Raw genomic sequence first — 116,644 nt, forward strand, 5'->3', positions numbered from 1 at the left:
CAACCAGCAGAAGTTGACATAGTACATTACATACAACAAAACTCCCCAGAACATTAACAAATCAACATAAGTGAAGGCAGACACTCCTAATATCTCAGTCAAGGGAGTGCAACTCTCTTAGTTTTGTACCTTAGTTCTGAATGGCAGGCAGTTCTTAGGGCTTGGATGAAAGGGAATTGCAGCAGGATGAAGGGAGGAGCAGGAAAAGGCCCACTTCCACCTGGAGTTGCTTTTTATAAGCCTCCCTGCTACTAAACAGGCAATCCCAGTGCTTACAATGATTGTCCCATGGGAACATTGCTGACAAAGGCCCAAATGCACAGTTTATTCTTGATCCAGAAAAAAACCAAAAGGAGAGCCTTCAGAGAAATAAGGACAGGGATCATCAGTTCAATATGCTGGAAAGACCTTTCTTTGTCACTACCCTCCACAGAGATTTAAGGCTAGCAAGACACAGATTTCCAAATAGAAGGAGCAACAGCAGTTATTGTAATAAAAGGATCAGTGTACCCAGGCGTTGGATTTTTTCAAGCAGAAAATATTATTAGAAGTTCTTCAGCGCCAAAGACAGGAGCACATCGTACACTCTGCTGTCTTGGGTCTTCCACGCATGTTTATACAAAAGCACAACGGTATTGTAAGGGTTATCATCAAAGCCAGTAAGTCCTTCAACCCTCCTACCAATCCCTAGAAACAATCTTCTGAAAAACAGAGATACCACCACACATACACACACACAACTGAAAAAAAATTACAGGCAATACATGTTTTTAAACCCTCCCTGTTCTTTCCCCTGGTCTAAATGCCATAAAACCCCAGCAGCTTAAACTGCTCTGAGAATTTTAAACCTATAATTCACCACAAATCGTTTCACTACACATTTTTCACCCCCTTTAAAAATGAAAACGCAGATCCAGCTTTCAGCAGAAGTGAGACTATTGCTTCGCCATGATTAGATATAAGCAAGGGAAAACAAACCAGTCAGCACTGGGGCCTAATGCTGTCAGCATTCGTTCTGTACACAGAGCTTTGCTGGGCACCTCTCAGCTCCAGCACACATGGTAGTTTTTGCAAGATCATGGCCTTGTTTTAGTATAACACAATCAAGATAATTTTTACAAGGTCAGAAAGTTGGAATAAGAGGAAACAAAATCCAGGCCAGTTGTGTCTGGAATCAATTAGGCTTATGTGCTTTTCAGATGCTGCTTGTCTTTCTATTAAATAGTAGTTCAATGTATACTTTCTATTAGTATGTACATAGAAGCATGCATTGCATAAAATATGTTTTTCCATTTATTTAAACCCACCTAAATTAGGGATGTCAAAAAGGAAGAGGTGTTCATCTGTGAGTGTTGAAATTGTTCTCTTGGCATTTACAGTTTTGTTATCTGCCTCCTCCATGACAAACTGCTCAGAAGGGCCAAATGTCCAGGCATGTCTGTGGTGTACTCTTACCTGTCCAACAAGCAAATTGAAACTGAAGCATTCAATCAGGTAAATACCAGATATGTCTGCTGTCGACTTTTAAGCATTTTGTTGAGTTGTAAGATTTAGAGGAAAAAACCCATATTGTTTTGCCTTTGCACAATAAAATTTGTTGTTTTATCATCACATTCAGTACTGAATCACCCACAGAAGATTTCAGTTAAGGAAAAGTTAACTTTATACGGAATTTCCATTTTCTCTACATGAAGCCAGTCTAACTCATACTAAAATGAAAGCCAGTGCCCATACAGAAGGAATGCACAGGAGCACACAATCCAGAGAGATTTGTGCTGCATTTGCAACTAAAACAGGTGACAGTAAAAATATTTATTTGTTGCTCATGTTGTGAAAGAAAATTTACAGGCATAAAAATTACATTGTCTAACCACTTAAAGATCAAAATATATACTTTCGTTGCTTCTTTTCTCACCTTCATTTTGCCAGGTACGAAAATAAAGTGAAAGAATTTGTTCTTCCTCCACTTCGGTAACTTCTTAACGTAAAAATTGGAATTATTTTGGATAGCACTATAAATAATAATATGCAGTGAAAGAAGTTAAACCCGTCAGTTTTCCTATTATTTTTCTAAGCAGAACAGTTATGTGCTGTGTTTACAGCTTTTAACTGGGCTCAGAGCCGGCTCGGTACCACAACACACGGGTCATCACCGCTCCAGCTGGAGCTAGGTCAGAGGAGGAACTCGGGGAAGGGCTCCAGGCAGATTCTGCAGGGTCAGGGAGGAGCGACAGGCCGGGCTGCCCTTGGAGTGACACAGAAACCCATTGCTTGGTCGCAGGGAATGATTTTCCTCATGCAGTCACCCCTCCCACGCTTCCGTGCAGCCTCACAATGGTGCGGCTCCACACGCGGGCAGCGAGGGGAGGACGCGGCCGCCTGCAAGGGCGTAGGTCGAGCAGGCAAACGCATCCCGGAGGGAAGCCCCGGCTGGGCTGGAGAAGCGGCCTGGCTTCCGCACGGCCATTGTTCTTTCCGGGAACGGGACGCCGCGTATCCCGCATCCCTGTCCGCCGGGCGGGGCGGGCTCCCCGCGCCTTTGCGCGCTCTCGCTCCGGGAGGGCTTCGCTGCTTTGAAAGGTCCCGCTGCTCTGCGGCTCTGAGCCCCGGGCCGCAGCGGGGCATGAGCACCGTGCCCCCTCCCTCCCCAGGGGCTCCGTTCACACAAGCTCGCACCCCGCCCCTCCCGCCGCTGTTCTGTGTCCCCAGGGACTCGCAGGGAGCCCCGGGACACAGCCTCAGGATCGCGGCCGGGATGGAGAGGGGCCCAGAGGCGCGGCCCCCTCGTAGGGAAGATCGAGCCGGACGCCTCCCGGGGCGATGGGGGCAGCCCCGCAGAGATAGCGGGACCGACCCCGCCCTCCACCTGCGCCCCCTCCCCCAGCGGGTCGGAGGTTGCCGTGGCGACGAATCAACACCATCCCCCGGGACAGGGCTCCGCGGGAGCCACCGGCACGGTGCGCTTCTCACCCGCCTCCCATGGGGAACCCCGTCCCGCCCCCTCCGCGGCGACAGCGCGGCCACCCCCGCGCAGCGACGTCAGCTCGGACGGGCTTTCCTGCCCCGGCGGCGCCCGCCCGCCGCCATCGGTCACCGCCGTCGGTCACCGCCATCGGGCACCCGCACCGGCGCCGTGTGCCGAGACCCGTCGGGGCCGCGCTCCGTGGGGACCGCCGTGTGCGGTGCCCGCCGCCACCTCCGCGCCCCCCGTGCAGGCAAAGCCGCACCCGTTTAAGCTAAGCCCCCTGTAGACGTATTTATTTCGGTTTAATAGGTGTTTATGGTATGTTAGCCCGGACCTGTTCCTAATCAATCCGAGCTTAATCAAAATAACACAGATTTATACCGGCCCCGATGCCAACTGAGCAGGTGTTATTTCGCACTTGTGGCTAAGCCGGCGGTGGGGCTTAGCCCCCGGTGCCCGGGGCAGCTGGGCGGGCCATGGCTCTGCCCGGCCAGCGCTGCTTTGCCCTCCCTCTCCTCCCGGCCGGACCGACCGCTGCCGCGATGGTCCGAGCCAAAGCACGCGAAGCTCAACAGCCGTCCCCGGCAGGATGGGAAAGAGGAAGTTACGGCACAGGGAGGTCGGGGTAGGCTTTTTTCATTTTCTGTCCCGGCTCACGCTAGGAGCGCATGGTTGTGGTAACAAGCCGCAGCGCTGGGAGGAGGAATTACCTCATGGAATTGCAAGCACTTTCCAAGTAAAGGTGGAGTCTGGAGCAAACAGGAGATCCAGCTGATAGAGGCTGATAAGCCTAGGGAGTATCGCATTGCCGCTTTGCTTACCTCAGAGACGCCTCAGTCCTTGTGGAGCAGGAAGAGGAGACTCCAACACATTGGCTCCCAGCACCCAGATAATGAATGAGCCGTCTGTCTCATTCCTGCAGCAAGCAAGCCGATGTCTTGGCTCACAAAGCAGCAGTTTCAGTAGAGGCTTCTCCTTTAATGGATCCTCTTTTCGACTGGTTGAGCAACAACCCCACAACTTCAGAGCTCATTGAAGGAAGGCTGCTTTTCATCTTGCATAGCAATTGAATTAAACTGGAAAGCCAGGATGAAATGAACTTACACACTACCTTCAAAACAAAGCCCGAACCAAACCAAACCCCACCATTCAGATGGTACTTGGCCAAAAATATGACTAATAGGCAACGGCATTTTTTCTTCTATGATCCTACTGAAGCCTTCTACTACTGGTGAATGATCCAGGAACCAGGATTTAGCAGTTAAATAGGTGGGTCTGTGATCAACTATGTCTCTAAATCTACATAGTGACATGGTTAAAACCAATCATCACTTCATCCAAAGTAGATGAAAATGTTTTGTTTTACCAGTGATAGTTAATACAGGTCTTCCAGAAGAATAGGGAACTGTAAATATGCTATTCTTTCTTGAATAACTTCCTTTAAACAGTCACCCCACTCCAAGAAGGAAGGAAAAGGTAGCTGAAGTAACAAAAAGGAAGAGAAGTAAACTGGAAAGAAAATAGAATTGAACTTGGATAGGAACCCAGAGAAAAGCCAAAGTACTTAATTTATGATGCACAGTGGTCAATCCTGCACATGAGGATGCCTCTTTCTCTGGAGTTACATGGCTTTTTAGAAAAACTTCACAGACAGAATTACAATATTGCACAAGTTCACAAAATTAATTTATGCTTATAGCAGTAACTATGGGAGATGCCACAAGCGCTTTTGTTTCTGTGCAGAAACATTTTACTTCTGAGATGAAAGTTGAACAACACTGGGCAAGGAGGAGCAGCAGAGCCCATCCACTGATTTTTGCGCAACACTGATGGCTCACAGACCTTCATCGGTGACCAGTTTGCTTAGGTCAGTCAGTCACCTTTTGCTTAGAAGTGGCTGAATTGACTCTCAAGGGTACCAGACACATGGATTCTTTTGTGTTCTGATACTCTCCATCTTAAGTACTTTAGACATGACACTAACCAGCAACCCAGAGTCTAGTCATCCTCATAAATTAAAATGGGATTAAAAAACCCCATAAGGACAATCTGTTTCTAACTACATTCAAGACAAAGCTTTGCTGCATTTGTATACAACAATCACAGAAAAGTGTTGTATACTGATTTGGGGTTTTTTTTTGCACCAACAGCTGACAAGTAAATGTGCCCATCTCCTCTGCCACTGTCTCTGTACCCATCCCTCCTCCTAAAAACCATTCATTCCACACGTGTCCTACAAATTCTGGACACTGCCTCAGCTCCAGTCTTAGTGCTGTCAAATGTACACCTGTCAACAATGTCCATATTTAAAAGTTCCTTCCTCACAGCTGGTCCAGTCCTCGAGCAGCAACACCGGCCCAGGTGTGGGTGCCAGCGCTCAGGTGCTGGGCAATGCCTCAAACTGACAGCCTCCCCTGCCTCATCTGGACAGACAGCAAGCAACCCCACAGACTGCTGTCTTCCCAAGTATCCTTGCTGTTTAGCTGGTTTTTAAGTCACATTCTTTCAGACATTTCCTGCGTCTGAAAATGTTTTCTCATGCCATAATCAGAACACGCAGTGTTTACTTGACTGCTTTAACCGAGACAATGTTAAATTGACAACTGTTAGCATAGTACATTGATCTCTTTTGAACTGTCCTCACACTGTAAGATTTTCCTCCCTCCTAGTATTTTATGTCTAAATCTAGGATAAGTAATGGAACTGGGCTTCACTTAAGAATGGCTAATTAGATGCTGCTGTAATTTACAGCAAATATACCACAGACCCAACCATCAACAAGAGTCTGCCCAATATAAACATTTATATCTTTGACTCTCTAATGAAGGAATTCTAAAAATCATAACTATGCTGGGGGGGTGGGGGGGAGGGAGCTCCAACAAACATACTGATGCATCGATTTGTCTACATTCATGCTGCCATGGACAACTTTACAAGCACTGTAATTTGGGAGAGGAATACAAATGGATGTGCAGACTTCTAAATAAACTTTGAAGTAGGTTTTTCCTATACCTTATTGCACCTCTATGTCACAAAGCCATGGGATGTTGCAGTTAAATCCCATGTCTAAGTATCAGATATGTGTTCTAGTTTATATGAGTCAAATGCCTATCACCGCAGCACAGAGATTTGCAACCAAACACAAGTTTTTAAAAATTATTTTTAACTGAACAGTATACCTGATGGTACAGAATAGTAATTTCTTTACTCAGCACTCTCATAACAGTGTGCTTTTTCAGGCTGGGGTGTAACTGACTGTGGAGCACACTGGATTTGCCTTCTCCACCTTGCATTGCCTGCGGTAAGACTGCTACAGCAACAATCTCTTTCCTCAAGCCAATGCTAAAGCAGCAACACTTTCCCCCCCTGCTCCAGATGCTAAGCAAAGAATAAACTTTTAGCTTTGCCCCTCCTTTATTGGAAGGGGAATAGGGTAATATGCTGTAATTGGTTTTCCATGTTTGCCAAGAGTCTGTTTCCTCTTATCATCCACAATATTTAACATAAGTCTTGTAATAGTTCCAAAAATAATAAAATCTGTCCCAAGAATAAAAATGATAGATCCACAACATGCTGCTTTTTTTGTCATGGTCTTGGTTTCGCAACATTCTGTTAGTAGTTTTTATTGCCTAATGTTGTGGTTTCTTTCATACCCAGCAGACCCAGTAAAGACATTTCATCAGCTACTTACACAGCAGCAGCCTGGATTATTTACAAATGGAGATTTCAGTAGTGTATTACAATAAATCACCACTGCATACTGTTAAAGCTACATTGCAGCAATGTGGCAGAAGAGAACCCAGAGATTCTAGGGGGAGGAACATTAAGTATACACAAATCATACATATGATCTCAGCAAACAAATTTATTAAGATACCCAAATAAAACCTGTTAGTCTTCCTCTGTCTCCCCTATCTCTTCCCATGCAATAGTGGAAGAGGACTAGGCAAATTATATCCCCCCACACATGCAAACCAGTACACACAGTAGGTGTAACAAGTAACAGAGACTGTGCAATACTTCCTTCATGATTTTATATCATGCAGCCAGATAGCACACGTATCCCTCTCTCCGTCTGCCCCACCCTTCCACCCCTACAACAAATGCCCCATACTGGGCAAATTCCTGTAAGTGTGGGAGTTACGGATGTGGAGCATGTAAAGACAGAGAGCAGCATTTTGCTCACAGGATTTGGTTTGAACGAAACAATACGAAAACAGAAAAGACAAAAAGGAGGTAATATACAGGAGAAACTTTAGGAAAAAAACCCCAAAAACAAACAAACAAACAAACAAAAAAACCCCACAAAACAAACAAATCGACCAAAAAACCTAAAAAGAAAATTGTAGGACACTCAGTAGTATCAAAAGAGCAGTCTGTTAAGAGGAATCACTACCTCAGGCCTCAGCATTTACAAAAGCAATACTCTGCTGGTAACAACTACGGGAAAAATACAGGCACACTGGGGTACTCTCTTTAAGAAAGACCACTTAAAAAATAATTCATTGCTCAAAATTGTCTTCTGATATGTCTAAGTTAGTTTGGTTTTTTTAGTTCTGATTCAGTTTATTTGTATTTTTGAGCCTGAAAAGAGGTTTCAATTTCTTCCCAAGAACAGATTTAGTGCTCTAACATAGTCACAGGTAAACTCTTCAGGCAGAAAAAAAACATACCCAGTTTAAATGTGCATCATTTAGTGCGTGCCCCTCTAACATATAAATGTTGCAGCTAAAGGCTCTTCAAAGACCACCACAAGAAAAAAAGTGTCACTAAAGGTGTAACACAGCAGGAAGGATACAACTCTGGAGCAGGGGGATGGAGCTTTCACTGCTTGCTAGGGGCTTCAGACACTTGCTACTTTAGCTTATCAGCAAGTGTTTTGGCAGTTGTTTTACCTTAAGTCACTGCTGAGTCTGATCTGCACAAGAGTAAATCAGAATGACTGAAGCCGAAAGAGACACACAGAGTAGTTAATCTTTCTTCAGTGACTGCCAAAATTCCTGGAGCGTTTCATTTTTAGAAATGGGAGAGAAGTTTTTAGTCATGCTTAGAGGTCTTATCACCCCAACCTCTCTCTTTTTTTTTTTTTTTTTTTAAGTTAACTATGCTTTCTACCATATTCTAAACTGGGATTAAGGAAAAAATTGCACCTTGGTATGACTTTTTTGGTATTGTTTCACATTACATCTAACAGCTGTACACGTTGCTGGGAAAAAATTACAAGTTTTGGTACTTTGGTTGTGAAAATGTAACCAACAAAAGCAACTGGAATTCAATATGAAATCTCAGCAAGTTATCAGTCACTCATGTACAAGTAAAACTGAAACCTGTGAAAGAATCATCTTGTTAAAGCAAATGTTTTAGAAGTAAACACTCCTGTTAAGTTCTGTGCCATAAAATTTTCAAATTCTAATTGGATAAAATAGCATCAGGGCTTCTCAAAAAGAATCCCTACAAAAATACAGAGATTTCTGTAGCAACAAAAGGTTTACATTTGCATAAGTTTGTGACAAAAAGCCAGCCAGAATGCATGGAAATTTCAGTTTTGTTCTAGCTACTCTTTGAAGGTACCACAGTCTTAACATAATGTACAGTCTAAGACTGGCATGTGAGCCAGAACCAAACCAGCAGGATCAGCAACTGATTGCAGACGTAACTTTAGTAAATCACAGCATATTCCCCCTGCCCCTCTCATCCCCAAAAAGCAGCACTGGTGTTTCTTTACTATAGTAGCCCTGGATTCCTGGGCAATTCTATACCTCTTCCATGTTTTCAGAAAATGAGACTGTCAGAAGCTTTCAGTTTTTCAAATCATCACCACTTAAAACAGCATGAACTTTTGTTCTTCTCAGGGCAGGGTACAAATCTCTCCCCTGCTCCCTTAATGGACATTTTTTACGGCCAACTTTATTCCCCTTTGCAATGAAGTTCAGGCTGCTATATATGAGCACACTTTTCTCTCATCTCAAGCAACTGAATTCTACAACATTGCCAAGTGAAAAAAACTTCAAATAGTTAATCCAAGCTAATAGTCTTGTTCCTTCACTCCTTCTTGTAAAAAGCTAGTTAGGACATGGCAGTTTTCCCTTGTCATCCATGCAGTTCAGTCCTATGGTTTTACTGTCATGCAACACAATTTTCAGACTTCAACTGAAACAGTAAGTGTGCGCTATAAATGCAAACTTTGTATAATACAGGTAGCAGTTGAAAGAACATAAATGGAGTAACCTCTTAATTTAAATGTTGAAATTAATTATATTACATTGCTGAAAATGTTAGTAAGTGCGTAAAAAAGAAGTGAAGTCAGCAACTAACATAAATCCATACTGGTTCCCCCTTCCCCGAGATACCAACAAAAGGTTCCACACCATTTTTTCAAATTTTATTTAATCTCAGAACCACTGCTATGTTACACCCGTCAGACTGAAGTTTATTCACTCTGGATGATCAAGTTCTGACAATTAGAATGGGTGACATAAGGATCCCTTTCCTCCAGTGTTGTGTTGCAGGCAATATTGGTCCAGTAAGACAAAAGTTTTGCAGTCATTGCCTGCCCCCACCCCTTTATTTCCCCCAATACATGAAGCATGGCCTAGCATTAGCATCTCCCTTTTCTCTGCAATTATTTAAATAGGATGAGAAGTAAACTCAGTTGTTTGCACATTTGTATGAAAGGTGACATGAACATTCTGTATTTCAACAAATAAACACTTAAACACAGGATTTTGTTTTGCTGTGTTGCAACCCTTTCATTTAAGGAAAAATATGCCCCCTCCCCCCAGCCATCACCATAATAAGTAACAAAACATTTGTAGTTTTGATTTTCATCAAGATTTCCAAACTGGCAGATTTTATTTTCACACCCTCTTCACAATAGACAAGATGCTTACCATATATTTAGGATTACAAGTTGTCACTAAAAGAAAACTTTACACGACCACTATACATTTAGGTTGAAAAACTGTCCTTGCATGAAAAATATACCTAGAAATCAAGTGGTAAACAAGAAAAAAAAAACCATTGAGAAGATTAACGTTTTTTAAATGTGCCATTTTAAATTTATCAACTCCTCCTCTACTTTTCATCCATACTCTGTTTTCACCTACAGTATTTGTTAAGGCAAACAGCTAATCCATTTCTGAAGAGGTGTTGTGGAAATTGTGGATAAACAGCAAACATTTGGCATTAAAATAGATAGCACGTATGTAGCCTCTAGTAATATACATTAAGCATCTCTCTTGGACTTCAGGATAATGACAGGGGAGCATGAACATGCTAACAATGTCAAAAAGGCTTAAAATTTAGCATCCAAGCAATTCCTATTAATGCTTTTGTAGTTTTCAAGCTCTAAGTAGTATAGATTTTATGCAAATGCATTAAAGAATTCTAGCTTGGCAAGTACACCCAAGCAGGTTATTAAACTATATATACAGAAAGTGATAAATACAGAATTAAAAGAGTCCTTCTGCTTCTCTTCATAGCCTTGAAAATTGACAAAAAACTTGAGGACAGCTCTACAATATTAAACATTAGGTAACCTCAGGAGCTGGGAAACCTAACTACACAAACTGATTAAAATACTCAGATGACTTTGTAGTGTTAAATACAATTCAGTTTGTAGTCAAGGGCACAAGACAACATTTAACAAAAATAATCACATCAATTGACCTAGAAATCAAATGTAAATAGATATGAATACAATCTCCAAAATCTGTCTTTAAGTGAACATTAACCATTTATTCAAAGTTATACAAGAATTTGAAGGATAAAGTCTTCTGCAACAGGAAACCAACTTACAAGTTTCATGTCTCAGTTGAACTGAAGTGGAGGCGAGCGGGGCAGGAGGAGGGAAGGGTGAACAAACAAGTAAGTAGGCCTCATCCAGGCAGCTAGAAAGTAAAAACAGGCTCAACAGCAGCCTCCTCCAGCTTGTTGTCCTCCCTGATTGCCTGCAAGTGTTGCGTTGGTGGCAGCATGTTGAGGGCCAATTTTTATGCCATTTGCCTGAAATGAAGTTAATACACAGCGTAAATATTTTAGAATATACTAGAAAAGCTACTTTTTCTATTTAGAACATCATATAACAAGTTCTCCTAATGTCTGCAATAAATACATCAAAGCTTGCAATTTTTCTTAGCAATTAAATATTATTTAAAGTAAGATGTCTTCCTTCTCATTTAAAGTTTATCTTCATGTTACACTCTGTAGCTTAAATTCCTATTAAAAAAAACCACAGAGCAGGAATTGTATTTGACTACTACTTGGCATATAGCTTAAAAATATACAACATTTGCTAAGAATGTAAAACCTCTTCCCTCTTGCCAAAATCTCCACTAGTTTAAGTTTTATATTAAACTTTTCCCCTCTAGACAGCATTTCTTTCTGTGTTGAATCAGCTGTAGAGGCTAAGGGCATACGAGTGTTCTGTGTCATCAATAATTTCTGTGATCCCAAAAGACATGGCTACTTGCCAAGAACCCACACACAGCGTAGCTCTTTCATTCATCAAAATCACACTTATATCTTAACCCTCACTCCCTCAAGTGGATTTTACCTAAAAATACAGCACTTTGAGAAAAGTAATACAGTAGCTTCAGAAATTAAGCTCTTAAGGAAACTTTGCGTCACAGCAAATCTCAGATTTATAGTGCTTGGCAGTTGTTCTGCAGCAGTGGTAGCCTTCGGGTTTCTGGCACTCGCTTAGTATTGACAGCAGCTGATGTGGTTTCTTTTCGCTCTTTGACTCCCCTTTAATAAAAAGCATGCCCTATGGCTCATTGGTTTTGCCCCCTCTGGGCTGATAGCAACTTCTTGAGGAATCAAGAAGCCAGACTTGGCATAAAGCCAAGTAAGTAGCACAGACTGTTGGCTCTTGACAGCATATTGCAATCAAAGCTCGGTAAGGCACAGTAAAGCAGTCAGCTACTATATGAAACTCGACAGATACAACAAGCATGCTTTTTCAGACACACTGCTCTCCAATTTATATTGCACTACCAACTGCATTTTCTTCAGGAAAGATGTGAAAGAAGATCTTAAATTTTTCATCAGTGAACTGAATTTAAGAAGTGTTTCACCAACATGCACACACACTTTCCAGAATTTGTTTAGAGCATTACTATTCACATCTTATTTAGCTACAAGTTTCCTGATGCATTACTTTGCATACTACTAAGTTTCTGATTTTTTCCTCTCTGAAGTCATGAGTTATATTTTCAGTAGTCTCAATTTTCTCATGTTGAAATATATTGAGTGGAAAGAGATAAAGTTACTTAATTTGAGTCCTGCCAATTCTCTCTCTACTCTGAACAATCCTGCAAGGACGGTAATGTTTAAGAGAAGCATCACACTGACAGTCTGGACACACCTCTCCACAGAGCACAAACAGAACAGAGTGGTGGTGCAGATTTTCACATGTGGTTTCACTAAGCACCTCAGCAACAATATTCAGGGACTTGCAGGATAAAAAACCCAATTTGATCTTCAGAAAAGACTGATCACCTCACATTGTCAATTTTTTTATGAGACTTAACAGGGAGCTTATACAATACTAGCATTACAAAGCAGGATTTTCAACAACACAGTCATTTCAAAATTCAAGAGACATAACACATCTTTCTAGCTCTTGTTCCCCTTTCTCCAGCTCTCCACCCCCATCCCAAACAAGCAAAGGCACAGGCCCTAATAATCTGTAATTTCAGTAATGTGCATAAGCAAAATGGCTAATCTTTTATTCCCTACAGTATCCAGCTACCTAAACCAGGAACATTTCAAAAGTCTTTTATGTAACTCTCAAAGCAATCCCTCCCCTACACTGGACAGCTCATGGAGTGCATCTGGCATATCAACATGGTCCTCCATTTACATAGTGGAAAATTATCTTTGAAAACAGATGACACCATATGGAGAAGTGGATGAAAGTGGATTTTCTTCTCTTTTGGGGATTTATATTATTTTTGTGATGCTTCATGGATGGATAGGGTCACTTATTTTAATCCATTTTTATCACAATGGCAGACAACTCTACAGCCAAATGGAACAGACAAATCTTTTACTGTCCAGCCTTCTAGGGAAGGTGAATTCTGTAGTTTAAAAAAGCAGAGAGTGTACAGAGTACTAAAAGTTACCTCATTATTAATGTCAAAAACTCCTTCCTGGATTTTCTCGTAGATCTCCTTTGCAGTGTTAATAAACGCCTAAAACAGAGGAAAAGAGACCACAGACACAATGAATGAGATATCCTTCAGTGTACGATGTACTAATTGGAATTCAATCTCATGTGCAATTGCTTCAGTGAGACTTTCCTTCCTGACCTCTGCAGAAACAGGTATGACAACAGTATCCTATAACCCACCCTGAAGCAGCAATGGATCACACGCTGTTTACAAAAACAGTGGCATTTTCATAACATCTGTATTCTACAATCTGTTGTCCAGTAATTACAGGGAAAAAGTGGTTTTTAAGATATATAAATTACTTTTAAATTATTTATTTCTGACCCTTATGGATAGATTGTGTGGCAGATGGTTTCCCCTACCCTTAATATCTTTGTAATAGGCCACTCTAGATTAGAGTGCTTAGCAACATAAAACCACAGGGTACTTACAATGATGATGTAAGGATGCTGTCTGCTGGCTGAAACCTTACGCTATCATTTAATATTCACCTAATTTTAAGAATGTATTCTCTTTAATTAATCTCACACACAATGGGCAACAGACATCTTAATAGCAGAAAGGAGAGGCCCCAGGTTTTATAACTACTTCTAAAAATCTATTGTTTTAATTCAGGGAAAATACTTTGACACTCAGGTCTGAAAAAGTGACTGATATAGATCTTTTTGGTTAAAGTTTACAATCAGTGATTCCATTTTCATCTCTCATTTAGCTTTATAGGTCAAGTAATGCCTAAAATAATGTATAATTTAGGAGGTGATTAACAGCAGCTAGTAATTACAATAAACATACAGTTATTTTTGTTTTAAAATACCAACACCATGCAATCGTACAACACATGTTACCTTCTGCACAATCCTATTACAGCAAATACAGATCTAATTCAAATATAAAAAAGTAAACAGGGTTCATGGAGAGGAACAAATCATACCTTTCCTCATTTCTACACTGGAAGCATTTGACTGCTGAACTTGCCACCAGAGCTTTGTTTCCTAATTAACAGGACTGATATGTTTTCACCTTTAAAGGCCTTACAGCTCCCCAGAGTAATCAATCTACTGCAGCTCAATTACTGCACCAAGCACACACCACAGCCAGTGAAGGAGACTTGAACAACTGCAGCAGGAGCAGAGAGATATGAATATGCATAAACTCTAAGTGGGTGATCGAATCATCACAGAGGGTCATGAGAATTTGCAGCAAAATAATGAGAAGAATTAATCATTGCAGATTCACAAGGCACTTAGGAAGCGAGTTCGTTTTTCAAACACGTGTTACAGTTGAGAAGAAAAATTGGCTTTCTGCCAACTATGAATTGATTCAAATTCCTCAGAAACTGAAGTTTTCTATGTAAGGAAAAAAATTCAAACTTATCTTTGATCCTGATAACATACTAATTATTGCAATGGTCTCATACATGTGCCCACTGAAAGGTGTAAGTCAACTTTGAAAATTCACACAGCTGGATTCTGTGAGGATCCTTACTTCTACTTCAGTGGGACATTAAACAGAACTTGAAGTCTTAAAAAAGTGTTATGATAACTTCATGTAAACAAGCACTTAACAATTGGCAATTCTAACTCTTCGAGAAGATGCTGGCTAAGTACACCAAGACTCTTAGAATTAATTTCATGAGAATTACATTAAATCTATAAAAATTACTTTAGAGCAATAAACCATAATTTTAACAGACTCCAAACTGATACAACTGAGAATAAATTAATTTTTGGATGCTACACTCAAGAGCAATCATTGTAGCAATGCATCTATCCTCAAAAAAAACAGTAAAATGCACTGGAAAAAAGCACTGCACAAACACAAAATTTCCTCTGTTACTACACATATACTGTACAAAGCAAAAGAGCATACTGAGTTCAGTACAGTAAATTTTAATATTAAACATATTGGCCATGAAATTGTTTATCTGAAAAATCCAAATATTCCATTAATCTCAGTTCTATCATTACTGTTCTCTTGAAGTCATAATCTAACTACCCCATTCCCATCAGTGATTCTGGTGCACAACACACTTAGTGTTAAAACAGCACAGTCTTCCTTTGCACATCAAAATGCCAGGTTGCACTGAGCCACAAAAATAATCCCTATTTGAAAACAAATTATAAGAACATAGCACATAATAAGTCTACCTCACATTCTCTTCTTTGCATGTATTCTAAAAAATTGCTACTAATCAGCCTTGAAAAGAGACTGGAATCCCTTGATACTTCCATTTGTTTCTCATGTCCATGTATCTTAAGTTAACTTATGATTAAAGTGTAAGCAGACTCAATCACCTGAGAACATCACTAAAACAGCAGTCTACCTGCTTTAAGATTATCTCATCAGATTTTGGCATTGCATGCTAGTGGCCCCAATTATCAAGGACAAAAAGGTGCACTTGGTAGAATTGACTTCTTCCAAAAATCTCTTTTAATACTGCATGTTCTCACTCTTATCTGGAACATGCAGTATACTATAAACTCTTAATTATTTATGGGCAGTTTATCCTATTTTCAGATTAACTGAGCCATAAATGCAGAAAGACAGGATGATTTCCCCTCAAATCCAGTTCAGATTTATTAGACCACATGCAGGGGACTGCAAGAACACAGCTGTAGCACCTCATACGCCAACTTGGATCCAGGTGCAGTTTAGCCACTTCCACACAAGACCTCACCAGCAAGCCCACAAGGACTCAGCTGGCTGCCTACCAAGCCTAATGCACTTGCACTGTACGTTCCTATAATGCTGCTGCTATTAAAACACTAGACAAAGATACTTATGCCTTTCCATCCCAAATCAGGTCCAGGTTCATTTTCACCACTCCAGGAGAGGCAGTGCTAGACTCACCCTGCATTTATACAAACTCACCTGAAAGATGGCAATGCCCTAGTACACAATACCTCTATTACTCATAAAAGGAAGTGAGAGACTTCTGCAAAATCAGTACGTTAGACTTCCAAATATAAAAATCCTTGACTACATTCTGGGAAAATTCAAGAAAACAATGTACCTTCAGGAAAATGTCTACATTTAATGTTTAACTCTGTTCATTTTCTGAACCCAACTTAGTGATGCTTTTTTGCATGAGACCACTGAGTATAACTGTACCACAGCATTAAAAAAAGGTCGTATACAAGTTATTCAATGATTTGTTTTTAATGCAATGTGTTTTTCAATTGTGTGCTCATTATAACTAGGTTCCCAAATTATAGCAATATCCCTTCAAGGAAAAGTGCATTACTGTACAAGTGGGAAAGTGAGTCTTGCAAGATGTGATCTGCCTGTTGTGTCATGCCTGCACCTACTGCAAAGCCAACAAAAGAGGCTTTTAATTCACAATATATCAGTATATTATCACTTTAGATTATTTGTACAAGGAGTTTCCCAGATCATACTGCAACATGAGAATCAAGAAATCATGTCTCACAATGCCTGCCCCAAAAAACTCCCCAAACAACCCAAAACTGCAACTACCAAACACTACAAATAGTGCATTTAAGGTAAATTAATCGTACAAACACTGAATATAGAATCAAATCAACTTCAACATACATATCATCACACAAATGAACAAGTAATACAGTTTTACTACCCTTGAGACAAATCCAGGAAGAATGAATACTCTAACTGGTAAAAACAATACAAAAAACAGATAAGGAAATAAGTTCCTGATACTTCTGTCTCATGGAAGCTGTGTGCAGGAGTAGTAATAAGCTAGGGGCACCAGAATGTGAGTAGTAGAGCAGCTACCTTTAGTTTTTACTTGTAGATGTCAATAATGTCACTTGTCTTTCTCAGAAAGCTATTGGCAGGACAACAATCTTAGGACTTTGCTATAAGCTGAACATAACAGGAAAAAACTTGTAAATGAATCACTAATACTTTTCAAACCTCAAGCCTTTACAAGTTCATCTTTGCCTATAATCAGGTACGAGAGCACATTCAGCACAGCCAGCTCGTGGAACATGCTGCCCTCTGGTGGCAATGTTAAAATTAAATTTAATGTGTGGAAATAAAAATTGGGCAATCATTATTTCCTGGATTCTTTCTTACAATTACATGAGGAATATTAAAGGCTAAATATATCACAAATTTTAAAGCATGACCCAGCTAACTCCTAGAATTTCCTCCGCCTCTCCAATTTCCTATCTTATCTTTTAGCAGTAAGATATGATATATTTAGATTACTATTTAAGAATGCATTTGGAAACAGTAACAACATAGAAAACAAATGGATCTATGCCTAAAGCATTCACCATCCAAGTGTGTAAGTGGCGCCGGACAGCCACTTAATAAAAGTGGGATTCCAAAGCTCTGAGCAGCTTTTTATGCACACAGAGTAAGGCAATGCTTTTTACAGCTAAACGATTTTTCATTAAGAAGCCTAGCACACAAAAAGGGATGCAGAGGGGTTAATTATAAGCATAGTAAGGTGTTAAATAATGCAACCACACCCCAAAAAGCACTCCAACACATCTGTAACCTTATATTTGAAGTATACGTGCAAAGACACAAACCAGAACTTGACAGCAATTTCTTTTTTTTCCCATTGAGGCACAATATTTCTGACAAACTTCTTGAGCTGATGCACATTATTAGAGTTCAAACTGATTTAGTAAGTCCTGTAACTGTTGTTGAACAGTTACACAGGACAGAATACTTGAGGGGAAAAAAAGAAGATAAACCCCCCAGAACTAAGAATCCACTTCTCCAGGAATCTATAGGTCAGGCAGGCAGTATCATATACTTCATGCTCTTCTGCAAAGACTGAAACACTCAGTTAACTGACACCTTGTATTCTCATCATACCATGAGATGCCCAGAAGCCCCAAGAACCACAGCAGAGGCTTCTTATTTTGAAGTTGGGGCACAATCCAAGTATTTGCCACAGGCAGCAAAAAGCTGTGTATCTTCATTACAGACAGGTAATGGCTGTAATAAAGAAATGAAACCCTTCTCCCTTCCTCAGCTGAACTGACACAAGCTTCAACCCCATTTTCTCATGGGAGAAACTAGCTAAAATGACAGCTTCGCACAGCTGAAAGGTCACAGAACTTTGATTTCCAGGAACTTGAAGGAATACTGGTTCTGATACAAATTAAGATAAACCTTAGTTTTTGGTGGGTATTTTTTTGGTTTTTTTAAAGACTCATGACCTAGAGATCCTGGTCTTTTGTAAGTGCTAGTCAGATTACCTCTTGTGTGTTACTTTACTTTGCTATGAAAATTATTAACATCCTATGATTTTTAAGTTTTATTAACTAAATCTTTGCTCACTATATTACCATGTCAAACAAATGTCTGTTTCCCAGATGTTAGTTGTGTTCAGGGAGGGTTGGAAGGGAAATAATACACTCTAAAACTCAGTTCAACCTTAGATGCCTCTAAGAATCTAATCGTTCCATGATACCTTCACTTTTACCGTTCAGAATATTACAAAAGGGCTTCTCCTTTCTCTTATCTGTGCCACTACTGAAGCTACAGGAGCTTTAAATATTTGTAATTCATTTAAGCAAAAGTATGAAAGAAACTGAAGACAAAATTAAGTTAAAACTGAAACAGAACCACTGAATGACCATCAAGCTCCATGTAGCAGAAGTGCTTCATTGCTCAGTTAAAACCATTAGTCTATTCAGATTTAATCCTAAACAATGAATTATTGCATTCTATTTATGTGCAGACAACTTGCAATAACACAAACAATGCTCTTAAGTTTGGCATAGGCACCCCTCCATATGGGAAACAACTTACTAAAACCAACTCCCACACCAGGAGTCAGTGATACACTGGCACAACTTGAGTGAGACCAGCTTCTGAAAAGTGATGTTGTTTAGCACTGCTTTGACCAGGATCCAGAAAACCTTCTGGCTTAGGATTGGTCACATCATGAATCATTATTAAAAGTAGCAGTCTGAAATGAAATAATAATGCACTGAGTTACTGTAGCTTCCCAAAAACAGCTAGGTATCCTTACTTCCTGAGAATCACTGCACATAAATGGATTCAAACCATTGATATGGCAGGGACAAAGAGTTAAGCATCATGTGCTATAGGGGACTACATGGTCACCCTGAGGTCATGCTGGTGATTCTACTCTGCCCCTGCCCAAGCAGTAAGCTCTCAGCAAATTCTGAACTTTAGGTTGCAGGTAAGAGCACAATTAATAGTCACAAGCTACTGCTGAACAACCAGTGAAAAAACTAATGTGATGAAATTGCTAATGTCTCATTTGCAAATGAGACAAAAAAAATCTTATGTATTATGTGTTGCTTTAATGAGAGGTCAGAAAGTAATGGATGTTATGATTAAAACACATGCAAACCTGCCCTGGGTTCAGACCCCAGACTTACGTGGGTATAAGTAAAAAGCCTCCCAAGGGACATCACAGTGTTTTCTTAGAAAAAGTAAATAAGCAACACTGAAGTCTGCAAACAGCATTTCAGAGTGCACATCACCCATCCACAATTCAACACAGTAGAGCAAATATGTTAACCAAGAGCAAAAGTTAACAAGATTCTACTGTGAGAAAGAGCAGTGTACACTTTGTCATGAATGGCTGTGGGCTAACTACAATCACCTTAGAAATCACTAAGGAGAAAAAAAAAAAAGAAGCACAAAAAGTCTGTAATATTTTGATAGTTGATTACCTCTACAGCTTTAGACAGAAAATCTAAAAGGAAATCGACAACAACCTCCTGTTTAAATAAATGTGATACTGCTGAAGAGACTAGCATTAACTGTCCTTGCACTGCAGTCATATTATATGCCCGTGCCTAACCTCCCTCCAGTAATCATTCTATCTTCTCAGTGACGCAGAAGCTCTTTTTACACAATCCCATTCCACATGAAATATGATGATTTAACCCTGTGGTCACAGTGAATTCTTAGAACTCTCCAAAGTAACTATGAAGGATCTACTTCCCACTCCCTGCCATCTATTACCTATTATGCAAACTGGGTGTAAACTTCTCCAACAGCCTTGCACAAAAGAAACAGCCAACAGGATGTTTTCCACTCCTTACCATCCATTTCTATTCAAAACATAGGTAATGAGACAATCCTGAAGAACATAATGAACAATTTTAAACTGTTTTAAGATCCAAGCACCAAAAACAGTGTACTGCTCCAGCTATGGATTTACTAATGTATTCCACAGTGGTGGAAATCAGGATTAAACAAGTGAAACAGCTTACAAAACCAATACCAACAGAAGCTGATTTGTTCATATAAAGAAACTGCTAGGAGTTAGGCTTTTGCTTCTGTAGTTGTTAACTATTCTACATCATGCCACCTTTTTGTGTTTACTGAGAACACCATTTAAGGAATGCACTTGACTGTCACTGGAAAGGATTATATCCTAAAGCTTTCCCAGTAGAATTAGGAAGTTAGTACACACGAACATCACTCCCACGTATAACCACAAAGAGAGGATTCTATGTGAACTTTTTGATAAAGAAGGTCATGCTCATTTGCCTCCTGATAATCAGGGATGCATTAGATACTGGACAATTCATTCACTAGGATGTATTTTTTGATGCAAAAAGAAGTGATAATGTTAGAATCAAGTAGTAATGAATTCTGTGAAAGTCATCTGTAGCTTACTGTAACTTTTCAAAAACCTTAAATATATTATAACTAAAAGGCTTTACCAATAAAAGAATACCTCACTGGTCACACACCATTTTGAATTTAGAATAGTTTTGGAAATGAATAGTTTCGGATAGTTGGAAATGATGGACTATGTAGTATAAGAAGCTATGTCATTACAGGAAAGGTCAGTGTGGATGAACCTAGTATGGGCTTGAAAGACATGTGAAGCCATCTTTCTGCTGTATATAGCACTAGCATCTCAGCTGGAGCTCTTGGTCCACCACTGTACTTGTCTGGCTACAACACAGTTTTCTCTACAACAGCCTACATGGTGCTGTGTTTTGGATTTATGACTAAAACATGTTGATAACACACCCATGTTTTAGCTACTACTGAGTGTCAAAGTTTTCTGTTTCTTACCTGCCCTCTCCTGACAGTGATTAGGCTTAGGGTAGGCAAAATCATGAGGCACATAAACCAGCCAGGACAGCTGGTCCAAATTGGCCTGAGGGGTATCTCATATTATATGATAGAATGCTCAAGAATAAAAACCAAAGAGTAGTCAAAGTTGCTGGTTCTCAGAGAAATTAAATTCAATTTGAAATTCAATTTATTTGTATGAAGTTGTGAATTACTGCCTTTCTGTCACTCTTCATCCGTCTCTTTGCTTAATTTTTAAAACTCTGTCTCAGACCCTGAGTTTTATCTCACCTGGCTCTTCTGGTTCTTCCCCCATCCTGCTGGACAAAAGCACTGAGTGAGCTACTTGGTGGGTATTCAGTTGCAGCTGAGCTCAGCTCACCCTGACTACCCTTCAAGAAAGGAACGCAGTAAATCAAGGTGAGTGATGCAAGAACCCACATGTGTTCAGAAATGTGAACTATAAGCCAAACTTGGAAAATCCAAGTTCTCTGAAGTAGCAAGAACTAAAAAAATTTTTCAAATACATAGCAGACTACAGTAACCAAGGCAATGATCCCTCAGCAGCTCTGTAGAGGACAGAAAATAGAAACTGTGTGCAAATTGAAGAAGATTCCTACTAGGTAGTAGACAGGAAGGATGATGACATTACAAATAGCAAAGCACTGCAAGAGATTGCGGTGAAGAGCTCGTGATACACCAGGAGCCTTTAGAACAGGTTACAGTGACATCTGCCAAGAATACCAAATAGCTTGGCTTGCTTTGGACTAGCAAATCTTTTCTAGCCTTACTTCTTAGATTTCACAGCAGACAGAAGTTATCCATTTCTCTGATCAAACACTTCAAAAAACCCACAAGTACATTAGCTAGGAAGTCTCAACAATATAATTAGTGCTGTGTAATCAATTACAACACCGACACTGTCTTTCTCATAATCTAAAGAGTAGCTAATTCAAGTTAAGGAACCCAAAATCTAGAGTAATAGTATCTATACAAACAAGTGCAATTTAAATCAACTGTTTTGGTAAAAAGCCAGTGTTGAGCAAAGTTACCTCCTCTACATTGGAAGCAGTTTTGGCAGATGTCTCCATAAAGATAAGTCCATGTTCTCGTGCAAATGCTTCACCCTCCTCTTTCTTAACTTCTCGTCTAGATTCTAAATCACTAAGATAGAAGAAAAAAGAAAAGTTAAATTATGTGGTCTAACATGTCCATATAAAGATTATTCTTCACAGACATGCTTATAAGCCTGAGAAGCCAAGAGCCCACATTAGAACTTGGGTGTATAACTTGTCAAGCCCTTAAATAAAGTAGAATTATTGTAAGCCCTCCACTTACAGTATATTGAATAGCCACTGGCATCACACTTCCTTGAGCTATACACTCTAGCTGACATAAATCTTATCAAAGACTTCATGAAATAACTTTCTACAGGATGAGTGTGTATTCATCTAGGTATTTCTTGAATACTAACTTTAGACATTTTACTTTCAGTATATATCACTTGTGTAGAGACACAAGTATTTTACCCTTACTTTTTAAAGATTCTTTAGAAACAAGAAATTTGCAGATTGTCCTTCTTTATATGTATATTACATATTCAGCAATAAAAATTATATACTTATTAATGTTGTATAAATGTAAGATATATATTTCAATTAATTTTCATCTAAGTCGTACATGTAAAAATATCTTAGATACAAATTTTTAACTAAAGTGCATAGAAATAGCTATATTTATTGTGCAGTCAGTATCTAAATAATATTTATCATGCTAGACTTCAGTGTTGTAGTGTTTCCAACTTTGTAATTATACATATATTAAAATATATTTTAATAGATACATATATTAAAAATATGTAATACTCACTGTGGAATCTATTTTGCAACAAAGCAGGTTTTTGTAATTTTTAACTAAATTCTAGCTTAGATGAGTTACAGAGTCCATACAATTCAGCACATTATTTAAATATTAAAAAAAATTAAAGATAAGGATACAAGAAATAGCTTCTCAAAACAATTTAAAAGTTGATGTTCATTATATTTAAGCACTCCCAGTATTAGCTGACATTATCTTTTTCAACCTGAGCAATGTCTTTATTTGCTACTACCATGCTACTCTCAAATGTACCTTTATTTACAACCTTGATTCACTACAGTGGTATCTCTATGACAGAACATAAACAAATAACTTCTTACTTGAAATAATGCAGTTGTATCAAAAACTGCAGTGACAGCCCAAGCAAAACTCAATACTGATACCTAAACATATTCTTAAAGATCTTTAACTGCTTCTACTAACCACAGTTGTCTTCCTCTCTCCATTCCAATAATTCGAAGCATTTGGTCTTACTAGATCAATATAGCTATGCTTTGTTCTGGAAAGAAGATTAAGTACAGTATTTGTAATGTTTTAACACTAGTATTTGTAATGTTTTCAACAAACAGCCATTATATTTCAAACTAAATTCTCAACACTCTTCAACTCTAGTAATAAGTCAGTACTACAAACTTATGTCAAGTGCACTTTTGGGAGCCATAAGAGCAGTATTTATTCCTTCAAAACTACTATGCTAGCATACACATTCTTCCTTCCACCCATCTCTAGTCTTATGCCCTACCACAGGAACTCTTTCAGGATACTGCAATAAAATTGAAGGAGTTTTCTTCCTGCCCTCCTTGAAAATAATATCCTTTAAAAAGCTTAAAATTTTAACTCTTAATACCTTTAGTTCATATGGCACCTTATTCTGTAACAATTTAGCATGCACATTTTAAGTATATTTATTGTTTGAAAAAAAACTAGCTGTAACTGGGAATTACTGGGCTAGCTGGAAGTATGAAATCAGTCTGCATCTGCAGAATACAAGACACAAAAATTTAGTTTAACAGCTAAGAATAATCAGAAAGAGTTACAGATGTCAATTAAGTATGCAAACTTATCTCAAGTAAACAGTACACTTTACTGTTTCTCTCAGTGCCATATTTTTACTCACACAAGTATAAAAACAGTTGGTCAGGGTCATCACGGGTTTACCGAAGCTTCATTTAATAAAACAAGATTACATTTTTTATATTAATTTGTCAAGATTATGCGTGACACATTCCTCAATTAAAAATAAAGCTGTTAGTCATTTACCAGATAATGTGGAAAAAAACCGACAAACTTCACAATTACTTAATATATACCATGGTTTTCAAGAGGAGGTAGAGGGTCTTGGGGCATTGGGGGAAAATAGAAGGGAGAACAGGAGGAAGAAGAAGAAAATAAAAGTTCAACAGGCCCGAACAGCAAACCCAGACTCACTATCACAAAGCTGCTTCTCAGTAGTATCTAAGAAATGATGTGGTTGCTCATGAAATTTTCAGGGGCGTGCATACACACCATTATTTCAACTGGCACCTTTACCTTCAAGAATTACTGAGGCATGGACACAAGTTCTAGTCAATTACAGAAAGGCCCATATTTAACAGGTTATTAAATTCTGAGCTGATGCTTTTTATATTTTGAAAAAATTCTGTATCCAGAAAAAAAAAATCTAGCTATGATGCTAGATTTCATTGTATCAAGAATTCACTGGATCAAGAACTACAAGAATTAGATAATACATTCACTGATGAATTTTTATTAAGACTTTCATTACCAAGTCTCAGCATCAACAGGGAATAATATTATCATTTTAGACAGTGCAGCTGATGAGAAGACCAAGTAAGTGAATTTACCAGGAAACAGTGAAAAAGCATTCTCTGACCCCAGTCCCAACTACAAGGTACAGAACATGGAAGAGGCTTGTAAATCAGAAATGTCTCAATGCACTTCTTACATTTGAGAGAAGTTTTTGATGTGAGTCCTATACTACGGGCTTTTTTTTTAAATGACATCTTCTCTGATGTGATACTTAACCAAAAACTAAAGCACTTTAGAACACCCAAATTAGGAATCATATTCTCTTTATAAGGGGGAGATCTAGGTGTTTCTAATTGGTGATTCCAGAAACAAAAAAGCACAATTGAAAGTAACTCATTTAATCCATTGCTTCACGCATTTGCAATCAATCCCCTGGAGTAAAATTACTTCTAAAACAGATATTCAGAATATAATGTAGCTGATCCAGGTTCTGCACATTGTATTAGTCTAAGTAAACTAAGAAAGGTTTTAGGCTCACCACAGAACTATGCACAGTGACAGAAGGGAATTTGAAGTTAACATATTGCCTACAAATAAGAAAATCAAAAAGCTGCAATGCAGAGAAGTTAAATCTTTCCCTCTTACAAAATAACAGCTAATAAAATTTTACCTTTTGTTTCCAATAAGCATTATAACCATGTTGGAATTGGAATGCTGGCGAGCATCTTCTAACCAAGTGGTCAAGTGGTTGAAAGTGTCCCTCCTAAGTATAGAAGAGAATGAACATTAAAAGCAGTATTTTAAGAAATCTTTCCCCTGTTAGTCCACTTTTCTACTTGAATAACCACTCATTTATTAGTGCACATGCTCTAGGGATAAAAGCTAGTAATCCCTTCGTGAGAGGGAGAATGGGCAAACAAAAGTTTAGCAAACAAGCAGTATTAATGAACTCTGCCTAAAAAGTAATTGAAAACATGTTTGCTACAAAGAATAAAAAAGATTCTTAGAACATTAAGAATCTGTAATTTTATACACATATAAAAACTGAACAGAATTTTAGAAGTACCCATCAGCTTCACCCAAGCCAAACAAGAGTACAAATAAACACATACTCATATAGTAATATTTGTTTTACTGAAAGCAGAAAATAGCTGATAATTTTTATGTGAGTTTCTAAACTGAATAATAAATTTAGCAGTAAAATCTTTTAAAGAGAGGTGCATGAATGCAACACATTACCGTTTCTACAGAAGGTGTAAACTAAGTAATAAATCCCATATTTGTAGAGTGGTTTTAAGATTTGTATTTTATTTATTAATCAAAGATTAATTTACTGGAAATGCAAAGGAAATTATACACTGCTTCTTGATACTTAAATGTAAAAAGGGAACAACAGGAGAAATATCAAGAAATCTCCAGTACAAGTGGTTGCTCAATGCAACAAGAAGACCCAAGACCCAAAAAAGGAGGCAGACAACTTAACAGGACTTTGGAGCCTGAACATTTTCATAAACCAGCCAGAGTACCCACAGTTTTACAGATAATTACATATAGATACTTTATTTAATATAGCAGGGAAACTTTAGTAACTTCTGATCAGCTACTAAAAAAGTTATCAGATTAAGACCTGTATTTTCCAAACCTCATAAACACAGCAATGTTACAAGTATCCTGGTATTCTTTATGTAACCAAACTTCTATGTTTTACTATTTCACTCGTTTGCAGAATAGCACTTCAGTAAAAATAGTCTGATATAATTAAACAAAAAATATCCCTCATGATAATAAAACACTAGAAAGGAATTAATGAAGTATTTTCTGGTATTTCTCAGTAAAGGCAATCCAGAGGTTTATGGTCAATAGTTTATAAAAATATTTTATTTCATTATGAGATATTATGCATGCTTTCTCAACTACCATACAGAGAAAACTGGAAGTATATATGTTACATATGCTATACCTTATTAGAGTACTTAAAGAAAGTTGACACAATGTTAGATTACCAGTATCTATAAAAAAAACTAAATTAGATGAGGCACTTAGCACTACTATACACCATAGCACAATTCTACAAAGACGTATCATTGTAATCCAGTTGGTATTCTCACCTTGTAATGTCATACACTAGCAAAGCCCCTGCAGCCCCTCTGTAGTATGATCTTGTGATGGAACGGAAGGACTCCTGCCCTGCCTGTAGAACACAAAGTTTCATTACTTCATATCTAATACTTATTTTTTGTTCCTGAAAACCATGAACTTAGAATCACAGGGTCATAGAAGTCTACTTTTAAGAGATGGGGATAAAAAAAGAGTATGGATGAGAAATCAGAAAGGGGACAACTGGGAACAAAGTCTCCAACAGCAGCAAGAGAAGGCACATAGGGAGAAGACACAAACTACAGCACAGTGCTGTTAAAAACAAAAAAAATCGGAACAAGACCTCGAAACCTTTTTTGGCAATCCCTGACAACCCAATTTACTGAATGGCTTCACAATACATGAATCATTATTAGAGCACAGAATGGACTCCTAGCAACTAAGCTCTGAAGACAAATTTGAAAGGAAGCAAATAACCCAGAGCTTCACATTTGAATTCAATAACCCGCTCCCTGGGGCAGCTGTTGACACTAGAATAAATAAAGTCCATTGTAAATAAATGATGAATGACATCTTTACGCCCACCATCTGCTGGTGTAAAGGTTGTTGGAAGGCCAAGGATGCAGATTTTATCCGTTATATCATAAACTGCAGCCAGCTTTCAACAGTCTTCAGATGGAATTCTTTCAGTAATCATTTTATTAAGAAAAACCAGAAAATGGTTGTGAATTCAATTTTACACAATTGTGTTCCACAGTTAATCAATTTCCTCTGTACTTGATAAATAATGCTTGTCAAAGCAGCTACAAGATGCAAGAGTCATCTTCATATACACTGTGAAAAACTTCAGAGAGTCTACATAAATTAGACAGTTCTCACAGAAACATTCTGTAAAAATCACAGCACCTAAAAGAACATGCTCAAAAGAATACAGTCCTGAAAAATAAATATTCATGGTTGCAGATCTTGAGCTCTTCATGCTCATGTTTTTCAGAAGAGCTATCTAGCACTTGACACTTGCTAGAAGATGTATTTACTTCTAATATTTAGCAATAACAGATGTTTTAGCATAATTCAAAGATAACACAGAACATGGTTAAGAAATTCTACTGCTGAAAAAACCCCTATGTGCAGTAAATCTGCAGAACTATAGGAAATTGCCCTGATTTAAAAACATTAAACAGCAGAATGAAATATTTATCAAATACAAGGAACCCTTCAGGCATGCCTAAAAATTAGTATATGAACATTTTTTTCTTCTCACAGTTACTGTACTTTTTTTAATACTACATCTTCTTGAATTCAAAGAGAACTTAATCTAGATACTGTCACTCAACAAGAACAGTGGCACAACAAATTTAGATGTGTTCAGTCTTCAGAAAGCATCCTTATCTTCCAGAATAAACAGAAACTTCTATTTGGGAAAACATTTTATCTTAGCCATTCCAGTGGAAACAGTTATAAAATGCAGTACAACTCAACAGTTTCAACACCATTAGAATACACTCATATTTGCTCTTGGCCAAGAGTCCAAGTACATCTTCATGTAAACTTTGGTAATAGAACACAGACAACCAATAGAATATACCAAGAAATAGTAAAAAAAACAAATAACCAACAGTTTTTTAGTGTAATACCTAGTTTCCTACATAGAAATTCAAATAAGTTTCACCACCTTTTCTTGGTGTGGTGATTAGCTCAAGTGGATGGTAGATAAATGAAACATTTCCCTGCTAAACAGACAACTAACTTACTGTTATCAGGGTATTCCATACATTGCCTAAAATTACACATGACCTAGACTTCACCTAACACATTAAGATTTCCTGTTACACCTTCATAAATTCCATCCTGACATGTGAAATTGTTCATCTCCCTGAGTAATTAATCATGGTCAAGCAACATTGTCAGAGGTTCTAGCAGAGCTCACAAAAATGTATGAATGGTGAATTCTTAAAAGCATCACTTATAGAAGTTCAGTATATAAATACTGAAACTACTGTAATAATTTTAATTGTGCCTCACTTGACAATGGTGAAATTTAAGTATCACTGTTTCCTTAAGGAAAGGGTAGAAAATGGTACCTCCTTTGGTGAAGGGATCGCATTCTCCATGTAGCAATAATTAATTTATGCTTACATATACCAATGGACAACACAAACTCAATTCCCTTTCATTCTAAGCAAAAGAAAACTAAGTTTCTGTAAAGAAGCTCCACTATACTAATGTTTATCTATAACATAAAAATGTATTATATCATAGAAACCCCTTAGATATAAAATTTACTGGCTACTTTAACAGTATCATTCTGAATGAGACCTAGAAGGTCAATATAGAGTCAATACAGAAGGTCAAACATAGGGTTAGGCATGTAGCATACATTCCAAAGCTTTTTTTTTTAAGCATCATTGTTACTTTACTTCTTCATCTGACAGTTTTCTCTGTCCACTTCCCTTTTTTCCAAGGGGGGACAAGCTATTTCAAAAGTCAAAAGAAGTCAAAACTGAAAGAAAGTATAGGCTATTAGCCAAAACTAACTTAAACCACAAGTGTACTATAACTATACTTTATCTTACAAAGAAGGACCTACAAAAGTTTAGCTTTTTGTTACAAGGAGTAACAGATAGAAGCAGCAGTATAGAAGTTCAGTATAAATTAAAATCAGCTTCAATGCCAGCAGAAAATCCTTTATCTTTAGTATAATTTTGTTGTTACCATCCCCTTCGTGTTCCTGCAAAATTCAGCACTTACTTGTTTTTAACTCTCTTCCATATTAAAAAGTTTTTCCTCACAGTTGAGGTGGGAAAGGGACCTCTGGAGGTCCCCTATTCCAACCTCCCTGGCTCAAGTAGGGCCATTCAAAGCAGATTGCTGAGTTCCACATCAAGATGGTGGGGGAGGCAGGGGGCTGTGGTGTTAGGCAATAGTCAGGAAACAAATGTTAAACAGGGTATTTGCCAAGGCCGTATTATATCCAGTACAGGTGACACAAGCTTTTGCTCCATGACAACTCCAGGATATACCCACTGTCAGAGTTACACTGCAGTGGAAATGGGAAGATGGAGGATGCTTCTGGTAACAGCCAGACCAGACAGCCACTTCACACACAGAAACTCCAGCTCAGACATGGCTGCCTGCAGGATCCTACAACATACGTCCTCTCTCTTCAGAGAAACAGGTGCTAGGTCTGACATGAGTAATTCACTAATCATGAAAAAATGTGAGCCTCTGATAAACAAGAAATGTTTTAAATGCTAAGTAACATTCTTTTTTGGCTCTTTTCTACTCTGTAAGCTTTTACAATGCATACCATAATGGTTCACAGAAACAAGCTAACTTTCTGATAAGCAGAGACTTGTCTATATTGACATAGTTCTAGAAGTCATAGGTCTTCAAGCAAGTACAAAAATCTTTATCCCTGCTTCAACTGCGCAGACATATAGCCCATGTGTTTTTCAAAGTATACTTCAGTATAGAGACCAAAACACAATTTGAAAACAACAATCTGAGCAGAAAACGAAGCATTATCAATCACCTCAGGTCACTAAGATACATGGAAATTTAGGACCTCTACTGGAGTTATCAGGAACATTTAAGCTATGCAACTGTTATCATGGACACAGTATCTCTGGCATATTTTAAAAAATACTTCAAGTGTTACTATTCCCACAGGAAATCTTGGTGTCATTTCCAAGTATTCAGTGTAGTTGCATCAGTTGCAAAATACTCAGGCAAGCCTTTGTTTTCAAAAAGAGTTACTTGCAAGTCCCTTAACTGCATATTTTTCAATCTATAAAGTAAGGGGAAAAATGAAAAGAGCCATAATGCAGGACAAGAAAGTAGCTAAAAAACTAGCATCCACAACAGATTATCTCCCTAGAAAACAGTTCATCAATTTTGATGAATTCTCTATTCTCAATGCTGAAGAATTTGTAAAGTTTCTTCAAGGACCAAGTTATCTGAGAATGTCCCAGCAGGCCTTCAGCATCCAAGCTGACCAATAGTTTTTTATCAGGAGGGAATGAATGTTATAGTACACATCCACATGCAGTATGAGAACTACAACACACCTAGCTAGTGGCTCTAGATTCCCTCACTCTGAAAACAGATACACGTGTGGTATGTTCAAAACCGGTGACAGAACATTTCATTCACATTGGGAATTATTATTTACATGTTTACACTTTCCTACCTTACAAAGAAGACTAAAAAGACATCTAAGAAATAAGCAATTTGCAAGTGTCACACCACCTGTGCCAGCTGCCAGCTGGGAACTACTCTACGAAGTTGATCCCTGGAATAAAATGTTCCAGAAAGAAAGAGGAGCAATACATGCCTTTAAATATAGTTTTGGAAGTTATAAATACATTAACAGCCTCTTAGTCACATGTCAACTTGTTTATACAAATGCATTAATCTTTCTTGCAATCATGTCTCCAATCCAGAAAATAAAAGAATTTTAAGGTGATTTACAAGCATGTAGGACAAATGGACACAGAAGTAGTGTAAAAATAAAAAATAACCCCTGCTGTTTCCAGCAAAGACATTCCCAAACAAAAACAGAAGAAGAATCTATCATAATATATAAAAGTCTCAGAATTTATGTGATGGATTTAGCCAAGTTACAGGTTGCTTGAGAATAACTCTGTCAGCATGCAGTAAGAACTGAAATTTCAAGAGGACTAAAGATCTCCAATGATTAAACTGTACACATGTCTAAATACAGGTAATTTGTACATCTGCTTTTTCTTCTGCTGGTGTTGAATAAATGGTACTTAGCCAAAGCAATTCCCAACACATCACAGAAACAAAGCTTTAGCCTTCCATTATCAGAAATACACTTATAACCTGAAAGAAACTGTATTTGAAACTTTAGGTTTTAAGTAGCAACCCTCACTAAAATAGGAGTTCTACTGTGCAAAAACAGTGATTCACACTCTTCCCATTAAAGGCCTTATCCTAAGCAAGAGCTTGCTCTTGTAAAAATCTTGTAATTATTGTAGAAAGCATGGATAAACTGCCAAGAAATCAAAAAACAACTCAGAAAATAACATGCCAATACTATAGTATTTCAATAACCAAATACATTTAAGCATGACAAATGTTCATGAACACTAAGCTAGAAAGCATATCAAGTTGCCTCAGCTTCCTAAAGTGACATCATGAGTGTGAACAGTAACTTAAACTACTAGCACTGAAGTTCAGATGATGGTCATATTAAACAAACAGCATCAGGAATAACTATTAAACAGACAGATTTCCTTGTCTCACCCTTCAATCCATGGATCCAGAAATAAGTTAATCCTCCCACGTGGCAGCAAAGTCTGTGACTGATGATCAGACTAGTTTCAGAAACTAAAGTAGATTCTCTGTAAGTTCTTCCTGTAACTTCACAGCAGTAGTGTAACAGAGGGCCGTGAGATGCAGCAGTACAGCAATATGCATACAGGTACCATGGGTAAAGAGTCAAATCAGTAAAAATGTAATAAAAGAATACACCAACTGCCCACAAACATATGAGTATGCTCTGACTACTAAAGCAAGTAAAAAACATCATGAAGTAAACAGTTAGTAAAGAGCTCTTGGGGGTGAATCCTACATCCTAGCAATTGTCAGAGACACTAGGATGAATATTCATTTAATGAATGAAGAGAACTTTATTTGGTTCTAATAGATCCAAACCAACTGCAAACAAGAAAAATACCTTAATTTCCAAGAAGAATTAGTATATTCAGAATATTTGGAAGGGAAATATGCCTTTAACAATTATGCCTCTAGTCTTCCACAAACATGCTTCTTTATAAAAGCTCTCAACTACTAGAAAACACTATAAAATTCAATTAAAAAGTACACTTGTATGGGAATCAAGAAATTATTTAAAATTAGTTTATAAAACCCAATTATTTCAGATATTTAGTCTGTCAAAGCAGGACTGAGGTGCTATATGAATTAATGTTTTTAAATCATTAATTTCTGTGAAATAAATCTGAAATAGATACTAAAAATATAGTATTCAAGTACATAGGAAAAGTTAATATTCATATCAATTTAGAGAACATCAGCCTTTCTTAGTGTCACCACAGATCTCTCCTACTGCAGATATCTGACAAATATCCTCTTTCAATTACTGTTTATTTTTCCTCATCAACAATGACTTGTTAGTAACAGTCAGTGCAATACAGAACATCCCCCTCAACAACAAAACCAAGGCCACTCACTCAGCCAGGTAACAAGCCCAGTTATCTCTCTACAACAATGAACTTTTCCTGAAGAGAAGCAATTTTAATATTTCTTAGTGTTATGCCGCTGCCACAAGACAACCAATCTTATCTACACAGCTCATTTAAACTCAAAAAGCTTAACAGCTTCCAGAATAGTCATTTTAATCCTTACTAGCTGCTATAAAACCACTTGTAGTTCTCTAAAAGTTACGTGTGCAGCTGACACTAGATCAAATACCACACTTCCACAAAAGAGTTGATGAATTTATCGTAATGAGCAATTACCAACTAAGCAGTTTGGACAAAAGTGTTTCTCAGTCCATCCAACTACTGGAAGCCATTACTAAGACTAAAGATGCAAGAGAAATAATCTAAAGACACACAAACAAACAATTTGGTCCAACACCTCATCTTTACAGACCTAGAAACACTGAAAAGGAATAGTGAAACCCAAGGACTCACAGAGCTAAACACCTGGGCGTGCCACAGCACACACAGCAGCAAGCTTGCAGAGCCCAGCACTGGGGAGATCCAGAACAGCCTGCAGCTGGGAAAGAACAACAGGACACTATTTGCTTGTGCAGACATGAACAGCAGTAGAGCTGAGACTGCTACACATAACATTAAGAATGCAAAGGCCACAGTGAGTATCTTTCATGTAAAGTATATCTTTGTTTGTGGGGATTTTGGGGGAGGAGGGGGCTGGGCCTTGCATCAGACTAGTTTTACTAGACTACCACCTCACAGGACCAAATACTGGACTACAATTTCTAACAGGTATACATGCATTCCATAAGCATATCTTCCAGTCTGGCCTTATTCAAAAGGAATTCAGTTTGTGTACGCTCACATGGAAAACAGACTGCAGTTAACAGAATTAACTTCTGTAACATGCTCCTAATCCAAACTAGGATGATAATGAAAAAGTGAAATATTATTGAGTTATCATACAAGAAGGACACACAAACCAATCTCACGTACATGCAACAGTGTAAGCTTCAGCTGTCCCTGTAAAGTGCAACATATTCCAGCAGCAAGATATGCTGCAGCTTCCAGGTGTTCCCAGTACTACAACTTTCCGTAGTAGTACTGTGTTCCAGTACTACAAGCCCTCAAGGAAGGGCTTTCCCTGAGGCTACAGTGATCTGCTGAAGACAACACAAAATGAGCACTGTTGTACAGCAGTATCTGGCCAGAAAAACCTGAATTTTAGAGTTTGATTCTCTTAAGCAAGCAAGTTCATTGTTAAGCAATCCAAACAAATTTTATCGAGTTCTCCACTTCTTATACCTCTGCTCAAGATGCATCCTGTTCAGTGATGGATTAAAAGCAGATGTATAAGGCTAGCACCAAATAAGAGAAGGGCTAGTGCCGTGACTCAGTAAGCACCAACCAAAACCATAAATAGTTCATGTGTTTCCTTAGCAACAGGTGTAAAATGAACCTTCTCTCATCAAACAGAAGTTGTTACAGCTTAATAAATATAGAAATAGCATGAGTAACAGCTACCAGTTTTGGCTAACAGAAAACCAAAAAATGCCCACTGCAGATAGAACACAGTAACCTTAGTAATTATGGACATTTGTGTACCTTAACACTCATAAGTAAAATATCTCTTGAGAATTACCTCATCATGTTTCTTATTTTTGTTATTCCTTCAATACCTTTGTACCCAAGATCAGAAATGATACAGTGGAATTCAGATATGCTGACAAACCAAGACTGGATTAGAACAGGAATATTCTGTGTTTTAAAAACCACATTGCATACAGTTAAACTTTTAACTAAGGCCAGTATATTGTCATTCACTGTGTACAATTTATAAATTATTAAGTACAGCATCAGCATACAGCCTGCTCAATGTAAAGCTTTCAATTAATATTTTTACTTTATGTATGATATACTTAAGAAGTTAGCCAGAAAGAAACTCCCTGCTCAAATCAAGTTTATAAATTATTGCCAAAAGAACCTAGGTTGCCATTATGGCTGGACAATTTGCATGCATTCAAGACAACAACCAGACTGCAAAGAGCCACTGAGTCAGAGGCACCAGGAAAAGCATGATCTACTGAAACACAGCTGAAGTTCATTTGTTATCTAAGGAGATTAACAGAATCAGTTCCAAAGTCAGTGAAAGACAGTAGAAAAATTAGTACTTTTGCCTACAGACAAATCTGCCCCAATTTTAGAAAACAAGGGCCAATATAGGTATGTAGTCACATGGTCACACTATATACTAAGGGTTTGATTATAAAGTTACTTTTTATGCAGAGATTTGCTTGTTTATTGAACTTAGAAATACTCAGCCACCTTGGTAGTCTGCAATCCATGACTATAATAGTAAAAATGCCCAGAGCAGAAAAAGGCTAAAATAAGCTGGCCATATCTTTCTATGCCTTTTTCTTAGAACTTCAAATGAGGCACAGGTGTTAGGTGCCATTTCAAGTAAAAAAACCTGTAAAATAAGTAAGATCTTACCTATGAAGTTCACTGAAATATTATATTTATTTAAATTTTTATGTACACATGCACATATGTAGGCATGCATATATGAATGTATGTCCCTCCACTGATTTGCTGTACCAAAAAAAAGCACATACATGAGGCTAGGGATGACATACCTGTCAGTTTCTAAAGGTATCCTAAAATGCTTTTAGGAAAGGAAACAGGCAACTCGGTCTTAGGGAACACTCAAATACATTTCAAAGATATAGTTACCAGTACGAACATCTTAAACCTACTTCATCACAAGTGCAGACAGTGATGCTGACTGCTTTATAGTAAAGTGACTGACAACACAGGAACAGCCAATATATGTTCTTAACCTGAACCCCCCCAAATGTCAAAGTCTGAATTTTGGAAGGTGTTTTGAAACTTAAAGCATTTACCAGTCCTTTCTTCACTGAAATATTTACTGTCTTGAACTTGTGTTTTTAAGTCTTGTATGAAAAGTGAGCCATGTGTTTTCTTCTACCTTGGAAATGCAAACATTTCCTCTAGAGAACTCTTGATTAAAGATAGCAGACACATCACAACAGGATTTTGTCATTATCAAATCTTGCATGAATGCACAAAAAAAGATTGTTTAGAGAAATTGAAGTTCTTGGTAATACAGAAGACTTTCACCAAATTGTGAGGCAGTGTTCCAGTCTTATAAATCTGACAAAGCTGTGAAAGTTACAGTGCAAATGCCAAACAACATATCACAACAAAAAAAGGACATATTAGCAAATTTTTTACTTCATAGAAATCAAAGAAAGCTGGAAGACAAAGTACATAGTCTCTGAATGCTGATGATAGAGAGCTTAGCCAGAATAGAGGAAAAGCTAGTGGAGCAATATGTTTAAACAATTTTTATGATTTATTACTTACCGTATCCCATATCTGAAGCTTTATCTGTTTTCCATCAATAGTTATCATTCGAGCACCAAATTCTACACCTGAACAGATTTTACAAAAGATTACATTAGCACATATCAGAAAGAAGAATGTCAAGTACTATGAAAGCAAGAACCTAAGTTTAAGTTCAGACAACTTCGAAGGAAAATAATCTCTTTCACAACCTGCTTTTAGCCAATTTTCCAGCAGCTTGAAAGAGCTTTCTAGAAGAAAGGTAACTGTTACTGTCCAAGTGTCTAAGATGTATTTCCAACAAAGTTTTCCAAACCACTTATTAGCTCTAGATTAGAGGGAGAAACACACCCCTTTGAATGTAAACAGGAAATGAAGAGTCACAGTTATTTTAACACTCTACCAATGACAGATTGCTGGGGCCAGTTTAGAAAAAATGAAACAATTCCTTATCAATAAAAGAATCTCTTAAGGGAGCATACAAAGTAACCTACAAAAAGATAAATTTTATTACTGTATTAATTAAAATCATCCTGTCTTTATGAAAAAAGCTACTTCCAAAATTCTAGCTAGTTAAAGCACAAGCTTTATAACTGAGGGAAAAAAAAGTATGTTCCAAAAAAACAGAAGTGACTTCTTCAGTGAAAAATTCAACCTTCTATACCATTTCTAAAGCACTTTTGAGATCATTAACAAAATCAAGTATAAATTAGGGCTATTAATGCAGCAGTTGAAATCTAACAAATGGCTAGAGATAGTGGACATATTTAAAGACTATCAAGTTTCCATTAATCTATAACCATTATTAAAAAAAAAATACTGCTTTGCTAGCTGACATTTTGCTGAAATTGGTCATTGTCTAGACATGGACCCAAGACTTTCTATTATGCAGCCCTAAGTTGAAATATTCCAGATGTCTCTTCAAGAGCTTGCTTGGAATATTTGAAGGTGTGGTGTTGCTTCTTGCGGAATGACTTTTGGTGAAAAGGGCAGAGTTCCCCAACAGGATATTGGAGCCAAATAAAAGCCATTGGCCAAAGACCCCTGTGCTCTATAGCAACCAAATAATTTGCAGCAACTGTATGCAAAGAAATTGAAAGAATGGAAGTGGAGAGGCAGCAAGGATGAAGTAGGTAAATGACACTGCTCTTCCTGAAGTTGGCTGCAAAGCCAGGGGAAGGTCCTTGGACTACTACACATGTAAACACTGAAGATTTTACCTGATATCGAAATGTACAAGCTTGAAGTGCACTGATGGTGCACTATAGAGCTGCTGATTTAAATTCAACAATCATCTTAAATGTTTAGTTTCTGCACACAAGCCCATAAAAAAAAGGATATTTATCCTATTCCATCAAAATACATGCCAGGAAAAAATACTGAATTTGATAAAACACACACAGTTTGACATCAAGTTTGTTCTCAAAGAAGGAATAGAAGCTGATCAGGTTTACAATAAGGGCATGCCCTACGGGAAGTAGGCAAAACAGCTAGAATGTTTACAATGGTATATTTAATCAACACATTTTCAGGACTTCTAATACAAACATTAGGGCATTTATTAGTTGAATTCAACCCACCCCATCTCCCCCACAGGGGCACTCATAGAACTTTGAACCCATGTTCTTTATTTATCTGTATTTCCAAATCTGTTTGGGTAATTGGGAGAACCTGGCCAAAATACACACATGCCCTCACTTTTAAGGAAGCATTTCCAGCCTCTTCTGATGCCTTTAGGGACTACCTAAAAACAGAGGCCAGACAAAAATACAGGGGAATAAAAAGCAGATATATTTATTGAAGGGTCTTTCAGGTACATTTCAGGCAGATGAAGCCCCCTCACCAGGAGTCATACCCAAAAGCGGATGACCAGTCACAGGTTTTCATACTTATGTAAGCTTGGTCCATTTGCATACTGGGGGTTAATCTTCCGATTACAGATTCAGGTAATGAACTCATTTACCCCAAGTTTGCTCCCCTCCCCAAATCACTTCTGTCTACATTTTCAGAGCCTGAGACAGTAAGGTGTCTTTGATTTCCAGACCTAGAGAGGAATTGTTTCGTCTGACCAAAATTTGAAAACAGTAGCTAACACTCCATATGGAGTTTAGAGTTATACACTGAAGAATTGCAAGATTACAAATACATGAAAAATATAAAAGCTAAAATCTTTCTTCCTTCCTTTTCAAGCAGCTTCCCAGGCTCTATTACTACATCCCTCATTATGTTGCTTCTAGGTTCACCTCCTCATCTTACTACCTTCAATTTATGCCCTGCTCCCAGATCTAAGCTAGCTGTATGCCAAGCAAAGAACTGGCACTACAACCACCCTGCTGAGGTGTTTCCTAGTGCCTATCAGTCTGAGGTGACAGGGCTGCCAAATGCATGAGTGATATATAAGGTGTCATATATTTGGCAGGCCTAAAGAAGAAAAGACGATAATAAGTCATGCTTCCCTAAAATACTCAGGCTCTTTATTCAGCCAGCCTAACTGCTGCCAAGACCTCACAAATACCTGAAAACTCATGTTAGTCAAAGAATTTGAACTATACAACAGGCACACACAAGGTGTGGAAGGACTGTCAAGAGAAAGAGAATTCATCATCAAACCACCTGATACATTCTGTTACACGAAGAAAATCTGTTTATATTTCAAGCAGCTATTTGAATACTCCGAAACATACCAAGCCTACCTACTCCAGGGCACAAACTAAAAATAGAGACTAGGATACATTTTGTACTAGGCTCATGATTAAAGCTGATAGGTTCCTTGAAAGAACATGAACAAATTGACAGGTTCTGCAATCTCCTCTGAGACTAGCATCTGTTATACTTAACAGCAAAACTGATCTGCAGGCTAAACCTGCCCTCAGAAAAATTTAGTACCACACAATTCCTCTTATTTTGTGTGGAAAGATAAATAAAAGTTTGTATTATTTACTGTAGTTAGATCAGAGGCAATGCGTCAACATGTATTCATTCTCCTGGTATCAAATCATACCTAACACAAATTGCTCCACATCCATTTGAAGAAAATCCCTATCCCTTCCAATAGCAAATACATTCACACTTCAGTCCTCTATTCAAAAGTTAGTCTTCCTAAATAAATTTTTTCATTCATCTTTAAGGGTAACTTTGCTACAGTTTATCTGTAACTTGTCTTCAAGGTTTTGTGGCTAGGGGAGGATTACATTCCCTAGCAAAAAAATGCCACTCCCATTACCATCAGTGCACTTCAAGCTTGTACAATTCTTCCGTGCCCGCTTTTCTGAAGAAACAGTTCAGATACTGCAGCTATGAACTTTAATTGTTTCAGATTGTACCCTCCCAATGAAAAACCCCAAACTGTTTATGAGCTAAAAAATACTCATTAGCTAGAGATTCACTGCCACCTTAATACAGCACAAATCCAGCACTTCTGCAGCACAACAAACTCATAAATGCATGCTGAGGTATCCCAACCACTTAACTACTAATAGTGGGCAGCACAAAAAAGACCTACCAATAGTGAGATCGTGGACTGGTTGAAACCGCTTGTCTGTGAACTGTAACAATAAACATGATTTCCCAACACCTGAAAGAAAGAAAAGAAATAAGAGTTAAACAAATTTTTAAAGAAGTCTGTAAAGGACTAATAGAAATTAATTTAAGAAAATATTACAAGTTGCTTAAAAGTAATTACTAGACCTGAAGGTATTAGATTTCATATAGTTTGAAGTGTATGAAATTTTTTAATTGCAGCTCTTAAAGTTCTAGAAACACTATAGCCAAAGCAGTTATTTTCAAAAATTGAACAAAAATGAATGATTCTTTTGAAAAAGTAGTTCTGCTTTAAAATCAAGCACGAAACAAGTTTTCTAACAGACCTTCAAAGTACCATTTTACATCCTCTCTCCACAATAACTACAAGGCTTGCTACTCCTCACAACCCTTTATCTGCTTCTCCTTCAGTACTTTCAGCTTTCTTCCAAGCTAACTATTTCCTCAATAGCATCAGTCTCCCATCTATCTCCTTATTTATCCACTGAGGTAACCACAGCAGGTCTGTGGCTCCTTATAATGACTATATGCTGCTGCCCACTGGTCCCCCACAGGCCAAAAAGCAGTTCAAGAAGAACTGGCAGCAGCTGAGTTTACATTACAGTCAGACAGGTAACACAAACATTGTCCCCCACAGATAACCAACTTGTGTCAGAAATCAGCGTAACTACTTCCCATTTACATGGACATTGGTCAGCAAAAGGGCAATTTCTTCTCTATGTGAAAGCACAGAAAAGTAGAAGTTAATGCAGTCAGCAGGAGTACTCAAATTACCTAGGTTTGTAAATATACTACTTTTTACAGTTAATTTTTCCTTGTTTCACTTGGAGGGGTTATTCTTCCTGTTCTGCACAGTCAAACTTCCTTTTCAGCCTTTAAAATTTGACAGCAATATATTTGGTTTAAACGCTGAGCTATTATCACATAACATACTATACTGTAGCATCCAAGTTCCTGCTGTACTTTGTTTTATCTGTCCAGGAAGATAAAGCTATTCTAGCCACGTACTAGAGATCAGCAACAACTCATCATAAGAGACACATCTAGTAATAAAAGATAGCAAACAAAGAGATAGGAAAAGAGCCACACTACTGACAAGATACACATACCAGAGGTTTACATATAGTGACACTGTTCTTTCTAGTACCAAATTCAGCGAAGTTTTTTAGTATGGTTTAAGGAGAAAACAAAGCCTACAGAAATATAATCACCACCTATCTTATTTTGGACTTGAATTCTAGGACCAGTAGCCAGTTTCAACTAAATCTAACAGAAATAGGAAACCTGCATTTAGTTTTGTCACAAAATGAGTTGTGGCCAACTGATGGCACTCAGATTAATATCCCAAACAAGGCAGCAATTCTAACAGCCCAAGCCAGTTGTTAGTGCTGCCGTCTCTACTGATCCTACAGTATGCTCCCGTCCATTTCTCCACACAGCTTAGATAAATTCTGAAGCAATTTCAGTCATCCGCTGGGTTAGCATGCTAACCTGACAAGGGGAGTGACAAAGAAACAGAAATGGCTTAATGCAGGGTCAGACAAGCATAAGAGTTAGTTCAAATGAGGGAAAAGAAATGCAGCAGCCAGCAGATCAATGAGAGTTGCATGGAACTGTAATCCAAGGCAAAATCTGCAGCATCTGCCTTACTAGATTTCTTTTCTTTAGCTTTCTGGCTTATGATGGCAAGCTGTCAGAACACAAGCAGCTTTGAAGCAGGTATAGATTCTGTTCCTAAAAAATTAGTTAACCTAAGAGAAGTGGAGGAGGAGTAAGGGAAAGCACTGCAGGTAAAAAAGAAGGAAATAGAGAAAGGCGGAGTATGGGAGCTGTAGGGACAGAACACAAAATTGTACAAAACTTTAAAATATTAATAATTCTACTCAGAGAACAGCTCTTGTCACAGCTGGTGAGCAAGCCTACCAGGGGAGGGACTATGCTAGATCTGCTGTTTGCAAACAGAGATGGGCTGGTGGGAGATGTGGTGGCTGGAGGCCATCTGGGGTACGGTGATTGTGAAATTACAGAATTTTCAATATTTCGTGAAACAAGGAGGGGCATCGATAAAACTTTCACACTGGACTTCCCAAGGGCAGATTTTTAGCCTATTCAAGAGACTTATTCAGAGTTCCTAGGGAAGCAGCTCTTAAAAAGAAAGGAGTCCAGGAAGGACAGGCATGCTTCAAAACAGAAATCTTGAAGGCACAGGAAGAGACTGTCCCTGATGTGGTGAAAGATGAGCCAACAAGGAAAATGACCAGCCTGGATGAGTAAGGAGCTCTTGAAGGAACTAATGGAAAAAAAAAAAAGAGGATGCATCACTTTTGGAAGGAGGGTCAGGTATCTCTGGAATGCTTAAGGGAATTGCTAGGTCACACAGGAAAAAAATTAGAGAGGCAAAAGTCCAGATAGAACTCAATCTGGCCACTTCTCTAAAGGACAATAAAAATATTTTTAAAACTACACTAATGACAAAAGGAAGGGCAAAGACAACCTCCATTCTCTATTAGATGCAAGAGGGAATTTAGTAACTAAAGATGAGGAAAAGGGAGAGGTACTTAACACCTTCTTTGCCTCAATTTTCAACAGAAAGACAAGTTGTCCTCAGGACAACTGTCCTCCTGGGCTGGTAGATGGTGTCAGGGAGCAGAGTAGCCCCCTGCTATCCAGGACAAAGCAAAGAACTGCTGAGCCACTAAGATGCTCACAAATCTATGGGACCAGATGGGATCCATCCCAGGGTGATGAGAGAGGTAGCAGATGAGCTTGCCAAGCTGCTCTCCATCATTTACCATCAGTCCTAGCTCAGCTGGGAGGTCCCAGATGACCGGAAGCTGGCCAGCATGACACCCATCCACAGGAAGGGCTGGAAAGGAGGATCTAGGAAACTACAGGCCAGTCAGCCTGACCTCGGTGCCCAGCAAGATTATGGAACAGATCATCCTGAGTGCCACACAGCACCTACAGGATGGCCGGGGCATCAGACCCAGCCAGCATGGATTTAGGAGAGGCAGGCTGTGCTTGACCAACTTGATCTCCTTCTATGACCAGGTGACCCCCCCATGTGGATGTGGGAAGGCTGTGGATGTTGTCTACCTAGACTTCAGCAAGGCCTTTGACACTGTCTCCCACAGCATCTTCCTGGAAAATCTGGTAGCCTACAGCTTTGACAGATGCTCTCTTCACTGGGTTAACCACTGGCTGGACAGCTGGGCCCAGAGAGCGGTGGTGAACAGTGCTGTGTCACCAGTGGTGTCCCCCAGAGAGCAGTGCTGGAGCCAGTCCTGTTTAATATCTTCATTGATGATCTGGATGAGGGGATGAGTCCACTATCAGCAAATCGGCAGATGACACTAAGCTGGGGGCATGTGCCAATCTGCTGGAGGGTAGGAGGGCTCTGCAAAGGGACCTAGAACGGTTGGATAGACAGGCAGAGTCCAGTAAGGAGAACAAGTCCAACTGCCAAATCCTCCATTTTGGCCACAAAACTCCCTGCAGCATTACAGCTTGGGGATGGTGTGGCTGGACAGTGCCCAGGTGGAAAAGGACCTGGGGGTACTGGTTGACAGCCAGCTGAACATGAGCCAGCAGTGTGCCCTGGTGGCCAAGAAAACCAGCAGCATTCTGGCCTGCATCAGGAATAGTGTGGCCAGCAGGAGCAGGGAGGTCACTCTTCCCTTGTACTCAGCACTGGTGAGGACATACCTTGAGTGCTGTGTCCAGTTCTGGGCCCATCAGTTTAGGAAGGACATTGAGACACTTGAGCACATCCAGAGGAGGACAATGAGGATGGTGAGGGGCTTGGAACACAAGCCCTATGAAGAATGGCTGAGGGAGCTGGGGATGTTTAGCCTGGAAATAGGAGGCTCATGGGAGACTTTTTCACTCTCTACAACTCCCTGAAAGGTGGCTGTAATCAGATCGGGGGTCTCTTTCTCCAGGCAACCACTGACAGAATGAGAGGACACTTTCTTAAGCTGCATCGGGGAAGTTTAGATTAGACGTCTGAAAAAAATTCTTCACTGAGTGACTGGGCAATGGAATTCTCTGCCCAGGGAGGTGGTGGAGTCACTATCCCTGGATGTGCTGAAAAAAAGACTGGACACAGCACTCAGTGCCATGGTTTAGTTGATGAGAAGGTGTTCGGTTAGGTCATAGGCTGGTCTTGATAATATCAAAGGTCTTTTCCAACCTAGATGATTCTGTGATTAGTTTATACACACGGATAACTTTTATATCACCAATGAAATAAAACTGCCCAATTTGAGAACATAATCACCACCTCGCTTACAAAAAACCTGTAAGTCACACCAGAAATAGTTTTTGTCATTAACCTAGCAAAGTGATTTCAGTATCAATGGATAGACCAAAACCTTAAACCAATCCAATATTCCTGCACCAATCTTACAAATGTTGGAATAGTATTTCAAAATCCAATCAACAAAATGACATTTTATTAGGTATTCCAGTACTAGTTCTCAAGTGGCAATCTGATATTTCTTCTCCTTCTAAGGCTGATGACCAAGTCAGTTGAATTGAGCATACAAACACCAGCCTCAGCAGAGCGAAGATGACAGACAAGCACAGCCCCTTTGATGCAGGCCCTGTCTCAGACTGGCACAAGGTGATGGCACCTCTAGTCACTCCTCCATAGTCCTTTTAAGAGCAGATTGATGGGCTCACACAGAGAAACAGAATAAATAACTAGCTTCTCTTTAATGCCACTCCTGCTAGTTCAGAACCTTCCAACAGAAAACCCCATCCAAAAGTCCCTAAGTTTTGTATTGCTGTTGACTGAAATAGAGGTTTCATTTTAATTTTATGGTTTTAAGATATTGCACATTTGTATCACAAAAGTTCTTATGAAAATAATTTGTAGCCCAATCACTTCCAGGGCTTGAGCTGACTCCCCTATCATAGACAGGAACATGTATCAGAGACAGGAGCTGCATATGAATGCCTGAGTAGTTTACCACCTTGTGACATAAAGAGATGCTGCAAAGATCAGTTAACAGCTGCAGGCAGCTAATTCTATGGCATGCAGGTGGTTTAAAGTAACTACAGCAGTTAACTCTAAGAACAGAGTGGCTGCTTACCAGGTAACTTGTTCACTTAGCACTGTAAATCTTACACCTGAAATGAGGCAGACACTGTGAGAAGCAGCTGAGACCATCTTGATGACAGTTAATTGCAGAATGCAAAAGGGATAGAGTCAGTTATTTATTAACCCATTCTTCATTTTACTGCCACAATTATTTTAATATAGCTTCAGATAAACCACGCCAGAAAAAAAAAAAAGTGTTTTCATATGAGAGAGCTTGGATACACTTCAACAACCACAGTAAACAAAAGCTCTTGCTTAGGAACAAATGAAAACAATGGGTTACATGCTCAGAGGGAAGGTACCTCACTTCTTTGCAAGTGCCTGTTTTAGGATCCCTTCATTGCTTCTTAGCACTCAAACAGTGATGGGAGTAGAGCTTGTGCCACAGTAATTTTACCCTCCAGCTCTAAATTCTGAACCAGCAGATGTGAGTTGATTGTCTAAATTCCTCTACCTCCCTTAACAGCTTCCTCTTAATCTGGGTGCTACTCTGCAGTCAGTTTTCCTTAGACAAGGCACTGCCAGAACTTTACTGTTGTCCATTTTGGCCCAGCTTCAACAAAGCCTGTCCTTATATACTTGTGTTTATTTCAGGGCTCAGCAGTAAAACTACCCTTCTCACTCATACACAACCAGCTACACCAAGAAATGGATCCAGCACAGTACTGCACTCATCCAAAACACCAGTACATGCATCACACAAGGGCTACAGAAGACAGAGCAAAAGGAATGGTTATTTTTTTCCACTAATAGGCTGCACTTGTAGCACTAAAAAAAAAGAACAGGTGATGATACAGCTGAGCCAGTCTTTGGCTAAGAGAGCTGACTTGCTTCTTTCTCCCTTTCCTGATTCCCTGTGAATAGGGCAAAGAAAGTTCAGTTCCTAGCTGCAGAGTCAGGTGTGTACTAAATAGGAGGAAAACTTCCAGGCTTTTCTTACATCTAGACAAAACTCATCAGTGGCTCCTTCCACTGATGTTTGCCTTGAAAAGCTGACCTGGTTCAAAATTAAAAATGGGTCAAAAAAGAGGGTAAGGGGAGGATAAAAGTTTCCTTACTCACTCACCTAAGCACCAGTATAGCTCAAGAAAGGCGACAGAGGAAAAGAACTGCAGTATTAGTCCTCTCAACTGTGGAATAAAAACTGAATGCTAAAGAAAAATCTCCTGTGTTAATCTGCCTGCTGTCCCTGGTGAGTAGACTCACTCCTTCCCACACAGCTCCACCTCCTTAGCCAGAAGGGTGCTTGCACTCTTTTAAGCATACCTACTATTTGTTTAGTTTTGTTTTTCAAATCATCTTTGTGAGCTGAGCTGGCTTTCTGAAGGATCACAGAAGCAGTGATGCTGAGAGCTAAGAGGCAGCAGAGCTCATAGTTGAGACAAGAAGTGGAAACAAGGTCTAGTCATTTTGGCAGCAGATAAACCCTCGATTAACTCAACAGTCTCAGAGAACTGTTATTCTTGTACTTGATGGTGATCAATCAGTCCACCACACACAGAGATGAAGACCTTCTTCCCTTTGATATCTTGCTCCCACTAATCTTCCTAGATCCAGTTTCCTTCCTTGAAAGTACTCCAGACTGTGGAAAGCACAGCCACAAGGCCAAATCACCTGATTCAGCCACGAAGTAAAAAGCTAACCTAAAAAGAAGGTAGTTTTCTACTGCATTACTGTGTAGATCCCAATCATGGCAGACTATCAAAGTCACCACAAGGTAAGAGGAGCAAGAACTCCTTCTTTCACATGTAACCAACTATATCAGCTTGGATGTCCATGAAACCAGTGACACAATAACACCTGAGCTGAAACAAGCTTTCTACTTTCTTACCTTCCTTTAGAAAAACAAACAAAATAAATCTTAAAGATAGGGTAATGCAGTTTCAAATAATGGGCAAGATTATATATATGATTATTATATATATATTATACATATAAATAGATTATTATCTAGATGATAAATATAAGAGCCCAGATTTTAAAACTAACTTTGATTTCAACCAGGTAATTACACATTACAAATGTCACAAGATATAAACCTTTAACCCGGTTTATAAGTCTGCAGAGCTTCCAGATGTTTCATAAACCCTCTTCTTATCACAGGCTGCAATTCATTCTCTCTCCTCCCTTTCCAACCATAGCAGCTTTATGCATCTCTGGAAAGTGCAGTATTACCTTTTCATGGGCCTAGGCATAAAAATACATGAACCTAAAGCAAAGATTTTTCTTAACCTCTTCTCAGTCAGTTATGTCTTAGTCAGAACTCTACCATCAAATGGGAAAGCTTTATTTAAATTAATTGGAAGGACAAACTAAAACATTCCAAACTGTCAGGTACAGAGCAAAGGGAGTTCACATACCAATGTAAGCATGGACAAGAACAGAAGAAAAACAACATCCAAAATCCTTCATGCTGCCTATGTAATTTTGGGAAAAGTAATAAAAATGTCTCTTTTAAAGTTGATTCAGCTTCAACACTTAAGCATTTTCAACAGCATATTTGAAGCCAATGATGTAAATTTTTCCTTTCTACATAACAATTAGCACAAGCCTACAAAGTTAAAGGAGCTGTTCAGCATTACCATATTTCAGTTTGTACGGCACTGCTCCACTGCTAACTGTAAGTTTTAAAAGTAAGCAAAAATTATTTCCAAATAAAATTAAGCTACATTTGAGTCTATAAAAAAACTTTATGTTCTGCATGGTCACAACCAACTTAGAAACTGCCAGCCATTCATAATAACATGGTTTTAGATGAAACTGGAGGTGGGATTGGGTTAGATTTTTTTGAGTGGCAAGGTGTTTGGGGTTTCTTTCAAATAAAGTGCTAGAATTAGTACAAGTGTGCACACTAGCAGCCTCATGAAACCATTTGTATGGACATATAGTTTGCTAATTCTAGTTAACAACTTCTAAGAGGCTAAGAGGATGTTCTTATACAACACCTAATATCTGCTCTTTTGGGATTAAAGCACAATTGAAACGGTCTCAAAGCAAGATATAAGTCGTACAGACCAGTACTCTGATTTTCAGCACAAACAAGTTCTCAAGATATCACAGGGCATTAACACCAGCTCTGGTGAGATGAAAACCAGTTTAGCCAAGAAGTACTACTAAATACTTAGAGAAAATAAGGGCAAAAGACTCTGGTCATACACATTACTAGCTAATATTAGCTGCTGTTCCAGAGCAAAGTGCAAAGACCCTAGAAATATTTCACAAAGAGGATGGAAAAATAAAGTAAATTCAATTGCTTAATTTCAACATTTGGAAGTCTCCTAGACAAGAGAAATGGTTGACTAGACCTCATACTTTACTCTAGAGAGTGAGAATTAGATCACCAAGCAACTATATTTTCTTTCATCATCACCTCCTAATAAGAATAACTTAGAGACACTCTTGGTCTAGGAGCATCAACTGCCTGCTGAAATTGAAAGGTGAGTGAAAGTCCATTATGCAAAAAGCTCAGAGAGTTGCTGCAGTAACACATTTAAGAAAAGCAGGTGGACTTGCTCATGGAAAATGCAGCAACACTAACCCTAAAAAGACATTGAGATAGGCTACAAATGACAAGTTATATTGATGGCAAGAAATCTGACCATTGCAAAACTGCTACTTGAGCTATCCTAAAGTTCAGGAGCATTCTCTGGTGGAATCTAGCAAACATACTCGAATATAAGAAAGTTCTGGTTAATGTGTATTATTCTGAAAAAAACATTCCACCTCTCACCTTCACAGAAATCTTGTTATCATTCCCAGTTTATTCCCACATGGTACATTGCTGATAACAAACATGTAAGTAATGAAGATTTTACCATCATAAAGAAAAAGATCAAAAAGATAAGTAAAGATTTTGTCATTATACAGAGAAAAGATCTAAAAGAAAAAAAAATTATGGACTTTCAGTCACCAACTGCACAAACAGACAATTCTCATATGCCAACAGTATTTATCCTAGTTCAGATCAAAGACCATCCCAACTTCAACTGGTGGCCAAAGGCAGATGTATAGGGAAGGGTGGATGAAGACACCAACTCATACTGGCAATCAAAATCAAAGACACCATTAACCATAAAGGCAAAGGTCTCAGAGGTACAGTCCTATGCAGCATGCACCACACATGCTTCTAAATTCATTTGCAAACTCCTATAATGCTTTGGAAATAGCCAGATCAAAGGATTTTTCCTTGTAAACTCTCACAGCAGTCACTATTCCATTGTACTTGTATTTTTCTCTTAAAATTCCATAGCTACTGTCCCACTGCTACAATAAAAAAAACACACACATTTATGGCAACGTTTTTTAGTACCTGGCATCCAGCCATGCCATTTCAGGTCTCTCCCATAAAAGAAAATGAACTAGATCCTAAACCAGTTCCCATTATACAGAAAACCATTTTTATATATCAAAAACTACAGTTAAGAATCAGATTAGAAGCAATCCCATGTTTATAAAGCTACCATGCCTAAAGTATCTGAAAAAGAAAAAAAAAAAAAAATCAGTGAATGCCAATGACTAATGAAACAGGGAACACAAAGGGACAAGAACTGTTGAGCACAAGGCAGTCTTGCACAGTCAGTCTCTGTGGCTGTCATTTTAAGAGACTGAGATCATCCTGAATTCCTGTTTTTAAGCAGATGAAAGCATATGGAATCACAACTCGGAGAAGGCACATACAGGTGTCTTGTGTAACTCCAGGGGGGTTTCATTGTTTCGCTTATGGATGGCACAACTTTGTTTTTTAGTGCTGAAAGAGGAGCTAAATGTTAACATCAGTCCTCAGCTGAGTCTCTTAGTTTTCTCCTACAGTTTGTTTACAACTAACTGCTGAGTCACCAGGCAGCTGAGGCATTTCCAAAGACTCTAAATCAAATACCAGAAACAAACTTCTTGATTGCTATGAAACCTACATGGTCTGCAAGGCCAGTGGCATATCTTCACTGGTTAGAATGCTGTGAAAACCACCATGGGAACTGAAGAGGACAGTCATGATCCACTTTTAATTTTCATTGTCAGAACTCTGAGTTCAATTGCCTTCATCTGAGGAAGAGCATTAATACCAAGACTACCACCATCATCTTGGCAACTGCGCACAACATAAATTGGCTCTTCAGTACTAGCTCTATTAGAACACTTAAAGGCTCACAGGAGACCTAAATTAAAGCAAAACTAACTTACCACTATTGACATATTCAATTCACTTCAAGAATAATCATTGCAGTAGTTTTAATTAGCTTCCTGTAGCAACTCAAGAATACAAGACACAAGAATTAAAAACTAATCAAAAAGCCAACAGTAAATTTTTGAGCCGTTTTCCTCTCTGTGTTTCCTTTCTCTTACTCTTTTGATATTTGGCTCTTAAGCAGCTGCAACAACTTCAGAAAGGACACATCCATTCTGTATTTCACATTTCAAGCAACTCAAATTCAAAAGTGCAGCACAGTCTATTACACTGAGGATATTTCTTTGTAAAAGTTTAATCAGTATACAATCAATGTACCAAAGCAACTGTAAGTTGCTGTCTACCACTTTAATGACTACAGTTTTTAGAGATGCATCAGAATTGGCCACCTGTTGTGACATACTGTCATTCTGAACTGTGCACTACCATCTTGCATCACGCTGGCCTGACAAACCTCTTCTTACTTCTCTTGATTTGGCACAGGTAATATCCTGTCCTCCCGTCCCGGCTTGATGAACTGTCACTCAAGTAAACACTCAACAAAAATCAGAATTTTCAGTTATCATCTAGAGCCTAAGGCTTCCAACATGGTCATTACAGCTGTGATATATTTCTAATGATTAACTTGTAGTCCAGCTGCTACTGCAGAAGCCTAAAAAAGCTTTCAGAGTTTAAATGTACATTCAAAAAGCAGATAAAAGTCACATAGTAGTTGCACCCAGTGTATTTAACAACCTCATGTGTAATGCAACTACAATGTATAATTATACTCCACCAACAGATAATTTGGTTCACAGGCATGAAGTACAATTATGAAGGCACTCTCAGAATGGCACCTAAAAAAATAGGTGTGTCATCAAACTTATTAAAGAAGGCATTTAGACAGGTATGAGGAAAACAGCAAGGAAAAGACACAATACACAGGTACAATGGTTAACTAAGTCAGCTACCTTGTCCTGACAACAGTTTGATCAAAGTATGCTACTCCCATGCATACTAGGCCGAAGAAGCATAAAACGTATTAGCAAAGGGGTTCAAGCAGCAACTCCTATCAGCAAATGGCTATGCCAACAGCATTTGTAAGCATTATTACTTGTCACGCAGCAGCCAGTTGCAAATAGAATGGAGTAAGTTTTTGAGAAATGTTCAAGGTCAGGTTGGATGGAGCCTTAATCAATGTGGTCTAATGGGAAGTGTTCCTGCCCATAGCAGGGGGGGTTGTGACTAGATCATCTTTAAGCCCCAGTCTAACCCCTTGACAGTCTATGATTCAGTATGTTTCCAAAAAGGTAACATCTGGAAAAGCAGTGGTGTTTGTACATACATACACATAAAAAAAAAAAAAAAAAAGTCCCTTTAAATTTGACTGGAAAAGCCAGGGCTTTTAATTTTTCTTTGACAGCGTGTATCCACACAGTTTGCTACACAGCTCCAGCCGAGACTGGAAAGAGCATCCTTGCAGCCTGAGCTGAAGGTAACTCGCAGCAATGAAACAAACTCATCATAGAACTGCAGGAAGGAGTGTGGCCTCGCTACCACAAGGCAGCAAACCACGGGCACTACCCAGCTCTAAGTTTCGTCGTGACAGCGCCTTCTTCCTCTCCGCTGGCCTGCTCTGCTGCCGCAGCCAGGGCCGTGACACAGCCCGAGCCGCCCCGCGGCCCATCAGCCAGGCCCGGAGGCGGCTGCCAGCGGCCCAAGGCCGTCGAGAGACAAGGCCGAGGCCGCGGGCGGGGCCCGGCGCAGAGGCGGCGGGGAGACACCGCCTCTTCCTCGCGCGGAGCCACCACGTCGGCGGCACTGCCAACACTGCGGAAATGGGCGCGGGGAGCCCGGCCTTCCTCTCCGCCTCCCGCCCCGCTCCGGCCCGGCCCGGGCTCACCCACCTGTGTCTCCGATGATGATGTACTTGAAGAGGTACGCGTAGGCCATGGCCGCTCCCGGGCTGCCGCTCCCGGGCTGTCCCGCTTTCGCTCCGGCGTGACGCGCGCGCTCGCCGCCCGGGCTCGCGCTGCGGAGAGGCGGAAACGGGTTAACGGCCCCCGGGCGGCGCCTCCGCCCGCTCGCTCCCTCCTACCTCCGCCCCCGCGCCGCCGCTGGCGGAGGGGCTCTGCTCGCTCGGTCCTGCCGTCCGCCCTCCCGCCGCGGCCCCGCAGGCACCGGGAAAGCCAGAACGCGGCGACGGCGGCGAGAACAATAAACAGGCGCCGAGCGGCCCCGGACCCTCCGGCGACGTCTGCGCCCGCCCCCTCACGCCGCCCCGCCTCCGACCCGGAAATGCTGAGGCGCGAGGCCGCCTCCCGCCGCGCGCTGGGCGGAGCCTCGCCCGCCGCCCCGCGGCACTGACGGTGGCCACAGCGGCTCTGGCGCTCGGGGGCTTCGTGGAGCTGCTGTCCCTGAATCCGGAATTCATCAGGCTGGGAAAGATCTCTGGGGTCATCGAGGCCACCCGTGACCAAACACCACCATGTCAACTAGACCGGGGCACTGAGTGCCACATCTAGTCTTTCCTTACCAGGGACGGTGACTCCACCACCTCCCTTGGCAGCCCATGCCAATGTCTAAGCACCCTTTCCGTGAAAGGGTTTTTCCTGATCTCCAACCTAAATCTCCCCTGGCACGGCTTGAGACTGTGTATGTCCTGTCATACTGTCGCTGGTCGCCTGGGAGAAGCAGCCAACCCTCACCTGGTTGTAACCTCCTTTCAGGGAGTTGTAAAGAGTGATGTCACCCCTGAGCCTCTTTTTGTCCAAGCTAAACCCCAGCTCCCTCAGCCGCTCCTCACGGCATTGGTAGTCCAGACTCGTTGCCCTTCCTTGGACCAGCTCCAGCACCTCAGTGTCCTTCCTAAGTTGAGAGGCCCAAAGCATAAGCCCTCTGAGAATAGCAAGCAATGAGCTGTTTGGTACAAGTTTATCTTCATCACATGAGTTCTGGCCTGAAAGGGTTTTTTTCCCTTTCTGTCTTTCCTCACTGAACTGAAAGCAAAGAGCTAGGGGAGTAACCTAAATTCACAGCTGGTGTATAGGACTTAGAGTTCACATGGGATTGGTGAGCTGGAAGAGGCTTCAAGGTGTTCCACAGTCTCAGCTGCTTCATGAAGTGTCCAGTGTACCCTGACCTGTGGACCAAAAACAGTCAAAGGCAGCTTGGCTCACATATCACATCCACACCAAGGCTACATCAGATGCCTGGCAGGGGTAAATGTGGCAGGGCACTTGAGACAGATCATACTGATGATGTTTTGGGATTCCCTTCAGCTCATCTGTGTGGGCTGGCAATAGTGTTCAAGAGCCATTGGCACATTCTTCATATAAACTGACATTTTACTCCCCTTCTGGCTGTCTGGTAGAATGGGAATAAAAGGTGTCTGTCTTTTAACTTTATAGAGGTTTTTCTTCGTGGTCAACAGCTTGGACAACATTGACCTACATGGCTTCTAACAGGTGTGCATCCAACTTATTTGTAAAAATCTTCAATAAAGCTATTTGTGCCAAATCCTGTTGTCATATTTCATGATCTGAAACCCAAAATTAAGCTTTTTTTTAAAAAAAAATCCTGTCTACTGTGGATGTGCAAATGCCCCCTGCCCCCAAGCTACACTAGATAGTGGAAGGAGCTCCTTTATATATTATAAACATATGTACCTTTTCCACATGAAAAATTCTGACCACTTGTCAGATGCTTGCCTCCTATTTTTTTCTCCTCTGTACTTCTAATTTCTCAACACTATTTATTAAGCATAGAGCCCAAAACCACAGTTCTCATGTGTCTCTAATCAGCCTTATCACCTCAAAACTGGCAAACGAGTATTTCCAGTCTTGCTCCTCTCTGAACGTGTTTTTTTTTGCAACATCTGAATTTAATTTTTGGTACTAGATACCTATTCTAGATGGTTACTACCCAAATGTATCCATACATTTGGTATGTCTTTATTAGCACTGTTTTTCCCCTTGCTAAATTTCAATAGTTTTGATCATGGCCACTCAGCTTAATAAAAATATTTGATTTTTTTCTCTTTTCATATTATCTCTGCCATTTTGTTACCCAGGCTGTTCATGACAATATTGAATTGGTCTTGCATGGACAAGACAGAACATTGAGAAGTGGCATGTGAAATTTTCTTCTAGTTTAAAAACCCTCTCCACACTGAAAAGAGCCATTTCCCTATTATTTGATTTGCAAGTAGTTTTGATATACATTTTTGTTAATAAACAATTCCTAGCCAGAATGAGTCTTCTCAGAGAAGCAGGTTTTTGCCTTGCTTCCTATGAAAGTTAGGCTTCTGTTTTCACACATCCCTGTGTGTCTCTGTTTCCTACCCTAATAATGATATGAAATCTGGCATCTGGATGGAGCAGGCTACCTCAGCTGAAGGAAAGGCTTCAGTTGGGGTCAGCTGTCAAACCCAATCAAGAACCCACACTAACACAAGTCTTCTCAAGTGCTCCCTCAGCAGCTAAGCCCTTCAGCTGGCATTCGTGTCGTTGGCATGGGTTTGTATGACCTCAACCACTGGAGACAAAGCTGTACGAGATCAGGCTGTAAGCAGATAAGATCTCATCCAGTATAAGTAAAGGTTGCTGCTTCTAGGGATGGGGCAGCTCTGTTCCTCCCAATCTGCTTGTGGACCCTCCCTTGTTCTGGCACTGTCAGAGTCATCTGCTGAATAGGAGAAGTGTCTAAGCTTTCATTTTTCCATATTAGCTTTCAGGCAAAATCATCCTGGGTCCCCCAGCCACACCAACAAACTAAATAACCTCATCAGTTGGATCCCATTTCTGTCCAGCCATCACTGCTCCCAAACGGTCCTGTGGTTGTGAAGGCTAAAGCTCACTCTATGAGATCAGTCATGCAGACATGTATCAACTCTCAGCATGAGGTCTCTCCTGTAGCTGCCTCCCCTGTGACTGGCAGGATGAAGTAGAACTGTGTGAGCTTTCGTGTCCTTCACCTTTCCTTCAGAGCTCTGTTTCTCTTCATGACATACTCCAAGTCTCCATTAGTACTATTGGGGATTCTTACACAATTGAGCGACAAAAGGTATTACTCTGAGGGTTGGTCAAGTCTTGGCAATCTGTCCTCAACATCCCAGGGTGAAAAGTTTCAAGTGTGTTTGATGGTGACAGACATTTTAATAGGGTCTGTAGCAATAGGATAAGGAGTAATGGTTTTAAACTGAGAAAAGGCAGATTTAGACTAGATATGTGGAAGAAATTTTTTTTAGTGTGAGATTGTTGAAGCACTGGAAAAGATCGCCCAGAGAGGTGGTAGAAGTCCCATCCCTGGTTGGAGAGGGCTCTCAGCAACCTGATTAGGTTGAAGATGTCCCTGCTTATTGCAGGGGGGTTTGGGCTCAATGGCCTTTAAAGGTTCTTTCCAGCCCAAACTATTTTATCATTGTATGAGTGCATGATTCTATGATTCTGTTTACCTCACTAATGGGATTTGGTCTCATAGTTCCCAAATTATGTGATCTGCCAGACTTCTAGACAAGCCAAATTGGCCTGATGTAATTGAATGAGATCTGGTAAGAAAAGGGAATTCTGTTTTGTAGAACTGAGATTTGGTGATGGGGAGAAAATACAGGCAGTGCAGAATGCCTAGTGAGATGGAAGGTGCCTTTAACATCACGGCTGAGCTGTCTGACAGCTGACAGGTGGGTTCAGTTCAGAGGGAAGGCAGCCCTACCTGTTTGTGCTTTGGCAGCCTGGTGAGCCAGACAGTAACCAGCTTGCAGGTGACTCTCATGGCAGGGCAGTGCCCCACTGACTTCAGTGGCTGCTCAGCTTGGGCTGCCAGCTGCACCATGGACAGATAACCAGGCCTCTGCTGGTTAGCCAGGCAGCCAAGCTACTCTGTGGGGTACTTCAGTCATTTGTGATGGTTAGGGATAGTTATTGCATCAGTGTTAGGGGTAGTTTTTGAATCAGTGTTTGGTAGAGGCTTGCAAGGATAATGTGCAAGAATTTGTTCTTTATGCTATCCCATGGTAAGTGCGAGCTAATTTGCTGCTGGAGAAGAGACTGTTCCTAACTTACTGAATGTTATCTGCTCTTCTACAAATCTGAGATGCCTCCAACTAGAGATTAATGCAAAATTTATTTTTCTCCAAGTTATGTGTACCATATATCATATTAAGTACTAATAAGAGGCAAGCAAATAGCTACTGTAATAATTTTTATTTTTTTACTCTCACCTGCTAAATTTACCTTTTCCAGAGAAATTAATATCTTTGTTTTTTAAGCATTAATACTTTGATTGAAGGCTACCGTGTAGTGAGACTCAATTATTAAAAAAAATATTAGCCAGTTGATATAAAAGAAGCATTGGTAATTCAGTATTGAAGAATTGCAGAAGATTGTTTTTCTTTACTTTCTTTTTTTTGTTTTTTTTTTTTTTTTTTTTGTTTGTTTGTTTTGTTTTTTTTTTTTTTTTGTTTTTTTTTTTTGTTAATGTTATCATGACTGCTCATCTGTAATGATTTTACATCACGTGATGAAATATTTCACTATGATGACTGTATCAGGATTATATTCTGGCAAATATGGGAAAGTTTCTGGATACACTTTGGAAAACTGTAACTTGCTGGTTTTTTTGTGTCACTCAGTTTTTTCCTGAATTTTCCACTTAGCAAACTCGCTTGGGGTTTATAGAAAAGCCTTAGGCTTTGCAGGATCCTTGCCGCTAAAAATACTACTTAGGAAAGAGGCTTGGAGTCATCCAAAGCTCGACATACTCTCCAGAGCAAAGCATAAGACTGTATTTTTTCGATGGAAATTAAAACACAGAAACAGAACTCTGGCATAACATTTGAATACAATCACTTTAATTATATTTTGTACAGTTGTATCATTTAACTGTTAGAAGTAAATCTCTGCCTACACTTCAGTCTAGCTTAAAATTTTTAAATTGTTCAGTTATACGGTTAAATTTTCTATGCAAATGCTGAGTAGGAAATGTTATTTTCCGGTGCCTGTCATTTAAATTGTCTGCATGTACTTCCTCTGAACATTAGGTGTATGCTATAATTTTTCTTATTTGTGAATTTTAAGATTAGATTTGTATTATACTTAAGAAACAAGGCAATATACAATATATTTTATTTATTATAAATGTTGAGAATGGGACCCCGCTTCATATGGAAATAAATATAGAGAGCAGATCCTGCAAGAAGACAAATATAGCTAAATCTCAATGAAGATCTGCCTTTGTAATGATAATTTTTAAATACATGTTAAGCCTGTAAAGGTGAACTGGAGACAACTTCTGAGTCAAATAGGTAGAAATCCATGTCTGTGAGTGATGTGTGGCTTGGGTTTTGCAGGTCCTAGATCAGACAGCTTTGGCTGAGATTTCAGCTAACAGCTGGATATGTGTGCACTGTTTACAATGGTACTTTTGATCTCGTGGAAAAAGAGGTTTGGAACTTAGTTTCTTTTTTAAAAACATTCCTTCACAATAGTGTAGTGTGTAACTAACAGCTTAAATTAAATGCTCTTGACTAAACATTGAAAATAAAATGCTACATTTGTCCAGTCACTGTAATTATAGAATGCTTTATTACAGTTCAATTACATTGATAAGTAATTTTTGGAAGTGAAAAATTCAGTTCTAATAGCACTTTTTTGTTTTCAAAATATAATCTTGAGACTAAAGGCAGTGCAACAAAAAGTAAAATATAGTTCTAGAGTTTCCAACTGTATTCATATTTTACTTTCTTTCTCCCCTGGAAATATTTGCATGACCTCTGCTTTATCCCTGTTTATTTATTAATGACCTTTGCCACTGTTATAATTTCACCCTGTTTTTCCTTGCAAATAACCTTGTTTTTCACTGCCTTGATGTAATAATAAACAGTTTGATAAGACAGTATGTGATAAATTTTAATACACTTTTCCCTTAAAAACAGGGAAAACAATAAGATCCTTGAAATAACCTTGAAATGCCTAAAAAACTGACTGAAAAGACATGTTGAGTTTAAAAAATTATTCTCAGCAGCGTTAGAAAATATGTGCTTGTGTAACAAGACTCACAAAAGCATGGAGTAGTAATGCTAAACAATGTCAGAGATCCATGCAGAAGCCTACTTAAACTGCCATCAAGGTAAATTTTCAGTATTTTTTTAACTTTAGAGACATTTTTTTTTCTTTTTTTTTTTTTTTTTTTAGATGTCTTTTAAAAGTTGTTTTGGCAATGCTTTCAGAAAGAGAAAGTGGAAGATAAAGTTACCACACAGGCTCACAGAAGTGAAAATAATTGTGAAGACTTCCTGTTTACTCACAGCAGCAAGTGAGAAAACTTTATTGAAACTGATTTGCTTGAAAAGGAATAGGAGTAGGTAAGCTTGGTTACACTTTTTTAGTCAGATGTATTTAATGGTTAAAAATAAAATTTTTAATTTCTTTTTTTCTTCTCTTCTACCAGTAATGACTTTTTTTTCTTTTCCATACACCCCTTTTGATGTTTTTTGATGACTATAGAAAGTATGGAACTGTCTAAGACTCTGGAATCAGCAGAGTTGCTAAAGGATCTGAGTTGAGGATATATTAGGGACAGAGTCACAGAAATTACCTTTTCCTGCAAGATATTAGCAGATAACCTACCCTACATTTTTTTTTCTAAAAGGTGTAATAGCAATTTCTGGTAATTCTAACAGAACTGTTTGTATATAAACCATAACTAAAATTATGTTAAAGGCTTTAAGTTTCTATTGAAATTGCTTAAAATTTAACAAAACAAGATAGCATGAAACTAGAGTTATTTCTCTTTTAAGTACTTCTACATTATGCATTCCATTGAATAAGCTTCATCATAAATAATTTTGATCAGACGATGTTTCACTTTAAAAATACATGTGTAGGCTCCTTTGATATTCAACTATTGTTGATGTAGAGGGCAGCCTTGCTTCTGCATGTATTTGCCTTAATTTGATTGACTTATTTTTAAAACTTCAGCCATCTTAAAGTTATTTCAGCCCAATTTCCCTCACTTGTCTTCAGGCTGTGAAGGTCACACCAAAGCTGTTACTGCCCATATGAGCTGTGCCATTGTAGCCCTCCATTGGAGGCTAGGGAGTCTTTAATTCCGTAGATCCGTAGGTGGACAAGTACTGACTTTTTTCTCTTAATTCAGATGCCTGTATTCATTCATACAGTGTTTGAGAAAGGTAAACAGTACCTCCTAGAATGGAAAAAAAACCCAAGAAAATGAATTGCAATGGAGCATACCCCACCATCCCCCAGCCACCAGGTTTCATTCATTTTAGATGTCTGATGGGTGTAGGTGTTCATTCCTACATGTTTATTGGGAACACCTTGTTGCTATGGTCATGAGATGTAAAGGAGTACGAAATTTTGGATGCCAAGTATTCTTCTTATGTTTCATGGCAAAAACTGCAGCAGAAAAACAATTTTCCTGGCTTCAAGGCACAGTTGATTTTCATCTTATTTCTCTTTGGCAGACAGTCTCTTTTATAGTTCTATACCATGTTAAAAGTGGGATTTTTCAATTCTTATTTCCAGTTCACAATAGAAAGAAGGGTTGTACCACGTCTTTACTTAAGGAAGCCCTTGTCTGCTAAAACTTAAACTCAGATTCTATCAATAACCACTGTAATTACATCTTTTTTAACAGTGAAGGTTGTTTAGTTATTACAACCTTCATGTCATCATAATTACTTAGCATAGAAAATGGTTGCAGTTTGTGGAAGTGCCAAGCCCTCATCACCATAAATCTTGTCCTGTGGTATGTTGACAGTCCTCCAAGGCCTATCCCTATTTACCTTTTTTTTTTCTTGCTATGTGTCTTGATCCTATTTTCTTAATTTTCTTCAGAATTACTTTAATTTCTGTTCTGTAGTAAAAAAAATTACAAGAAAACTGATAAAATGACTTTCTGGGTAACAATTTCAGTCATGGTATTTTCTTCCCATGTTTTTAAAAGGTAAGATGACCAGTCTTTTACAGAACTTCTTGGTGCTGTAGGAAAGAAATACACAGTATATAGTACCTTAGGAAGTATGAGCACAGAGTAGTCTACAGTTTATGAAAAGTAATCTAGTGTTTCAGAAATAAACCTCAATTTTCCTATTTTTAGGAAATCAGCCATTTAACAACTGGCTAAGGCCATAAAACAATGGACTCAGCATGCTGCCTTATGTCCTGTAGGGATTGGGAGCCTACTTCTAGTACTCTTTATAGTGGTTTTCTTTGACAGAGACAATAGGGGCATACAGGCAAGAGTCTAAAGTAATTTTTCCATGAGGAGCAGTTATGTGGAAATGTTCCATAGTTCTTGCCATGTACATGAACCCAGCCACATGAAGGGGAAAAGCAGAGCTGTGCCTGACAAAAAGAGTGACCATGACCATACTTGATAAATTCTTTCAGCAGTAGCAGTCAGGCCATAGCCATCCTCTCATCCTCTCTCATGTGTAACACAGAGTTAATTGGTTTTTATCTACTCAGTAAATGGAGTGCTGCCATGTTGCATCAGACTTACCATGCTGAAGAGATGCAATAAAATTCTGCCAAGACTTGGGAATGCAACTTGTCTTGGCACAGAAAGGAATGAAAAAGCCAACATCCCCAGAAAAGTATGGCAGCACTAATCTAATTCATGTGACTTAGACTTACTAGAAATCAAAATATTTGATTCCTGATGACTCAAATCAAGGTAGTAAAGCTGTTACCTCAATTGAAAGCAATGAAAATGTGTAGTTCCTCTGGTATAATGTCAGGGCAAGCAGAGAAAATGCATTGAAAGACTTAGGACAGTTGTAATATTTATGGCAAATGTAAATGGAGAAAGTGATACAATGCTCAGTTTAAGTAGTATAATGTCATGTATAAAATAAAAACAACTGTTTAGAAAAAATATGTTGATTACACTAGACACTGAAAGGAGGAAGAGAAGAAAAAGGAAAGATAGCTACAGATCAGTTATACAAATGGGCCGGTTTCCAAAACAAAGGGGCCATACAGAGATTCACAGTCTTATTATCATTTCCCAGTAAATTTTTGCCTTATTTGTCTGAATTAAGCCTGCTTCTTGTTCCACTTTTATTGGGGAAAAAAGTGTAATTTTGATCTTTTTGAACGTGAACTGGATGGCTTACTGAATATTCCATTCATTCTGTGTCTCCTTCTTTCAGGTTTCATCTTAATAAGTTAATTTTTCTGTCAGTAATTTGCATTTAAATTATGAAAAAAATAACGAAGATTTTATCTGCATGTACTTTCTTAGATGAAATTTTTGCTGTAATAACAATGGGAAATATTTATTTTATGTAAGTCAGTTTGGAACATGGATTTGTCTCATTGTTTGAAATAGTTCAGTAGTTCAGCTTTACAAGCATTAAGTTTGTGAGTGTCTCTTAAAACAGGCAAACAATTTATCCTACACCTCAGATAAAGATCAAATAGGTTTAAATAGCAGAGTTTCAGTAAGCAGTTATTTTATCATATGCTCTGAGGTGAGTAAATTCCATACATTTTTGTATAAATAAGTTGGGCTCTGCCTTTTCTACAAAAGAGAATCACATGTCTAACTGATGCTTAGTAATGTGTGTGATCTAGCTGAGTTTTAGAGAAAAATAGACTTGAAGTGAAAACTGACCAGTAAGAAAGAGTACTTTGCTGAGCCTTATTTTAAAGTAATTACCCACAACTTCTCTGGACAGCCTGTTTTGTGTGTATATATCTATATATATATCTATATATAAATATATAAATACAGCTGTTTGCAATTAAGTATCCACGACATAACTTTTTCATGTTTATTATATTTATTTATAGGAAAATAGTTTCTTCTGTCAGAAAAAAATATATATTCCTTATCCCACTCTTCTGAAAATACCCATTTTTTGTGTTTATATTAATCCTAAATCTAATTTTCAGACTATTTAATAACAAGTCCTTTCAGTACTTTTTGCAACACATAATATTTGTACAATACTTTTTACAAACTGCTGCCTCTTCGTGGAGGAAATAGTAAGTACTGTAATCAAGAAATAAAGATAAACTTAGCATCGCAGAGAGTACATTGAAGAGACCAAGGTGCACATTGTGAATTAAATGCCTTAAAAAGTAACAGAGGAGCATCAGCCCAAGGACTTCAGATTTCAATTACAGGTGATGAGCGTGGCTCAGAGTGTATTTAGCATGTCTTGAACTTAGACTACTGACTAAGAATCTAAATCTGTCAAAGCAAATCAGGTAAGCCTCTGGCAAATTTCCCCAGATGCTGAAGCAAAACCAGATTTTAAACTTGAGTAGAGCTGTTTAAATTCTTCACCAAACACTAATGGTCTTTATATCTGACTCTGACTAGGGATCCATTGCTGAAAGGAAAAAGGTACAAAGGCAAACATAATCCCTTATCAGAGAAGGCTAACTTGTGGAAGCACTGGATTAAAGGGGGAGTGAGTTCTCCAGAGCCCTCTTCCAGTGGTGGAACAAGGTCAGTGAGAGCTTTTCAGTCTTTTTTCCTCAAGACAGAACTGTGGAAGGGGAATGGAAACTTGGTACAATACTTTTTGTTATGAATGAGAAATGAATAATAGGGAAGTAAGGACACTGTAAGAATCACTTAAGCTCATAAGAAATTGCAAATCCAAGAAGAGCCTTTTTGTAGAGATTTGCTAGTAACTACAGGAAAGAGGAGCTACAGGAACCAGAGTGCAAAGGTCTGTTTTAGGGAATCTGCTTCTTAAGTAGCAGGCTTTGACAAGATTTGAATATGGAAAAAATACTTCACTGAATAATTTAGCTCCTTTAACCACATGGATTGTGGCAGCATGCAAACGTTTCCTAGAGCTGCAGTTACTCCAAGAAGGTTAAGAATAGGCTGTAGAGTAGTTTGCATATAGCAGCCTCCATTGAGAAACAGAGGGGAAAAAACCCTTAAAATTTACTAATAGCTCCTTTTTTTAAAAATGGACTGAACATACCCTCAAGAATTCACTGATCCTGAAGGTTTACATGTCCTCTGTAATAACAGAACCATAAATTCTAAATGTTGGAACAGTCAACTGTTCAGTGCAGCATAACACCTCCCTGAAGACACATTTTGGCTCATGTACTTTTCCTGGCGTGTTAAGTGATCCTGGAGCTGGGAGGGAGGAATTCATGAGAGTTTAAATGGCAATAAACCTATCTGTGAACATCAAGGGAAAAACAGGCCTGTCTTTGCATATACTAAAGAGTGATGTCTGTCTCTCAACTAACAGCTTCCTCTATTTATTGTTTTTTCTATTTGCAGTATCTTCTTCTTCAGTTAAGTCATTTAAAAAATGGGTATTGAAGCACACATATATTCCCATAGTTATACTGCTATGGATTTGAATTAAAAGAGACAAGAAATAGATAGTTTAGATTTATATAACTGACTCAGGGATAAACATTGCACCTCCAACACCATTCAGGAAGCCTGAATGTTTGAGAGGATTGTATATGTGAATAATAGCTACATAAAATCTTTTCAGACTTTGTCTTGGTAAATAGCAGCTATAGTAACCCCTGTCATTTAGTCTTCTGTGGAGCTTATTCCTGCTTTACTGTAATTATTTTATTGCCAGTGAAAGTGATCTGAATAACAGGATTGGCTTTTAAAACCTAACTTCACTGCAGTTGTTTCCTACCATTTCAGTCTTTGGATGCTCTTGCTAATGGCAAAAAGAAATTCTGAGATTAACAACCTCCCCAACACCACTACAATTAAATAACTATGGTGATTTGGTACTTCAGAACACAGATCTGCTTTCCCCAAACCATGATTTACAGTTAATGCTGACAATACCTCAGATATGAAATCTTAAAACTGAGACAATAGATGTTTCATTTAACACAATATTGGTTTTTCATTGTTTCCATGGACCAACGCTGACTGCTGACCACTGATTTTAAGGAGATGAATGTTTGTGTCCTCCTTCCCAAGTCCATAGAAATTATCAAGGTTATTTTGGCACAATTCCCTTTATAAATACAAGGACTGTTACGCATTTCAGAACAATGATGTTTAATCTTTGGTACAGGTTAATTTAATTTAGTCATACATGTTGACAGTTATTCTGAAGCACAGTGTTTTGACATTGTATTTCTTCTAGATTTTTGGAGAGTTTGCTTTGACTTATTTAGAATAAACCTTGAGGAAGGTCAGCAGTCATAGCTGAACCATCACTTTCTTGAGTGATTGTCAAAATGAACAATTTAGGCTAGCATAGCTTATAGAAGTCAGTGTTTCTTTTGCAATATTCTGTGCTCATTGAGAAGCCTACATTACAAAATCTACTTTTATTATACAGAAAGAAGTGTCAAAATCATTCTACCATGCCCCCAGTCATGTCTTCTGGTTAAATAATGTAAAATCAGTAAAGAAGCCTCTTTCTCCAAAACTTCATTTAAAAGTGGACTTATATTTATAGGATGGAGAGTTTTAATTCACTTAGGCCATATCATGGAAAGTTGTTTCAAGACCTGGGACATTAGCTTGTGACTTGAATTTGTTAATTCAAGATCTCTTGTTTCCTTGGTAAAAATTATGGTTAGCACTTTCTTGCACACTTTCTCAAATGTTGTCAAGATTATGGAAAACTCAGATATCATCATAACAGGGGTAATGCAAGCATGTTAGCAACTTTAACCTCTTGCATCAATGCTATGCCAATGAACCTCAAATCCCTTACATAAGGGTGGATTTCAGGCCAGTTGCTGTTAAGCAGAGATTTCTTTGAAGAATCACCAAGTTCCAGATGTTCTTATGATGGCTATAACATTTTTCTGATATGTGCCTAATAATCATCAGTTAAGGCTAGGACAATAATAAAGTTTCACACTGAAATATGTGTCTCAGCCTGATGTTTTGCATGATATTTTTACCCACTGTTAGAATCTTCATGTGTATTTACTCAGCCAAACAGGACTTTTGTGCCTAAAGAAGATGGTGTTTTGTTCAACTATTAACCCTTAATTGTAGGCTTTTTCTGGGTCTAAGGATGAGAAGCAAGGTTTACCTGCTGAAAGGCCTGGATTTGAGACATCTATTGCATACCATTATGTTTTTCTGCAGCTTCTGAGAGTCTGATTTTGGTATACTTTATAATTCTTTTTTATTTTCTTTGATAATTTCATATATTAGGTAAGACATTATTAAGTCTTCTCTGCAGGGTACTGGTCCCATTTCTCATATGCAGACTAGGGATCCATTTTAAACCTTCAAAAATGTTTGAATACTCCCCTTTGACTATTTTGCAAGCTATTTTCCTGTACATCTCCAATAAGTCTTCATCTTTAAAGCAGCTATTCTCTGTGTTGGTAATCCAAGACACAAATTCTTACTTTTTCCAGATAGATTCAACCTATATATGCTGAAAGTCCAGTACTGTTTCATACCTGTAAACTTACCAGTAGTATTGCCTTTTTAAAGTAACAACCATATTATATTTAAAATCTTTAGGTTACTATGTTTAATTTTCTCTTCTTGAGTGAGGGAACAGTAGCATTCCTCCAAAATATTGCTGTTATATTTTCAATAACCACGTCCAGAGTCCCCTGCCACACCAGGGAGAATTTCTGGGGATACACTTCTCTTTCTTTTTCATTCTGTCTAAATTATCCGAATGCAATGATGCCCCTAAGTGCTGGACTGATAAAGAACATATTAGGAAGGTCTTAACAAACTCAATTTTGATACCACACTAGTGAGCTACAGTCATAGTACTTGCTGTTCTTTACTGTAATGTGTTTATAATTTCAGGAACATTGTAGCTATCAATATAGTGCCAAGCCCAGCTGGGAACAATTAATTGCTAGCTCAGTAGCCATGGTACTTAATTAAAATAAGATTTCCATTTATACTTTTTTTGATATATTTATGTCCACTGACAGTATGACACAGTTTTTTACACTCCAAACTTTCTAGGCATATCCATATAAAATAATCTTCGCATGGGCTCCAGTATCCCACAAACCCTCATCTTTCCCTCTTATATTTCCAACTAAATTAGAAATCCTAATTTATTCACAGTATTTTATGTGTCAGTGTTTTCTGTTTTGTGTCTGTTCACATGTTATTCTTCTGTGTGGCATTTGGGACTATACTGCTCTGTAACCCTGTATCTGTCACTGGTCCCAAATCTACCTTTCACAGAATTAACACTCACATTTTTCAGTTATCCAGGATACCCTGGTCAAATCCAACCTTTATTATGATAAACCAAACTGATTTTAACTGACTTGTCTGTCCTTTTACAGGGAGCTGTAATTTTATACTGGTTTATTTTATTTGATCTGGTTTTGATTGCTGACAAACTTTCTTGGAATAGTATGTAAATTTTAGTTTTTCATTATACTGTTTCTGAATTCTACCTTCTCTTTTTTACTCGTATTGTAGTTAATTCTATTTTCTAGCTCTTCTTTAAGTAATTTAATATTTGATAATGTGAAAATAGATTTTTGCTGTAATTCTATGGCATTTCTTTTCAGACTTCTCTAAATATTCATTCCTTAGCTAATATAAGAGTTCTCCTATCCCTATGCAAAAGTATTTCCAGTATTCATTAGATTATGCTTGCAAGTAACTAAGTCTTCTGTAGTAACTTCTCCTGGAGAAATTTGCATCAGGTAAATGAGACTCCTAATGGTTCAGCTTCTTCTGTCAGGCCTGTTAAATGTTACAAGTGTCAACTTTAAAAACGGAGGTATATTAACTTGAGGTGTGTGAAAACCCTCATACCATTGCTTGCATGGGTACCTGTTTTGCCTGTCACATTTCTAAAAACAAAAAAAACATGACTGCTTGCTCCCCTTTATCTCTTTCTTTCAGTTCAAATCTTGAATAAAATACAATATTTGTAAATATAATTTGGTTTCCCCTTAGAACAGACAAGAATAGACTGGACTACTTCAGTAGGAAGAGACCTACAATGATCATGTAGTCCAAATGCCTGAACAATTCAGGGCTGACCAAAACTTAAAGCATTCTGTTAAGGGCACTGTCCAAATGCCTCTTACACACTGACAGGTTTGGGGCATTAACCACCTCTCTAGAGAGACTCTTCTGGGGCTTGACCACCTTCTCAGTAAAGAAATGTTTCTTGATGTTCAGTCTAAACCTCTCCAGCTTTGAACCATTCCCACATGTCCTATCACTGGATACCAAAACTGGAGGAGATCAGCACCTCCTTCTGCACTTCCCATCCTCAGGAAGCTGGAGAGAATAAGGAGATCACCCCGCAGCCTTGGTTCTCTCCAAAGTAGACAATCTCAAAGTCCTCAGCTGCTCCTCACAGGAAGTGCCTTCCAGCCCTCTCACCAGCTTTGCTGCTGTCCTCTGGATGCATCCAAACGCCTTCCACATCCTTCTTAAGCTGTGAGGCTCAGAACTGCACACAGCACTCAAGTTGAAGCCACATCAGCGCTGACTACAGCAGGGTAATTGCCTCTTTTGACTGGAAAGTGATGCTGTGTCTGATGCACCCCAGAATGGCTTGGCTGCCAGGGCACACACACTGCTGGCTCACGGTGTGCATCTTGTCAACCTGCACCCCAGACCCCTTTCTGCAAGGTGTTTCCAGCCACTCCTCTTCCAATTTATACTTGTGCCCAGTGTTACTGTGTTTTGGGTGCAGAATCCAGCATTTCAACTTGTTAAATTTTATCCCATTAATCACTGCCCAATGCTGTAATCTATCTGGATCCATCTGCAAGGCCTCTTGTTCCTCAGCAGTCAGCAGCATTTCCCAGATTGGCACCATCAGCAAACTTGCTAACGCTCCATTCAACTCCTAACTCCATGCTGTTGGTAAGTGTGTTGAACAGACTTGGCCCTAAAATTGGGCCCTGAGAAACACCACAGGTGAGCAGTCACTAGACACATGTGGCCCCATTCATACAACGCTGTGAGCTCTGCCCTTCAGCCAGTTCTTCACCCCATGAATCTCTCATCCCACAGTTGGACAACTTGTCCAGAGGGATGTTGTGAAGACCTGTAGCTATTCCACTAGCCTCTTAAACCATGGAATCTTTAAAATATAATTGCATAGGAATGACTGAGGGAGCTGGGATTGTTTAGCCTGGAGAAAAGGGGACTCAGAGGTGACCTTGTCACTCTCTATAACTCCCTGAAAGGTGGTTGTAGTCAGGTGGGGGTTGGTCTCTTTCTCCAGGCAGCAACTGACAGAACCAGAGGACACAGGCTTGAGCTGGGCCAAGGGAAATGTAGGTTGGATGTTATGAAAAGGTTTTTTTATGGATAGAGTGATAAAAATGGAATGGCCTGCCCAGGAAGGTGGTGGAGTCACAATCCCTGGATGTGTTTAAGAAAATGGTTGGATGTGGCACTTGGTGCCATGGTTTAGTTGAGGTGTTAAGACTGGATTGGACTCGATGATCTTGGAGGTCTTTTCCAGCCTAGTGATTCTGTGATGCTGGTCTTTCAAAAATGCTTGTTCTAAACTGGTCAGAACTTCACACTGAGCCTACTGGCCAGGGACTTGACCCCAAAAGGCCAAATTAAGGACCAGTAGTTTGCTGCAACTGTAGTTCAGACATTGAAAATATAAATTTACTAGAAATTTCTCTCCAAATGGCATCCTACTTTTCCTGCTTGCTATAATTCCATGTACTGTAAAGGCCATGTTTAAAAGGGAAGGACTGAATCAGGCTTTGTGCTAGTTTCTGGAAAAATACCCAAGACTGACCGAGTTATGTGGGGCAAAGTGACAGCAACAGTGACATCTGCAGAGCTAGTGCTGTCACTATCAGCAGCACAAATGTGTTCTTGCATCTTTTATGAGTTTAATTCATCAGAGGATAGAATGGATCTTTTGACAAATTCTGTGCTACAATTACAAGTCTGTTGCTCAAAGAAAAGACTTTCTCAACTGAGAAATCTGAGACTTTGGTCATCTGTAGGCTGAATTGCTACAGTAATTTAACACAGAAGCAAGAAACATATAATCCAATTATGGGGAGTAATATCTAAATCACTTCTATTTCTTTTTTTAATGGTTTGCTTTGGAATTCATTAGGACAAAAGGGTCTTTATATATTTAAAATTAATTAATAAAATGAAAAATTGAAGTGATTATACTTAGTTGTAAGTGAACAAAGTGCATTCATTTGTGATCCCTCTAAGTCCTGTAATTCTGCAGAATATGTTGTCATGGTATCCAAGATGGACATGTCAAAAAGTAGTAGTAACAAACAGTGATGGTTAGCAACATGTGGCAGATTACTTTTCCTGTTTGGTATCTAGCATGGGGTTGAATGGGCAAAGATAGAGGTCTGTTTCAGACTCAGAGGTAACAGTATTCCGAGGCTAAACTCTGAAAAAGTGGAACCTAGCAATGATGAACCCACAGGATGTAGAACAAATGTTAGAGGGGATTTGGAGTATTTTTTTGAGAAATGAAGAGACTTTCACTTATTGTTTAACCTCCCCTGCATCTCAGCTTCTATAAAACAGGTTGACATCTTTGAATTAATAACAGTTATTTAGTCAGATTATACAAGGCAAGATTCTGAGTCCCTCTCAGTTAAGAAGGTCTTCAGATAAGGCCTTTGTTGTGTTCGAGGTCAAAAAAAGCCCCTTTGCAGTCTCTGACCAGAAACAGGCTGCTGTCCCAAGTTCGCCAACATGCAAAAGTACACTGATTTAATTTCAAATGTTACATTAAATTGGGTTAGTTCAGACCGTGATAAAAGGAAATGTTTATCAGAGCCTCCCAGTCTTTGCCTGGCCTGAGCCTCAAGACCAAATATTCTAGCCAATATTAAGGGTGTAGAATTGCTTTCATATGAATGACATGAATGGAGAGATTAGTTGTCTCGAAAGAATTATTTTTCTGTCCCAGACCTTTAGAAATGTTTTCTAGGGTGCTGGGAAATCAGTGGCTAGTCCAAAAGCAAGACAAAGGAACAGTTTTAAATATCCCTCTCCTTCCAAATCCGGCAGAAAAGATGGCAAGATTAACATATATGTGCCTCCATAATTTTTTTCTGCTGTCAGTCACCCTTAATCCCTTCCTATCTTCGGGAGGCAGGAAAACACAAGGATTTGAAGGGCCAATTCAAAGGGCAGGATCGCAATCCATTTTGCTTAACTGTACCACTGCAACTGTGAATGGAAAGAACATTCCAAAAATCTGCATATCACAACCTTAACATCATGACAATAGCAACCATCCCCTTGCCCAACTGACTCTTCCCTTGCTGTTTTCATAGGAAAGATAATCTCTGCCTTGCATATAAAAATGTTTAGCTGTTGTTGCTCCAATAACAAACTCAGACTTTAGCATAGTTACCTTGAGGCTATCCTAATTTGAACCAGAATCTTCCCCAAAACATGGAACTTCTCCTTGTGTAGGTTTAGCCATCATCCCTTCTAATTTCCCTCTCTAGTCAAACAGACATCTTCAGAAAGCAAATCAGAGAGCTCCTTCGGATACCTGTTTGACCTGTCATGCTCTCTAAACTATATACAGAGCCAAGATCTTTAATTTGGGCAATGTGAAATCAATGTCCTCATGTCTTGGGCTTTATTTTTGCAGGTAATAAGCAAATAATGGATCTGTGGTACTGCCCAATAAAAGCTGAAAGTTTAATTTTTCTAAAACTTCTCCTGTAAATCTCCAATTATGGATTATTTTACAGATGAGAGGAAAGGACCAAGTCTCATGCACATAAATAGGCTGCATGTCTCCAACAATATCCACAATCATAACTCTGAATATAATCCTTGCCAACAAACAATGTCTGTCTGTGAAAGGCATTTTAGAATTTCTGAAGTAAATGGTCAATTCATAAAAGAACAATGTGATGGATTTTGTCCATGTACCCTAGATAAAAAAGGAACAACAGCTACTTAAAATGTTTTGCATTTATCATTTTTAGGAAGAAAAAAAAAAAATTGGAATCACTGTCTAATCCCAAGGGATACTTATTCTGTGTCTAGTATGACCCTAATTATAATGATAATATAATGAAGAAATTTTCCCTCTCTTCCTGTAGCTGCACAGTGGCAATCTGCAGAAAATTGCCTTCAGATGTAGATATATGAATATAAGTTTTCTGACAGTGAACTGTGTTCTGTGTTCTTGTTATAGCACTTTATTTTTTAAAGGATCACCTCATGAGGTGAGAAGAATTAAAAAAGGAGAATGCCATGTTATTAAAAAATTAACAAGTAGCCCAAAGTCAAAACCAGATGGCAGCTTAATTTAATATAGCTGAATAAAAAACCCAAACAAAAAAACCCCCACCAAATACAGGAGGGCACCAACATGAATAATAGTGTGAATTATAGATAACTGTAACTTTATTCCAAAGTAAATATATAGCAAACTTGTATATGCTGGTGCAGCAGTTCCAAGTCTGGATAACAATGCTTAAATATTTCCCTTGCTGGAAATATTTCCATGTATTAATCATTTCTAGAAACTTCTACTTGCCCTAGTTGCATTTTCTGATTCATAGGGGATTTTTTGGCAAAAATTTCACAGAATACTTCAGCTTTTTTTTTTCTGTTTGTTTGTTTTGTTTGGTTTTTTTTAGTCATGACTACTAAAGAAAGTTTCTTCCCATAATAATATACTTCAAGATGTGCTACAATCCCAGCACCAAAGCAGTAGGTAGTAAACAAGATGAAATTTGGTAAGGTAGGAGCTCTGTGCCCCCAAAAGTAATTTTGATTCCTTTGGTTTGCCTTTCTGTATATTGAAAACATCACACAATTCCATAAGGGAATTTGAAAAAAAAACCCCAAACAACCCAGAGCCGTGCAATTATATTAGTTCTTACTCTTGAAGCAGTGCTTTGTAGCTACAACCTTATAAATGACTAGCTACTCAGTATTATGAGATTTCTTAGCATCCCTTGTGTGAACAAGTATAAAAATCAAGGCATGCTCCTCAATTAAGGGTATTTTTTCAAATGTCTGAGAATATATTTTTCTACTTCTGGTTTTCTGTGTTCTAGCAAAGAACATGATGTCAGTTTTCATTCAGGTAACAAGCTCATTTTGTTTGGACTACAAAAGTTTAGGACCTATTTGGATATAAGCATATAGCACATGAAGTCCCTCCTTTGTGGACAGCAGGATGGAAGAGTATTGCAGATGTTTTCTTGCTCATTACCAGAAGCCTTGTTGTCAAAATCTCAGTGAAAAGAAACTGGCAAGCAGAGAAAATCATTACCCAGTCTATCTTCCTGTCTCTGAAGGATAGTAATATTTTTTGATTCTCAGGAAGAAATAAAGGCAGTGTATAACCAGGAGTAGTGGATTAAATCAGTAGATTATTGTCACTGAAGAATAAAAACTGGAAAGCAGTATATTGGCACAAGGCCAGCACAGCCACAACTGAAGAGCAGAAGACGTATTCCCAGGCAGAAAAACAGGGAAGAGAGGTTATAAATTTTGCCCTCCTGTTTCAGCCACATTCATATGTCTAAGTCTGATGTTCCCTAGTCATTGTGTTTGGGGTATTTGCACGCCAATACTTGTTATACAATATTCTTTGACTTCAACCATGCAAATGAGAACTGGAATGCACCAAAGGCCAGCAGATTCCTTGGGGTACACACACTGGCTGAGCATGCTGTCAGGCAGCTCCAAAATGTACCCCTTGTACACTGAATAGCAAGTGAAAAATGTATAGTGAGGTTGCTGAGGAGGTCAGAACCTTTCAAAGCGCAGTCATTGCAGGCCTCAGCTCCACTCCTAGCCTTTGCTGCCTACTTTTATTCCTTGTGGCTCCAGTTAGGGAGCTGTTGGCAGATTCTGCAATTTCACAGAATCATAGAATGGGCAAAGTAGGAAGGGTACACATCTGGTCCAACCTTCCTGTCCAAGCAGGGTTGTCCTAGATCATATAGCAGAGAATTGTGTTCAGACAATTCTTGAATATCTGCAGGGAGGAAGACTCCACAACCTCTCTGGACAATCTCTTCCAGTGCTTGGTCACCGTCACAGTAAAGAAGTTTTTTCCTCATATTCCCATAGAACTTCTTGTGTACCAGTTTCTGCCCAATGCCTCTTGTCCTATTGCTTGGAGGCACTAAGGAGAGCCTGGATCCATCCTCTTGGCACCCTCCCTTCAGATACTTATGGATATTGGCAAGGTTCCCTTTCAGGTATCTTTTCTTGAGGCTGAACAGGCCCAACTCCCTCGGCCTTTCCTCATAAGAGAGATTATCCTGGCCTTTAATAATCTTTGTAGCCCTCTACTGGGCTCAATCCAGAAGCTCCATGTCTCTCTTGTGCTGAGGAGCTCAGAACTGCACACAGCACTCCAGATATGGCCTCACCAAGGCTGAGGAGAGGAGCAGGATAACCTCCCTCAACCTGCTGGCAATGTCCCAATGCAGCCCAGGACACCTTTGGCCTTCTTGGCCACCAGGGCACTGCTGGCTCATGGACAGATGTTGTCCACCAAGACCCCCAGGTCCTTCTCTGCAGAGCTGCTTTCCAGAAGGTCAGTGCCCAGCCAGTGCTGGTGTTCTTCTGCAGGTGCCTTTTCTGAACTTCAGACAGTTCTTCTCTGCCCATCTCTCCAAAGGGTCAAGGTTCTTCTGAAGGGCTGGACAGCACTAGGGGGTCATCTAAACCTTTTCTTTCCATTCAAGAGCTGCTGGACTATCAAAGCCTGCACTCTGATCTCTGGAAATGAGGAAAAGTTATTTGCTCTTGGTGATGGATCATAAACTAGAATCACAGTAATAAGTATACTGAAGTTGCTGTGAGTGTTCTGTGCTTCTGGCTGGCCAAATTTTGATGGAAGCTTAGGGACATTAGTAACATGATAAGGAAATAATGAAAACTCTAAAATTCCATAAGTTATGTCATTTGCCTGTATTTTAGTTTTTCTGTAAGGAAGAGTAAATACAACAAAATGCATGTGGTAAGGTTTGTGCCACAGTTGACACTCAGGCACTGTAGAAGACAGTATTGCATGCATACACACACACACACACACACACACACACACATATATATATATATATATATATATATATATACATACATATACCCCCCCATATATATATATATGTATATATATATATGTCTCAGGATCACAAGGAAACTGTCTGGTCTGTCTTGAGTCTTACCCTGCAGGATGCTGTGTTTAGGTTGCCTAATCTAGCATTAAGAAATCTATTGTGCTGGATTAAGTACTATCCTTCTGCTTGAAAGTATAATACGCTGCTTTTGAAGGCTGTGTGTTATCAGCATACAGGAAAAGATCTCAGTTAAGTCTCTTTCCTCCACTGCTGCTTGTTTGCGATCTGTTTAAGATATGTCTTAGCCTCCTGCTGCTGTCTCAGTTTCCCCTCTGTGCAGCAGGGACATGTCCCTGCTGCTGCTGTGCAGGCAGCGTAGTGTGCACGTGAGATGGTGTGCTGACTCAGAGATAGGGTACCCAAGTAAGTCTACCTGCGTCTGCAAGGCTGGGTGCTGTGGGGGAGTCAGCCGGTACAGTGAGAAAATTAAACTGCAACTTCATCAGCAAAAGGGAATGTGATCTCCAATACTGGCAAATTGAGTTCTGGTAAGTGCACTAACAAGTCAAGGCACCATTTTGATGGTAATGTTATATGAGACCAAGTTTATAATGGTGATCTGTATCGAGTCAGGACGTGTGACCTCATTTGTTTGATGTGGGCTCTCAACTATAATCTATACCTTCATTATCTCAAGTGCAGGATAACTGTAACCCACTCTGGCTGTCAAGTCACAACTAAAAACTACTGTGAACTGAAGGTGACTTGAAATGCAGCCGTGCAATTATTAAGTAATGTGTCATGCAAGGAGCACAGTGCATTATACCAATTGCTTTGGAAGTACACTTGTCGCCAGCAAGAACAGAGGTGAAATCCATACCCTCTGTTTTGACCTTTGTCTCCTGAAGTGGCTCAGGACCAGCCTACCTGAAAGCATTTAAAATTCCTTGTGCTGTGTGCTACAGTTGTGATTACAGGTACTGGAACTGTGGGCCAGAGCTGGTGTCAGTAGGTCTGAGATGTGAACTGTGTATTTTGTATAAGCACTTATTTTGTGGTTTTTTTTTTTTTTTTTTTTAAATTTTATTTTTCTTCTAGGAGGCTGTTCTTTTCAAGCATAGGGAGGAGTATTATAATGGCCCATGCATTTAAGCAGGCTGGATAATTACATTAATTTGGTTAGATGAATATAATCTTTCTGTGTGGCAATGTTCCTTCTCCTTTCCCACTGAATTCTTGCATGATGTACATACATGCACAAGTATGTGGTAACACCAGAATATGTATTTTACAATTTCATCCAGCCTCAAAACAAGAACTTCAAGTGATTTGGAATTTCCTATGCCACACAATAAGCTGTTCAAATTGCTATTTTTTACTCTGGCACCTGGATGGGGTTGTTTTGTCAATACTCTATGAGTAGTTATGTTGCCTGCTCTAAAATTTTCTATTAAATGTGGTTGTTGTTAATATTTGTGGAGGGTATATGATTTTCTAAAAATAGAACTTCACTCAACTACCAAAACCTAGATGAATAAAATATCTGGGGCTGTTTTGTTCAAATGATTTTGTGGATGGAGGTTGATTGTTATAACTGGTTTTATTTTCATAGTTTTCTGGGTCTTTATGTTTTCCAAAGCTATTGAAAATATTTCAGTCACAGTGTGAAATGAAGTTTTATTTTGAAAAAAACCTTATTATTTAGCTTAAGTATTTATAAAATCTTATGTAAGGAACTGTTTCTATTACTCCTTAAATGAATCAGAAGTAAAAATGATGACATGAAAGGAATTACAATACTTTGGCACATTAAAAATGACTCCACTAGGTGGAGAACTTGCATCAAGTATGCAACTAAAAATGTTGGCTCTAACTGAAATCCTAGCAGTGCTGCAAAAATTAAACTCCTCATAACAGAATTATGCATCATACTTCCTGTCTATCATTCCTGGTGAAGAGCACTTCTAAAATTGTGGCATAGAAATTCTGTGGGATTGTGGAACACTATATAAATTTATGTTTAAAAATTAATGAAAGGATGAACATATATTTATTGACACATTAGTTGAAGAAGTTGCTGTCTGTACTTATCAAAATCTCTTTTAAATGTACTCATTTGGAACATTTTTCTTCACCATCCAGCTCATTCTTATGACTTGCTGACAATGCAGACTATCCAGAGATAGAAAGAATGAAAAAATTTGGCCAAAACAAGATACTTAATTTTTAGAAGTCCTATTTAACTGGATCCCAGCTAAAATTAACTAAAGAAGTATTGTATTTTATTAGTTTCCCTGGCTTTGTCAACATGACCAAGATTAAGATCCTCAGAACTAGGAAGAGGACAAATGGTGACAAAAGGGCATATTTTGGTGTGTATTTTTGTGTTGGCTATAGGCCCCAACCAGAATTAGGACTGGGGTTGACTTTGAAATTTTTGCAGATTCAGAATTCTGCAGGATTGCAGTAGGTCCTATATGGCTGGGAGGAGAATAAAGATGAAAGGGGACAGTTTTTCTTAATCTGCTGGGACTAATCTGTGGAGACAAATCTGCTAGGAATTTGCAATCTGCACATTTGTCTTCTGAAAATAATTAAAAAGTGATATATGGTTTGTGTAAGAGTCAGAATATAAAGCTTCTAGGAACCACATATTCAGAAGGGGGCAATTTTGAAAGGGTCATTGCTTGCTTGGGTGTGCAAGCCAACACCAGGCTTCAAGGTAGATTTTGAATTGGGCTTTGGGAATGTAAGAAAGAATTGTAGAAATTTTTGGTTTTGTCAGGGGGGTGAAGTATCAAGAAGACTGCAGAAAGGGGTAAATGCTCTATATCCTTCTTTACTATTTACATGTGTTTAATTAATACAAATATTATAATTGGGATTTGGGAATTCAAGTCTTCAGCATATTTGTTCATGTCTTTATGCTGGTGGTCTGACAGAGTTACAAAGAGGGCAGGTGATGACAGGATAGGAAATTGGATGTAGTCTATCATTATGCTCCAAGCCTTGCAAATAATTAACATCAGATATAGAGTTCAGAATTGGATTTTCAAGACTCCACTTGATTCTCTGTGGCTTGCAAAGTTCAGAAGACAAGATAACAGCTGCTGGTAAAGGCAGATGCTGTGTAATTTGGAGTCTGAATGCATACCAGGTTATAACTAAGTTAGGGCTAGTGGTGGCATTAGGTTAAGGCTCTAACTTGCTTTAAATTTAGGCCTGAGATTAGATTTCAGGATAAGAGGAGTTCTCTCCTATTGATATGTTCCTTCTTAAGAATCCAGATCTTTGCTGTGTCCTATTATTACTGAGGAGTTGGAAATGGGCAGGTTTTGGAAATGATGAATGTTCTGTGTCATCTTGTAGAGGTGAGATTTTCAGTGAGATTTGCACCAATGCAATGGCTAGGGTAGGGTTAGGAATAGGGAATCCAAAGTCTGTTTTTCTCAGTTTATGGGTGGATATTCCAGGGACTAGGGAAACAGAAAGATGACATGTTTTGCTATGGGAATATGCTTTTCTTTCACTTCCATTGATGTGATCACTGTTGGTGTTGATATTAATATTAAGATTGGAGTTAGGTTTAAAGTTTTGGGTTTAGTACTGAAAGAGAACTTTTTTTCATTTTAGAGGGTCTAGATAAATACATGTAGGGAAAACAGTTGCTTAGGCCAGTGCTTCATGCTCTTATTTACTTCTGGTCTTCCTTCAATTCATTCATATAATTAAATTTTGCATTAGGATTTGTGCTTTGTGTGATTTATGAAGACAGAATTCATATTTATTTATAGTAAAATTTATAGTATAAAATAATAGTCTTCAAAAATTATTACATAATATAGGGGACAACAATAGAAAGGACTCCAGCTAATAATTAGGTTTAGGTTCAGAGCTGGAAGTAAATTTAGAGCTTAGAAATCTAAAGCTAAAAATACAGTATATTTTCCTCTTATGTTTAGCTGCGTCTACTTGAGTTTAGGAAGGGCAATTTCTTAAAGATATTACTGGAATTAGAGGCCATATCTAATTAAACATAATTAAGATTGGATGTAGGGCTGGAGTTATCATTTGGAAACTCAATAGCTGAAGATCTGCATTTGTCGTGGCCTTTTGTAGGGCTCTTTGGGGTGGAAAGAGGGAATAGATCATGAGGAGGACCACGTTAATTTCTTTCCACTAATGAAAGGAAATTCCTGCCAAGAATCAGCCCATGTCTGCTCCTGGCTGGGGTGGTGGAATGGGATGGGACAGTCTGCTAATCTCTGCCCTTCTTCCCCCCGGGGGTGTCCTGGGATTTTACCAGCCTGTGCTAGGGCTGCAAGAGTTGATCTGAGAGAGAAGATATGTGACAGCCATAGTGAAGACTACTTACGTTTTCTCGTAGAGTATGAGCTTGCATCGTGGTTGTGATGAAGGCTCTCATTAGTGTTGGGGAACGTGAAGATATTCTCACCCTCTCTGTCTTGCTTGTTCCTTGTTTCCATTTCTGGCCCTCATTTTCCTTGAGCCACCATGTCCACCTCCATTCAGAAGATGGCAATTGTTTCACCCAAATTTAAATCCAATCTCAGTTGATTATTTGCTTTAGGGTATCTCCCAGAAAGTTTGGTAGAGTGTTGCATTGAATCTGCCAGGACATATGTCCTGTACCTGCTTGTGTGAAAAAATCCCATTGTATAGTTCTGTAGAACACATTGCATAGCACTGGTGTTATACTGGTGGCCAGTGAGAAGGACACTTTGAACTGAAAATAACCCCAAATACAGTAATTAGGTTCACGTGTTGAGTGGCAGTACTCACTGGAAGATGCAGGCCAGTGATAAGGATAATAGACATAAAGAAAGGTGGACAAAATTTGGTCTGCCCTGATTGTGCTGGTAGTCAGATTTCCTTCTGGTGGATCCACAGTGTTGGTGCAGAGAGAGCAAAGGCTGCTGATCAAAGGCTTCACTTTTGTTAGAAGAATCAATCAAAACTGCGTAGATCAACAGGACTGATGCAAATATAGACCTTGATGCATGTGCTGGACAGTGGTGTGACAGGCTATTCTTCACTTGATCTCATAATTTAAAAGATATGGCAAAAATCAGGAAGGGTGGCATCTGTCCTTTGTCATGTATATTAATGGTATCTCTAGCCATTTAATACTGTTTTCAGTTTGTAACAACCTTTAGTGATTTGTATTATTTCCAGTAATTATTTTCCCTCTTTTCCTTGTGCAAGTTGAAAAATATTAACAGATTTTTACTGACAGAATCTATCTGGTTTGTTGTTACCTTGGGAAAAGGTGAAAGGGTGACCTACAAACAACTGTCATGAGGTGTGTGTTTGTCTTTTCTCCTAAGTAACAAGTGATCCTCTGGCCTCAGATTATGCCAGAGGAGATTTAGATTGGCTATTAGGAAACATTTCTTAACTGAAATTGTTGTTAAGCACTGGAACAGGCTGCCCAGGGAAGTGACAGAGTCACCATCCCTGGATGTATTTCCAAGATATGTAGGTGTGGCATTTAGGGACACGGTCTAGTGGTGAACTTAGAAGTACTGGGTTCACAGTTGGATTAAGTTATCCTAAAACTCTTTTCCAAACTAAATTATTTCATGATTTCATGAATTCACAGGAGAATGTACAGTTCTCCTCAGTTGTGAAGGCCACTGAGCTGGCTGTCACAAAGGCAGAGCACAAAAAGATCCCTCTTCAAGGTACAGAAGGCAAATGGAATATTTTATACTTCTTAGAATTTCCTTTTTGCCTGGATGAATCAGTTTGAGTTTCCTGGTAATAACCCAAAGGATTCAATTTTCTAAGGAAAGCTGACATCTTTGACTATAAAAGTGTTTTTTTTCTTTTGAGGAGGGGGATGTGTGTCATCACGACAGGAAAAAGATCTAGTTCAACCCATCACTGTATCTGGTAAGTGCAGATTGCTTCTCAGAAACCTTGATCACAGCAACTCTTCTGACTTCTGCATTGTACCAGTTTTGCACCTTCTGGTGTGGTGATAATGAAATACAGTCTTTCAGCCTTTCCTTTTTGCTTTCTGAAAAAAACATATCCTGTTTGTTTTCATAAGTGCTTCAAAGTGTTCAGAAGTGTTTAAATGAGGCACATGTCAGCATACCAAATTAACCTGTTGGCCATAAGGACTGCTATTGTATTTATATCTTGCAAATTTTCTCCACCTCCTTATTTGCTTTTTGCAAGAATAGTCTGTCTAAAGATATAATTTAGTGAAATAGTAGCTGACAATTGATTTTATTTTTTTTAAAGATGCAGCTTTGAAAAGGATTATTTGATCAGGAGAGCCAAATATTGTATAATTTCAACACAGGTAGGGAGGGCTTTATGATGTATTTGCTGTGTCCATGTTTGTGGTGTCTTGTTCATGACATTGGTTTAGCCCTGTTCCATGTCATAGAAATGTAGAATCTTAGAATGGTTTAGGTTGGAAGGGACCTTAAAAATCATCTTGTTCTAACCCCTGGCCATGGACAGGAACATCTTCCACTAGACCAGGTTGCTCAGGACCTCCTCCAACCTGTCCTTGAATACTTCCAGGTATGGTGCATCCACAACTTGTAAGGGCAGCCTGATCCAGTGCCTCACCATGCTGACAGTAAAGAATTTCTTCCTAATGTGTAATCTAAATCTACCCTCTTTCAATTTAAAGCCACTCCTCCCTGTCCTTCCACTACATGTACCTGTAAAACCTCCCTCTCTTGACTATTCTTCACTGTAAATTCTGCTCTGCCAGCTCTTGTAACCACTGAAACAGCCTGTGTGTGCCAGTACAGTAAGGCTACAGGAGACTGACATACTCTCAGATATTATGTGATGGACAGAGAACAGAAAATAATTTATCTAGGTTGTACTTCAAAGCAAGAGAAATGAGAGCCAGGCAGAGAAAAAACCCTCCGGTTTCCACATCTCTGTATGGAAATATTCCAGATTGCTGGTTACCCTGAGTGATTGTTTTCTACTTAATTAAGGTAGAAAGAAGAGATCAAGAGCCAAGATGTCCAGAGTCAAAGATAAAATCATGGGACATGAAGTTCAGGTGTGATGATGGAGCTTATTTTTAAAAAGTGTGACATCCTTAGAAAAATTGAAAACCCACAAGGGTAAAGGTTGGGAACTCTGTCCTTTCAGCAACAACAATGCATAACATAATGAAATATGTAAGAAAAATCACAATATTTTGGAAAGTGAAATCTTTATTTTGTGTTTAGAAGACAGCAGATGTAAGCAACTTTTACCGTAACCTGTCAATTCAAGTGTTTTCAAGCTGATATTTTTTGCTTATTTTGCAATTGTTTAGGAGAGTCTGCGTGACTTATCATTTTTATGGGAAATACTGATTTTCAATACAGAAGAAGTGCTTCATTGACTCCATGTTTTCATGAATGCAAGAACATTTATACAAGTTCCAAAAGTATTCATTCCCCAGGAAAATGTTTTAACAGTCCAGTTTCACACTGGCATTATTATATCCATTTTAATCAATAAGATTAGTAACCTAGAGCTGCTGACAGGGAGGAATTCTGATTCCTTTTATTCTCTGTGTCTATATTCTCCATCAGTTAAAGATTTTTTCAGGGATCAGCTTTTCAGGGTGGAGAAATCAACCATTAAGTAATCATAATATATGGATGGAGAATGTGGTGTGCAAGAGTGGGGTCTATGGGATCACACAATCACAATTAGAAATCTCAAGTGAGCATGAGCCTTACTCCCTCAAAAAGCTAAGGATCTCTTTCTCCCTCCTGACAATATTAGATGCCCTATCTCAGAAATCCCTAAAGCAGGAGATCAACAGATCCAATACAATTTATTCAGTTTTGTGAAACACTCACTGTCACATTCAGACTCATTCTTCTGTCTTTGTAGGTGGCAGTGCAGGGAGAGTTGAGTGTGGATTTTATAAATTCTTCTCATGAAATTTCTTCATGCTTTGTGAAGTAATTGATAGACTTAGACATTTTAAATCTCTACAGTCTCTGTACTCCTTTAGAATTACTGTGTGTAGTGTGAGACAGTTTAATAGGACTAACTGAGATAACTTCACTCTAGCTTATTTGAGACACAGTGAGAATATACTCCTTTGGGAAGTGGGTGAGGTAGTTCAAGTCCTCCTGAGAGTTAACCTTGAGTGTCATAGACATATCAGGACAATAAAAGCTGAGGACAAAAGATACAGTACATTTTTTCCCTTAATTTTTTAAAAGAAAAAGTTGAGGATTATTTTTGTCTAAGAACACCAATCATGTATGGCTTCAGAGAGGAGAAAAAAATGGTACTTCTACCATTTGGGAATTCCTTTGAAAACATAAGTATTCTGGGTGTGCTCCAGACCAAATTTTTATTTTATTTTTTAGATAGCTGTAAACTTTAGACTTTTCTGGTGCAATGATCTGCAGAAAAGCTCCAGGTAGGTGACTTTTAGATTCAGTGTATAGATCCTGGGCTCTAATCTCTTTCTGAATCTAGCCTTACATTCCCATCCTTGCTCTCAAGATTCTGATGGCTGAATGAGAAAAGCCCTAAGGAGTGAGAACACTCCCTTTCTGTAATTGCAGGGTGAAATCCAAACAAATGTCACAGCACCCGTTGACTTCAGGTCATGCCAGAAATTCACATGTGGTTTTGGTTTTATTGTATGTCTTTCTCCTTTGTTCATGAGCATTGGCAGTGAACCTAACATAATGGGACTTACAGAGCTTCCCTGGACAATATTATTAAAAAGGAAAAAGGAAGCTGTTTAATGCATCCAATAATAACTGAATGATAGCCATCTATTCACATGGTTGTCTTTGCCAGCAGGGAATGTATTTAGTGACTAAATAGGAGGGAAGACTTTCAATCTTCTATTCCTATGAAATATGCAAAGCACTGAGCAACAAGGGATGACTGAAAATATGCATGTCCAAGTCAAACAATAAAAGTGACCTTTCCTTAAAAACAGTTTGAAATAGTTAACTACAATTCCAAGTTATCACTTGGTAAGCAATTGATGAGTTAGCATACAGACTTCTTTTCCGGCCATTACAAATCAGTCTGCATTTACACACAAAAACCATGTTATAATAAAAACCATAAATCAGATGTTTTTATAATTCAAGAATATTGTATCTAATCCATCTCAGTCTAAACTTTTTTCCATCCTTCTCTCTGCAAACAGACTTGTGTTGCTTGATCAGAAAAAAAATGTTTGTGCCATTACTCAGTTTTGTTCTTACTCCTTCAAATATTTCAAAATTAAGTGTTGTGGCTACTATTATTAATAGTTTATGTTCTCTACTTGTTCTTTCTCTGACTGTGGTGTCAGGATTTCTGTTCTTGTCATAATATCTTTTACATTACCTCCTTGTTTTGTAATTAAATGTCTATTACTAAATACCATAATTAAAATGTAATTATTATCACCAAATTGTTCCAGCCAGTTAGGACACAGGATATAGCAAAAATTCTACCATCTATATGTCTCGTGGGGTATTTTAAACTATAGTTTTACTTCAAATTAAATGATTATTAATTGATTGTAGGTCAACTCAATAGAGTTATTAATTTTGTTCAATTGTTGTACATATGGCCTGCATTTTTGTTTGCCTACAGTCACTTCTCTGCTTGTAAACCAGAATTAGTTGTTTTGAGCAAATGTTTGTGTAATGTCCAGAGTGTTCTTTATAACCATGTTAACAAGAAAGTAATTGATTTACAAATTACTCTAAAATCTGTCTACTTTGGATAGTTCTCTGAGTTACAAATTACCCCAAAATCTGTCTACTTTGGATAGTTCTCTGAGTTTATAATGAAGAATAATACAAAAGAGGTCCTTTATTAGAGACTGCCTTTATTATGAAGTTGGACTCTGTATTGTATTCTTTTTCTCTTGCTTATTGCCTCATTTAATAATACACACACAGGAAATATTTACAGAAAAGGCATTTTAGTCTGTGCTGTCACAATGACCAAGATTTTGTTGCTGGATTTTGTTAAGTGCACTGGTTTATTCTGAGCCCTATCCTTATGGAATAGATACACTTTAAATTTGCTTAAAAATATTTTTGCTTTTCGTTTGCTTCTGTGTTTTCAGTGAACACAATATCTGCTTATATCTTCAACAAGACTACTAAATATCTTTCTAGTTGCATTCCACACTTTGCTTTTAGTTTAATGTTCATGCCTCTCTAGTTTTGCTTGAGTAATGTGTTTCATCGAGTCACACTTAACATTTCCTTTTTCTCTGCAATTGCATATATTTCAGTGAGATGTGTTAAAATCCTCATCCATTGTAAAGCACTCCATTTTATCCATGTGCTGGTATGTCTGGCAGGCACTACTTTTGGAATCCCACGTCCCCTGACACTTCACCACTGTCATTTCAGCCATGAGCAGGGCTTTCCTGAGGTCGGGAGAGGAAAAGGGTGTGCCTCTACAGACCTTTTGCCTTCCTGCAGAGGTCACCTCCAGGAAGGTGATAAGAGCTTCTGGCACTTGCTATTGTTACACAGGACAGTTCTGATTCTGAGCAGAAAAGTGTCTAGGCAAGACAGAGGATGTGGTGGCCTTTGTGTTGTTCCCCGCACTCTGAGCCACTGCATGCCAAAGCCTCTCCTCAGCACATGCTGGCATCTTTTGCACAGATACAATTATATGTAAATGTTTGGGACTCAGTTTCATAAATTGGATTCCAAACTGCTGCTAAAACCTTGCATGCTGAAATGTTAGTATTTCATAATTAAGAATATTACACAGACATTATAGTTTTAAGTTATGTGTAGTTTTCCCCATTCATCGAATTTTAGATTGTATTTTACATTATTGTTTGGATGCATTTAAGCTTTTTGCATCCAACTTTGTTGAATAATAACTTATCTGTCATCTGTTAATGTCTGCTTGATAGCTAAACAGCCAAGTCTTGGCATCACAGCTCGAGATATTTGCTGGTTTAGTGCTGTTGCTTTGATATTCATTGTTTGTTTTGTAATGGCCCTTAAACATTTCCCATGCATATTTGAGCTAGAATGATTCTTTACATAATGCCTTAGAGGAAAACAAGGTTCTTCTAATAGCAATTAAAATTAGCAATGTTATTAGGCTAAGCATTTAAAATTACATATCGCTTCTGTGCCAATTCCCTTTTATAATTTAAAAAAATCAATTTTCAACAATGTTGTATACCTCATGCATTATACACAACTTCAGTGATTTACTTCTTGTTTTGGCACAGGCTCAGTTGAATGATATAAGAGCTAATTTTGTTTTTCTGTTGTAATAGCTTGTATTGTCAGCATAATGAATCCTTGCTGAGTTTCATCAGGAGAGTTATAATGTTTATATACTTCTGTTAGTGAAAAATTTTGTGATTGTTCTCCAATAAGTTTATCTTACCTATAATCTGAAAGAACCATTCATGCAGGTATCAGCTATCACACACCATTCACAGCCATTCACTCAGGTATCAGGAAGAGACAAATCTAGAGATGTGTTTTCTTGTTAGGATGGTGGATATTTCTGAGTGAATGCAGGAAAAAGAAGTGGGGAAGAAAACATTGAAAGAAGTTCCCAGCTATGCTACACATTTTGATAAATGATACTGTGATGTTTCCACTGAATCATATAAGAAATTATGTCATACTTGGAGAGACAGGCAATGATGAGGCCTTTTGTAGCCAGAGAATGACAAAGAAATAGCAGTGAGGACTAGCAGATCAAGAATTTGAGATATCTGGAATTTTGCAATGTGGTCCATTTGGAAATATTCCAGAAACTGAGTTCCTTTCCCTTTCCTCTGTAAGGAAACAAGTCAATGAATGAGAGGGGAAGCTGGGAAAGAAGCTTTTAACCTACACTCTCAAACATTCATTATAAAGTAAATCAGGCAAATCGGAGTAAAGCAAGATTTACTAATAAAGGTGAAGGGGTTCCAAAGATCCTAGAAAAAAGAACAAATGCTAAAAGGGTCCCTGACAGCTGAAAGGCAATAGAGCCACTGGAACGCAGCAGAGTTAGGGAAAAGATCCTGTTGAGGATGAGGCACTAGGCAGTGAGGAATGAGGGAAGTGTTTGTGTGTTAACTCAGGCCAACATACAGTGGTGATTTATTTTTATGTTTCTGAGAGGGAGGCTAGTATGTGTTTTTGTTTACAAGTTATCTTAAGCTGTGTAAGATTATTATTATTAATAATAATTATAATAATACATGTTTATGATAAATCATTATATGTTAAGTGGATAAAATCTAGCTTATAAATAAATATCTTTTAATTTCAAATGTCCTTGTTAGAATATTTAGTGGATATAGGAAATTTTTATTTTTTCTTTTTAGTAATAAGTCTGTCTCTGTCCACCTAAATTTAAATTGAATGTTTGAATATATATATATATATATATATATATGAATATATATGTATATATTTACTGTGAAAGACAGTCACAGAAGATAAACAATGTCAGCATTGAACACATGTGCTTTGCTTCACTTATTTGAAGTTTGTCATCTGGGCTGTAAGTAGAAAAATGGTTATAAGTCTCATTGTAGTAATTTCACTCTTACAGATGGGATTCCTAGAAGCTAGATTGCAGTAAATATCAACTGGAAATCAGTGGATAAAAGAACAAAAAGTGTTCTCTGGGTCCTGAGTGATGACATAGACACTCAAACAGGGCTTGCAAAAGCTGAAGCCCATCTTTAGTGCTGAGATAAAGCAAAGCTTCTACTCTTTTTGAAATATTTCAAGAGAATTGATATAGACTGTGATGCCATATCATGTGTAGGCATTTAAAAAACTAACAACTGTATCTAGCTAAGCAGATTCCAGCTATGAGACTTAGGAGAACAAAACAGCATGAGATGAAAGGAAAATTGACTGGTCATTCTTGATTTTCATGCTCTTCTGGTAGAGTCATTCACAGATCTGCATCACAAACATTCTGTGAGAATAAACATTGACCAGGTATACTTTGGAGAATTTTTGTAGGCACTGACAGTGTTGATGCTGGTTTCTGCAGAGATATCTTGATGAGAGAGTAAATGAAACACAGCAGGACTAAGTTCCAGCACGACAAATCCCATAATCTAAGCTTGATGCCTTGCAGGCAATTTTTTTCTATCTACAACAGTAGTTTGTCACTAATGTTCTGAGGGCATGTAGCAAAGATGGAACAGTTCAAGTTAAGAGGACAAAGACAAATCTGCGTGAGTCACAGGGATTTTGCTTGCATGAATACTATTTGGAAAGTACTTTTTGCATTAGCTGAAGATATAAAAACAACAAAAAGCATAAGGGTACAAACAAATAATGCAAGTAAGTAATAGTAAGGTTATGATAATTCTTCCTTTAGAGTCTGCATACTTCTTAGCCTGGTGAGGAACAGAAATATTACAGAAACTCAATTATTCAGATGACCTAGCTAATCTAAACACACAAGCCTCCTAAAGGAGCATTTGGCATGAAGAAATAGATGGGTTGTGCTTTACTCAGTACTCAGAACACTGTATCTTAGTGTCCATTGAGGAAGACTTGAAATTGAATATATACATCTGCAAATTCTGGGGCTAGAGGAAAATGGAGTTTTACTTGCCCTCAACCCCAGAAGTTATTCCTGGCCTCAGCCTAGCCTCATTTTCTCCTTTGGGGTGTGCTGGAATTCATCTCTGTCCTTTACTCCTTTTGAGGAGTTGAAGGAAGGGATGGAAAGCAGGAATGAAATGTTGGTCCATGAGTGTGATTGTTGAGTATGGGATGAAGGAAATGTTAAGAATTATGTTACTTTGAATAGTTGAAGTGATTGGCTTGGTTCTTATTAATTTCTAAAAATAAGAACAAAAGGTATACACAGAAATAAATATTTTAAATGAAATTACACCACTTTGAATATATTTCCTTGACTACAGTTTCAGTGAGGTTGTGACAAATGCTGCTGTCTCACCCTGAATTTTAGTGTGGAAATGTTTCCAATGTAGAAACTCAACCACAAAAATAATCTCTTTTCCCAGATCTTACCAACATTGCACAGGAACAATGCAGTTTTCTCTGCTTTAGCAAAATAGAGCTTGTTGGCTATATAGTGTGAGCCTTTGATGTACATTGGCTAAAGACAGTAAGTAAAACATGAGTCATGACAGCCTGTGCTAATAAAATCATGGAATCATAGAACAGTTTGGGTTGGGACCTTAAAGATCTTCTTGTGCAAATCCCTCTGCCATGGGCAGGGACACATTCCAATAGATCAGGTTGCTTAAAGCCCCATCCAGCCTTGAACAGCTCCAGAATGGGGCATTCACCACCTCTCCAGGCAACCTGTTCTGGTGCCTCACCATACTCTAATCTAAATCTGCCCTCCTTAAGATGAAAATGATTACCCCTTGTCTCATCACAACATGCCCTTGTAAAAAACCTCTCTCCAGCTCTCTTGTATGTCTCCTTTTGGTACTGGAATTTTGGTATTTCAATTGGGGCTTCAGTTTACTATTTATCATGCTTTAGCTGGCATGCAAAGGTGGTAGATTATAAAGCAAATTTTCACTCTTTGGTAGAAATGAAATTAAGTTCTAATATTATAGAGTTACTGTCTGTCCAGACTTGCAAAAACAAGCATTCTGTATTATTAGTTGAATATATATTTGGGATACGCTATATTCTTTTTCGTGACAGAATCACTAATCTCTTGGAATGACTTAAGAAGGAAACGGTCTCTGGATGTACAATTTCCCAGTATGATGGGTTAATAAACAGGCTCCAAAAAAATCCTGTAAATATTCCTATTAATTTCATGAAATAATAAATGAACCATATGGACAGACAAGAAAAAGTATGTCAAGTATTGTGTTAGAAATTACAGTACTTTTGAAAGTTGTTTAAGGATTTGTAATAAATCTAGGACCACTTTCAAACAGCTAAACTACAGTTAATTTTTTTGAGTAGTAGTGCTTTCTATTAACAAGGCATCTATGAAGGTCTAGGGTTGGCCAATAGGAGACAACTGGCCCAGGGATTTAGGTAAAATGTACATCTATAAAGCAAATTTCAGAAAACGTTCTAAGAAGCAAATCCAATTGCAGTGCAAGATACAACTCAACAGATTATATGCCCTATGTTTCACTATGAGAAAGTTGTCTGAAGAGCAAATATTTTTGGTGAGAGCAGAAGTTAAATGAATGAGACATATATATATACATATAAACATGCTAAGGCTTTTGGGAAGCACATTTTTGATCATCTTTATTTTTTTTTATTTAAAGATCAAATGCTGTTTTAAGATTTTGGAGTAGGACTTTTTGATTATCTTATTAAAATAAAAAAGTAGTAATTAAAAATGTTGTTTTAAAAAATGATGTCATATGTTTTGTTTAAAAGGTATAAGGAAAAAAATATTCAGTGCTTTCAAATAAGGAATTTTATTAAACAAAGAAATATGAAACTAAAGTATTATGACCTTTTTATTCTCCCTAGCCAGTCCCCATTTCTGGCTGAATTTATTAGTTGATTTGATTCAAAGTTCCCTAGTTCCAGTTCCCCCATAGTTCATTTACTCAACACTAAAGCTTATTTGCCCAGTTCTCAAGCCAGCCTTAAATCTCACCTCTTCTGTAACTACTCCTTGGAAACAGACTAAATTTCTAAAAGTTGCAAGACTCAGAGAAGGTAGTTTGGTAAAAGACTGTGTTCTCAAGACCTGTTATTTTCTTTTTAGAACTAAAAATATTAATACTGTGATGCCTAGTCAGTATTGTAGAGGCAGTGGTAGTCAGTGGGTACAGTTGCAATAATTTAAGATTTCATATCCTGACCTTTGAAAATTGCTGTCATATATATCCTACACATAGTAAATCTGCTTCACAAAGGTTGGAAGAGTTTCTGAAACCTTTTGTTCAGTATGAATGAGTTTTGAGCAAAATGGAGAGAGTGATTTTATGGAAAAGAATGACATTTTCTAAGAACACTTAATTGTTTTTTTGGCTTTGTTATTAAATTATAATGTTTAAAGGTGCCTTTTCCATTCCAAGAAGTGAAAAGCATTAAGGGACTGGAACATCTCTCTTATGCAGAAAGGCAGAGTGAGTTGGGCCTGTTCAAGAAGAGATGACTGAGAGATGACATCATCAATCTCTGTCAGAATCTGAGGGGAGGGTGTCAAGAGTATGGATCCAGCCCCTTTTCGGTGGTGCCAAGCAATAGGAGAAGAAGCAATAGGCAGAGAAACTGATGCACAGAAAATCCCATCTGAGTATGAGGAAGAACTTTACTGTGCAGGTGACTCAGCACTGGAACAGATTGCCCAGAGTGGTTGTGGAACCTCCCTCACAGTAAATATTCAAGAACCATCTGGGCACAATCCTGTGCCATGTGCTCTAGGAACCAGCCTCCTTGAGCAAGGAGCTTGGACCAGATGATCCACTGTGGTCCCTTCCCTGGGAGTGGGGCATTACTCATTTTGTATGTCTGTGAATCAAAGAATTCACAAAATCACTGAATCTACATCTCCTTGAAGTGTTTTCACCCTTTGAGACTAGGTTTTAAAAGCTAGATTTTACAGGGTATTACAGACCATAATAACCCTAGACATAATTTCCCCACAATGTTACAGCACTTGGGTTCAATTTAATTGAATGCACAACATTTGTGACTATTACAGCCATCATCCTTTTACTGCATGGCACTGAGCATGGGGACTGGGACACACACAGCAAGGTCTCTGCCTGTCACCTGTAGCCCAGTCTGGAGTGGTTCACTCCAGAAGTCTCCTCTTGTGTTAGGTAGGTCTAGGCTCAGTTTCCCTGTACACACCTGGTCATTCCTTTGCAGCTGATACATGCAAGGGAGACCAGGTAATCTTAATGCTACCCTTTCATTGTGATTCCTAAAAACAGAGAGGAAGCAAAGAAAACAGTGCTATAGAAATGAGTTTTCAGGGATATAGTCTGTCAGTTCATCCCTGAGGTGCCTTAGAGTCTCACTCTGCTCTCTGCTTTCAACAAATGTAACTGGATTATTATTTGTATTAATTAATGATAGTATTAATATTTATTATTATTTTGGCTGTATGTGCAGAATTTATCACATTTGATGGTTAAAAAGTCTTTTACCATCTTTTTCAGGCTGATAGAAATAATGTTTGATTCCAAAATAACTAAAAGTGAGTTAGTGGCAGAGGTACTACATGGAAATGTCACCACAACAATCCTCACAGAGGGGAAGTAATAATTAAATACCTTTCAAACTAGGATCCAAGAATAAGAGTTGCTTAGTTTCAATGCTGCACCTCCTGAAGCCCACTATGAAGTATTTATAGGATAGAGACTGAAAGGTAGTCAAACTAAGCTCTGACAGTCTAAAGTAAATGAAAATAATTAAAGGAAGCAGTATAGTGTATAGTACAATTTATAGAAAGTCGGGATAAAAATAGGTGAGGATCAATATATACACTAAATTACATACATTGGTGACTATTTTACATCTTGTGTCTGTCATGTATTTATTTACTTTGAAAGCTAGAAAGAAAAATGATCATAAAATATTTAAGAGTCAATGTAAATGGAAAAAATGTTTTCCCAAGGTAATGGACTCCTCCAGCTATTAGGCAGTGAAGCAAAGTAGAAACATTTATTTTCCAGGCAGAAGGCAGTGCTTCTGAGATAAATTTCTATGATAATGAACATAAGGCAGACATTGACTATAATGAATCCAGAGGTATCTGGTTTTACCCAGAGAGCTCAGAATGAGCAGGGATGGCTGTTCTGCACAGCCTGGCTGTGGTGCCCAAGCCCCATTTCCCACACCACTCCTGCCAGGGCTCTGTGTGCTCAGTGTCCATCTCCAGCAGTGTGTTGGCTCCTGGAGACTGGGGCTGGCTGAGAACATATGTTTCCTTACTGACAGAAGTGATGTTTGTAGCATGAGGGGCAGGCTCTGACAGACTGCTTTTTACTGCACAAATGTCCTTTATTTGCTTCCTATGAATTAAAACCTTTGCAACATAAGAAACACTAACCCTCTTTCCCAATGATTTTTGTAGGTGACATTGCTTTTCGCCCCAGTTATTTTTTAACTGCTGCCCACCTGCCCATTTGCTTCAGAACAGTGTTTCCCCTCAACCTTCCAAACACCTCTCCAGACAGGCTTTTAATCCCCCTTCCTTGTGCATCTCCTATGCTTTCCTCTGGGCACAATCAGCACTTTGTTTTCCTGCTGACTTCTCACAGTTTAATTCTCAATATCTTGCTGTCCCAAACTGAATGTATATTGACAGTATAGAGCATGTGAATCTGACTTCTCTAGCTTTCTTAGCACTTCCTCTTCCTTTAATATTTGTTTAAAATTTAACATTACTTTTATGAATTATCATATTTAAATATAATCTTGGGCTAGGTTTTAATTTTTTTAACATCTGAACATGTATTTCTTCATCAAGTTAAAAAATATTTGCTTTTGCTTTAGTAGTAATTCCTTTCTAATCCTTCAGGCAAACAGTCACTAACCTGAAAATGTAAATTGATATATACATTTTTGATTTTTTAAATAAATATTTCATTGGGATATTGTCACTAGAATGCATTAGAAGTAAAATGAATAAGGAAATGCAACCTGGTGATACTTTTAAATATATGAAGGATAAACTTCAGAAAATCAGAATTAAATAAAAGTTTTTGTCACTCTGAGCACTAGCTCAGATCAGGCTAGGCAGATCAGGCTCAACTTGTCAAAACTTCCCCTTGTGATTTGAAGTGTATGTACCTGATGCTTGGACTGTTTGATCTTAAAATGTCACTGAGGCTATTTGTGCCGGGTCATATCAATTCAAACAAAGTATTTATACTCTTCTCCCTCCTTTCCTCTTATCTGATAGGTGGATATCTCTGTGAGTGCCTAATTTAAAACCATTAAATGCCACTTTTTCTTTTATCTTAAATCACTGCTTTCCTAAATTGATACTATTATCTACCTTAAAATGGATATTGTGGATATATATTTAATAATAATAGTTATAAAGACTTATAGACTTCCCCAAAGTGCTGTTAACACTTAATATTTTCATTACCATTGTTCTGTTTTATGGGCACAGTTAATAAATACAGAAACACTGAGGGACTTTCCCTATACCTGTGTTCCACTTCTGTGTTTGATAACTACCACTCAGGTTATGCTAAAACATTTCATGACAATAATAGGACTCCGGCATCAGCTTAGGCAACTTTAGGTGTCAACTTTTCAGTGTTTTGTAGTCAGATTTGTTTGATTCAATCTTGTTGGCAATGCGAAGATGTATGAGAATTCACATGGAAGATGCAGGTACCTGACCTGGCTCTGCCCGCCCCAGAGTCAGATATTGGAGCGTCGTGGAGCAGGGCTGTAGAAGGAGCTGTGTGCAAGCCAGGTTGTGACTTGAGGAAGTGTGTGGAAGCTGTAGTGAGGTGAGTCTGTGCTACTTACAGGTACTGGATGAGAAATCTATTCAGCACTGCTGGTCATAGCATGAGTTTGCCACCTCGGTCTCAGTGAAGCTGGGGAGACAGCACTGTTTGGTGAATTGTATTTGGTGCAGGCACTGAAACATGCAGGGGGGTTAAACCAAGACAACAATATCCCCATACAGCTGAGGGCATAAAAACAGTGCAGAAAGGTGAATGTTCGGGAAAACTACTGCAGTCTGATATAAGGCATGTTGCAATGCTAAAGTGCATGCTATGCTCTTCATTAAAAAGTGGGGATTTACATGTGATTGTCTAATTTAGACTTTTAATTTAAATTTAAACCTGTGTTTTGCATACTTTCCTCTCCCATCATTTACAACTCATCCCTTTTAAACACAGTAATGTGACCTTAGCCTGAGATGAAACCAACTTTCTTGACTGGCTGAAAATCAGAAGTATAATAAACGAAATCATTTCTTAGATTATGATTAATATCGGTACAACAGAGAATTCAGTGAGTTGAAGTCATCACACAAATAAGCAGAAAGAGAAGGTCTCTATATGCATGCTATCTTCATTTAAGAAAAGGAAATCTAAAATACACTAGAGGTCACTGCAGGTGAACCTTAGAAATTCTGAACCTCTGAATTCATTTCCAGGAAGCTCAGGAAAACAAATGTAGACCGCTGTAGTCACCATTACCTGTTATTTCAAATTTTCCCCCAATTTAGGTAGGGAAAAAAAAAAAAGAAAAATAAATTCAGCTCTTGCAGACTTGTTATTGTCTGACAATATTTCAGAAGGTGCACAGGCTGGTAATATCTACATGAAGGAGAGCAAAATTTAAAACCAGTCATTGTAGTCCCAGGCTAGAACTTCCTTTCCTGAGGGGCACAAAGGATAGCCATCAAAAGGCTCCCCAGATGACTGAATAAACACTGCTCTGCAGTTCCTCATGACTATAGGTCTTTTCTTTTGTATTACTGTGGTCATGCTTATTATTTCCACGGTGCTCAGGAGGCCTAAGCAAGGGTGAAAATCCTATTCTGTACCTCTAAACAGCTACTTGTAAAGATAACTCCAGTTCCAGAGAACTTACTGAGAAGAGACGGTATTTACAAGATGAGTAAGGCTGTTTTCAATAGTGATGGGTAAGCATACTGAAACATGCCCTCACAAATACACCATTATTGAACTCAAAAAGTTTTTTTCCAGATAAATAAAGAAACACGTATATTCATATAAATATAGGAAGCCATAAGTGTCTATCTCCTGCTTCTGAAAATTCAACTCTATGTACATGGAAGTGGAAAACAACAGCTGTGAGGGACGGCATTTGGAGTACAAATGAACACCAGACCCAGCTGTAGATTTGCATTCTTTGACATCTGGTGCTGAGTAGACACTGGGGAATTCTGTGACAACATGAGATTTTTTGCATCTGTCAGCTAAATCTAGCAATTCTCTTTGGGACAATTGCATGGATGAAGTGAGGCCTGTTTTAAGCCAGAACAAAATAAGAGAAAAGAACTATATCTGATTCAGACCCTCAATTCACAGAGCTGGCAGGTTGCATGAATTGAAATCACACATCTGTTCTACAAGAATCTGCAAGATAGCTTCCATAAAATACCAACATGTTTGATTTCAGGAGTGCTGTGACTCGGGGCCTCTAAAGCCTTTTGGTGCATAATGAAAGGAGTTTAGAGTGTGTGCATGTGTGTGTATGTGTGTGTGCACATGTATGTGGGTAATTCAATAAAGGACAAAGATCTTTACAGTTTAAAAAATAGACTTTCAACACTTCTCTGAAGATTATTGGAAAATCCTACTAAATCCAGATACTCAAGGGAAAAAAGGGTTGTGACCAAATAAAGTAATCCCCTGATCTGAAGTAATCCTGCCCTCACCTTTGTACTTCTACCTCATTCCAGTACAGCTGACCCCTTTTTTTTTTTCTTTCTTTCTCTCTCTCTTTTTTTTTTTTTTCTTTTTTTTTTTTTTTAATGAGAAAAAATCTTGTGCTTTATGCCAAACCAGTTCATGGTTTACATGCAAACAAAGGAGTGAGGGTTTGAGCACCAACGACATTTCACGTCATACATCATAAATCCTCATGTGCTCTCTTTATCATTGACATTATATAGTGTTTGACACGACACATTGTAAAACATCACTGCCAAATGAAATCAGATCACTAATTCATGGAATCTTACTTTAATCTGTGCTTCACAGTAATTGCCATTCTTAAGAAGGGAGCTACTTAATTTAACGGGATTCTTCTTCGTATGCCACCAGGATAAACACACACACCTCATATGAAAGCATTTAACCTTGCTTCCTCATAACTCTGGATAACCAGGGGTGGGTGTAGACAGGCCAGAGAGTGGTGCTGTGAAGTCTGTGGCTGTGACCTTTCCACCTCAGACATCTGAGAGCACACACTGCAGCAGCACTAATGAAAATACCCTTTCTCGATGAACTCATGCTTCACAGTCCCTGCCATGGTATATTGCATAATCCGGGATGATGTAAAAATGATCCGCAGTGCAGAAGATGAAATAAGTCTCCTTCCTTCTTCCTTCCTTTCTTCCTCACCTTCCTCTCAGATAGGCTGCTTGAATTGCTTTTGTTTTGGGATGACCCTTGTTCCAAGAGATTTCTGCACGAAAAGGAAAGCAAAGAGCTTTATACAGCTGCTGCTTGTAGATCATGTGTGTGGACTCTTCAGATACAAATCAACAAGATTTTTTCTATGCTGTTCTCTAGTCCCCATCATCTGCACACACTAATCAAATTTAAGGCATTTTCAGATACAGTGATTGAACAAATTATTGTGTTAGAATGTTGTTCTTTTAATGACAAGTGCAATTGTGCTATTGCCGTGAATATATGAAGAAATACTCTGAACTGCTTTGGCTCCCAGTTGTCTCTTTGCAAAGTAATCTTTATGCTACATGTGGGGTGGCAAATGTTTCTGTAATACAGCCCCTGACTCCTTTAATTATGGCTTATTACCCTGTGAAGGGAAAAAAACAACTAAAGCTCTTAAATACCATATTAATGACAGCTATAAATGTAGATATTACCTTAGCAGTGCTGTAATGGAGTCTGGTATGCTGAATGAAAGTCCACAATTTTCTAAAAGTATACTGCTGTAACTGAAAGAGACACAGGTGGGAGCTTACCAGGAGAAAATAGGCTTTGTTGACAACTTGTGTCTGACAAATGTTAAAACCCAATTTCTGAGAAATTCTCAGTTGGTTGTAAATCAGGCATTAGAGAACCTTTGCTCCCTTGAGACAACTGCCAAGTTTTTGCTCTGGATATAGATGCAATTCCTTAAAGACAGAATGTATTTACAGCCTGTAAGATACTTGCTATATTGAATAATGATTCTCAACATGCTAAAAAATATTTTTTGTTTACATTAGAAAGTGTTGGTATGTCTGTGTGGTTTTTTGTGTGTCCATGCATGTGAATGTAACCTTTTCACATATTATGCAACCTGTGGGGGCCACAATAGGTGGTATTCAAGTAATGTAATTAATTAAGTCCAGGCCACCCTAAGGCACAAGTCCAAGGGCATGCACACATCAACTTTTCTAAAACTGGATCACTAGTTTACAACACTGACACGCCTAAGCAAGGGACTGACATTAACCTTATGACAGATTTAAATCATTCCAGGCAGTCTGTTTTGAATTTCCAAATGTGCTGTACTGTTCTAATGAGTTAATTCATTTGGTATCCATTTCCTCCTGTCAGCTGCTTTTGGAAAATAAATTGTGCATTGTTATCTTAGCCTTGTCTATCCTATTAATGGTTTAGGAAATGCAGCTGAAGATTATCTGTAGTTTTCTATGGCAGAGTTTGACCTGCGACAATGTAATGATCAATCACATCTTGAAGGAGTCAGAAACAGCAAAATTGTTATTCATTTTTTTTTCTGTCTGCAGTGTAGTTTTTTAAAAAAATGTCTTCCACCATTTGTGCAGAGGGATAAAAACAAAAGTGTTGTCCAGAATTTTTGAAAAACATCCATTTCAGTGTTTAGATGTCATCCATCCAATGAGGGTGGATATAGCAATATACTACATATTCCACATTTCCCAGAAGTACATTAGAAGTCTTCTCTGTTGCCTTCTTGTTTGGTGTTAGTGATTACATTGGCAATACCTGGATGGTTTCTGGTGTTTTGGGCTGCTGTGTTAGGCTGGGTGTGAGTGGGGATGGATGTAGTGCTCCCACCCCACAGCATCTGGCAGCGCCAGACCCACAAAGAGCGTTGTCCAGAAGGACCCTGGTGTTCCCCAAATGGTCATCTCCTTCAGCTCTATGGCACAGCGTTCCCCTGTCAAATCCTGTCCCCTGCTTCTCAACACATGTTAAAGATGGCAGTACTTTTATCCTCTAACTCACCCTAGAGAGAAACACTGCTTTTAACTGGTTCTGCCTGAGTTTAGAAAACAAAGCTACCCAGGGTGTCTCTGAATCCTGTTGAAGAGCTGGAAAAACTTCCACAAGAGAGAATTCCTGTCTATTAATTTATTAGTTGGCAACAGTACCCTTCCCTGCTCTTTCTAATCCTACCACCACTTCAAAAAAGTCTCAGTTTTTCTTCACACATCTTCCTCAGTTTCCTAGCAAGCATTTCAAATCTGCTATTCTACGATTATTCCAGCAACTAATTTTTAGAAATGCCTAGATCCTTTGCTCTCTGGTATTCTGGCTGTGTTGCCCATGTCAGCTTTTTGCACTGTGCTATGTACTAACCCCACTGCGGCACACAGCACAGTGTTACTCGTGCCCACACTCTCCCTTCTCTCCAACCACAATTAGATCATCTCAAAATATCTGTACTGCTCAGAGGCTCTAGATCTGATGTGAGGGTTCACAGATTAATTTAGCACAACTAGTTTACCTTGGGATTTAAACAAGCTACTATTTTAACAGCCCTGAATCTTTTTGGCTGTCCTGTGCTGAAGTCCTATGCTTCCCACAGGATCTGTGGGAATAAAAAGTGTATAAAAAGAAAAAGAAGCACAAAACTCTTAGCCTTTCAGCCCTCCATTTCCCTGTGACTTTCAGACAGTTCTGACTTGCACACTGGAGAGACTCAGAGTTATTTTTTTATGAGAAACAGATTGAATGCACAGGTTTTCATTGATCTCAGTGCAAGTGAAGTTCACCTCTCTGAAGAATCCCCAAAGAGTTTAACACATGGTGCCAGAAATAGTCAGGACCTTGTACTTGAGTGTGTTTTCTCCTGCACTTCCCCTCTCCTCAGCAGGTGGTGGAAAGACTTCTTTATTTTCTCCCATTATGCTTTTCATTGTTGCAAATGGCTTTGACCATTTTAGTCTTAGTTTAACTTCAGCCACCGAAGTGGGGCCCTCAGTTGCCCTTTAATTCTGAACTGAGGGCTGAGTGGGAACAGAAGCCGCTTACATAGTAGTGAGGAAATCCATTCTCTGAGAAGGAATTCTCTGCAGCCTCACGTGGCATTGCCTGAGCACAATCCTCACCAGCACTTATGTGATGCACAAATCTGAGCTGGGCCAAACAGCTTGCACCCTGTGCACATCTGAATTTTCATTTTTTCAGAGTGTTCCAACAGTGAGCATAAAAACCCCCTCCCCTGAAGGTGGTGGTGACTCTTGGATGGCTCTGTGTTCCTTGTGTGGCCTGCATGTGCCTGGCTTTTTACTGGTGTCTAGGGACAGCTCAACCCCTGGTGTTGAAGAGCTGCAGCTGCGCAGCTGCACATCTGCGTGATACTCCAGGGAGAAATGGACCACAGTTTGATGTTCATAAATAGCCTCTCAAATCCAAGATCTGTGAAAGAAAATGCTGTCAATGCTTCTATTTCAATTTTATCCTTATTTTTACAAAATTACAACAATAATAAAAAATGTCCTATGTTCTCTGTAACAAAAATTGAAGTCTCAGTGGAGTCTGTGGAATTGCATCAAATATGCCAGCAGAGAATTTGGCCTACGAAGGGAAAAGAAGTCTCAATAATGTTATATTCTCATAATGAATGTTTATTTTTCTTATTGCCAGTACCAAAAGATCATTTTCTCTGTTTCGAACTTGGACTGCAATTTTTACTAAGAATATAGCTTCTAAAAAGAAAAATAGAGCATAAACTATGATAATTTACCATAACAATATTACTTAAGCCTTAATTTTCAAGTGAAAACATTACTGAACTAAATTTCAGATAGCATTTTATTATGTGCAAACCACTGTTGATATAATAACTTCTATTTTAGTTTGCTAGCAAAGAAAAGAACAATGTGACCCATTTAAAAATTGGCTCACAGAAAAATATTAGCAAGCTATTTATTAATTATGTTTAATTTTGGTGATAAGACCTTTTGATAGAAACATTTCTTTGTTACAAAACTAACAGTAGCATAGGATATATTTGACCATAACACATGTGCTTTGCAATGGTACTGAAAAATGAACTTTCTGTTTGTTGCCAATTGTTTGCAAAAGAAATAAAAAGGGAAAATTGTCACCTTTGAATTTTTCAGCAGATGGAGCCTGATTTTTTAAATCTCTGATTAAGAGAAAATTACACTGACATGGCTGGAGTGCTGCAAAGGCTGGACACAGCTACACAAAAGCAATCCAAGAGGCCCTCAGAGAGCATTGATAGACAGTAATGCAAAAATAATATTACAAAATTAATAATAATAATAATTTTAAAAAATTCTGGTACAGGTGACTGAGGAGGTGAAGAGAAGAGATGCTCTGCAGACATGATTTTCACAAAAGGAGATGAACTGGTTGAGAATCACAGAATCACGGAATCACAGAATCACTAAGTTGGAAGGGACCTTCAAGATCATTGAGTCCAACCCATGCCCTAACACCTCAAGTAAACCATGGCACTGAGTGCCACATCCAACCTTTTTATAAACACATCCAGGGATGGTGATTCCACCACCTCCCCCGGCAGACAATTCCAGTACTTTATCACTCTTTCCGTAAAAAAAGATTTTCCTAATATCCAACTTATATTTCTCTTGGCACAGCTTAAGACTGTGTCCTCTTGTTCTGTCAGTCACTGCCTGGAGAAAGAGATCAACCCCCACCCGACTACAGCCACCTTTCAGGGAGTTGTAGAGAGTGATACGGTCACCTCTGAGTCTCTTTCTCTCCAGGCTGAAGAACCCCATCTCCCTCAGTCACTCCTCACAGGGCTTATGTTCCAAGCTCCTCAACCAACCTCATTGCCCTCCTCTGGATGCCCTCAAGCATCTCAATGTCCTTCCTAAACTGAGAGGCCCAGAACTGGACACAGCACTCAAGGTGTGGCATCACCAATGCCAAGTACAGGGGAACAGTGACCTCCCTGCTTCTCCTGGCCACACTATTCCTGATGCTGTTGGCCTTCTTGGCCACCAGGGCACACTGCTGTCTCATGTTCAGCCAGCTGTCAACCAGTACCCCCAGGTCCCTGGGCACTGTCCAACCACACCATACCCAGCCTGTAGCACTGCAGGGGGTTTTGTGGCCAAAATGCAGGACTTTGCACTTGGACTTGTTAAACTTTATCCTATTGGACTCTGCCCATCTATCCAACCATTCCAGGTCTCTCTGCAGAGCCCTCCTACCCACCAACAGATTGACACACACTCCCAGCTTAGTATCGTCTGCAAAATTACTGACAGACTCAATACCCTCATCCATGTCATCAATAAAAATATTGGACAGAACTGGCCCCAGCACAGACCCCTGAGTGTGAATGCCAGGAGCAGATGGAACTCAGGATCCTGAGAGAAGATAGCAATTTAATAACCCTGGACATCAGGAAAGCAAACAATGGGAGCTGCTTGGAAGAATCCCATGTGACACCCTCTTGCATCAGAGAGGAGGAGTTCAAGAGGGCTGACTGATTTTCAAGGATCAGCTCTTCCAGACTCAAGAGTTGTCAATCCCCACCTGCAGGTAGTAAAACAGAGGTGGGAGGAGGCTTACATGGATGAACAGTAAGCTCAAAGGTAAAAAAGAAACATTTAAGTGGTGGAAGTAGTTAGGTGATATGGGAGGAATATAGAGACACTGACCAAGCATGCAGGGATCAGGTTAGTAAAGTCAATGCCCACTTGGATTTGAATCTAGCTAGGGACATGAAGGGCAAAAAGGGAGGTTTCTACAGGTACATCATCAGCAAAAGGCAGACTGGGCAAAATGTTGGCCAACCACTGAACAGGGCAGGCCACCTTGTGACAGAGGACACAGAAAAGACCAGTGTGCTTTTCTCATTGGTCTCTACTGATAAAACCAACCTTCAGGGGTCTCTGGGATCTCCCAGTATCCCTAAGAGACATGGAAACATCTGGAATAAGCAAGAATTGCCATTGTGGGAGAACGACCAGATTAGGGGACCCTTACACAGCTAGAATGAACACAGGTCAATCTGATGGGATGCAACCACAAGTACTGAGGGAGCTAATGTCACTGCAAGACCTTTCTTGAATTGCCATCAGGGAAGGGTCCTAAGGACTGGAAGAAAGCCAGTATCACTCCTTTCTTCAAGAAGAAACTACAGATCAATTGGAGCAGTGTATGTTGTTATCTTGAGTTTAGCAAGGTTTTTCACACTGGCGGCTGTAACATCCTTCCTGTTAAATCAGTGATGTACAGACTAGATAATGGGATGGAGTTGGACTGAAAATTGCCTGAACTGCCAAGCTGAAAGGACTGTGATCAACCACACAAATTCACCTGGAGGCCACTCACCAGAGGTGTACACTGGAGATTGATATTGGGGCCAAAAGTGTTTAACATCTTCATAAGATAGCTGGACAGTGGGACAGAGTGCTTCCTCAGCAAGTTTACACGATAGAAAATTGGAATGAGTGGCTGCTATACCAAATGTTTGTGACTGGAGAAACATGCTGATGAAAACCTCTTGAAGGTCAAAAAAGGGAAATGCCGAGTCAAAGGAACCCATGGAACTGCATGTACCCGTAAAAGCTGGGGTCAACCAGCTGAAAAGCAGCTTTAATACAAAGGACCTTCTGGGCTTCATTCGGAAGAGAGTTGCCTGCAGGTCAAGGAAGGTGATCCTGCCTCTCTACTCAATGATGTTGTATCCACACCTGGAGTTCTGGGTCCTGTTCTGGGCTGTCCAAGACAAGAGAGATGTTGAGCTACTGGAGAGAGTGCAGTACAGGGCTAAAAAATGGTTAAGGAAATGGAGTGCCTTCCCTAACAGGAAAGGCTGAGACAGTGAGATAATTGGGGTGATTGAGCCATGAGATAAGGACGCTCAGGGGGATCTCATCAGTGTGAATAAATACCTGGAGGAGGTGATTGAAAAGGATAGAGTCAGGATCTTTTCAGTGGTGCCTAATGACAGGACAAGAGTCAACGGAGCAAATGAAACACAGGAAATTCCACTTAAACATAAGAAAAACAATGATTTCTGTGAGAGTAGTTAAACACTGGCACAGGTTTCCCAGAGAGGTGATGGATTCTCCATCCTTGGCCATATTCAAAATCCAATGAAACGTGGCCTGAAAATCTGCTTTAAGTTGACCCTGCTTTGAGCAGGGGGTTTGGCCTAGTTGGTTTCTAGAGGTGCTTTCCAACCTCAGCCATTCGGTGAAATTATTGCTTATATAATAAACCAAAAAGTGTCGGCTCTGTAGGAAGCCCCATGTCACAGTCTGGATGTAATCATGCTCTTCTGCTGCTAATAAGTCCTGTTAGAAAGAATTAATGCATAAACCTGCAGGGTGTAAGTGAACGTAGGATCCTGACATCCAGGGAGACAACAGGGACCTTTTGGTGTCTGATTTTGGGATAGATGGGAGATGCTTTGCTGCTCCTCACCAGCTGCATTCCGTAGAGGCTGTGCTTTCCAATCCCCAGGTAGGGATCACAGTCAGCATGACGACCTTGGTCTGTCAGCCTGCTGGAGAGCAGGAGCGAGCTGCTGGTGGGGAACAGCTGGCTCTGCTGGCATTGAGGCACCTGGGGAGCCCTTCTCTCAAGGAGAAGCTGCAGCTGATTTTTCCAGCCTACTTTCTAGACCTTTTGTGCTGATCTCACAAAGCACAAAGGGAATAGAGCAGGCCTGGGAATATATGTGAAAAAAATATCTCCCCCAGCCTTCTACATACTGAAGAGAAGGAGTATGTAACAGCATGACTTCTGTACCAGTTCCATAGAGATAGAACCACTTTGGAAAACAGCGTTTTCATTGTTTAGGAAAACTATTTTTCTCCCCAGGTTTGAATTAGACAAAGTAATTTTATTTTCTCTCCAAGTTCCTCTTATTGTTATGACTATTATCAACAATGAATTGTTTTGAACACCAAGAATAAGAAGAAAGCTATACTTTTTTTTTCACATCATCCTTTTACTAGTAAATTTTGGCCTAGACCACTTACTCTGTTTAGGATTAATGCATTCATGAGTATTATTTTCAGTAGCTATGAAGAAAAGACATTTTAAAGCAAATTTAGGTAGGTGATATTTTCTCTAATGCATTTTTAATGTATGAGATACTGTAAGGACCAGAAGAACATTCTGTGCTCTGCAATAGAATTTGAGAACTAAAAAAAAAAAAAAAAACCCCAAACAAAAAACAACCCAATAAAAAAGAAAGTAAGATAAAAACAAGATAACAGAACATACGGGAGAGTGAAAGATATAGCCATGCTATTAGTGTCCAGTTAGCTAATTTTATTGGGATTTCCAACATATGAAAGATGAATATGATAACTGGTGGGGGTATGAAGATGTTGTGATATTAATAAGAATGTAATTCCATAAGAAATTGTCTTATGATTTATAGCTAATAATATTACTCAAATGAGGCTAATGAAGGCAATCAATCCAATATAATACATTTTTATAAATCTGATTCTCAAAGCATTTCTTATAGAAAGAGGATAGATTTGTCTTCTCCCAGGAATCATTGCTGACATGAGAACTCCCACTGAAATCAATTGACAAGCAGACAGGGGAGTAAATAAACCTCTGTGGATGCACTTCTGCTCTGCCTTGCTTCTGTAGTTCCTCTCTCATGGCAATGTCCTTAGAGTCATATTTTCTGTAAGAAAACTGCTCCAGTGCATCTGGAGTGCAGTCTCACACCTTACTGCTCTACTAATGAACTCTTCCTGCTATGAAAGCTGCCTTTGCTCTCTCTGTCTTGGGTACAGATCACAAAGTCCTTTGCAGTGCCATACCAGTCTCTCCATACCTTTGGGTATCTATGCAATTATCTGGTCTACACTGCACCCCACACTGCTTGGTTTCAATGATATTACACTAAAGGAAGGCAAGCTTCCTTGTATTTAACCATTCTGTATGAACACTGCAGACTGCAGTGCATATTTCCCCACCCCAGCCTCCCTTTCTCTAAGCAACTGAAATCACCTTCAGCTGACTTTAGCAGATCCCTGAAAACATACTTATTTCCCTCTTTGTCCCCTTCCTTGTCTGTTTCATTACCCATTTTCCTTGGAAAGGACAATGTGATTTATAATATGTATCTTTATAGCATTTGGAAGAACACCTATTTCTTCAGAGAAATGTCATGGGATATATTTAAAACCACAGAAATCTGGGACTACTTTGCTTTGCTTGAAGTACAGACTCAAAGTTCTCCTTATAGGGGGATATCTACAATGAAATTACTAATCTTGTGAATAATTTTGTGGATGTTAAAATATGACCTCTGTTCTGGGTAGATTGTGAAGAGAAGCTCCCACACATTTATCTCCTCATGCCCAACACCTTCCTCTTCAGGATTCTGGAAATGGACAGTCTAGCAGAGGTTTCTGTCTCTGTCACCATGCTAATTTAAGTCAATGGCAATAACCTTTTCGATGTCAGTGAGGCAGGATAAAAGCTTGTGTAAACAGCCAGCCCTCACATCTTTCCTCATCTCAAGAACCTTGCTGACATCTGACTTAACGCCTTCATATCCACCTCTCTCAAATACTTAAGTAAGCACAGATATGTGACGGCAAGGAGGTATAATGGTGAAGAAAAGGATGTGAATATAAGGTTGGATTAAAGGTGTAGTGCTATAGGCAAGATCATATCATCTATTTTACTCTGCAAGTTTTTTCCTATATCTCAGTCCAAGCAGCTGTTGAGGCAAGCAGCATGAAACACAGGAGATTAGGGGCAAAAATATATTTGAACCATCAGATGCTTGGAAAAACTGCAGTCTTATCTGAGCTTGGTGAGAAGAACCTGAGAAATTACATGGACTGGAGAAACACCAAGGGAATGGTTATTGGTTTAAAAAGAAAAACAGTTGATTATATTTTGTCAGAAAAGGAAAGATTTTAGTCCTGACTGGTTTTTTGTGTTTGAGGTTACTTATGAAAACCACTTAGCACAGAGCAGATTAGATTCTGGCACTGTTGTGCTGTCATCACTGTAAATTCATTAATGTTTCACTGAACTGTTCTAATGCCATTAGACTGCCCCATGTCACATGTGTTACGTCTATGAATGCTCTCTTTGTCTCCCTGTGTAGCAAGGAAGGTGAAAGGCACTGGAATTGAATTCATTCTTCAAGCTGAGAATCTTTGCAATCATAAGTAAAGTAAGTCCCTTCAACTTAACATTCATTGCCTCCTTTTTCATTTAAAAACAGATGTCAGCACAAGGAGAAGGCAGGTGCAGAGTGCCTCTTTCAGCTACTTTTGAAGGAAAGCAGGAAGTGAATAAGTCACAGAGAGCAGTGCTGTTTGGATCTTTAGAAAGCATTTATAGCTTCTAGATACGTTCCTGCTAATGAGGGCATGAGATGCTAGCTCTTTGGAAGTTAGAGCATGCACTGTTGCACTCTCATCAACTCTGATGGATGCAGTGTATATGGGAATATAATTTAAACATGAGGATATGAGGAATGATTTATTAAGTTACCACAGAAAGTACTTAAGAAAAAAAATGTCTAATACTAGAAAAAATGTCTAGCATATTTGAATGCTATATAAATGACAAAATTTGTTATAAACTGGAAACCTCCAAATGGATGCTCTCCATATACTGCAGCACTGTCTGAAACTGCATATAAATACCCTGAATAGTGGCTGTAAAATATTACAATTTACAACAGCCAGACTCCTGAACCTAATGAAGGCCACAAACTGATTGTTGCCAATCATATTATTACTGTTAAAGCCAGCAGCAATATCGAAGAGCATACTATATTTGAGTGTGTGGTGAGGATCTGACTACTGCCATTTTCTCCCTTAGGCAATCCAACTTCCACACAAAATAGTGTCCTTTTTTTAATGGGGGCAAGATCAGACACGATGTGATCCATGGTCTCTACAAGACTCCAGACTGAGGTGAGCAGAAATGAATAAGCAGCACTATAGCCTCTCTCTCCTCTCTTTCCACATCTGTCAGGTTTGATGTGGGTGGAAACACACTATTCTTTGTAAAGAGCTGGCACAATTTGCCCTCATTAGCACAGCATGCCCAATTTTTTTTGCCACTCTTGCTGTACCTCATTTGAAACACCACATTGCAGGGATTTTGCAGTGTCTGGGATTTGACTATGAAAGGAGAAGTTTACAAGAAAAATGCCTGCAGCTTCCTGGGCTTGATGCACTGCATTGTCTGGCATGGATTTCACTTTCCCCGTGACACTGAAAAAGCACTGCCATGGAACAACTTGCTTTGATGCCCTATGCTAGCAAACAAGTTCTGTGATAAACAAGCTTTTAATCCTGTATTTCCACACTTTTACTAAGCAAGTTGCAGCTTGACAAATCTGTGTGTCAATGACTGTGCCAAAAGATCAGCCCTGAACAGAGATGGTAAAAGAGGGTAGGAGAGAAAGTGCTCACAGGAAGCACACAGAAGAATTGTACTTTAGAAGCTTTGTCACTGCTTTGATTTAGTGCCATCAGTCCTACTGCAGCAGGCCTTCTACTAAGTGCTAGTGTAGACAGTCCAGGAAAACTCCCAAGAAGCCATAAATGATGTTTGTGACCTGAAAAATATTTTCTGCCTCCCTGAATTCTAAGGAGGGATCTGCCAAAGCAAGAAACGTGCCGGGACTCATGAGGAGCCTGCCCTTTCATGTGATAAGGTCTCTATGAAAAGAACTGTAGTGTAATCAAAGTACATAAGTAGCCAAATCTCAGCATCAGGTTTTCAGGAAAAAGCCCTGCTGGCCCCTTCCATATGACACCAGTCCACATGTGTCACAGTGAACAGCTGGTGAAGAGCTGTCTTCTGCATGGAGGGAATACCCAGCACTAAAATGTATGTTAACATACACAAGACAGAGTTTTTCAGCGCCAAAATTAGCAGTTTGGGAAGCAGCACAGGTATGTAAGTAGCACAAGACCTTTTCTGCTTACCTGGAAGCCGTCTTGTTGCCTGAAATCTTCACAATATCCTGAAGTATTGCACTGTCTCCTGGTGCTACTCCTCTGTTCCCTCTTCAGATGAAGAGGGGCTGAGCTTATCTGTTTTGCTGATGCAGATACAACAAAGCACACTATGCTATGAACTAACTCCCTTCCTGTGGAACAAACATTAGGAAGCAGCTGAAGAGATTTCAAGACTCCTGTGTTTCAATGTAAACCAGAAAATGCCTGTTTTCAGATACTTAAATGGGAGGGCGCAGACTGTAATACAAAATCTAATCACAAGAATAAAAAGTCTGATATCAAACTCTTCTTTTTAGTGAAGAAGTCTTCTCTGATGCTTTCCCCTCTGCCCTTTTTATACAAAACTGAAGTACACAGATGCATTGTAGAACATAGATAAAATATTAGAGCCACTGCATGGCTCTAAATTACTGCACAGAAATCTGGAGCATTTTTTGAAAATATTTTATATTCAGTGTGGGAAAGTATTTTTATTTTTAATGGTAGCTGTTTGAAGTTGTTCAGCAGCTTGGAAAGTTACCAGTTCCTTTTCATTTCTGAATATGAATATTTCTGTGCCTGTGTAAGATCACAATTTTTTGAGGCTGTGGTTCTTTTTACCACACATCTATTCTGAGCCAAATACTACAATATTTTTGATGATATTATCACCCTGGAAGAATACTAATTCAGGAAATCAGTGTTCAATGTTTCTGTACAAAACATTTAAATTAGAGCAAAATCAGTTGCTTTTTCCTAGCTAGCTACATGACACATGATTAATGATTGGTAAAATATAAATCTGAATGGAAATATCTCCTCTTCCAAGGTTTCAATTGATCCATTTTGAATTGCCAGACTGAGGATGAGCTAAGAGCCTCTCTAGCAGCATTACAGTGACACACTGCCTGTCATTTACTGCCTGCTCTCCTTTCAAGTACTTGTTCCTTCATAATTATTATCTGCAGTTGGCCACTGGACTTTGAAACTGCAAACTTCTTTCCACGTCTTTTGTTTCCTGCTGTATATACATTGAAATCACACGGTTTGTTATCTGTCACTAAGATTACAAGCAGCATGACTTAAAAAGAAAAAGGTAGAAAAATGTCAATGAAAATAGGGAGCTCTCTACTGACTATAAAACAAGACACATCTCTGTGACCAAAAATAGAGCAATAGTACTTGGAATCTGGTTCTGATTCAGTGCTGAATAGAAAAAAAGATTAGTAGAAGTAAGAAGAAAAAGACTAAAGAAATATTGATATGTAGTAGAAATTTCAGGCTATAAAAATATTGATGTACGCTTCAAGAAAAATCAATAACCAGGTTTCACAAAAATTTGTGAATTTTTAAACTATATTAATTAGAGAAGAAACTAAGTCATTACTGGCTAAGACTGTGCATTTTTGATGGTGATAAAGAGATAAAATATTCATAAATATTTTAGGGGTTTTATTTTTGGGAAGGAGTCTGATCTGCTTACATCAGGAGTGGTTAAAGGATTGTTCATTTTATTAATAACTAAGTGGTATTGTGCAATAACATCAAATCTGATTTAAATGTATGTACCTATATAGGTACTTACCAGGTTCTCACAGAACCCTGGAGCTTTACAAGAACTGGCTGAACAGATCCTCAGTCTGTTGTGTAAATTGTTAACAAATACAGGAAAATGTTGTAAGACATAAATAATGTTAGCATTATGTAAATATTAAAGAAAAAAAAAGAGAGAAATGAGATAAATTAGGTAATTACTCTCTGGTTTGAAAAAAGTAGCAGGAAAACTACAAAAGATATGAGACCACAGTTATAAAAACTTGATGTAGAGGACTAATGCTAGTGACAATAGTTTTACTAGAAGTGTGTCTTGTCAAAGAAACTTATAATGAGAATACAGATTTGTTGAGGCATATGATTTAGTAATGTACAAGATACTGATTAAAAAGGAAGACTAGGGTTCATTCAAATGAATGACATTTTAGGTCAACAAAATGTGAAATGATAATGCAGTCTGTGTCCATATTCTGTAGACTGGCTCCTGGGTACCCTGACTCACAAAGAGGATTTAATGTTTATACTAAATTGCAACAAACAAGAGAGCAAATATTTGATTCAACAGCAAAAAAATACTAATGTGAATTCTAAATGTGCAAATAAAAAAGAAATGAGTACACAGAGGTAAAACAAGAGCTACTCAGGAGAATTCCAGTGTCTGTATTTTTTATGTGGGAAATGGGAAAATGTGCAGAAAAAAGCTAAACCCAAGATATCTTGGTCTTAACCCTCTAGTAAGTGTTAATGAGCTCCTTTTGTTTAAACCTCACAGAGGTGACCAGACTAACACAGGTGAGTACATTAGAGAGAAACACAAAGCAATAAAGGCTTTCCTGTCAAGGCAAACAAGCATAACATGAACTAGAGGCTGAGAGTTACAGCCAGAAAAATTCAAATTTGAATTGAATACCGATTAGTTAACACTGAAAGAGATTAACCACTGGAATGAGCTCTCAAAGTAATGAGTTCTTCATGTCTTGATGTCTTCAGGACAGGCATTTCTGAAAAATGTGCTGTGGCTAAACACAAGTTAATATTTATTGATAGCCAAATAATTAACTTAATACATGAATAATAACTTGTGATATAGGAAGAAGATTATGCTCTGAATGTATGATTTCATAGCTTTTCCAGAACAGGGCACATGAGCACTTTGCCAGCTATGGGATGTTGGCACATTGATAAGTGAAACTTAGTAGAATGAATGATGAACTGACACTCCTTTCACCATCACTTTACAGACTCAAATATGTTGTTATCTCCTTGCCACTTCATGCTGATCAGTGCTTCCTCTTTCTCACAAGCTTCCCAGCTGAAAAGCCAACACCTGTAAGCCAACACCTGCTTGTGCTCTTCTAGTGAAAAAATGATCAGGCCCATTATTTAGCTCATCCTCTCCTTTTATTTTAAACTGTAGAAGGTATTATATCTTTCCCTGATTCAGTGCTTCCCTTTGAAACATTTAATTTACAAGTGGTGGATTTAACATCTATCAGTTCCACTGACAAAGAGCCACTCCTTTTCAATAGCTATTAGATGAAATTCATAATCCTTCAAGAATCTCATATAATGTTAAAGATCTGAAATTATTACAGCTAGGTAAATACATATTTATCATCTCCTTTTTGCAGATTTTCTCCCCGAGCTTCCCATCTTCTTCTTTTAATTTGCATCTGGGTGTATCATTAGTTTTGCTTCCTTCCTAAAGAAATAAAGAAATAGGAGTTTTGCCATGTCAGGGCCCTTGATTATTATTTGCATTCTGTGTTTCAGAGACATCTTATTTCATCCTTTAACTGCCTTTTCCTTTTAGCCCGGTAGCAGAAAAAAATCTCACTTCCCTTCTAGTCTTCTGTTGTCTTCAGGAATTCACTTTACTTTTGTGCTTATTTTACTTCATCAGCAATTCCTATTGATCTGCCATTTTTTGTAATTCTTTACACTTTTTTTTTTTTCCCAAGGGCTATATCCTTTTAGGGAAAGGAAATGCTCCAGCAGACTACACAGATTACTCTCTAAAATTTTTGTATGACCTTAAATACACTGTACTTTATTATTATTTCTTCTGTTCCCTTTTGATGGCAGTTTTTTCAGTCCTTAAAAATGACTTCCCATTACTTGTTTTTTCTTTAAAAAGTTTGACACAATCCCCCTGTAGCTTTAATGTCCTCAAGCTGTATGTCTAAATTCAGCCATAATAGTCCTGTTTTACACATTTGAACACTAGGAGAATACACACTAATTATATCCATAGATTTGTGGCTTGTTCCCATTTTCCCCTCATCTCTTGTGCATGTAAAAGGTTTATAACTATACTGTAGAAAAATGTCTGTACACACTTGCAGATCAGTATGTTGATCTTTAAATTCCTCACCCAAACCATGCATATTGTGAAGTGAAACATGTGAAGTGTGTTTAGGGCCAGTCTGCTGTCCTATTAGCTGAAAAAACCAGGAAGGACAAATTTACACTTACAGACCATAAAAACACACAAGGCCATGGAAACCACCCTTTGGTGTAGATGTAAGGGGAAATTGGGATTCAGCTGACATATTTTTGCAATGTTTGCAGGATGGCATTTGCCAATGTAAACCTGACTTGCAAAGATACAGTGTCTTTCACTGTGAATGGTTTATTTTTGCTATAAATGGCCCCTTTATTGGAAATGGTCTCCCTTTACCTTTTCGTCTTGGGCTGTTTGAACTACCCAACCAAATTTTCCGTTCTGTAATTCATAACTACAGATGAAGAAAATAAAAATAGGCAAATATTATAATTCCAGGAATACTGGATAATTATTCCTTCTAATGAACTAATTCCTTTTGAAATGTGCAGAGAGATTTTCAATATTGGTACATATAAGCTTGTGTTTTAAAGTTCCAATGCAGAAACTCTGTGCTTACACTTCTAAACTTGGAAAAAAAATCAAAGTTCTTTGAGAACGTAATCTGGCATGAAATAAAGATAGAAACAAGACCACGTGGGAGATATTTGCTGCTCAACCTCATAGTCAACACAGGAAGAAAAATAGGAAGCCCTATTCACTGGAAAAACTAGATGCTCCAGGTCTCTTTGGCTGCCTGTCTTGCTGTATGGACATTGCCTTTTTCTTTCAGGACACCTTGGCAAGGACAGAGATCTGGCGTGCAGAAGCATAAATAGACCCTAAATTACCCCAAACTGAATGCTCTAATATGCCATAGAACAATTCCCTCCTTATCAAAATATTAAATCCTGCATGCTCTCACCTACTCTATGTTGGCAGCAACATAATAAAGAAAAAAGTGGATAATACAGGAAATATGATCATCTCAGAGTCTGAATTTCTCATCCCTTGCACCAAGGAAATAACTGTCAGTTCTGTGGTTGCAAAGAATCATGCAGGTAGGAATGTATAGTCTAAAATAACTTGTATGTAATTCTGCTTTTCTTTTTTCCTATAGATTTCTTAGTAACCTGTACTGGTCTCTGCAGTGGATGCTCCCTTTTTAGAGTGGTAAAAGCAGTAAGTAAAGTTGTGGACATGTAACCTCTTAAAAAAATGTTGCTAGTCATTAATGAGAATTGTCACATACAAATTTTTCAGCATTTGGATGGAGGATATTGGTTCAAGCCCAGTTTTCCCAGTATATACCTTTAAAGGTGTTTGCGGAAGATATATTTTCTGAAAAAAGAAAAAAACAATGTAGATCAAAAAAGTATATCTAGATATAGAAAACAGAAGAATAGTTGTTTGGCATCTGACCAGGATTAAGTAGTATACTAACAATGTTTCAAAATGCCATATCTTGTTTGACAAAAGGAATGTCAGAGACTGCACTGCTTCTGAATTACTGTTGTGTGAGTTCAAAGAGGAACTATTAAGCCCTGGATCTGTGCCTGAGCTTTTTATTCCTGGTACTATCAAAGGGTGTGATCATTAATCCCAGTTAAACAAGAAGTCAGCATGTTCCACAGAATCAAAGGGTGAACCAGGATTCAGGAGAGAGATCGCCTGCTCCTGCTTCTGTTGATGAGGTGTTATGTCACTTATGAAGCTCATGTTGGCTGAACTTCTCCTACTTTTTGCTCAACGATTTAATATTAGCTTGGGGCCCATTACTATACCTGTCTATAGATTTTTCAGTGTGTTGAGCCAATGTAGCAAACATCGTGGGCAATGCATTTTTACAGAATAAAGAGTGCATATATATGTATTATAGTTATATACTTAACATCTTTTCATTGTAAATTCAACTACTGGGAGCTTCTACACAAACGATTTTACATTTGCTTACATCATTAAAGGACATCAAATCCCACTGATTTTGAACAAATCTTAGCTCATTGCCATTATCTCCGTCTGATTGTTTCAGTCCTTTTACATGAAGCTGGGTCCAAAAATGAATGAGTTGGTTTGTGCAGAGGTCAATATCCACATTCATCTTTATCCATTTTTGTAAGGTCAATATCCACATTTATCATTGGAGTTTAATGTGAGGGCTCAGTCCCATACTCCATTTCCTTATGGAGAAGCGAACTCCTTTGTTACTTACATACTTCACCATTAAAGTAGTCCCAGGAATCTTCAGTGGAATTCAATCTTTTGATTCTCTAATCCATGCCTGACAGATACTAAGGAAAAAACCAGAATATTTGCACAAAAACTCAGCAGACATATGGGAATAAAGAGATGTCAATTATTCAGCAAGGATTTACCTGCGATGCCTAATTTTGCAGAGGAATACAGAAAGAATTGAAAAGTTAAAAGGAAGGGCAACAAATATATGGCAAAGCCATGAAAAGTATTTATTGCAAGACAGGAACTCACAGGTATGATAAAGTTGCCCCTCATAAGCATGTAATTCTAGAACAGACATCCCACAGGAAGGTTACTGCAGGAAAGGACTTAATAGAGAACACGAATGAATGAAATACTGTATTTCAAGGACTAAGGGAATGAACCCAGCCTCCTAGGACTGTTTGGTTTGTTTCCAAAATATAAGACTCCTTTTTTAGAAGAAAATTAATTTCCAGTCAGATGGACCAGAATTTTGGGTAATGTTTGTTTTTTCCCCATGTGGTTGAACAATGATTCAAAGGAGTCTACATTAATAGAAACAGCTAGCATGTGTTTTAGAAGTGAGTAGATTATAAAACTTAACAACTTAATAAAGCCAGTTGGCTATAGGAGATGGGTATGCATGTACAACATGATACCTTATGTGACTAAAATGCATGTTAAAAATACCTGAGTTTTCTCTTTGTACTGTTGTCAGGTACTCAATATGTGAAACATGTCTGTTTGGGTTTTTTTCCTCAATAAAGTGTGCCATGTTGTAATTTGGGTAGGATGATATTGCAGAAGGAAATCTGTGTTTCTTCTCTGCTCTTGAAAAAACCCAACCCAATGAACTCTACTTCTTTTGCCCTATTTTCTTTTCACCTTGCATGCAGCTCATGAACCAGTACTCTCTTGCTTCAATAATGAAGTTTCATCTCAGTCCTGTTTTTTTTCATCTCACACTCACACTGATGATAATTTCTGCTCCCCTGTCAGTGTTGCACAGGAATCACAGGTACTGTGATCACTGAAGCACAATGAGCTCCAGACTGAGATCAAACCTTGTGGATCAACACCACAGAATCAAGATGTTATCATCTTGGGATATGAGAATTCAGGCAGGTCTGGTCACTGACTTTAAATGACTAGGATGGTAAGCAAAGGGCACTTCTTACCATTATAGCAGCGCTATTTGACTGCCTCTGTTACCTTTTCTGATTGCTGTCAGGGATTGCAGACTGCCAGTACTACATTCTCATTTCCCTTCCTGTCACTGATGCAAGTTTTTGGGCCACTGCCTAGAAGAGTTCTCTAACAGAGGTCCCTTCTGTCCTTTTTTCCCCTGACAGAATGAATATTCTCTAGTTCCAAACACAGCTATTTTCAAAGGAGAATGAGGAGTCCTTTCATAACCTTGAACTGAGGCATCTTCATCTTGGGGAGAGAATTTCCTCAAACCCTTCATTTTTGAATAATTTGCAGTAGGAATTGATGCCACACTTCCTTTATGACAGAAAGGGCAGAAGTGGGCTCCCTTCCTTATTTGGTGGCTTCCTTATCCTCACTGAGGGTTTCTGTTCCTCCACAGAAGGGACACAGTGCTCAGTAGTGAGGAGTAAACACAGAGTCACAGAATGGCTGATGTTGGAAGGAACTTCTGGACATCGTCTTGTCCAAATCACCTGCTCGAGCAGGGCTGCCCACAACAAGGACTGTGTTCACATTAATACCTTCATGGATGGAGACTCCCCAACCTCTTGGGGCAACCTGTGCCAGGGCTTAGTCATTCTCACAGTAAAAATTGTTTCCTGATGTTCAAAAAAATCCTCCCATGTTTCAATTTGTGCCCATCATCACTGGTCTTGTTACTGGGCCCCACTGAGAAGAGCCTGGCTTCACCCTCTTTGCATTTTCCCTTCGGCTATTTGTGAGATCCCATTGAACCTGCCCTTTTCTCAAGTGAACAGTCCCAGCTCTCTCAGCCTTTCCTCATAGAAGGGATGGTCCAGCACTTTAACCATATTCATGACCATTTGTTGGACTCTCTCCAGTATGTTCATGTCTCTCTGTACTGGGGCAGCCCAGATCTGAACCCAGCACCCCAGGTGTGTCCTCACCCATGCTGAGCAGAGGGGCAGGATCACCTTCCTCGACTTGTTGCAATTGCTTTGCCTAATGCAGCCCAAGGTACCGTTCACCTTCTTTGCAGCAAGGGCACACTGCTGGCTCATGTCTGACCTGAAACCCACCAAGACCCACAGTGGGTGGAATCCACCACTCACCCAATGCCAAACTGCATTCCAGTCAGGTAGTCCCCCACCTGTCCCGGCGCCTGGATTGTTCCTCCCCAGTGGCCGGGCTTTGCCCTTCGCCTCGTTAAAGTTACTCTCCCTGGGTGTCCCTGGGTGCACAGAGCGCCTGTGCCCAGCCGGAGGGGCAGCGGGAGCTGTGGAGACACCCACCCACCCGGGCTAG

General features: G+C 38.8%; 1 protein-coding gene and 1 long non-coding RNA gene across 4 annotated transcripts; one reads left to right on the forward strand and one right to left on the reverse strand.

Moving 5' to 3' along the window:
• Window positions 1-9,780: 9,780 nt before the first annotated feature.
• On the reverse strand, window positions 9,781-108,084 carry RAB2A (RAB2A, member RAS oncogene family). 3 transcript variants are annotated; one of them, XM_068188076.1, is made up of 8 exons: window positions 108,061-108,084; window positions 39,952-40,023; window positions 36,471-36,538; window positions 26,889-26,971; window positions 25,451-25,543; window positions 22,206-22,317; window positions 13,093-13,161; window positions 9,781-10,969 (listed from the first exon to the last, which is right to left on the reverse strand). In XM_068188076.1, exons 3-8 carry the CDS (start codon window positions 36,516-36,518, stop codon window positions 10,874-10,876), a joined length of 501 nt encoding a protein of 166 aa, XP_068044177.1. In that variant the 5' UTR covers window positions 36,519-36,538; window positions 39,952-40,023; window positions 108,061-108,084; the 3' UTR covers window positions 9,781-10,873. The 3 variants fall into 3 exon arrangements, with proteins under 3 accessions (XP_068044177.1, XP_068044171.1, XP_068044185.1); XM_068188070.1 differs by lacking the exon at window positions 108,061-108,084 and adding an exon at window positions 52,162-52,503; XM_068188084.1 differs by lacking the exons at window positions 39,952-40,023; window positions 108,061-108,084 and adding an exon at window positions 36,662-36,684.
• LOC137472741 (uncharacterized) lies at window positions 79,789-83,678 on the forward strand. The gene is made up of 3 exons (XR_010998392.1): window positions 79,789-80,835; window positions 82,653-82,705; window positions 82,854-83,678. It is a non-coding gene; the product is annotated as an uncharacterized lncRNA (long non-coding RNA).
• Window positions 108,085-116,644: the final 8,560 nt, after the last annotated feature.

This window comes from Anomalospiza imberbis, chromosome 1, assembly GCF_031753505.1.
Source record: "Anomalospiza imberbis isolate Cuckoo-Finch-1a 21T00152 chromosome 1, ASM3175350v1, whole genome shotgun sequence".
NCBI classification, from domain to species: domain Eukaryota; kingdom Metazoa; phylum Chordata; class Aves; order Passeriformes; family Viduidae; genus Anomalospiza; species Anomalospiza imberbis.

Coding starts and splice junctions, on each gene's coding strand:
- RAB2A (XM_068188070.1), bottom strand. CDS start 52,207: ATGGCCTACGCGTACCTCTTCAAGTACATCATCATCGGAGACACAG. Junction 40,024..52,161: donor CATCATCATCGGAGACACAG/GTGGGTGAGCCC, acceptor TCTTTCTTTCAG/GTGTTGGGAAATCATGTTTA. Junction 10,970..13,092: donor TTTTTGACATTAATAATGAG/GTAACTTTTAGT, acceptor ACTTCATTTCAG/GCAAATGGCATAAAAATTGG.